Source organism: Dendrobates tinctorius, unplaced genomic scaffold, assembly GCF_039654945.1.
Source record: "Dendrobates tinctorius isolate UK_male_01 unplaced genomic scaffold, ASM3965494v1 ptg000233l, whole genome shotgun sequence".
Classification (NCBI taxonomy): domain Eukaryota; kingdom Metazoa; phylum Chordata; class Amphibia; order Anura; family Dendrobatidae; genus Dendrobates; species Dendrobates tinctorius.
This window is the reverse complement of record NW_027361900.1, coordinates 4,447,640-4,591,818: the sequence shown is the minus strand read 5'-3', so window position 1 is coordinate 4,591,818 and position 144,179 is coordinate 4,447,640. Positions and strand designations below refer to the sequence as shown.

Sequence of the window (144,179 nt, the reverse complement as noted above, 5' to 3'; positions counted from 1 at the left end):
ACAGCTGCCTGTGACCAAAGTGACGAGAGGATAATGGAGATATTGAATCTCTGCGCACACTTTTGGACACTGGACACTTGTGGATTGTGTGAGGCCCACTGATATCTGAGCACTATGTGACACGCTCGATGGCACAGCTGCCTGTGACCAAATTGACGAGATGATAATGGAGATTTTGAATCTCTGCGCTCACTTTTGGACACTGGACACTTGTGGATTGTGTGAGGCCCACTGATATCTGAGCGCTATGTGACACGCTCGATGGCACAGCTGCCTGTGACCAAAGTGACGAGAGGATAATGGAGATTTTGAATCTCTGCGCACACTTTTGGACACTGGACACTTGTGGATTGTGTGAGGCCCACTGATATCTGAGCGCTATGTGACACGCTCGATGGCACAGCTGCCTGTGACCAAAGTGACGAGAGGATAATGGAGATTTTGAATCTCTGCGCACACTTTTGGACACTGGACACTTGTGGATTGTGTGAGGCCCACTGATATCTGAGCGCTATGTGACACGCTCGATGGCACAGCTGCCTGTGACCAAAGTGACGAGAGGATAATGGAGATTTTGAATCTCTGCGCACACTTTTGGACACTGGACACTTGTGGATTGTGTGAGGCCCACTGATATCTGAGCGCTATGTGACAGGCTCGATGGCACAGCTGTGACAAAAGTGACTAGAGGATAAGGGAGATTGGATTGCTTTTAAAAAAGCAGTTTGCGGAGCAGTGGGTAAACAGCAATGCCAGCGTGTCAGGAAGCCTTAAAAGGCAGCCCAACAACCAACACCACTGATACACCACAATATAGCCTCCCCTTGCACTGCACACACAGTGACTTGTGTGTTGTGCAGGCCAAATCGCTAGCAGCAGAAGCAGTTTTTTTGTCTTCTTCCCTGCCTAACGCTCTCCCTACAGAATCAGCAGCAACCTCTCCCTATACTAAGATCGGCAGAAGTAAGATGGCGGTCGGCGTGCACGCCCTTTTATATCCCCTGTGACGCCCACCAAAGCAAGCCAATCACTTGCATGCCCTTCTGAAAGATGGTGGTGACCCGTGCTTAGGTCATCACGTTGCCCAGTGTCCGTGGATCCTGATTGGCTGAAAAAGAGCGCAAAACAAACTTTTGAAACGCGACTTTGGCGCGTAAGTCGCCGACCTCGTGGCCGACCTCATCCTAGGGTCGGGTTTCGTTTCATGAAACCCGACTTTGGCAAAAGTCGGCGACTTTTGAATTTTTTCGACCCGTTTCGCTCAACTCTACTAAAAAGCCTTCACTAGACCCCTGTACAGCTGTATAATGAGACCAAGGCTTTATAGTGAAGGGACAGGAGTGAAGGCCTGATCCCAGGAGCTACAGTCTGAGGAAAGGGCGAAAAAGCCTTCACTAGACCCCTGTACAGCTGTATAATGAGACTCAGGCTTTATAGTGAAGGGACAGGAGTGAGGACCTGTGCCCAGGAGCTACAGACTGAGGAAAGGGCTAAAAAGCCTTCACTAGTCCCCTGTACAGCTGTATAAAGAGGCCCAGGCTTTATAGTGAAGGGACAGGAGTGAGGGCCTGATCCCAGGAGCTACAGACTGAGGAGAGGGCTAAAAAGCCTTCACTAGACCCCTGTACGGCTGTATAATGAGGCCCAGGCTTTATAGTGAAGGGACAGGAGTGATGGCATGATCCCAGGAGCTACAGACTGAGGAGAGGGCTAAAAAGCCTTCACTAGACCCCTGTACGGCTGTATAATGAGGCCCAGGCATTATAGTGAAGGGACAGGAGTGAGGGCCTGATCCCAGGAGCTAGAGACTGAGGAAAGGGCTAAAAAGCCTTCACTAGACCCCTGTACAGCTGTATAATGAGGCCCAGGCTTTATAGTTAAGGGACAGGAGTGAGGGCCTGTGCCCAGGAGCTAGAGACTGAGGAAAGGGCTAAAAAGCCTTCACTAGACCCCTGTACAGCTGTATAATGAGGCCCAGGCTTTATAGTGAAGGGACAGGAGTGAGGGCTTGTGCCCAGGAGCTACAGACTGAGGAAAGGGCTAAAAAGCCTTCACTAGACCCCTGTACAGCTGTATAATGAGGCCCAGGCTTTATAGTGAAGGGACAGGAGTGAGGGCCTGTGCCCAGGAGCTAGAGACTGAGGAAAGGGCTAAAAAGCCTTCACTAGACCCCTGTACAGCAGTATAATGAGGCCCAGGCTTTATAGTGAAGGGACAGGAGTGAGGGCCTGTGCCCAGGAGCTAGAGACTGAGGAAAGGGCTAAAAAGCCTTCACTAGACCCCTGTACAGCTGTATAATGAGGCCCAGGCTTTATAGTGAAGGGACAGGAGGGAGAAAAGTGGGGAAAGGAGCCAGAAGAGCCGGATTGCCCATCACTAACCTGCAGAGCCGCACTCCACATATATGGCTGCTCTGTGCGCACAGGACCTGTGATGAGGTCACAGGAGGGGGCCTCAGTGTGTGCAGGACTGCTGTGCTGGTTGTCATCCTGCTGGATGAAGGGAACTTATGTAAGACCTATATATTTAGGCCACAGACAACAAGCAGTTTCCTCCTCGGAGTCGGCAGCTGAACACGTTCCTCATAGACTCATCTTCCATAACGCTAATTCTCGTCTCATTACCGACACTGGAATCGGCATTAGCAATACTGCAGGAGATATTCATTACATGTGACATGAGAAATAACTCCTTCATGATGAGGACGACATCTTCATCTTCTACTGCGGCTCTAGAGACAGATGTGGCCAGAGTCGGTCACTGCCTCCATCCCCACCGGCCGTCTATATGAAGGTTTCCCGTCTTCCCCGCACTGGAATCTTCTCTCACGTTAGATCTCAGCTCTGAGTCACACACAGAAGTTTGAGGCTTTTAGAAAAGATTTTTTGTTTCCACAAACACAACGGACAGAAATGATCTGACCCCAAAGTCTCCATGTACAGTGATTTATGGGGTTTATTTCTGGCCTTAGACTTTCCTATATTACAAGATGGATGTGAAGACTTTTCTGCCCAATGATGATATAACTATTCTCGGAGTGACGCCTTTATAACCAGATAATAGTATGTTTGCAGCTTGCAGAGCACAGCGGCTCCTTCTTCAGGCAGCTGGAACAATCCAGTCTCTCTCTCAGCACTGACAGCTTCTATGGCTGCTCTGGGGAGAAAACTGTTTATTTGTGGTAAAATGTAATTATTTTGGTATAAAATTCTGGGAGAAAGATGAGTAATTGAGAGGTGGCGGGTGTAACATGGCGCCTCTTATTGGGGGCTCTGATAATGTGACCCCCTAACACCATAAGAGCAGACCTGTCAGACGGCGCTCCTTCCCTCCTGAGGAGTGTCCGGCCCCTTATGGGGTATCGGCGCTCAGGGAAATTGTGGAACAAGTGGTTTCTGTTTTCTCCTCTTCTCCCGTGTGATAATTACAGACTTGGGGACGGAGCGACATTTTAGTGGGAACATTTCATTCCTCCGCTCAATGTTACACAATTCTGTGACCCCCTGAGGGTTAATAATCCTCCCGGCCCCCTAGATGAGTCCCCAGAGGTGGAGGGGGTAACATGGGGCCACTTGTGGGGTCTCTGCTGTTCTGGTGTCAGAGCTCTTCACACGTCACACGGCGTCCGCCGTCTATCCCAGCCACAATGGCGCCCCTTCCCTCCCGAGCCTGTGGGGTACCGGCCCTCAGGAGACACGGCGCACTGTGCGGCCTCAGCGCTCCTGTCACCTTTAGGACAATGATACATTGGGGGAAAGTCACATTTCTGTGAGGGAAACAGTAAAATTGTCATTTCTTCCTTCCACATTGCTGAAATTCCTGTCACACTGTCCGAATTCAGAGATTGTCCTGTCAGAAAGGAGAAGACAGGGAGCGAAAGGGTTAATAGGACTCACAGGAGGAACCGGCCCAGAAAGCAGAAGGTGCAGGAGCGTCCGCCACATATATGACTGCTCTGTGCACACAGGACCTGTGATGAGGTCACAGGAGGGGAGGAGTCAGGGGTCACATGATCAGGCGCCTCAGTGTGTGCAGGACTCTGCTGTGCTGGTTGTCATGGTGCTGGATGAGGGGAAGTTTATGTGTGGGGTCAGGAGGGGTTTACAGGGTGGATGTAGCAGAGCCGCGTGTGTACGAGGTGTACGGAGCGGAGCCGTGTGTGTACGAGGTGTAAGGAGCAGAGCCGTGTGTGTACGAGGTGTACGGAGCGGAGCCGTGTGTGTACGAGGTGTACGGAGCGGAGCCGTGTGTGTACGAGGTGTATGGAGCGGAGCCGCGTGTGTGCGAGGTGTACGGAGCAGAGCTGTGTGTGTACGAGGTGTACGGAGCTGAGCCGCGTGTGTACGAGGTGTACGGAGCTGAGCCGTGTGTGTACGAGGTGTACGGAGCTGAGCCGCGTGTGTACGAGGTGTACGGAGCTGAGCCGCGTGTGTACGAGGTGTACGGAGCTGAGCCGCGTGTGTACGAGGTGTACGGAGCTGAGCCGCGTGTGTACGAGGTGTACGGAGCTGAGCCGCGTGTGTACGAGGTGTACGGAGCGGAGCCGTGTGTGTGTACGAGGTGTACGGAGCGGAGCCGCGTGTGTACGAGGTGTACGGAGCGGAGCCCTGTGTGTACGAGGTGTACGGAGCGGAGCCCTGTGTGTACGAGGTGTACGGAGCGGAGCCCTGTGTGTACGGAGCGGAGCCCTGTGTGTACGAGGTGTACGGAACGGAGCCCTGTGTGTACGAGGTGCACGGAGCGGAGCCGTGTATATACGAGGTGTACGGAGCGGAGCCGTGTGTGTACGAGGTGTACGGAGCGGAGCCACGTGTGTACGAGGTGTACTGAGCAGAGCCGCGTGTGTACGAGGTGTACTGAGCGGAGCCGCGTGTGTACGAGGTGTACGGAGCGGAGCCGCGTGTGTACGAGGTGTACGGAGCGGAGCCGTGTGTGTACGAGGTGTTCGGAGCGGAGCCGCGTGTGTACGAGGTGTACGGAGCTGAGCCGCGTGTGTACGGAGCGGAGCCGCGTGTGTACGAGGTGTACGGAGCGGAGCCGCGTGTGTACGAGGTGTACGGAGCGGAGCCGCATGTGTACGAGGTGTACGGAGCGGAGCCCTGTATGTACGAGGTGTACGGAGCGCAGCCGCGTGTGTACGAGGTGTACGGAGCGCAGCCGCGTGTGTACTAGGTGTAAGGAGCGGAGCCGCGTGTGTACTAGGTGTAAGGAGCGGAGCCGCGTGTGTACGAGGTGTACGGAGCCGCGTGTGTACGAGGTGTACGGAGCGGAGCCTCGTGTGTACGAGGTGTACGGAGCGGAGCCGCGTGTGTACGAGGTGTACGGAGCGGAGCCGCGTGTGTACGAGGTGTACGGAGCGGAGCCGCGTGTGTGTACAAGGTGTACGGAGCGGAGCCGCGTGTGTACGAGGTGTACGGAGCGGAGCCGCGTGTGTACGAGGTGTACGGAGCGGAGCCGCGTGTGTACGAGGTGTACGGCGCGGAGCCGCGTGTGTACGAGGTGTACGGCGCGGAGCCGCGTGTGTACGAGGTGTACAGCGGTGGAGCCGCGTGTGTACGAGGTGTACGGCGCGGAGCCGCGTGTGTACGAGATGTACGGAGCGGAGCCGCGTGTGTACGAAGTGTACGGCGCGGAGCCGTGTGTGTACGAGGTGTACGGAGCGGAGCCGCGTGTGTACGAGGTGTACGGAGCGGAGCCGCATGTGTACGAGGTGTACGGAGCGGAGCCGCGTGTGTACGAGGTGTACGGAGCGGAGCCGCGTGTTTGTACGAGGTGTACGGAGCGGAGCCGCGTGTGTACGAGGTGTACGGAGCGGAGCCGCGTGTGTACGAGGTGTACGGAGCGGAGCCGCGTGTGTACGAGGTGTACGGCGCGGAGCCGCGTGTGTACGAGGTGTACGGCGCGGAGCCGCGTGTGTACGAGGTGTACAGCGGTGGAGCCGCGTGTGTACGAGGTGTACGGCGCGGAGCCGCGTGTGTACGAGATGTACGGAGCGGAGCCGCGTGTGTACGAAGTGTACGGCGCGGAGCCGTGTGTGTACGAGGTGTACGGAGCGGAGCCGCGTGTGTACGAGGTGTACGGAGCGGAGCCGCATGTGTACGAGGTGTACGGAGCGGAGCCGCGTGTGTACGAGGTGTACGGAGCGGAGCCGCGTGTGTACGAGGTGTACGGAGCGGAGCCGCGTGTGTACGAGGTGTTCGGAGCGGAGCCCTGTATGTGGAAGGTGTATGGAGCGGAGCCATGTGTGTACGAGGTGTACGGAGCAGAGCCGCGTGTGTACCAGGTGTACGGAGCGGAGCCCTGTATGTGGGAGGTGTACGGAATGGAGCCTCGTGTGTACGAGGTGTACGGAGCAGAGCCGCATGTGACGGGAGTATTCTCCAGAGCAAGGAGGGACAGCAGGCCTGGGAACTATCCAACAGATTCATTGACCAGAAAGCAGGAGCAACACGAAGGTAATTTGCAGAGTCCCAAAATAAGTCCACAGGAAAGTGATTTGGGGGCACCTCCCGACAATCCTTGTGCCAGGTCACAAAACCATAGTCCTTTAAGAGTCCCAGAAATCCACCACGATCACACAGGGGCCAAGGCTTCCTCATACAGCCTCGTCTTTCTCTTTCAGCATCCAACTCACATCTGACTGAGTTGCTCTGAGTTGCTCTGCTCCTGGATCAGCCCATGTGTGTAGTGGAGGAGGGTTCCACTCCTCCTATGCAATGGTTTGGCCCACAGCAAGGCACCACTGTGTCTACAAGGATTTGCACTGAAAGTAGTCCTCTGCTTACTAAACAACAGCTAATCTCTCCAAATCTGTTGACCAAGTTAATTACATTATAGTCTCAGGAATGAAGTCAGGTTAGTTACAGCTAATAGAACCAGAGAACAATTACACACATCACATGGCATTGCAAAGCATTGGGGGGAAGGGAAATATGGCTAACACAGCAAATGCAAGCAGAGAACAGTTACGTGGCATATTATACAAATACAGGACAGGGAAAAATATATACATCATGACAATCCCTTCCCCTCCCAATTTGTGTACGTACTAGGGACCTCTACAGGTCACTGGTTAAGTACACACAGGCATGGCGTAACTTACATGTGGCTTCATGCAGCCACGAATTGGCATCCTAGCTTTCCCACATCATTGCCCAGGAGAACAGCTGCAGGCAGACCACCCATCACCCCAACCACACATCGCCTGACCCCAAAACCAAAGTTCAGATCCATAGTGGCTGTGGGAATAGTCCTCCATTGTCCACCAGCCAGTTCAATGACAATCCCAGGTCCTCTATGGATTGCCTCAGGCCGAACCACTCGGGGATCAGCCATCGTGAGGAAAGCCCCTGAGTCACAAAATCCAACAAGTCTTTGTCCATCCAGCACGACCTCCTGCAAGTGCTTACCTCGATGAGCTGAAGTCGTCATAGCTGCGGGTCGCACACCATAAACTCCTAGTGGTGCAACATGGGTGGGTGAGGCACTAGGCCAGTCCTCATGTAGTGGTGACACGTCTTCCTCCATGGCACTTGGCTGTACATAATTAATAATATGATTGGGTACAGGATCAATCCTCATTTGAACAGCTGGGCAGGAGGCTTGCAGATGCCCCGGCTGCCCACATCGATAGCATCTGTGCTGTGTCTCACTCCATCCAATGCGTCCTCTTGGGCGAGGAGTAAGGGAACCTGCCGGTCGGCTCCCACCTGAAGGTGCTGTAGGGGGTTGAGGACGACTCCTCCATGGGCTGGCTGGACATGAGGCCTGCAGATGCCCCGGATGCCCACAACCATAACACCTGCGCTCTGCTACTTCCTTTCCTCGTCGTATTCCAGAAGGCGCAGTAGAAGCAACAGGAGGCACATTAACACAGGTATCAACACGAGGTGGTGGCTCAGAGGAACGGGGAACAATGGGGACAGAAGAACTGGGGGCCACCGGTGTTGTGGAGCAGGTAGGCCTCTCTCCATCCTCCAACAGAACTCTCCACTGAGGCTTGATGGTGAGAGCCTCATCAGCGAGAGATGCAGCTTCTTCCACTGTAGCAGGTTTCCTCTCACGCACCCATTCCCTGATCTCAGCGGGGCACTGGGCAAAAAATTGTTCTTTTAGGATAACCTGGAGACAGGTGTTCCAGGTTAAGGCCTCCTCTGCCTCCAGCCAGCGATTACATATTTGTTTGAGTTTATGGGCATACATCTTGAAAGACACTTCCTCATTACAGGCTAAAGTACGAAACTGGGTCCTGTAAGTGTCTGGGGTCACAGCATAATGTTCTAGAACAGTCCGTTTAATCTCTGCATACTCACAGTTCCACCGAGGGTCCATAGCTCTATAGGCTGCGGCAGCTCCACCCTCTAAGAGCCCCACCAGATGTCGGACGCGCTCCCTTTCCGGGACTTCCATTAATCGACACTGATGCTCAATGTCCTGGAAGAAGCCCTCAATGTCACCGGAAGCCTCATTAAACGGCTTGAAGTCTTTGCGGGACACTCTGGGGAGTTCCCTCATGGGGGATGCTGTGGGTACAGTCTGTCTGGAGCTTCTCGCTGCCTCCAAAGCGATCTCCCTCTCCAGCATTGCCCTCTGCCCCTCTAGCAATGCCCTCTCCTCCATCCTGCACTGCCTCTCCTCGGCTCTGCGCATGACCTCCATCTTATATTCTATGGAGACCTCTTCTCCCAAGCAAGGCCATCTCCTCCTCGTACCACACAACCCACTGACTTTTTTGGGTATTTACCTCCGGCTGCCGTCTTTCCTCTCTTTGCTGTGAGGATCCTTCCTCAGCATCGTCTTGCAGGCGAACTGCTTCCAAAGCCTCAATCAGCTGCTCCTTGGAGAGTCCCTTGTAGCTGACTCCCAGTTCACGGGCCTTTGTTTGTAGGTTCTTCGCAGTCCAGTTCTTGTACTCTGAGGCACTGGTTCCAGAAGTTGATGGGCCGTTGTCCTCCATTTCTTCTGCTCTGATCCCACCGCTGCCAACCAGTTTGTGACGGGAGTATTCTCAAGAGCAAGGAGGGACAACAGGCCTGGGAACTATCCAACAGATTTATTGACCAGAAAACAGGAACAACACGAAGGTAATTTGCAGAGTCCCAAAATAAGTCCATAGGAAACTGATTCGGGGGCACCTCCCGACAATCCTTGTGCCAGATCACAAAACCATAGTCCTTTAAGAGTCCCAGAAATCCACCACGATCACACAGAGGCCGAGGCTTCCTCAGACAGCCTCGTCCTTCTTTTTCAGCATCCAACTCACATCTGACTGAGTTGCTCTGAGTTGCTCTGCTCCTGGATCAGCCCATGTGTGTAGTGGAGGAGGGTTCCACTCCTCCTATGCAATGGTTTGGCCCACAGCAAGGCACCGCTGTGTCTACAAGGATTTGCACTGAAAGTAGTCCTCTGCTTACTTAACAATAGCTAATCTCTCCCAATCTGTTGACCAAGTTAATTACATTATAGTCTCAGGAATGAAGTCAGGTTAGTTACAACTAATAGAACCAGAGAACAATTACACACATCACATGGCATTGCAAAGCATTGGGGGGAAGGGAAACATGGCTAACACAGCAAATGCAAGCAGAGAACAGTTACGTGGCATATTATACAAATACAGGACAGGGAAAAATATATAGATCATGACACCGCGTGTGTACGAGGTGTACGGAGCGGAGCCGCGTGTGTACGAGATGTACGGAGCGAAGCCGTGTGTGTACGAGGTGTACGGAGCAGAGCCCTGTGTGTACGAGGTGTACGGAGCAGAGCCCTGTGTGTACGAGGTGTACGGAGCAGAGCCGCGTGTGTACGAGGTGTAAGGAGCGGAGCCGTGTGTGTACGAGGTGTACTGAGCGGAGCCCTGTGTGTACGAGGTGTACGGAGCGGAGCCCTGTGTGTACGAGATGTATGGAGCGGAGCCGCATGTGTACGAGGTGTAAGGAGCGGAGCCGTGTGTGTACGAGGTGTACGGAGCGGAGCCGTGTATGTACGAGGTGTACGGAGCGGAGCCCTGTGTGTACGAGGTGTACGGAGCGGAGCCCTGTGTGTACGAGGTGAAATGTTTTAAACTCAAATTTTTACATTTCACAGAGAGTAAAATGGAGCCACAATTTACACAGAAATTTCTCCCAAACCTGAGGTCAGGAATGACTGCACACGGCCGGGCTCCAATGGCGAGAGTCACTGTTTTGCTGTGTAAGGAGCGGAGCCCTGTGTGTACAAGGTGTACGGAGCGGAGCCGTGCGTGTACGAGGTGTATGGAGCGGAGCCGTGTGTATACGAGGTGTACGGAGCGGAGCCGTGTGTGTACGAGGTGTACAGAGCGGAGCCGTGTGTGTACAAGGCGTACGGAGTGGAGCCCTGTGTGTACGAGGTGTTCGGAGCGGAGTCATGTGTGTACGAGGTGTTCGGAGCGGAGCCATGTGTGTACGAGGTGTACGGAGCAGAGCTGTGTGTGTACGAGGTGTACGGAGCGGAGCCTTATGTGTACGAGGTGTAAGGAGCGGAGCTGTGTGTTTACGAGGTGTACGGAGCGGAGCCCTGTGTGTACGAGGTGTACGGAGCAGAGCTGCATGTACGAGGTGTAATGTTTTAGAATCCAATTTTTCAATTTCACAGAGTAAAATGGAGCCACAATTTACAGAGAAATGTTTCCCAAACCTGAGGCCAGGAATGACTGCACACGGCCGGGCTCCAATGGGGACAGTCACTGTTTTGCTTTTGGAGCACTAATTTGGCAGTTCTCGCTTGTGGGGGCCAATTGTAAAGTCCCCGATGATTGTGGACAACATACAACCCCCTAAAGTGACCCCATTTCAGACACTGTACCCATCAGGAAGTCATCTAAGGGTGTAATGGGCATTTTTATCTTACAGGTGTCACTGATTTCTTTACCACTTGCTGTGAAGATAATATGACATTTGTTCCGAGGTGCAGCACAGGTGGGGAAACATCTGAGTGGGCTCCTAACCAGGTGTTATGGTGGTCCCTCTCAGCGCCTCCCTACTCACTATGGTCACTGCAGCTTTTCAGCATGTTGCTTCCATTTAGCCTTGGGGGATTGGCCAGTCTCTAAAGGAATTTAACCCTGCTGTGTCCTTCACAGATTAGGTTCCCCAGCCTATCCTGTGCCGGCAGGTCCTATATTAGGCAGCTCCACCATCTGCTTTCTGCTGGATGTTGGTTCCTAGGCAGTTCACTTTACCTGTTGTACTTGTGTCTCTGACCCACCAATCAGCTGAGGTAGTCTTGGGGACTACCGTGGAGTAGTTCCTGGTGTCTACCGGCTGTCCGGCCTATCCTCTCCACCAGTAGCTCTAGTGAAGACCTGGTGGACACCCAGTTACACCTCTCTAGGGTAAGCCTGGCTGATGGTGCAGTGGGTCCACATCCACCAGTGTTACACCAAGTAACTGTGCACACCTCACAACTTTTGAAGCACAGATAGAGGCACAGAGCATGCGGCGCACATAGCAGCAAATTTTGGCCTCACCCTAATCCACGGCCATTTACCACTTCTTTCTCCCCCGGCAGGAGGAATTGTCAGAGGGGCGCTGGTAGTGTGGGAAATTCAGCAGACGCCTGAGACTGCAGGACGTAGACCCAATTCTGGGACTGACTGCTGTATCCAGGACAGTTGGGACTAGAGATGAGCAGGTGGATTCATGGGTCTCTGGTCCAGCGTGCGTGGGACCTGGGGAATATTTTTTGTGCCGTCATTCACAGTCGGAGCCTCCAGAACGTTCTCCTCTTTATGTAGCGTCACTATACGACATCCGGCTTATTTGTGTGTGTGTAAGGCCGTGTTCACACATTGTAGAAATACGGTGTTTTTTGTTTTCTGCAGGATCCGCACCATCTGCAATAACGATCTTCTCCCCCTTATTTGATGCGTTCTTGGTGCAGAGGTGAAGCCGCGGTTTTAATGCGCTTTTTAGAGGACAGAAAAGCTTTGATTCTGCACTTAATAAAGTTTCTGCAGTTTTTTACCTGCGATTTTATTAGAGAGAAAAGCCCCAAATCAGCACAGATCAGCCGCGTGCCTTGGGCGCACAGCGGGCGCCTTTTAAGGTAAAGTAGTTTTTATTAAGGATTTATTTACATAAATGGGGTAAAGAAAAAAGGGGAGAGACACATTATAAATACCCAGTAATACAGACAAGAACCAAACAACAGCAAAAAAGAGAAATGTAAAGTCATGAAAGAGAGAGGCGGGAGAAAGGGTTAAGGAGGAGAATGGGGAAGGAAAAATAGGGTTTGTTAACCCCTTAGAGACCTTGCCCTTTTTCATTTTTGCGCTTCTGTTTTTCGCTCCCCTTCTTCCCACAGCCATAACTTTTTATGTTTCCGTCAGTATGGCCATGTTAGGGCTTGTTTGTTGCGGGACAAGTTGTGCTTTGGAATGACATCATTGGTTTCACCATATCGTGTACTCAAAAATGGGAAAAAAATTCCAAGTGCGATGAAATTGCAAAAAAAGTGCAACTCCCCAACTTTTTTTTTATTTTCTTTTTACCATATTCACGAAATGCTAAGACTGCCCTGCCATTATGATTCTCCAAGTCATTACAAGTTCATAGACACCAAACATGTCTCAGTTCTTTTGTATTTAAGTGGTGAAAAAAAATCAAAAATTTGTTGGGAAAAAAAAATGTGCCATTTTCTATGATCCGTCACATCTCCATTTTTCATGATCTTGGGTTGGGTGAGGGCTTATTGTTTGTGCGCCGAGCTGATGTTTTTATTGATACCATTTTGGTGCAGATACGATCTTTTGATCATCCATTATTGCATTTTAATTCAATGTCGCGGCGACCAAAACACCTTAATTCTGGCATTTTTACTTTTTTTTCTCACTACACCGTCTAGTGATCAGTTTGTTCCTTTTTTTATTGATAGATCGGGCGATTCTGAACTCGGCGATACCTAATTTGTGTATGTTTGATTTTTCTATTGTTTTATTTTGAGTGAGGTGAAAGGGGGGGATTTAAACTTTTATATTTTTTATATATTTTTAAAAACTTTTTTTTACTTTTGGCCTGCTTCAATAGTTTCCATGGGAGACTAGAAGCTGCCATAACTCGGTCGGCTCTGCTACGTACAGGCGATGATCAGGTCACCTGTATGTAGCAGAATACCTCACTTGAGCTGACGTGTGCTGGGAAAGATGCGGGCTCACCGCCGGAGCCGACATCAAAGGGAGAGAAGCTACCTGCGCCGTACTAGGACGGTCATGGAGGGGTTAAGGAAAATGGGGAAAAGGGAAAAATGAAAGGGATAGAAAGAAAATGAAAAAGATTGGTCTGCACAGGATAGGCCAGGAAAGGGGTTGCGGGACACATGTAATACCTTATATATAAAACATTTAAGAGGCGGGAGGGGAAGAGAAGGAATGGGAAAGGCGAGGATAGAAAAGGGGAGAAAGGAAGAACAGCTGTAACCAGGCGGAGAGACGAGAATCTAGAGGAATCCTGACTGTTACACCATGGAAGATACTGATTGTTGGAGTCTGATAGCGCCGCAGTTCTCATGAAATCTGCGCTCTCTGTGGTCTGAAGACCCTGCGGACCTCCGGGGCTTTGATGCATTTTCCCTTTATAGGCTTCTTCTGAAAAAAACATATTAAGAAAAAAAATGTATGAAGAGAAAACCGCCTTCACATTTATAAGCGCAGAATCAAAGCTTTTCTGTACTAATAAACAAGTGTTAAACGCGGCTTCATATCTGCCAAAAAAGCATCAAATATGGGGGAAAATGCAAAAAAGAAGAAACGCAGCAAACGCACAATAATCAGGGAAGATTGTCACTACATCATCTGGGTCAGACATTTACAGAAGAAAGAACGCAGCATTTACGCTACGTGTGAACACGTCCTCCGCATCACAGCTTTATCACATTATTTTATGGGTTTTATAGAGAAAAATATCAATTACGCCATTTTGTTTCTCCCGTAATTTACCGATTCCTGTAAATAATCTGATCGCTGCATTCTGCGGGTCATTACAGTTATATTGGCACAACTATGTCCGGGTTATTCACTGATCTGTGATGCTTATTATTTAAAAAACGCATTAAAATGACATTTTTTTCATTATCAGGTGTTTTTCATTATTATTAGTAATTTTATGGGATGAAAAAATCTCTTATTCTCCTCTAGAATTCAGAAACATCCATTGTACACAGCAGTGTATTTCTATCTGAATAATCTGCCTGTAGTCAGAGCCTGGAATATGGATCAAGTGCACACAATCCTGCAGTCACTTCACCGGAGCTTGTGGCTCAGCAGCTTACAGTGCCTGTCAGTAATGTTGAGGCTGTGGGTTCAGGATCTGGGAGGCTAACGTTAAAAAATACATTTTTGTAAATTGCTTATTATTTTAAATACTTTTATAGGAACAAAAATATATTTTTTTCTTCACCTCAGTATACAGGCACCATAAAAAAAGCATTCTTATACACAATGTATTGCTATGGATATGTATACTCTGCTTCTGAGTTCATTGCCGGCAATATAGCGGTCAATATGACCAAATTCTCCCATCTCCAGCATCGTGAGCTGTGGCTCACTGGTAAATCAGCAGCCTGTGGATACTGAGATGGAAGCTCATAGTCCTGGGGAGACCAATCACTGAAGTGAGAGGAAGTGAATCTATAATCTAATTTATGCACTTAGCATAAGAGAGACTTAGCAGAGAGAAGCGGCCAATCCCTCCGAGCAGGAGGAGCTACAGGAGCGATGAAAATGTCGGAGAGGAATATAGAGGTTGGGAGAACAGCTGAGACGGGACATGACAGTCCAGCTGAATCTGGGATGGTTGGGAGCTATGCATTTGAGATGCTGTTGTGTCATTACCTTAAAAAGGCGGTCCATGCTCGGAAATTCTACTAAGATGAGTAGTCAAAATTCCTCCAGAAACTCACTGCCAATTATTGCAAGCACTTGATTGCAGTTGTTGCTGCTAAGAGTGGCCCAACCAGTTATAAGATTTAGGGGCAATCACTTTTTCACACAGGGCCCTGGAGGTTTGGATTTCTTTTTCCCTATATAATAAAGATCTTCATTAAAAAAACTGCATTTTGTGTTTTCTTTGGCTAATATTTACATTTGTTTGGTGATCTGATACATGTAAGTGTGACAAACATGCAAAAGAATAGGAAATGTGTATGCATATGTCTATGTATACATATATACAGTGTGTGTGTATATACATATGGTGATGGTGAGGAGGCAGGGAGGAGTTTGTGTGGAAAATGGAGAAGGCGTGCTAAGTGCTGGCTCACAGGCCACTGCAACGCATAGCGGAGCTTGTAGTATTAGAGCGCAGTACGCCGGGGGACAAGAAGTGATTGATAAACATCAGAGCTGCATCTGGCAGACACCAAGTGATGCTATCTGCCTTATAAAGGTATATATTACTATAATAAGAGTATGGATCCATTACTGGCACATAATAGTAAGATTAATAAATACAAAATTAAACGAATTAGGGTAGTGGATAACTTTTAATATTTGGTACAGAAACCTTTGTTTGTAATTACAGAGGTCAGATGTTGCCTGTAGTTCTTGACCAAGTTTGCACACACTGCAGCAGGGATTTTGGCCCATACTTCCATACAGATCTTCTCCTAATCCTTCAGGTTTCAGGGCTGTCGCTGGGCAGCATTGATTTTAAGCTCCCTCCAAAGATTTTCTATTGGGTTCAGGATCAGAGTTTGGCTAGGCCACGCCAGGACCTTGAAATGCTCCTTAGTTCCTCTTGCTGTGTTTTGGGTCATTGCCATGCTGGAAGACCCAGCCACGACCCATTTTCAATGTTCCAACTGAGGGAGGAGGTTTTTGGCTAAAATCTTGCGATCCTTGACCCATCCATCCTCCCTTAAATACGGTGAAGTCATCTTGTCTGTTTTGCAGAAAGACACCCCTAAAGTATGATGTTTCCCCCCACCGTGCTTCATGGTTGGGACGGTGTTCTTGGATTTGCAATCATCCTTCTTCTTCCTCCAAACATGGCGGGTGGTGATGATAGCAAAATGTTCTATTTTGGTCTTATCTGACCAAGTGACATTCTCCCTTGTCTCCTCTGGATCATCCAGATGGCCATTGGCAAACTTCTAATGGGCCTTGACATATGCTGGTGTGAGTAGCAGGACCTTGCGTGCCCTGAAAGATTTTAATCCATGATGGCATAGTGTGCTTGTAGCTCTATTACTGGCACCCCTGCATGGTGGGATGCCAGCTTACTCACTGCCTCAGACCCTCGGCACAATCCCCAGCGTTCTCCTGCTTCCTGGTTGTGTGAGAGCCGCAGCTCTAAGCAATGCACCTAGTACACACATGCGCGCACGCCCCCATTCTTAAAGGGGCAGAGCAAGTATATACTAAATACTCTTAGCTTGTTGCTCAGAGATATTTAGTATAATTACTACACCTGGAAGATGGCTTCCAGCTAATTGCTGGGAGTCATCCTATATAAAAGACTCCCTCTCCCTTAGGGATTCGCCATGCAACGTGTAGAATCATTAGTCAGTAAGGTGTACTACTAGTGAGTTATGAGGTCCCCTGGTCCTGGTTTGGCTAGTGTCCTAAACCTGTATTCCTTGCCTCAGTGTGGCCAGTCCTGAATCCATCATCCCCTGGTCCCAGAGTAGCCAGTGTCTGAAACTCATTCCGGTGTGGCAAGTCCTGTATCCGTAGTCCCCTGGATCCAGAAAGGCCATGGCTTGAATCTCATTCCCGGAGCGGCCAGTGCTTGAAGCTTGTCCATGAGTGGCCAGTGCCTGAACATTGTCATCTGGTCTGTGTTCGCCCAAACCCTGTTCCAGTATCATAGACCAGAGTGTCTTAACCTTGCCCTAATCAGTGTCAGTAACCATTCTGTAGAGGTACCAGAACTTACTAGTCTGAACAGAGACCTATCCCTATTCAGTGTCAGCGAACCTGACCCCTGGGGTCTGCAGCTGCAATATTGGGTTCTGCCCCGGAGTGGTACCTGGCGGCTACCTGCAGGTCAGTCTGTATCCACCAGTGAACACTAGGTAGCTGATTAGCTATGCACACTTCCTGAGCAGGCCCAGTCCTGTGATCCCAGCTCTCTTCAGGTCATTGACCAAGTCTTACCATGTAGTTCTGGGCTGATTTCTGACCTTTCTCCGAATCTTCCTTACCCCACGAGACGAGATCTTGCATGTAGCCCCAGACCGAAGAAGACTGACAGTCAACTTGTGTTTCTTCCATTTTCTAATAATTTTGTCAACAATTGTTGCCTTTTCACCAAGCTGCTTGCCTATTGTGCTGAAGCCCACCCCAGCCTTGTGCAGGTCTGCAATTTTGTCCCTGGTGTCCTTAGACAGCTCTTTGGTCTTGGCCATGGTGGAGAGGTTGACGTGTGACTGATTATCTGGAAAGGTGTCTTTTATACAGGCAACAAGTTCAAACTGGTTGCAATTAATACAGGTAACAGCAGAGTAGAAGGGCTTTTTAAAGAAAAACTAACAGGTCTGAGAGAGTCTGAATTCTTGGTGGTTGGTCGGTGATCATACACTTATTTCATGCAATAACATGCAATTTCATTATTTTAAAATCATACAATGTGATTTTCTGTTTTTTTTTATTTTTAGATTTTCTGTCACCGTTGAAGTGTACCTGTGATAAATATTACAGACTTCTCCATTCTTTGTAGGAGGCAAAACTTGCAAAATCGGCAGCGTATCAAATACTTATTTTCCGCACTGTGTCAGGATCTTGGCTGTACATGTCCTTAAAGATTCATTTCTTACATTCGCATCAAGACATGTTTCAACCAAACTGAAGTCGTGAGCGATGAGCACGGTGAGAGATTTCACCAAGATATTGCACCTATGGAAAAAAGAGATCAGGGACAATGGAATCCATCAATGCTTGTAGATAACGTTGGACCATTGTAGGAGATGACCCGGTGCAGGAGTACAAGAGACAAGAAAAAGAGCTGTCACTGAATGAGGGCCACAGCTTATAATGCAATTTCTGTGACTGTGTGTAATCCGTAATAGTGTTTAGATATGTCTTAGATATTGGAATTGCTGCTAAGCTTCCTCTAAGTATCAGACAATTGGCCTAACAAAATATCACGCATCTTTATATTTGCAAAAATAATGTTTCCGAGTCCTGAAACTTTTATGTATCAATAACATGTAGCGGTAAAAGGAAAACTTGTAGATATCGTAGAAACAAGGGACAAGTAAAATTGTCATTGTCAGATCTGAATTCAGAAGGGGAGAATCATGAGGACACGGCTCGTTTCATAACCCAACCGGACAGCTTCTTTATAACCAATGAATTATTAAATGTTAAACAGCTACAAGTCCTACAGTCAGCGCAGAGACCATAGAGTCGGTGATAGGGGCATCACATATGACTTGTCTCCTAGAGAAAAGGAAAAACAAGGAAAACTGAAGCACAAAAAATAGGGATCATACGAACTAAGGGAAGGTAAGAGGGAAAGGTAGACATTGCTCCATGAAACTTTAAGCTGATTTTCATCATGCCGTAATTATTTAGTTTCTAATGCAGCGTAATACAATAAATAAGAGGGGTGGTATTGTGTTTAACCCCTTTCTGACATCAGACGTACTATTCCGTCCATGTGCCCTGAGCCAATTTGACCATTGACAGAATAGTACGTCTCGGCGATCGGCCGCGCACACAGGTGGTGTGCGGCCGATCGTGGCCGGGTGTCAGCTGATTCTCACAGCTGACACCCAGCACTAAGTGCCAGGAGCAGTCACAGACCACTCCCGGCATTTTAACCCCCAAAATACTGCAATCGAACACGATCACAGCATTCCTGGCGCAGTCAGAGGTCTGACAGTCCCTCTGCCTTTGGATCGGAGACCCCACAACGTGACGTGAGGTCGCGATCACTGCCATGGTAACCTGATGTTGTCACGACCAGAGCTAAGAAACTTCCTGGTCATGCGCAGTGCAAGTCAGGCAGTCTCTCAGTGTCAGGGCACTGAGTGCAGCGCTGACAGCTTCTATAGCAGGGGTGGGGAACCTCAGGCCCCAGGGCCATTTACGGCCCTCGATGACCTTTTATCAGGCCTCCGAGCAGATTCTCAGGGACTGCATTCTTGGGCAGGGAGCTGTATTTTGATTGCCAGAAGCTCATTAATTTCTTCTTGCTCTGTTAGCACACACACGCAGTGTTCACTACTGAACATTGAAGGGCATGCAATGAAAGATTAAGTCATGAAACCAGTGCCAGAGTCAGGATGTACTTTGTGGGCGGAGCTTGTACAGCCCCCGAAGGATGGTATAAATATCCAAATGGCCCTTGGAAGAAAGAAGATTCCCACCCCTGTTCTATAGCATGGGGATGTTGCTTCATCTGCCTGCCATAGAAGCGATCAGCCTGCAAAAAATGACTGTCCCATAGTGGGACAAAGTGTAAAAGATAGAATGAAATGAAAAAAACATGTAACTAATTGTAGAAATAAAAAAAATAAATAGAAAATAAAAAAGTCAATATTTATTCTAACATTAAATAAATATTTGAATTAAAAAAAATCTAAACAGTAAAAGTACACATATTAGGTATTGCCACGTTCATAACGACCCAACCTATAAAACTGTTCGACTAGGTAACCCCTTCAGTGAACACCATAAAAGCAAAGGCAAAAAAACAATGCTTTGTCATCATACCGCCAAGCAAAAAGTGGAAAAACACGTGATCAATAAATAAACATGGTACCGCTGAAAACGCCATCTTGTCCCGCAAAAAAAAGCCCCCATACAGTGTCATCAGCGGAAAAATAAAAAAGTTATAGCTCTCAGAAAAAAGCGATGAAAAAATAATTTTTTTTTATATAAAATAGTTTTTATTGTATAAACATAAAAAATGATATAAATGAGGTATTGCTGTAATCATAGTGACCCGAAGAATAAAACTGCTTTATCAATTTTACCACACCTGGAACGGTATAAACGCCCCCCCAAAAGAAACTCATGAATTGATGGTTTTTCTTCATTCTGCATCCAAAAATCAGAAGAAAAAGCGATCAAAAAATATCAAAAAATTATAGCTCTCAAAATGTGGTGATGCAAAAACTATTTTTACAATGAAAAGCATCTTTTAGTGTGTGACAGCTGCCAAGCATAAAAACCCGCTATAGCACCTCATTCACATGTCCTGATATTTCTGGTACTGGTACTGTGCCGGAGATCGACACAAGCAGGGGAGAATGGTGAGTCGTGTTCAGCACCTGGCACTGGGGAACAGCGCTTACTGTAACGCTTCTTCCCCGGTGCCAATGCGTGTCACATGAATGATATCCATGTGATTTATGTGTGCACGTATGCTGTTTTGTGGCCCATGCTGACATTAAAAATGGACGTCAGCGTGGTTTGCTCATGGACACACGGTCCGTGGAAACACTCTGACATGTGCACAGACCCATTCACTTGAATAGGCAAATAGTGCTCCGGTCCTCCCGAGTCTCTCCGCATGGCTGCCCAATGGTATAAAATTCTGTGACACACCCATGGTGTCTATATGATCACTGCAAACCCTAGATGAATTCATTGAGGTGTAATTCATAAAATGGGGTCACTTATAGGGGGTTCTGCTGTTCTGGCACCTCATGGGCTCTCCCAGTGTGTCATGGCACCTGCAAACCATAACAGTAAAATGTGGTGCTCCTTCCATTCTGAGCTCTGCCATGCACCTAAACTGTGGTTTACCCCAACATATGGGGTATCAGCGTACTCAGGACAATTTGCACAATAACTATTGGAGTCCAATTTCTTCTGCTACCCTTGAGAAAATAAAAAATTGGCTTAGAAAATATCATTTTTGTGGAAAAAAATATTTTTTACTTTTATGGCTCTACGTTATAAACTTCTGTGAAGCACTTGAGGTTCAAAGTGCTCACTACACATTTAGATAAGTTCCCAGGGGGGGTCTAGTTTCCAAAATGGGGTCACTTGTGGGGGATTTCCACTGTTTAGGCACATCAGGGGCTCTCCAAACGTGACATGACACCGCAGACCATTCCATCAAAGTCTGCATTCTAAAACGTCACTACTTCCCTTCCGAGCCCCAATGTGCACCCATACAGTAGTTTTCTGCCACATATGGTGCATCAGTGTACTCAGGACAAATTGGACAACAACTTTTGGGGTCCAATTTCTACTGTTACCCTGGGGAAAATAAAATATTGGGGACTAAAAATCATGTTTGTGGAAAAAATGATTTTCATATTTTCACTCCCAGACGCTATAAACTTTAGTGAAACACCTGGGGGTTCAAAGTTCATATCACACATCTAGATAAGTTCCTTGGGGGGTGTATTTTCCAAAAAGGGGTCACTTGTGGGGGTTTCCACTGTTTAGGCACATCAGGGGCTATCCAAACGCAACATGGCGTCCAATCTCAATTCCAGACAATTTTGTGTTGAAAAAGTCAAACGGCGCTCCTTCCCTTCCAAGCTCTACCATGCGCCCAAACAGTGGCTTACCCCCACATATCAGGTATCAGCGTACTCAGGACAAATTGCACAATAACTTTTGCAGTCCAAATTCTCCTGTTACCATTAGGGAAAAAAAATAATTGGATCTGAAGTAAAGTTTTTATAAAAAAAGTTAAATGTTCATTTCTTTTTTAAAACATTCCAAAAATTCCTGTGAAGCACCAGAAGGGTTAATAAACTTCTGACATGTGGTTTTGAGCACCTTGAGGGGTGCAGTTTTCAAAATGGTATCACTTTTGGGTATTTTCTATCATATACACCCCTCAAAGTGACTTCAAATGTGATGTGGTCCCTAAAAAAAAAATGGTGTTGTAGAAATGAGAAATCACTGGTCAACTTCTAACTCTTATAACTTCCTAACGAAAAAAATTTGGTTCCAAAATTGTGTTGATGTTAAGTAGACATGTGGGAAATGTTATTAAGTCTTTTGTGTGACATAACTCTGTGATTAATGGGCATGAAAATTCAAAATTGGAAAATTGCAACATTTTCCACCAAATTTCCATTTTTTTCACAAATAAACGCAAGTCATGTCAAAGAAATTTTACCACTAACATGAAGTACAATATGTCATGAGAAAACAATGTCAGAATCACCAGGATCCATGGAAGCGTTCAAGAGTTATGACCTCATAAAGGGACAGTGGTCAGAATTGTAAAAATTGGCCCGGGCATTAAAGTGCAAACCACCCTTGGGAGTAAAGGGGTTAATGGCTAACTGAAAAGATGGTAACACATTGCAAGCTTTCCAGACTACTCAGGTCTCTTCAGGCATAGAATAATACAAAATCTGAAGAATCACATAGCACAGACATAATGCAATAGGTAAGACAAATGACGTGAAGTAGAACTATCATTATGGGGGAGGGATAAACAGTGGTGGCCATAAATATTGGAACAGTTCATAGATTAGGAGTGTGAAAGTTTTATTGTCCCCTGATAGGGGTCTGGTTCTGTGTTGTGATGCCCCACAATGTCTGAGGAGAAAATTCCTTAATTGATATTAGACATGAATCCATGCGACACATTCATTCCTGCATTGAGAGTGTCAAAGACTGTCATGAGTTTATACTCCCAGATCCTTCTGTTTCTCTGAGATTTGAAGTTACCTTTTTCATACAAGTAATTTCATGTCCATGGTGCTGTGATCAGGGCTACAAAAATGTTTTGCCACAGGTAGATCTATTCTTTTTTCTCTTATTGTGTAGTTGTGAGAATTCATCCTTGTTCTAAGCTTTTGCCCTGTCTCTCCCACATACAGACCCCCCAGTTGGACAGTTGGTACAAATAATTAAGTACACCACTCTTAATTCTTTGACGCCCCCGGAAGAAGCAGGCGGCGAAACGCGCGTCGGGGTGAGGGGACGCTGGATCAGACGCTTGTAATTAGAGGTAATATTACTTTTTCATTCCTTGTGCTCTGTGCATATCGGCATATTTATGATCAGGATTCTTGACGTTCTCATTGTGTCCGTGTTATTTTACACGGTTATAGTATATATGCCTTTAGCCTCTGAGTGGTTTCCCTTATACCCTTAGGGGAGGGATATTTTGGATATCATTGATCTTGTTCAGACATTGTATATGGGTTCTGACTGTATGGAATAAATATTATAATTATTGATATAAGAATTGATATGTACTGTCATGTGATTGGTTCATACATGTCAGTCTTACATTGTCTCCTCATGATTACTTAAGTGTGTACGGTGTCCCCTATTACGGCATTATGCTTTTGTCATTTTTAGAATTTTTGAATAAAATGAATTTTTAATATTATTGGGATTTCTTCCTTGTTCCATGTTTATATTGATGGGATTTGTGATACGGATTTGCGTGATTTGCCCTTTTGGATTAGGTTTTGGGACATTGTAGTTATTCTATTTGTACACTTAACAAGTGTCCCTCATTTAGTATTTACATAAAGGGTAAGAATGGAGATGAGAACAAGTAGCATTACTTGATTAAACTATTTGCATAGTTTTTCCCTCTCTGCTTTAGAAGTCAACAAACTGGCTCCATAACACAATGCATAATTAGCATACATCACCAGTGATCAAGGATAAGGGCACAATAAAAGTCAATATTACCGACTTACAAACAAAAGTCTGTTTTCTTGACCAACTAGAAATTAAACATTTAAAATTAAGGCCAACATACAGATAACATTCTATTATTCTTTATTTGCTAAAAATAGTTGTCTGGTTAATTAAGGAACAATGCTGTATGTCTTCACAATGGCAAAAGTAAAAAAAAAAAAGTTTATAAAAATATTAAAAAAGTAAAAAAAAATATGAAAGTTCAAATTCCCCTTTTGCCCCATTTAAAATAAAACAATAAAAAATACATATTTGGTATTGCTGCATTCAGAATCACCCGATCTATCAACATAAAAAAAGAATTAACCCGATCACTAAATGGCGTAATGAGATAAAACGTAAAAAATGCCAGAATTAAGTTTTTTTGGTCGCCACACTATTACATTAAAATACAATAACAGGCGATCAGAAGATTGTATCTGCACCAAAATGGTATCATTAAAAACGTCCGCTCGGTCCACAAAAAATAAGTCTTCACCTAACCCAAGATCATGAAAAATGAAGATGCGACGGGTATCGGAAAATGGCGCAATTCTTTCATACTTTACCTAATTAAGATGAGTTAATTTTACTGATAAATGTTTGTTTTTGGTCGTTTATTTTCTGTTGGTATTTGGTTTATTCTATAAAACTCCCATATAATATATCATTCTTGAACACACGCCACGCGCATCATATTTTTGTACAATTTGTGAATAATATATATAGGTTCTCCTCGTCTGAGTTATTTTTGATGGCCCACAAAATACGATTTTCCTGTAACTCATTTCTCACACTCTAGGTATAATAATGACTTTTCCCCGTGTGGAATTTTTGATGTTTGAAAACGTTGTCGGTACCTGCTTTCTGGGGTCTCTTGAGGTTTTTATGTCATGTGAGCCCTGTGCCCAATCAGCGCTGACATCACTGTCCCCACCTTCGGACAAATCAAGCATCATGAGGCCGTCAGAGAGCAGCCGCAGCCCTGGCTTCCTGCTGATGTTCAGACCAAAGGAAGGAGCAGTGAAGCTGCCGCTGATTGGGTGCAGGGCTCGTGTGATGTGAGAACCTCACATTAGCCCCGGGACCGTGAGTCTCAACACCACTGAAGTGGAGCCGGCCCGCCAGTGGAGTGTGTTTTTATTTTAATGAGGTCAAATGTGAGGAATGAGTTCACTGAGAAAAAAAAAAAGATATATATACTGTATTTTTTGGACTATAAGACACACCTAGGTTTAGAGGATATTAGGAAAAAAAAATTGAAGCAAAAATTGTGGTTAATTCTGTACTTAATATCCCCTATCCTGGTATATATGGTCCCCTCATCCCTACCCTGGTATACATAGATCCCTCATCCCTATACTAGTATGCATGGCCCCATCCTTATCCTGGTTTGCAGGGCTCCCATCATGTCGTAGTATGCATGGCCCTCATCCTTATCCTGGTATGCAGCGTCCCCATTTTGTCCTAGTATGCAGGGTCCCATCCCTATTCTGGCATGATTGGCCCCATCCCGCTCATGGTATGCATGGCCCCCATCCTTATCCTGGTATGCAGGGCACCATCACTATTCGGGTATGACTGGCCCCCCATTCCAGTCCTGGTATGCATAGCCCAATCCTTATAATTGGCCCCATCCTGGTATCCATGGCCCCATCACAAAACATTAAAAAAAAGCATTACACTTACCTACCCGGCGCTCCCTTGCTGAATCCTGCTCTGATACCAGCAACTGCTTTATGCTTGTAAGCAGCACATGGCAGGGACATAATGCGTTGCTCACAAGCAGAGCACAGCTGCCAGAGTACTCGCCTTTAAAACTATATCAACATTATGAACATAAAAAAGGCTTCTCCCCTATGTGATGTCTCTAATGTTTATTAACAGTTGATTTCCAAGTAAAATATTTCCCACATTAAGAAAATGAAAACGGCTTCTCCTCTGTGTGACTGCTCTGATGTCTAACAAGAAGCGCTTTCCGGTTAAAATATTTCCCACAATCTGAACAGGAAAAAGGCTTCTCCCCTGTGTGAGTTCTATGGTGTTCATTAAGATTCCCTTTCTGGTTAAAACATTTCCCACATTCTGAACAGGAAAAAGGCTTCTCTCCTGTGTGAGTTCTTTGGTGTATATCAAGATTACATTTCTGGTTAAAACATTTCCCACATTCTGAACATGAAAAAGGCTTCTCCCCTGTGTGAGTTCTCTGGTGACTAACAAGATGCCATTTCTGGTTAAAACATTTCCCACATTCTGAACAGGAAAAAGGCTTCTCCCCTGTGTGAGTTCTCTGGTGAATAAGAAAAAGTTTTTTTTTGTGAAAACATTTCCCACATTCTGAACATGAAAAAGGCTTCTCCCCTGTGTGAGTTCTCTGGTGGGTAACAAAATCTGATTTATGTGTAAAACATTTCCCACATTCTGAACAGGAAAAAGGCTTCTCCCCTGTGTGAGTTCTATGGTGAGCAACAAGCAGTGATTTACGTGCAAAATATTTCCCACATTCTGAACATGAAAATGACTTCTTTGCTTTAGGAGCAGTTTGTTTTTTATTGCCTCTTTTGTGACTTTGATTTTTCTTAGTAGTCAGTAATGAATCAGAAGATGGGACCTGTTTCATAGGACCAGATGACAGATCTTTGCTGTGAATGGATGATGATATATCTGGAGTAATAGCAATCACTTCAGTTGTATCTTGTAGGATCTCAAGATCATCAGATTTCAAAATTGAAGATGTCAGCTGTCCCTCTGATCTCCTGGTACAGTCATCTGCTAAAATAAAAAAACAATTATTTTTAATAAAATATCCTTGAGTTTTATATCTTTGAACGTTTCTACTTGAACTGTCCATAAAAATGGCAAGCTATGTAAAAAACTTTAATTATTTACCAAGACAATGAGAGTTCACAGTCTAATAGAAAATCTTGTTGGATGAGCCAGTAGTGTGCGGTGTTCAACTGTTGGTTCATTCTGCCTCCCAAATATCGAATAAAAAGAAACCAATCAATGTTATGTAGGCGAAAATAATACCAATTCTCATCTCACAAAAACAAGTCCCCACTCAGGTCCATCATCTGTCAATGGAAAAACAGAGGTTCCCGCACTATTAGTGGCTCAAAGGCTGTTGAAAAGCAACAAGGTTTCCATAAACCAATCCCGCAAAATCCGCTCTCACTTCGGAGTCTTGCAGTGTGCGCAAACAACATTTAGGATTCCTGTATTTAGCAATATTATAGTGAGAAGAATCCACTTAATTTGTGGTGTGTGTCTCCTGGAGCACAATCTGGGCACTATGTGCTGGGTAATAAAATGGCAAATGTGTAATTTTCACTCCAACATCCACTGCGTGTTAATTTCCGGAAAGGGGCTGTGGAGTCAAAATATTCACTCCTCCTACACACGTGGTCAAAATTGTTGGTACCCCTCGTTTAATGACAGAAAAACCCACAATGGTCACAGAAATAACTTTAATCTGACAAAAGTAGAAATAAATCAAAAATCTATGAAAATGAGCAGATGAAAGTCTGACATTGCTTTTCAGCCAGGCTTCCACAGAATTTTTTAAAAATTAAAACTCATGAAACCACCATGGTTACTTACCGGTAGCCGGTTTTTCCGGAACCCATGACAGCACCACATGAGAGAGGGATCCGCCCCGCCAGGACAGGAACCTACTGAAACATAAGGGGCGGCACCTCTCCCCCGCTTCAGTTGGATTACAGAGCACCTGAGAGGACTTCCCGGTTAGTTACATATTTATCCAACACCACATCACACAAATACACCCGACTATTGTGCACACCCAAACGGTGAAAAGGGGGGGAAATATACGGGTGCTGTCATGGGTTCCGGAAAAACCGGCTACCGGTAAGTAACCATGGTGGTTTTCCCTTCACCCATGACAGCACCACATGAGAGATTCTGGAGACTTCGAACACCTTAGGGAGGGACCACCGCTTGCAGCACCCTTCTACCAAAGGTCAAGTCAGCCGAGGAGGATAGATTTAGTCTATAGTGTCTAAAGAAAGTTGAGGGTGAGGCCCAGGTAGCGGCCTTACAAATTTGATCTATTGACACCTCTGCTTTCTCAGCCCAGGAGGTCGCCACGGCTCTGGTGGAATGAGCCTTGATGCCGTCAGGAACTGGGACGCCACTAGCTGAATAGGCTACACTAATGGCCTCCCTAATCCATTGGGCAATAGTCCCTTTTGACACTCCATAACCTTTGCTAGCACCCTGGAAGGCTACAAATAGGGACTGGGACCTCCTCCACTGGCTGGTTATAGACATATACTCTACTAGGGTTCTTTTAACGTCTAGGCTATGAAATTTCTCCTCCCCTGGGTTTTTCGGATTCTCGCAAAAGGAAGGGAGGACAATTTCTTGATTTCGGTGAAAGTTAGTTACTACTTTCGGCAAGTAAGCAGGGTCTGTTCTCATCACCACCCTATCCTGGTATATCTGGGTATATGGTGGGTTGACTGAAAGGGCCTGCAGGTCACTAACTCTATGTGCCGACGTTAGAGCTACCAAAATGATGGTTTTTAGGGTGAGATTTTTAGTTGAAATCTGCTGTATGAGTTTAAACGGCTCCTTCGTAAGGGATTCCAGTACCAGATTTAGATCCCATGGAGCTATTTTCGGTAAGGAAACTGGCCTAGATCTGTGGCAAGATTTTATGAACCTGGCTACCCATCTGTCTGCTGCTATGTTGCAATTGTATAATGCACCCAGCGCTGAAACCTGTACCTTTAGGGTATTAACCGCCAGGCCTAGCTGTAAGCCTGCCTGCAAGAACTCCAAGATGGACTTGATTGGGGGTTCTTGACCTAACGGTTTTCCCAGGAATTGAAGGAATTTCTTCCACGTCCTGCCATATAAGTTGGTTGTTATTGGTTTCCTACTTTTCATTAGAGTAGTCACAAACCCCGGGGAAAACCCTTTATCTCTCAAAAGCGCCCTCTCAAATTCCACGCCGTCAGATGGAGCCCCTTGACTTGTTTGTGGAATATCGGCCCCTGAGCTAATAAATCTGGAATTTCTGGCAGTACCCACGGGTCAGAGAGAGACATCCTTTGTAGTAGTGAAAACCACGGTCTTTTTGGCCAGAACGGGGCTATGAGGATTACTCTGGCTTGCTCGTCTCTTATCTTTCTTACCACTGCCGGGATTAACGCTATCGGGGGAAAGGCGTAGCTTAGTTTGAACCGCCACGGGATTTGTAGAGCGTCTACTGCCCACAGGTTTTCCCTTGGGTTTAATGAGCAGAACCTTCTCACTTGCCGGTTGTTTTTGGTAGCAAAGAGGTCGATCACTGGTTGCCCCCATACCTGTACTATCCTCTGGAATATTATACGATTTAAGACCCACTCTCCCTGTTTTAATTTGTTGCGGCTTAGAAAGTCGGCTTGAACATTTTCTGTCCCTCTGATGTGTAGGGCTGTTAGGGAGGTTAGATGTTGTTCTGCTTTGAGGAAGATTCTTTTGGCTTCGTCCATTAGGGAGTTTGACCTTGTCCCTCCCTGGTGGTTGACATACGCCACTGCCACCCTGTTGTCTGACATAATCCGGACATTTTGACCCTGAAACATGGGGATAAATGCCTCTAGGGCTTTGTTTATCGCTCTTAACTCTCTTAAGTTGGAGGAAGCCTTCTGCTCTATGTGACCCCAGGACCCTTGGGCCATATGTTCTCTCAGGTGTGCCCCCCATCCCGAGGAGCTTGCGTCCGTCAATATTACATCGGACACGGGCCTGTGCCACAACGTTCCTCCTGCTAAATTTGTGCCGTCTAGCCACCAAGTGAGAGAGTTTTTCCCCCTTTCGGAAAGTTCCAGCTTCCCCTCTAAACGCCCTTTCAATCGTCTCTGGGCTGACAAGATTTCCGCCTGCAGTTGCCGGGTATGAAACTGTGCCCAGTTGACCGCCGGGATACAGGCTGTTAGCGTGCCCAACAGGGACATTGCCCTTCTTAGGGTCATGTGAGGATGCTGTATTGCCGTAAGGGTCATTTCTCTCACCTTCTCTAGTTTTTTCTCTGGCAAGAGACAAACTTGACGGTCGGAGTCCAAGACGAAACCTAGAAATGTTTGTTTCCTTAGGGGTTGGAGTTTTGATTTTTTTAAGTTTACCATCCAACCCAGTTTTTGCAGGGTCTCCGTTATTTTCTCTACCTGATGTGCGCAGTGATGTTCTGAATTGCCAATGACCAAAAAATCGTCCAAGTAAGGCACCATAATCACATTGTGGATTCGAAGGAAAGCTGTCATTTCCGCTATTACTTTTGTAAAAATCCTTGGCGCTATGGAGATGCCGAACGGAAGAGCTGTAAATTGAAAATGCCTGAGGTCGCCCTGGATGTATAGGGCTACCCTCAGGTATTTCTGGTATTCTTGGTGCATCGGGATATGGTAATAGGCATCCTTCAAATCTATTACGGCCATGAAGCAGTTGTGGTGTAACAGCTTTATGGCCGAAGTCACTGATTCCATTTTGAATGTTTGGTTCGTAATCCATTGATTGAGGCGCCTGAGATTTATTATCGTTCTGAAGGAAAGGTCGGGTTTTTTTATTAGGAAGAGGGGAGAATAGAACCCCCTTCTCTCTTGGTCTTTTGGGACCTCTATCAGAACTTGTTTCTCCAACAGTCCTAAGATTTCTGTTTCTAAGGCTGATTGCTCTTCTGGTTTCTTCCTGACGGGGGTCACCACAAATGAAGCTCTTGGATGCTGGAAGAAGGGGATTTTTAGGCCTTTCTTTATAATGTTCAAAATCCAATTGTTGGCCGATATTTTCTCCCATTCTTGGAAAAAGAGCCTCAATCTTCCCCCCACAGGAGGGCTGGTGTCATTGCGGGGATTTTTTGGCGGTTGAGGTAGTTCCCCCAAACATGAATCCTGGTTCTTTTTTCCTCTTGTCGTCCCACCTTTTCCGCTCTCCCGGGGGACGGCCTCGATTGAACCTTCCCCTCCGAAAGGGCGGTCTCCTTTGATCACCCATGTATCTGGGGAAGCCCTTCTTTTTATCACCGGCTTTTTCCAGGATGTCATCCAGGTTTTTTCCAAACACGAACTGCCCATCACATGGTAACAAACATAATTTCGCCTTAGATTGAATGTCCCCAGGGCAGCCTTTGAGCCATAACGCCCGTCTTGCGGCGTTCGATAGCCCCGCTGCTCTTGCCGTTAACCTCATCGAGTCGGCGGAGGTGTCAGCCAAGAAGGCGGCAGCTCCGTGTAGCAGGTACATTTCTCCTAATATTTTCTCCCTTGGTACTTTGGAGACTAATTTCTCTTCGAGTTGTTGCAGCCAGACCATTAATGACCGGGCTGTGCAGGTGCCGGCTATTGCTGGTTTCAGACCCCCTGCCGCTGCCTCCCAAGTGTGCCTTAGGTATGAGTCCGCTTTTTTATCCAAGGGATCTCTCAAAACCACTGAATCCTCCAGGGGCAGGGCCGACTTCTTGGAAGACCTAGACACTGCTGCGTCAATCTTTGGGACCTTGTCCCAGACGTCCGTGTCTTTAGCCTCGAAGGGGTATCTGCGCTTTGAAGAGGGAAGGCTACCTGACTTCTCCGGTTTCTTCCACTCTCTCTCGATTAGGGCTTGAACCTTGTCATTGACCGGAAAGGTACGCTTTTTCCTTTCTTGCAGGCCGCCAAACATTACATCCTCCAGTGATCTCTCTACTTTCTCCTCTTGCAGGCCCATAGTGGACCTGATGGCTTTAAGGAGAGCGTCCGTATCTTCTACGGGAAAGCAAGGTCTGCCCCCCGTATCACTGTCTGAGGATGAAGATGACCCCTGCTCAACTTGATACTCCGAAGAGGAGGAGCCTGATGAGGAACTCGGGGAGGCTTTCCTACTCTTCTTTTTTAATAATTTTTTAAGTGAGCCCTGTACCTCAGATTTTATTATCGATCTGAGGTTTGTTGCCAGGTTCGGCACCTCTTCAGCCATAGTCCGCTGAATACAGCTGACACATAAGTCCTTTGGGTAGTCTTTGGCTAAAGGGCTGTGGCATATGGCACATTCTCTATTTTTCTTTTTACTTATGGCTTTTTTGGCTCCCTAAGAAAAACAAAAAAGACATAGGAAGGCCTATTATAATACTGCCTAACTTTCACGGAGATCACTCACCACCCAGGAAAGACTGATACCGGGCTCTGGGGCTGCGAAGGAGCGTGCTCCCTGCGCTCTTTTGACCTCGAGGAATCCCTCGATCGGTGACTTGGACGGCTGCTGCTTTTGCCGCTCGAGCGGCTCTTGCGACCAGAAGCTTGCGATCGGGGCAGGGACAATGGGGACGGTGAGCGATCCTCCTGAGACGCCATTGTCACCCCTGCAGCCGCTTCTGCTCCTTCTTTTAACAGTGAGTGAGCCCCACATTACCCCTCCCCCCCGCTACCGCCAGCCGCTCCTGGCCGGCGTCGCGCCCGGCGCCATGACCGTCGCGTCCTGATGACGTCAGCGGTCGCGCTCCCAGAATTCTCTGCGCCGCTGACGTCAGACGCCGGTCCCCGCCCCCGGCTTCCCCTGCATGCAGGCGAAGGACGGGCGCGCGGAATGGGAGGGCGGCACGAGGAGGACCTCCGAAGGGAGGACATCAGGACGTGCCCGCACGAACCCGGGGCCCGAATCAGGCAACACCCCGGGGACTGCGCTACCAGCTGCCGACGGCCGGCGTTGCAGGTAAGTCAGCCCTGCAATCCTTACACGCTGGGACGGCCCTGGGTCTTTCATTCTGACAGGCACCGCCGCTGTCAGAGGGATTCCTTTCCAGGACAGGAACCCAACTGAAGCGGGGGAGAGGTGCCGCCCCTTATGTTTCAGTAGGTTCCTGTCCTGGCGGGGCGGATCCCTCTCTCATGTGGTGCTGTCATGGGTGAAGGGAAAATAGGCCTTAACGTAATCGGTTCATGACCGCCAATGGTAGATAATCGCCAGCGCTAGCAGGGCTTTGTGCAGCGCAGTCGTTTGTCTACGGTCGGCAGTTTTGTGCTCATCGGGACCCCACGTACCTTATAACTAGGGGATTCCACCGCAAAATGCTTCCTGCGACCCCCTACCTCATTGAGACCTGATCGGTACAGGTCCTTATGACGTCAGTGTCACACCAGCCAATGAGACAAATCACTAGGAAAGTTTGTTGTAGCAGCGAACTTTTCCTGGCAATCTGCCCCATAAAAACGCTGTTTCTCCTCAGATCTCCTGTCAGTGAGAGATTAGAGGAGAAACAGTGTTACAAGTGCTGCTGCCAACAGCTGTGTCAGTCAGCGATTGTGCTATAAAGTAACAATACAGATAAGACAGGTTAGGGTTAGGCTAAAGAATTAGGTTTTTCTCAATTGTTTCCCCAATAATTTGGTCACGTCAGAGTTTTCTATTTCCGGGAAAAAAAATAAATAAATAAAATGGCCCGTCAGTATTATAGTGCAGAGGAGGCTTATGCACTTTTATGTTCTGACAGTGAAGAAAGTGCAGTGTCAGATGGCGATGTGGATTTCGAGGGCTTTAGTAGCAGCGACAGTGATAGTTCAGAAATGAGCAGTGATTCTGGTCCATCCTCACACACAAGGACCAGTACAACAAGAAGGACAAATAGCGCTTCTGGAGAAATGTCTCCAACTCAGGGAACAATGCCCAGTACTAGCGCTGTCCCTAGTGCTCGGGAATTGGCGCACACCAATGTCCAAGGGGCTTTGCTTCTTGATGAAATATTTCCAAGATGGGAGGCTTCAGATTCAGCTACTCCATTCATCCCTAATTTTAATGCCATTCCTGGTATAAATGTGGAGGTGGAAAATTTTGGAACAATTAATTTTTTAATTTGTTTCTGACAGATAGCTTGCTAGAGCATATTGTCCTACAAATTTATATGTGTCCCAATTCATCAGCCAGAATCCACGATCCTATTATGCTAGGTCAAATTTATGGACACCAACTAATGTCCTAGAAAGTAAAACATTTTTAGGACTTACATTCAATATGGAGCTTGTTAAAAAAATGAGCATTCAGTCCTATTGGTCCAACTGCCCTGTTCAAGCCACCCCTATGTTATTTCCATTGATGAGTCCATTATAAAATTCAAAAGGAAGACTGCATCTTAAGCAATTTATTCCTTCTAAGAGGGCAAGGTTCGGCATAAAGCTCTATAAAATGTGTGAGAGTTCAACCGGATACACATCAGCTTTTCACAATTATGACAGCAACCTGAACCCACCAGGATGCCCTACTTATCTGGGGACTGTCAGGGTCCTGACAGCGCCAGCGTACAGCCTCCACTAAGCAGGGACTCACCCGCACCGTAGGGACCCCTGGGGACAAGAACAGCCGGAAAATAAAGATGAACAGGACCTGAATGTAGAAGTTTAGCAAGCCGGCATAGGACCTATGGTCATGTGAACGGCCATGTGACTGCAAGGGGGCAGGGCTTAGTGTCCTGCTTTCAGAGGAGGTAGAAAACTCAGAGTCAGGCAAAGCGGGGGTCAAGCACAATACAGGCAAGCGAGGTACCTGAGGGATAAACAGACGGAAGGTCAGACAAAGCCAAAGGTCATACACAAGATATCAGTACAGTACCAGGGATGAGACAGAACGGACAGTCAGGGCCAAGCAGAGATCAAAACCAAACAGACGTAGAAGGTACCAGGCAGAATCCAAAGCGATATCCAGAGAACAGACCGAGTCATACACAGAGAATCAAGTAACCAGAACACAGCACTAACACACTCAGGGGTCACCACACAATGCCAAGGGCGAAAGTATAACTGACGGGGGATGGGAGCTTCCTGAGGCTATAAGAAGCCTCCCCAGAAACAATGAGAGGCCACCTTAATAGGTCCCAGGTGTGCAGGTGAGAGTCTGCACTGCGATAAGAACATTAACCCCAGAAGTGCCGGTCACCCAGCACTAGTATCATGACAGTAACCCCCTCTCAACAGGGGGGGCCTCTGGACCCCCAGGCTTGCCCGGGTACCTAGCATGGAAAGCCCGAACCAGACGATCCGCATGCATCAACCGGGCCGGCACCCAGGACCTGTCCTCCGGCCCATACCCCTTCCAATGAACTAGGTACTGTACTGACCGCCGTACCAACCTAGAATCTACGATGTGACCAATCTCATATTCCACATGTCCCTCAACCGAAACCGGAGGAGCAGCGGACTCGGATTCTCCCCGGACTGCTTCAAATGGCTTCAGTAGAGATCTATGGAAGACATTAGGGATCTTGAAAGAGGGTGGAAGGCACAGCCTGTACGCTACTGGGTTGATTTTTTCCACAATCTTGTACAGGCCAATGAATTTGGGGCCCAACTTGGCTGACGGAATCTTTAACTTAATGTTTCGCGTGGAGAGCCAAACTTTCTCTCCCACCTGAACCATGGGACCAGGTGTTCGTTTCCTGTCCGCGAAAAACTTATACCTGCCTTGAGACCTAGATATACGCTGCTGGACTTCTGCCCATGTATCTTTTAACCGCTGAACAGAGTTCACAGCCCCGGGGCACCCCGAATCCAGACGAGAAAACTCACCAAAATGAGGACTGAACCCATAGTTGATCAAGAAACGGGACATACCAGTGGATTGACTCACCCGACTATTGAAGGCAAATTCAGCCAACGGCAGTATATCACACCAGTCATTCTGTCTAGCAGAAGTCAGACATCTGAGGATCTGTTCCAGAGACTGATTAGTGCGTTCCGTCTGACCATTACTCTCAGGATGGTATGCAGACGAAAAGGACAGAGATATCCCTAATTTTTTGCAGAAAGCATGCCAAAACTTAGCCACAAACTGCACACCACGATCAGGCACCACATTCAGGGGTACCCCATGCAAGCGGACCACATGCTGCACAAACAATCTGGATAAGATCTCAGCAGAAGGTAATGCGGACAGGGGTATAAAATGAGCATGCTTTGAAAATCTGTCCACCACTACCCATACCACCGTATTACCCCTGGAAGAGGGAAGATTGGTAATAAAATCCATGGACAGATGGGTCCACGGTCTTTCGGGAGCTTCCAAGGGCATCAGCTCCCCCGCCGGCCGGCTATGGGAGCTTTTAGAACTAGCGCAGACCCCACAACCAGAAATGAATTTCTTTATATCAGAACCCAGAGTAGGCCACCAGAAGACCCTAGCCACCACCAGTCGTGTGGCTGATATACCAGGGTGAGCACACAACTTGGATTCGTGGAACTCTTGCAAGAGTTTAAGGCGAAGTTGCTCTAGGACAAACAACTTGCCCCCTGGCTTGGCCGCAGGAGCCAGCGACTGGGCCCCCTCAATTCCCCGTTCCAATTCAGACAAGATCCCTGCTAACACCACCCCAGGGTGCAGAATGGAGGACGATGGCTCAGGGACAGACACAGGGTGAAAACTATGAGATAAGGCGTCAGCCTTGACATTCTTTAACCCTGGATGGAATGTAATAGTAAACTGGAAACGAGAAAAAAAAAGTGACCAACGGGCCTGTCTGGGCGTTAATCTTTTAGCAGACTCGATGTAAGACAAATTTTTGTTATCAGTGATCACAGTAAGCGGGTGACTGGCCCCCTCCAAAAAGTGCCTCCATTCCTCAAACGCCAACTTAACCGCAAGAAGCTCTCTATTGCCTACATCATAATTTCTTTCAGCAGCAGAGAACTTCCTGGAAAAGAAGGCACATGGCCTGAGTTTGGTTAGAGTGGCAGGCCCTTGGGACAACACCGCTCCCACCCCCACCTCGGAGGCGTCTACCTCCACCACAAATGGCTTGGAAGGATCTGGCTGTACAAAGACAGGAGCAGACATAAAACATTTTTTCAGCGTCGCAAAGGCCTCTTTTGCGAGTGAGGACCAATTTCTCACATCCGCACCTTTGCATGTTAGATCTGTGAGAGGTTTGACCACTTGCGAAAACCCCCGGATAAATTTGCGGTAATAACTGGCAAACCCCAAGAAGCGCTGAAGACCCTTAAGATCTTGGGGTTGCACCCAATCCGCAATGGCCTGCACCTTCTTGGGGTCCATGCGAAAACCCTCACCGGATACAATTAATCCCAAAAAAGACAATTCTTGCACACAGAATACACATTTCTCCAATTTGGCATACAGATGATTTTCTCTCAGTCTTTGGAGAACAGATCGTACATGTTCCAAATGAGAATGCTTGTCGGAGGAGTATATCAAAATATCATCTAAGTAGATAACGACAAAACGACCAATGAGATCTAAGAATACCACGTTGATGAAATTCTGAAATATGGCGGGGGCGTTGGTAAGACCAAACGGCATGACTAAATCTTCAAATAGTCCCTCGGTCGTGAGGAACGCGGTTTTCCATTCATCCCCCTCTCGGACCCTTATCAAATTATATGCCCCCGAAGATCCAGTTTAGAAAACCACTTTTCCCCTGATAGTTGGTTACATAAGTCGGGAATCAACGGAAGGGGGTACGTATTCCATACAGTAATCTGATTAAGCTCCCGGAAGTCGAGACAGGGACGTAACCTGCCATCTTTTTTCTTTACAAAAAAGAAACCTGCCGCCACAGGTGAGACTGAAGGACGTATGTGTCCTTTGCGCAGACTTTCAGCAATGTACTCCTTCATAGCCAAGGCTCAGGACCGGACAAATTAAACAGACGGGCTTTAGGTAATTTAGCCCCCGGGACCAGCTCAATAGCGCAGTCAAAGGGTCTAAGTGGCGGTAACGTCTCGGCCTCGCTTTCGGAGAATACATCTTCGAAGTCCTTCAGGCATCCCGGAATACCTTTCAGCTCGACAGATGATACAGACACAGATTTAACAGGTTCAACCAGCAGTGCGGATTTATCACATAACTTAAAATCATTAAACCCCCATTGAACAATCTCCCCCGTTTTCCAGTTAATAACTGGGTTATGGTGTTGTAACCAGGGCATGCCCAACACCAACCCTGCAGGTAGATTGTCCAGCACAAAACAACTTAGGTTTTCCACATGAGTAGCGCCCACTCTGAGCGAAAACAAGTCAGACATAAAGAGAATTCCCTCCTTAGTGAGGGGAGAGGAGTCAATGGCCATCACCTTGATCGGAACCTTGAGCCTAACTGTCCCTATCTTGCAGTGTGTGACCAATTGGGAGTCAATGAGATTAGTCGATGACCCGCAGTCCACGAAGGCTGTAGAGGAAAAAGAACTACCGTCCACAAACAGTTCCAGAGGCAGTAACACTTTAGAAAACGAGGAAAAGGGTACCTGAGGGTCTGAGTAGTCTCCCTGTTGACTACCTAGACCTAGTTGTTTCCCGCTGACCGGGTTGAAGATGGGCAATCAGGACACTCCCTTTTCCAATGTCCCGTTTTACCGCAGTAAAAGCATAACTGCTTGTCCTTCCGGCGTTTCCTCTCTGTATCCTTCAGGGAGAGGGCGCCTACATCCATGAGCTCAGGGGCAGTCTCTTTTCCACTGGGGAACAATGGAGTCTCCACCTGCATCACCCCTCTGGCCCACAGCCTGCGGTCCATCCAGACAGCCTGGGTCATGGCGTCCTCGAGAGAGTTAGGTGGGGGATGTAATGCCAAGGCATCCTGCAGCCGCTCGGACAAGCCTCTGCGAAAGAGTCCTCGGAGTGCGGTGTCGTTCCAAGAGACCTCTGCGGCCCAGTGGCAGAATTCAGTACAAAACCACTCAGCTGAGTGTTTCCCCTGACAGACACTCATCACCATGTCCTCTGCCAATCGCACTCGGTCAGGCTCAACATAAATGTGCCCGAGGGCCTCAAAAAATGCATTCACAGACACTCTCTCAGGGGCAGTGGGAGAAAGGGAGAAATCCCAAGCTTGTGGGGACCATTTTAACAGAGACATAACAACCCCAACCTTCTGACTTTCGTCCCCAGAGGAACGTGGTCTCAAACTAAAAAAAAGTTTGCACCCCTCCATGAAGACCCTGAACTCCTTTTTGTTTCCAGAAAAAAAGTCAGGCAGTTTAACAGGTGGTTCTGGGGACACCAAAGCAACATCACTCGTTCCAGCCCCCAGAGACCCAGCAGCTAAAGCCCCCCGCACTGTCTCAGAAACCTGCTGCTGAGAACGAGCCAGAGCTTGCTGCTCCAGAGATAAACTCTGAAACATCTGACTCAGACTTTTCATCTTGTCATATGGGAGCCATAACTCTCTGCATAAAAAAACCCCCAAAAACTTAATGGTCAGTTATAATGTCAGGGTCCTGACAGCGCCGGCGTACAGCCTCCGCTAAGCAGGGACTCACCCACACCGTAGGGACCCCTGGGGACAAGAACAGCTGGAAAATAAAGATGCACAGGACCTGAATCTAGAAGTTTAGCAAGCCGGCATAGGACCTATGGTCATGTGACTGCAAGGGGGCAGGGCTTAGTGTCCTGCTTTCAGAGGAGGTAGAAAACTCAGAGTCAGGCAAAGCGGGGGTCAAGCACAATACAGGCAAGCGAGGTACCTGAGGGATAAACAGACGGAAGGTCAGACAAAGCCAAAGGTCATACACAAGATATCAGTACAGTACCAGGGATGAGACAGAACGGACAGTCAGGGCCAAGCAGAGATCAAAACCAAACAGACGTAGAAGGTACCAGGCAGAATCCAAAGCGATATCCAGAGAACAGACCGAGTCATACACAGAGAATCAAGCAACCAGAACACAACACTAACACACTCAGGGGTCACCACACAATGCCAAGGGCGAAAGTATAACTGACGGGGGATGGGAGCTTCCTGAGGCTATAAGAAGCCTCCCCAGAACCAATGGGAGGCCACCATAATAGGTCCCAGGTGTGCAGGTGAAAGTCTGCACTGAGATCAGAACATTAACCCCAGAAGTGCCGGTCATCCAGCACTGGTATCATGACATGGACATCTGGAAAAATGGTTTGGGAGATGATAACTCCATTTTTACAAAAAGGCTACAATCTGTATGTTGACAACTACTACACCAGCATACCCCTATTTAAAAGTCTGGTTGAACATAACATAGGGGCTTGTGGGACCATTCGCAAGAACCATCAGGGGTTTCCACAATCATTGGTCAAAGAAAAGTTCTGAAAGGGGCAGTCAGGGGCTTTACACAATGGAGAGCTGCTTGCCCTTAAGTATAAGGATAAAGATATTTTTATCCTGAGCTCGATCCACACAGATGCCACAAGGGCCACTGCAGACCAACAGGGATCCACTACTCCAAAACCTGTGTCTGTCACTGACTACAACAAATATATGGGGTGTGGACCTTGCAGATCAGGTTCTACAGCCATACCAGGTATCAAGAAAATCATATATCTGGTATAAAGAGTTAGTCATGTATTTGTTTCAGGTGGCCACATAGAATTCTTTTGTGTTATACAAAAAGCCGGAAATGCAGATACTTTCCTTGATTATCAGGAAAAGGTCACTGAAAATCTTGTTTTTGACAATTTTGCCCCCACCAATCCTTTAGAATCTGAAGATGTGAGAAGACTCACTGAGCGACATTTTATTGCACTCATCCCAGTAACTGAAACAAGAAAGATCCCCCAGAGAAGATGTCGTGTATGTTCCTATAGGGGAATAAGGCATGATACCCCCTATTATTACCCACAATGCCCATCATTGCCAGCCTTATGCCTCCATGACGGCTTTACAATCTTCCACACAGAACCACGTTGTTGAACTGTTTTGACATTCAAGTATTTGGTTTATTTAGTGACAGACACATTTGAGTAGAGCTGACTTAACAATTTCCGGGGGTAGGTGGGGGAGGTCTCCAGAGACACAAGCTGGGCACAATATATTGGGCACTACAATGACATTTTTGCAATTTTTGCTATAAAACTTCTACTACGAGGTTCTGGAAATCATCCATGTAGTGAAAATGGTCACTATACCCATAGATGAATTCCCAGAGGGGTGTCATTTCCAAAATGGGGTCACTTCAGGGAGGATTCTCTTGTTCTGGCACTTAGCGGCTCTCCAAAGTGCCATAAAAGCAGAATCCCCCCTGAAGTGACCCCATTTTGGAAATGACACCCCTCTGGGAATTCATCTCTGGGTGTAGTGACCATTTACCTATCTACCAATGTAATATCTGGGGTTAAAAAAAACATTTTAGTCGTATAAATGTACCATATTATTCGGACTATAAGACGCACTTTTTCCCAAATATTTTTTGGGGAAAATAGGGGTGTGTCTTATAGTAGGAATATACTTACAAATGATGCAGCGGCGCTCTGTGCTGTGTGGAGGGCTCCGCCAGCATTTTGTCAAAGCCCAGAGGCCCCTGCAGCTCCATTGCTGCGATGCGGTGGTCTCCAGAAAAATGGCCGCTGTGGGCGGCTCATGCTCAGATTCAGATCTCGCCCCAAGATCTCGTTGCCGATCTCGTTGCTGAATCTGAGCATGCACCGCCCCCAGCTGCCATTTTCCCAGAAGCCACCGCATCGCAGCAATGGAGCTGCAGAGGCCTCCGCTTTGACAAAATGGCGCCGCCGCCCCAGCACAGAGTGCTGCCACCGTCGCAGGTAGAGCGCTGCCGCACCAGCATAGAGCGCTGCCGCCACCCCAGCACAGAGCACCGCTGCCGCACCAGCCTGGGATGGGATTTTCCGGAGGCCACTGCACCAGCATAGACCACCGAACAACCTCTTTGATCACTCTTGCACCTGTGCTGATCCCCCCGGTAAGCTGAATTCAGACTGTAAGACGGACCCCCATTTGGCACTTTTTTCCCCTATTCTCGTTTTGAAAATTTGGGGTGCATCTTATGGTCCGAAAAATACAGTAATTTTTTCTTCACTGCCCAATGGTATAATTTTCTATGGAACAGCAGTGGTGTCAGTATGCTCACTGCACCACTAGAAGAATTCATTCAGGGAAGTATTTGGTAAAATGCAGTCACTTTTGCGGCTTATGCTGTTCTGGCACCTCAGGGGCTCTGACAATGTGACATGTCACCCACAAACAATTCCAGCAAAATCTGCTCTCCAATATGGCGCTCACTCCCTTCCGAGCTCTGCCATGCACCCAAACAGTGGATTACCCCCACATATGGGGTGTCAGAATACTCAGGACAAATTGCAAAACAACTTTTTGGGTGCAATTTCTCCTGTTACCCTTTGGAAAAAACATTTGAGGTCGAAAAGTTAATTTTTTGTCGAAAAAATATGATTTTTTATTTTCACAACTCTATGTAACTAACTTCTGTGAAGCACTTGGGGATTCAAAGTGCCCATCACACATCTAGATAAGTTCCTTGGGGGGTTTAGTTTCCAAAATGGGGTCACTTCACTGTTTAGACACGTCATTGTCTCTGACAATGTGACGTCACCCACAAACAATTCCAATATGGCGCTCCTTCCCTTTCAAGCTCTGCCATGCGACCAAACAGTGGTTTCCCTTTTTATTTCCACGGCTCTACATTATTAACTTCTGTGAAGCACCTGTGGGTTCAAGGTGCTCAATACACATCTGGATAAGTTTCCTAAGGGGTCTAGTTTCCAAAATGGGGTCACTTGTTGGCGGTTTCCACTGTTTAGGGACATCAGGGGCTCTGCAAATGCGACATGGCAACCGCTAATTATTCCAGCATATTTTACAGTAAAAAAAAAATGAGAATTTGCAAAACAAAATGTATCATCCATTTTCTCCTGTTACCCTCGTGAAAGTAAAAAAAAAATTAGGTGTAAAGGAAAATTTTTGTGAAAGAAAAGTAAATGTTTATTTTTTCCTTCCACATTCCATTCATTCCTGTGAAGCACCTGAAGGGTTAATAAACTTCTTGATTGTGGTTTTGAGCACCTGGAGGGGTGCAGTTTTTAGAATAGTGTCACTTTTGGGTATTTTCTGTCATATTTACCCCCCAAACTCACTTCAAATGTGAGGTGGTCCCTAAAAAAATGGTTTTGTAAATTTTGCTATAAAAGTGAGAAATCGCTGTTTAACTTTTAACCCTTATAACTTTCTAACAAAAAAAAAATTGATATAGTTGATATAGAGGCTACTGCGCAGGCGCCGCCATCACTGGTGACATTGTGCTGGATGTAATTTTTTTCTAAGCCTCACAATAGCCACAATATTATAGGCATTATCACCAATAATATCAATGCTATTATATGCATTATGTAATAATGGGGGCAGGTCAGTGAGGGGTCAGCGACCTGTCATAAGCCAATACAGAGGAATATGTAATCAGTGCACCACATAAAGCCCCGCCCACAGCCCCACCCACAGCCCCGCCCCAGAGCACGAGAATCTCATTAACTGAAAGCTACAAATACAGATTACACAACAGTAAACCAGAGTTGCCCTCATTTATGGTGGAGCATTGGAGCTACTATGAATCCTGAGCAGAAGATTAGAGAAAATAATATTGCTCCCCATTTCAGGAGAGATTGTGCAGTAATCTGAATTCCTTAGGATCAAAAACAATGTAATGTATGACGTGGAGAGAATCCATGACACCAGGGCTGGAGCCAACACATCTCCTGCAGGCGGGAATAAATGTATATTACAGCCATCAGCCACGCACAGCTTAGAGATCTATCAGGGCACAGGTGGAATGTTTGTCCTGTAGATTATCACAATCCTCCTGGAAGTTAGTTGGTTTTAATACAAATGGAAAAGTCAGGATAAAGGGAAACTCTGCTGCTATTGGACAGAAATTCACACTTGGCCTCACTGCACATTTACTGGTGTCGCTCATAAAAGGGAAGTTTGGCCAGAAAGACTGGACCTGGTCTTGTAGGGACCATGAGACATTCAGCAGCACAGAAGGGAGAGAAGATTCATCCGATAAGATCTCAGGGATCTAGGAAGCCAACAGCATCATCACCCTCCGCTTTCTCTTACAGGCCCAGCATAAGATTTTTCTACAAGTGATTTTCTATCTTGTCAGCACATTCTACGTACGCTGTCATTTGGCTTTATAGTTACAGATCTGGGCAGGTAACGGTCAGCGTCTCCTAATGTGATGGAGAGAATGGCTATTTCGTTTCTTTTGAGAATAAACTTGAGTTTTGTGCAAGCTTTACTGAGAAGAGTAGACATGTAAAGCCGGGATCACACTACTGTGTGTGATGTGAGAAACTCGCACGAGTCTCTCGCATCAACACCCGGCACTGCCACCGATACTCAGAACCGGAGCTGTGGTTGCATGTATTTCTATGCATTTCTATGCAGCCGCAGCTCCGTTCCTGAGTACCAGCAGCGGTGCTGGATGTTGATTACGAGAGATTCGTGCGAGTTTCTCGTATCACACAAGGAAGTGTGATTCCGGCCTAACTGTGTATTCGGTGTGACTCTTTAAGCGTGCACTCAGCCTATATTGGGTTAGTACAAGGAATCATATAGGTATTGCTTTAAGGGATCACCCTCACACTAATACCAGGGGGTAGGTGGATCCTCCAGTTTGTAAGTTCTATACAAAAGGACTTTCAATGCCCAAAGTCATTTGAACAGTTTTGGTTGGAGGAGAATGTTGTAGTCTAGAGGCAAAATGGTGATCATGGTAATACGGCCGGACTACACCACCGATAAAGCAGCCACAGCCGGTGACTGAGAGGAATCTGTGACTTCTCTGCATTCAGTGGTTACTACTCACCCGGGTAGTCATATGTGGGAATCTCCTCTTTACACGACTCATCACCCCTCACATATGTCTCTGTAGTATTAATATGGGTCAGATCTTCACCCTGAAACAAATATTGTAAAAGTCACCGACAGATGGAGAAGTCCCATCTATGATCAGCTCTAATCCTGCCATCTCCACCGCTCTCATTACACAAGTATAAAACATATAATAATGGGGGATAAAACAAGACTGAGCACAAGACCTTCACAGCCGTCTACACATCATAGGGGAGATCTCCTGACACCTTCTCTCCATCTACCTGATGATCCTGAGGAGCACTGGGATCTTCTTGGTTACAGTCCTGTGGAAGAAGAGGACGGGGACATCTCTCTGGTGTTGTCCTCTTACTGGATAGATCTGGAGGAAACACATACAGGGACTGAATTCATTCTCTACATACAGATAATTATAGGCCGTGCGCATTTAGTCCTGTCTATTACCTGGAGATGTGAGAGGCTGGGGAACCTCCATTATGACGTTCTTGTACAGATCTCTGTGTCCTTCTAAATACTCCCACTCCTTCATGGAGAAATAGACAGCGACATCCTGACACCTTATAGGAACCTGACACATACAATGATACCGTCATCCCCCCGATCCCTTCATAGTGTTACTGTATAATGTCCCAGCATTCCCAGCAGTGTCACCTCTCCAGTCAGCAGCTCAATCATCTTGTAGATGAGGTCTAGGATCTTCTGGTCATTGATGTCCTCATGGATCAGGGGGTGAGGTGGGGGCCCCGTGATTGGGCTCAGGGGTCTTCTCCATCCCTCAGACACAGGGTCCTGACAGCGATCACTAGAGGTCTTCTTCACCACTGTGTAATCCTGGTTATGGAGAGACACATTAATAAATCTCACTACAGACATTTCCAGAGTCCTCACCTCTCCAGTTCTGTCCATCTGTTATTCCCATAGATAAGAATGATGTAATGTGACGTCATCAGAATCTCTCACCTCTCCAGTGAGACGGAAGAGGATCTCTAGGGTGAGGTGTAACATCCTCTCCACCATCTTGTCTCTGTCCATATCCATCCTTGATGGGGAAATCAGGAAAATTCTCTTCTGTAGAAGATCTTCACTGAGAGGATCCGATATTGTAGAGACCTGAATGAGAAGAAGATGATCCGATGTAACATCATAAGAATCCTGTGTAATAATACAATTACTGGAGATAATAAGGGAAACATATGAGGAGATTTATTATCTTACAGGGTTTAGTTTTCTCCCCTGACATCTACTAATAAAACCTATATATTTAGGCCACAGACAACAAGCAGTTTCCTCCTCGGAGTCGGCAGCTGAACACGTTCCTCATAGACTCATCAACGTCACCATCAATTCCCATCAGAGTGAAGGAACATCGCTCCTCTATTCAGCTCTATGGATCCAGGATGAAATCCACTGCGGCCCCTGCAAGAAAAGAGCGAAGTCTGGTGAGACCCCCGAGGCCGGAGATTTCTACAGCTGCTCTGTGCACACAGGACCTGTGATGAGGTCACAGGAGGGGAGGAGTCAGGGGTCACATGATCAGGGGCCTCAGTGTGTGCAGGACTCTGCTGTGCTGGTTGTCATGGTGCTGGATGAGGGGAAGTTACTGTGTGGGGTCAGGAGGGGTTTAGGCTGTGTGCACACGCTGCGGATTAGGTGCGGATTCACCCGCGCGGATTTTGTAAAATCCGCAGGTGAAACCGCAGGTCAAAATACCTGCGGTTTTACCTGCGGATTGCTCTGCGGTTTTGCCCTGCGGTTTTTCATCTCCTCAATGGAGGAGATGGCAAACCGCAGGCGAATCCGCAGAAAGAATTGACATGTCAATTCTTTCTGCGGATTGAAAACCGAACATAATACGCAGCGTGTGCACACAGCCTTACAGGGTGGATGTAGCAGAGCCGTGTGTGTACGAGGTGTACGGAGCGGAGCCGTGTGTGTACAAGGTGTACGGAGCGGAGCCATGTGTGTACGAGGTGTACGGAGCGGAGCCGTGTGTGTACGAGGTGTACGGAGCGGAGCCGTGTGTGTACGAGGTGTACGGAGCGGAGCCGTGTGTGTACGAGGTGTACGGAGCGGAGCCGTGTGTGTACGAGGTGTACGGAGCGGAGCCATGTGTGTACGATGTGTACGGAGCAGAGCCGTGTGTGTACAAGGTGTACGGAGCGGAGCCGTGTGTGTACGAGGTGTACGGAGCGGAGCCGTGTGTGTACGAGGTGTACGGAGCGGAGCCGTGTGTGTACGAGGTGTACGGAGCGGAGCCGTGTGTGTACGAGGTGTACGGAGCGGAGCCGTGTGTGTACGAGGTGTACGGAGCGGAGCCATGTGTGTACGATGTGTACGGAGCAGAGCCGTGTGTGTACAAGGTGTACGGAGCGGAGCCATGTGTGTACGATGTGTACGGAGCAGAGCCGTGTGTGTACAAGGTGTACGGAGCGGAGCCATGTGTGTACGAGGTGTACGGAGCAGAGCCGTGTGTGTACGAGGTGTACGGAGCGGAGCCATGTGTGTACGATGTGTACGGAGCAGAGCCGTGTGTGTACGAGGTGTACGGAGCGGAGCCGTGTGTGTACGAGGTGTACGGAGCGGAGCTGTGTGTGTACGAGGTGTACGGAGCGGAGCCGTGTGTGTACAAGGTGTACGGAGCGGAGCCGTGTGTGTACGAGGTGTACGGAGCGGAGCCGTGTGTGTACGAGGTGTACGGAGCGGAGCCATGTGTGTACGATGTGTACGGAGCAGAGCCGTGTGTGTACGAGGTGTACGGAGCGGAGCCGTGTGTGTACGAGGTGTACGGAGCGGAGCCATGTGTGTACGATGTGTACGGAGCGGAGCCGTGTGTGTACGAGGTGTACGGAGCAGAGCCGTGTGTGTACGAGGTGTACGGAGCGGAGCCATGTGTGTACGATGTGTACGGAGCGGAGCCATGTGTGTACGATGTGTACGGAGCAGAGCCGTGTGTGTACGAGGTGTACGGAGCGGAGCCGTGTGTGTACGAGGTGTACGGAGCGGAGCCGTGTGTGTACGAGGTGTACGGAGCGGAGCCATGTGTGTACGATGTGTACGGAGCAGAGCCGTGTGTGTACGAGGTGTACGGAGCGGAGCCGTGTGTGTACGAGGTGTACGGAGCGGAGCCGTGTGTGTACGAGGTGTACGGAGCGGAGCCGTGTTTGTGTGGACCCCTCTGTGTACTCTGTATACCCCCATCTTCAGTCACAGACCCCACAGTGTACACTGTATACACCTATATACCCCCAGCTTTGGTTGCAGACCCCTCTGTGTTCACTGTATACACCTGTTTATCCCCAGTTTTGGTCGCAGACCCCTGTGTACACTGTATACACCCATATACCCCCAGCTTCAGTCGTAGACCCCTGTGTACTGTATTCACCTGTATACCCCCAGCTTCAGTCACAGACCCCACGTCTCACACTGTATTCACCTGTATACCCCCAGCTTCAGTCTCAGAACTCTGTGTGTATGCTGTATACACCCGTATACCCCCAGATTCGGTCACAGCCCCCTGTGTTCACTGTATATACCTGTATATCCCCAGTTTTAGTCGCAGACCCCTGTGTACACTGTATACACCCGTATACCCCCAGCTTCAGTCGTAGACCCCTGTGTACTGTATTCACCTGTATACCCCCAGCTTCAGTCACAGACCCCACGTCTCACACTGTATTCACCTGTATACCCCCAGCTTCAGTCTCAGAACTCTGTGTGTATGCTGTATACACCCGTATACCCCCAGATTCGGTCACAGCCCCCTGTGTTCACTGTATATACCTGTATATCCCCAGTTTTAGTCGCAGACCCCTGTGTACACTGTATACACCCGTATACCCCCAGCTTCGGTCGCAGATCCCTGTGTACTCTGTATACACCTGTATACCCCCAGCTTTGGTTGCAGACCCCTCTGTGTATGCTGTATACACCCGTATACCCCCAGCTTTGGTTGCAGACCCCTGTGTACACTGTATACACCCGTATACCCCCAGCTTCAGTCGTAGACCCCTGTGTACTGTATTCACCTGTATACCCCCAGCTTCAGTCACAGACCCCACGTCTCACACTGTATTCACCTGTATACCCCCAGCTTCAGTCTCAGAACTCTGTGTGTATGCTGTATACACCCGTATACCCCCAGATTCGGTCACAGCCCCCTGTGTTCACTGTATATACCTGTATATCCCCAGTTTTAGTCGCAGACCCCTGTGTACACTGTATACACCCGTATACCCCCAGCTTCAGTCGTAGACCCCTGTGTACTGTATTCACCTGTATACCCCCAGCTTCAGTCACAGACCCCACGTCTCACACTGTATTCACCTGTATACCCCCAGCTTCAGTCTCAGAACTCTGTGTGTATGCTGTATACACCCGTATACCCCCAGATTCGGTCACAGCCCCCTGTGTTCACTGTATATACCTGTATATCCCCAGTTTTAGTCGCAGACCCCTGTGTACACTGTATACACCCGTATACCCCCAGCTTCGGTCGCAGATCCCTGTGTACTCTGTATACACCTGTATACCCCCAGCTTTGGTTGCAGACCCCTCTGTGTATGCTGTATACACCCGTATACCCCCAGCTTTGGTTGCAGACCTCTGTGTACACTGTATACACCCGTATACCCCCAGCTTCGGTCGCAGACCCCTGTGTACACTGTATACACCCATATACCCCCAGCTTCAGTCGTAGACCCCTGTGTACTGTATTCACCTGTATACCCCCAGCTTCAGTCACAGACCCCACGTCTCACACTGTATTCACCTGTATACCCCCAGCTTCAGTCTCAGAACTCTGTGTGTATGCTGTATACACCCGTATACCCCCAGCTTCGGTCACAGACCCTTCTGTGTATGCTGTATACACCCGTATACCCCCAGATTCGGTCACAGCCCCCTGTGTTCACTGTATATACCTGTATATCCCCAGTTTTAGTCGCAGACCCCTGTGTACACTGTATACACCCGTATACCCCCAGCTTCGGTCGCAGATCCCTGTGTACTCTGTATACACCTGTATACCCCCAGCTTTGGTTGCAGACCCCTCTGTGTATGCTGTATACACCCGTATACCCCCAGCTTTGGTTGCAGACCTCTGTGTACACTGTATACACCCGTATACCCCCAGCTTCGGTCGCAGATCCCTGTGTACTCTGTATACACCTGTATACCCCAGCTTTGGTCGCAGACTCCTGTGTATGCTGAATACACCCGTATACCCCCAGCTTCGGTAACTGACCCCTGTGTACACTGTATACACCCATATACCCCCAGCTTTGGTCGCAGACCCCTCTGTGTATGCTGTATACACCCGTATACCGCCAGCTTCGGTCACAGACCCCTCTGTGTATGCTGTATACACCCGTATACCCCCAGCTTCGGTCACAGACCCCTCTGTGTATGCTGTATACACCCGTATACCCCCAGCTTCGGTCACAGACCCCTCTGTGTATGCTGTATACACCCGTATACCCCCAGCTTCGGTCACGGACACTGCATCTCTCACCCTGTAGAACTGACGCCGGACACACACGGTAAAACTGCGGTCGTCGGTCTCTCATCTCTCGCACTTATACTGATAACATAAGATGGAGTCAGACGAACCCTCCTACAAAACGTGAGAACAAAGTCATTACTACAGGACTGTGTGAGAAAGGGATTTATTCTACAAGAAACGCTGGGGCCACAAATGAGAATAACATAATGTCGCTCATCTTCTCTTTCACCATAGATATTGACAGTGAGGGCGACTTCCACTTTGCCGCAATGTGGATTTTAGTGGCCATACATAAGTAGTTTACTATCTTCTGAAAGCTTTCTGGAAGCTGGGAAGGCCTGGTTCCCAGTAAAAGGTTAAAAGGTTCCAGAACAACCGGTCCACCATACATCTGTGCTATCAGACGCTTCACCTTCTCCCAAAGCCCAGAAACCACCGTACAAGACCACCAAATATGTCTCATGTCACCAGATATTCCACAGCCCCTAATACAGTCTCCCGAGATTTTAGGAAAAATGCTGTGAATTTTTTCCTGTACATAATAGACTCTGTGCAATAGTTTTAAGGAGGTCTCCACAAGGGAAGTCTGGTGACTACCTCATGATATGGTGTCACAGCTACAATACCATTCATCAATTGACTGTTCAAACCCCAAATCCTCCTCCCACTGTAACATAGTGTATACTTCAATTTTTTATCATCTTTTGGAGAATTTATAGCATAGTAGATCAATGAGATCGTTCCCCTGCCCAAAGGGTCATTTAGACATTAATTTTCAAAACTGGTTGCCCTGAGAGTAGTACCGCTCGGGAGGATCTGCTTTGCAAAGTGGGAGATCTGGTTCAAGCGCATTACCTCCCTAACTGGAGGGTCAAATTTTTGAACAAATTCCTGTCTGTCAAGTAAGATATTAAATGGGGAACACAAATGTTTAAGTATATGAATACCTTTCAGCTTCCACCAAGAAAAAATTAGTGGCTCAAGACCTGGCGGGAACATGGGGTTTTGTAATATAGCTGTCAGGGGAGAAGGGCTTGATTGTAAGTTATATTTAAACCGGACTTTCCTCCAAAGAGGCAACGAGTGGACTGTAAAAGGAGCCACATTCATTAACCCCCGTGGAAGTCGGTCTGTGGTCCACATTAGGCCTGATAAAGAGAATGGTTTGGAGAGAAATGATTCCAGAATAACCCATCTCGGACTATTGGGATATGAACACGCACTTATTAATGGAGCAATCTGTGCCGACTTGTAATAAAGTGTAAAATTAGGGAGGGATAAACCCCCTTCTTTTCTGTGACGGAACATAAGTTTTTGCACAATTCTGGGTTGTTTTCCTAGCCAAAGAAACTTAGACATCACAGAGTGTAAATGAGTGAACGTTCTGGCTGGTACCATAATTGGGAGGGACCTAAATAGATATAAGAAGCGAGGCAGTGACACCATTTTTAATGCATGTGTTCTGCCGAGCCAGGATAACTTTGAGGAAGCCCATCTATCCAGGTCCCTCTGGAAGTTTTGGATCAGTGGAGTGTAATTCCACCTAAACAGAGGTGACCTGTTGGCTGTTAAGTTGATACCCAGATATGTTAGATAATGTTCTTTGTGTATAAACCCAAAATGGGAGGCTATATTAGTTTGCTCTGTCTTAGGAAAATTTACAAATATTGCTTCGGATTTATCAATGTTAATCTTTAACCCTGAGATCTTCTCAAATTCGTGAAGGAGGGAAAACAAGTGAGGGAGTGTAGTGTGGGGACTTATTAATGTTAGCAGGAGATCATCCGCAAAGAGGCTGACTTTATATTGGTCTCCCATATTCTCAGGGCCCAGGATATTCTGATCTCTCCTTATTGCTTCCACAATGGGTTCCATTGCAAGTGCAAAAAGATCCGGAGATAGAGGACAGCCCTGCCTGGTACCCTCTGAATATTAATTGGAGGGGGATGTGGTGACGGGAGTTTTACATAAGCGATAGGGCTGTCATATAACAATTGGAGGCACTTTATAAGTTTAGGGGAGAATCCGACTTCCGATAGAACCGTAAAGAGATATGTCCAGGACGCCGAATCGAAAGCCCTCTCAATATCTAATGCAAGCAGGAGAAGTCGCTTTCGTTGTAGGTTAGTTGTATGAATAATATTTAACGCTCTCCTAATATTATCTGGGGCCTGTCGCGCTGGTATAAAACCAACCTGACCCCGGTGGATGAGGTGAGGGAGGATTTTATTGATCCTGTCACAATGGATGTAAAGATTTTGAAGTCAATGTATAAGAGGGATATAGGTCTATAATTTGTGGTGAGATGATCTTTCTTAGGATTAGGGATTACGGTTACATGCACCACGTAGAGCTCAGGGGGCAGCTGTGAGCCATTTAGTAGTGAATTACAGAGGTTTTTATATGTGGTGTCAGCACATCGCTGCATTTTTTATAATATATTGCTGTAAGACCATCCGGCCCCGGGGACTTTCCTCTTTTTAGTTTTTTGATTGGTGAAACTATTTCCTCCTCAGAGATGTGTAAATGGAGTTGTTGTGCCGCGGACTCAGTCAGGTTAGGTAGATGTAGTGTGTGAAGGAATGACTCCAGTAGTGAGGGGGGTGATTGTGGGGGGAATACAAACTCTGGGAGTATTCATTATAAGTGCTATACATGACATCGGGGTGGGCTGAGATCTGACACTTAGGGTCTTTTATAGAGGAGATTATATCCAGTGACTCTCTCATTCTGAGCTTACGAGCGGCATCTTATTAGGCTTATTGGCATGGTGATAAAACGCGGCTTTACTCCAAGTTAGCGCCTCTCCGTTCTGGTGGTGAGAATGGCGTCTAGTTGTCATTTCATATCTTGTATTTGTGTAGATAAGTATAGGGGTGAAGAGCGCTGATTGGCCAATTCTAACTCCTGCAGTTTCTCCTCCAGTCTGGGCTGTAATTCAGACCTTTCTTCTTCCTGTCGGCCGCTAACTTAATCACAGAACCGGGAATAGATTTTCTGTGCGCGAGTCACATTGCTCCAAGTGAGGCCTCCTCCGCTGTGTGAGTTTAGGGGAAATTTGTTATATCTTCTCTTATAGCGGTTACATTAGAGATTTGGGCATTTTAGCTCCTGGTGTGGAGTCGATAGCACAATCATATGCCGCCATATAGTAGACGGCCGGTAACTGGTGAGAATTCCCTCATGTGTGGGGTCTATTTCCCTCCAGAGAAATCACACGTTACATTCCACACATAACACTGTGTAGAGAAGGCGGCGCGGAGTAATTGTGCCAGTAGTGAGGGGCGAATAATGGCGGGAATGTCACTGACTGAGGAGAAGGCTCCATGGTGGTCTGCACTCCGGAGATCATGTGACCCCTGACTCCTCCCCTCCTGTGACCTCATCACAGGTCCTGTGCACACAGCAGCCATAAATGTGGAGTGCGGCTCTGCAGGTTAGTGATGGGCAGTCCGGCTCTTCTGTCTCCTTTCCCCACTTGTCTCCCTCCTGTCCCTTCACTATAAAGCCTGGGCCTCATTATACAGCTGTACAGGGGTCTAGTGAAGGCTTTTTAGCCCTTTCCTCAGACTGTAGCTCCTAGGCACAGGCCCTCACTCCTGTCCCTTCACTATAAAGGCTGGGCCTCATTATACAGCTGTACAGGGGTCTAGTGAAGACTTTTTAGCCCTTTCCTCAGACTGTAGTTCCTGGGTACAGGCCCTCACTCTTTTCCCTTCACTATAGAGCCTGGGCCTCATTATACAGCTGTACAGGGGTCTAGTGAAGGCTTTTTAGCCCTTTCCTCAGACTGTAGCTCCTGGGCACAGGCCCTCACTCCTGTCCCTTCAATATAAAGCCTGGGCCTCATTATACAGCTGTACAGGGGTCTAGTGAAGGCTTTTTAGCCCTTTCCTCAGACTGTAGCTCCTGGGCACAAGCCCTCACTCCTGTCCCTTCACTATAAAGCCTGGGCCTCATTATACAGCTGTACAGGGGTCTAGTGAAGGCTTTTTAGCCCTTTCCTCAGACTGTAGCTCCTGGGAACAGGCCCTCACTCCTGTCCCTTCACTATAAAGCCTGGGCCTCATTATACAGCTGTACAGGGGTCTAGTGAAGGCTTTTTAGCCCTTTCCTCAGACTGTAGCTCCAGGGCACAGGCCCTCACTCCTGTCTCTTCACTATAAAGCCTGGGCCTCATTATACAGCTGTACAGGAGTCTAGTGAAGGCTTTTTAGCTCTTTCCTCAGACTGTAGCTCCTGGGCACAGGCCCTCACTCCTGTCCCTTCACTATAAAGCCTGGGCCTCATTATACAGCTGTACAGGGGTCTAGTGAAGGCTTTTTAGCCCTTTCCTCAGACTGTAGCTCCTGGGCACAGGCCCTCACTCCTGTCCCTTCACTATAAAGCCTGGGCCTCATTATCCAGCTGTACAGGGGTCTAGTGAAGGCTTTTTAGCCCTTTCCTCAGACTGTAGCTCCTGGGCACAGGCCCTCACTCCTGTCCCTTCACTATAAAGCCTGGGCCTCATTATACAGCTGTACAGGGGTCTAGTGAAGGCTTTTTAGCCCTTTCCTCAGACTGTAGCTCCTGGGCACAGGCCCTCACTCCTGTCCCTTCACTATAAAGCCTGGGCCTCATTATACACCTGTACAGGGGTCTAGTGAAGGCTTTTTAGCCCTTTCCTCAGTCTGTAGCTCCTGGGATCAGGCACTCACTCCTGTCCCTTCACTATAAAGCCTGGGCCTCATTATACAGCTGTACAGGGGTCTAGTGAAGGCTTTTTAGCCCTTTCCTCAGACTGTAGCTCCTGGGATCAGGCCCTCACTCCTGTCCCTTCACTATAGAGCCTGGGCCTCATTATACAGCTGTACAGGGGTCTAGTGAAGGCTTTTCAGCCCTTTCCTCAGACTGTAGCTCCTGGGCACAGGCCCTCACTCCTGTCCCTTCACTATAAAGCCTGGGCCTCATTATACAGCTGTACAGGGGTCTAGTGAAGGCTTTTTAGCCCTTTCCTCAGACTGTAGCTCCTGGGCACAGGCCCTCACTCCTGTCCCTTCACTATAAAGCCTGGGCCTCATTATACAGCTGTACAGGGGTCTAGTGAAGGCTTTTCAGCCCTTTCCTCAGACTGTATCTCCTGGGCACAGGTCCTCACTCCTGTCCCTTCACTATAAAGCCTGGGCCTCATTATACAGCTGTACAGGGGTCTAGTGAAGGCTTTTTAGCCCTTTCCTCAGACTGTAGCTCCTGGGCACAGGCCCTCACTCCTGTCCCTTCACTATAAAGCCTGGGCCTCATTATACACCTGTACAGGGGTCTAGTGAAGGCTTTTTAGCCCTTTCCTCAGTCTGTAGCTCCTGGGATCAGGCACTCACTCCTGTCCCTTCACTATAAAGCCTGGGCCTCATTATACAGCTGTACAGGGGTCTAGTGAAGGCTTTTTAGCCCTTTCCTCAGACTGTAGCTCCTGGGCACAGGTCCTCACTCCTGTCCCTTCACTATAAAGCCTGAGCCTCATTATACAGCTGTACAGGGGTCTAGTGAAGGCTTTTTAGCCCTTTCCTCAGACTGTAGCTCCTGGGATCAGGCCCTCACTCCTGTCCCTTCACTATAAAGCCTGGGCCTCATTATACAGCTGTACAGGGGTCTAGTGAAGGCTTTTTAGCCCTTTCCTCAGACTGTAGCTCCTGGGCACAGGCCCTCACTCCTGTCCCTTCACTATAAAGCCTGGGCCTCATTATACAGCTGTACAGGGGTCTAGTGAAGGCTTTTTAGCCCTTTCCTCAGACTGTAGCTCCTGGGAACAGTCCCTCACTCCTGTCCCTTCACTATAAAGCCTGGGCCTCATTATACAGCTGTACAGGGGTCTAGTGAAGGCTTTTTAGCCCTTTCCTCAGACTGTAGCTCCTGGTCACCATGTGATCTCACCATAACCCTAACAAGCTAATTAAGGTGTGAAATCTTGATCAAAATTATCTCAGTGCACAAATCTCTAAAGGTGCCCAAAGTTTTGTATCGCCCCTTTTTCCTTTTTGCAATTATGAAATTGTAAAAAAGTCTATATATATTTTTTTGTATTATTATTTTTGCCTAATATACAAAGGCCATGTGTGATCTTAGAGGTTCGGCCTTTTAGAGATCTTTTCATCTTCATCTTACTACTGCTCACAATAACAGTCATTTTGACCAGGGGCGCCCACACTTTTACATGCCGCTGTCAATGCTTCATCTCGCTGGTGCTCAATATTTAATAGGGTCTTACTATTAAACTTAATGAAAAGTTCGGTGAATTCCTTTGAGCTGTTATTACTAGAGATGAGCGAATATCGTTGGAGAAGTTGTTATTGGCTAATATCGCTTACCGAATAGCTGCATCGGGACCCCGGATCCCTGGAGCGCTCCCGATAATCAGCTGCATGTGTCGCCCTCCATGCAGGTGCTGTGACTATCACACAGCGCGACACACGCAGCTGATTATCGGGAGCGCTCCAGCACACTGAGTCCTGCACACACTGAGGCCCCTGATCATGTGACCCCTGACTCCTCCCCTCCTGTGACCTCATCACAGGTCCTGTGCACAGAGCAGTCATATATGTGGCGGACACTCCTGGATCTTCTGCTTTCTGGGCCGGTTCCTCCTGTGAGTCCTATTAACCCTTTCGCTCCCTGTATTCTCCTTTCTGACAGGACAATATCTGAATTCGGACAGTGTGACAGGAATTTAAGCAATGTGGAAGGAAAAAATGACAATTGTACTTTATTTCCTCACAAAAATGTGACTTTAGCCCCAAAATTGGCAGCGTAACAAATCCTTATTTCCCCACTGTAGTTTGTAGACTCCATATACAGATCCCTTAAGTGTGAAAAGAGCTGAATTTCCCACTTAAGTTATTGCATTTTGGAAATTGCCCCCACTGGGAATTTATCTCCAGGTAAAGGCACAATTGTGTCTCCATGGGGGTTGTGCTCACAGCCCAACATCGTGTGACCCTCCAAAGAAATGCCACCCCACACCATTACTGACCACTGCCAAACCGGTCATGCTGAAGGGTGTTGCAGGCAGCAGATCGCTCTCCACGGCGTCTCCAGACTCTGTCACGTCTGTCACATGTGCTCAGTGTGAACCTGCTTCCATCTGTGAAGAACACAGGGCGCCAGTGGAGAATTTGCCAATCCCGGTGTTCTGTGACAAATGCCAAGCGTCGTGTACGGTGTTGGGCTGTGAGCACAACCCCCATCTGTGGACGTCGGGCCCTCAGACCATCCTCATGGAGTCAGTTTCTAACTGTTTGTGCAGACACATGCACATTTGTGGCCTGCTGGAGATCATTTTGCAGGGCTCTGGCAGTGTTCCTCCTGTTCCTCCTTGCTTAAAGGTGGAGGTAGCGGTCCTGCTGCTGGGTTGATGCCCTCATACGGCTCCCTCCACATCTCCTGGTGTACTGGCCTGTCTCCTGGTAGTGCCTCCAGCCTCTGGACACTACGCTGACAGACACAGCAAACTTTCTTGCCACAGCTTGCATTGATGTGCCATCCTGGATGAGCTGCACTACCTGAGCCACTTGTGTGGGTTGTAGAGTCCGTCTCATGTTACCATGAGTATGAAAGCACAACCAACATTCAAAAGTGACCAAAACATCAGCCAGAAGCATTGGTACTGAGATGTGGTCTGTGGTCCACACCTGCAGAACCACTCCTTTATTGAGGGTGTCTTGATAATTGCCAATAATTTCCATCTGTTCTCTATTCCATTTGCACAACAGCATGTGAAATTGATTGTCAATCAGTGTTGCTTCCTAAGTGGACAGTTTGATGTCACAGAAGTTTGATTTACTTTGAGTTATATTCTGTTGTTTAAGTGTTCCCTTTATTTTTTTGAGCAGTGTATATAGATAGAGAGATTTTTTTTTCTTTACGTTGGAGGGTCCAATTCCAGCTATTGCTGTGGGATCTGTGATTTCTATCTACTCCACTGTGTACAGGATAATAGAGTATAATAAAGTAGTTATGGACGTGATGTAACTAACATTGTGCAGTGACTCTGCTTTCCATATAGTGATGGATATTTCTTGTTGCTGAAACTGTGATATTTTTCCACTTTAAACCTTTTTTAAACCCCTCTGATCAGTGCGATCATACAACATACAAGCCTCTGATGGCTCCGGTGATGCCCTGTACTACTGTAGTGCCGTGTATCATCACTGCCTGTCAGTGTAATACTAACGGCCCCATACACATGAGATCAGAGTTGGCTGATCGGTCATTTGGCAGACGGCGATCTCTCCTGACTCCCCCATATACACAAATATTCCAGCTTTCCTGTGGTCTGTATGAGAGAGTCGCCTCCAGACTCCTCTAGAGGAGGATTATCTACAGGAAGAACAAACGGATTATCCTCTGAAATTCAGGATGCCAGATCCTACTCTGCCCTGACATCATCTGTCGGGAGGCCCCCAAATACATTGTATGGTCGGCCAAACTCCCCGAAATCAGTGCTTTCATGGAACTTTAGTCTAATGTGTATGGGGGCGTTATAAGGTAACTTATTGGACGCTGCCTCTGGCCCGGCCTAATAGACCTTCATACATTGCAGCCCAGACCCCATTATTAGGCATGTAAGTATCGGAGTAACTAGGCCGCCCCATACTATCGAGTACTTGGAGGCGGGGGGCATTCAGCCAAACTCTGTCACACCTTCTTAGATGCCATGTTTGCTTTTCACAGCAGCAAGTGGTAAAACTGTCAGGGTTTTTGTTGCAGCCTCATCTGTGCCGTCCCTGCGGTGTACATCTATGTTCTGGGGACCAAAAAGATTAATTTCTTTTTAATAAATGTTTAACATGTTAAAATTTATAAAATGTGTCTTCTGCTTTTTGCATATTTTTTTTCTTCTTACAAGAATTGTTGGAGCCAATTTTTCTCTGGAAACATTTTAATATCGGCTTTTTCTGGAGTTTTTCCTGTAATATGGGAAAGCCTAAGGCCAGAAATAAACCCCATAAATCACTGTACATGGAGACTTTGGGATCAGATCATTTCTGTCCGTTGTGTTTGTGGAAACTAAAAATCTTTTCTCAAAGCCTCAAACTTCTGTGTGACTCAGAGCTGAGATCTAATGTGATAGAAGATTCCAGTGCGGGGAAGACGGGAAACCTTCATATAGACGGCCGGTGGGGATGGAGGCAGTGACCGACTCTGGCCACATCTGTCTCTAGAGCCGTAGTAGGAGATGAAGATGTCGTCCTCATCATGAAGGAGTTATTTCTCATGTCACGTGTAATGAATATCTCCTGCAGTATTGCTAATGCCGATTCCAGTGTCGGTAATGAGACGAGAATTAGCGTTATGGAAGATGAGTCTATGAGGAACGTGTTCAGCTGCCGACTCCGAGGAGGAAACTGCTTGTTGTCTGTGGCCTAAATATATAGGTTTTATTAGTAGATGTCAGGGAAGAAAACTAAACCCTGTAAGATAATAAATCTCCTCATATGTTTCCCTTATTATCTCCAGTAATTGTATTATTACTCAGGATTCTTATGATGTTACATCGGATCATCTTCTTCTCATTCAGGTCTCTACAATATCGGATCCTCTCAGTGAAGATCTTCTACAAAAGAAAATTTTCCTGATTTACCCATCAAGGATGGATATGGACAGAGACAAGATGGCGGAGAGGATGTTACACCTCACCCTAGAGATCCTCTTCCATCTCACTGGAGAGGTGAGAGATTCTGATGACGTCACATTACATCATTCTTATCTATGGGAATAACAGATGGACAGAACTGGAGAGGTGAGGACTCTGGGAATGTCTGTAGTGAGATTTATTAATGTGTCTCTCCATAACCAGGATTACACAGTGGTGAAGAAGACCTCTAGTGATCGCTGTCAGGACCCTGTATCTGAGGGATGTGGCAGACCCCTGAGCCCAATCACAGTGCCTCCACCTCACCCCCTGATCCATGAGGACATCAATGACCAGAAGATCCTAGAACTCATCTACAAGATGATTGAGCTGCTGACTGGAGAGGTGACACTGCTGGGAATGCTGGGACATTATACAGTAACACTATGAAGGGATCGGGGGATGACGGTATCATTGTATGTGTCAGGTTCCTATAAGGTGTCAGGATGTCGCTGTCTATCTCTCCATGGAGGAGTGGGAGCATTTAGAAGGACACAGAGATCTGTACAAGAACGTCATAATGGAGGTTCCCCAGCCCCTCACATCTCCAGGTAATAGACAGGACTAAATACACACGGCCTATAATTATCTGTATGTAGAGAATGAATTCAGTCCCTGCATGTGTTTCCTCCAGATCTATCCAGTAAGAGGACAACACCAGAGAGATGTCCCCGTCCTCTTCTTCCACAGGACTGTAACCAAGAAGATCCCAGTGCTCCTCAGGATCATCAGGTAGATGGAGAGAAGGTGTCAGGAGATCTCCCCTATGATGTGTAGACGGCTGTGAAGGTCTTGTGCTCAGTCTTGTTTTATCCACCAGTATTATATGTTTTATACTTGTGTAATGAAAACGGTGGAGATGGCAGGATTAGAGCTGATCATAGATGGGACTTCTCCATCTGTCGGTGACTTTTACAATATTTGTTTCAGGGTGAAGATCTGACCCATATTAATACTACAGAGACATATGTGAGAGATGATGAGTGGTGTAAAGAGGAGATTCCCACATATGACTACCCAGGTGAGTAGTAACCACTGAATGCAGAGAAGTCACAGATTCCTCTCAGTCACCGGCTGTGGCTGCTTTATCGGTGGTGTAGTCCGGCCGTATTACCATGATCACCATTTTGCCTCTAGACCACAACATTCTCCTCCAACCAAAAATGTTCAAATGACTTTGGGCAGTGAAAGCCCTTTTCTATAGAACTTACAATCTGGAGGATCCACCTTCCCCCTGGGATTAGTGTGAGGGTGATCCCTTAAAGCAAGATCTATATGATTGCTTGTACTGACCCAATATAGGCCAAGTGTGCGCTTAAAGAGTCACACCGAACACAGAGTTAGATGTCTACTCCTTTCTCAGCAAAGGCTTGCACACAACTGAAGTTTATTCTCAAGACAGAGAGACAGGAAATGCACGTCACATAATCTCCTGAGTAACCACTGTCAGTCTATGATAGGTCCATTCACCTTCACTTCCATATATGGTATCCAGTATCTCAGCTTCTGCATTCCAAGGATTCCTTCCAGGGTGTTGTCTGAAGACACAGACGCCATCTTGGTACACCATATCTGAACTGACTTATATAAGGTTTAATAATTGATTTCAGTAGCCATTCTCTCCTTCACATTAGGAGACGCTGACCGTTACCTGCCCAGATCTGTAACTATAAAGCCAAATGACAGCGTACGTAGAATGTGCTGACAAGATAGAAAATCACTTGAAGAAAGGTATTATGTGCTTTATGTGGTGCTCTGATTACATATTCATCTGTATTACATCCAGCAAAATGTCACCGGCGATGGTGGCGCCTGCGCAGTAGCATCTATAAGTAAGAGATTGAGGCTACTGCGCTGGCGCCGCTGATGACATTTTGCTGGATGTAATTTTTTTTCTAAGCCTCACAATAGCCACAATATTATAGGCATAATCAGCAATAATATCAATGCTATTATATGCATTATGTAATAATGGGGGGCGGGTCAGTGAGGGATCAGCGACCTGTCATAAGCCAATACAGAGGAATATGGAATCAGAGCACCACATAAAGCCCCGCCCACAGCCCCGCCCCAGAGCACGAGAATATCATTAACTGAAAACTACAAATACAGATTACACAACAACCACAAGACGGATTTCATCACCAGGTATCGATGTAATCAGTACAACGGCACCGACCTGACAGTGTCTGTAGGTTACTGTGCACAATCCTGCTGACAGGTTCCTTTAAGACATCTCAGCTCTGCACTATTATACACAGTTCTCTATAAATGTGTAATATTTCTCCATGAATCTCATCTGACAGAAAATATTGGACCTTACGATAGTTTAGATTGTGACGTCACCGAGCCCCATACTCTAATTACCCCAGAGAGGTTTCACCACTAGCTGCTCATTTATTACTGATGGAGACTGTGGAGTTTGATCATTTCAGTAGATGTTATTGTCTATAGTCACAGTGTTTGATTACAGTAGTGTCCAAAATCCTCTGATTTAACCTCTTCCTGCAGCCAGTTTTGTGTTCCTAATCAGGCCCCATTATTAATATCTGACATGTGTCACTTTATGTGGTGATAAATTATTCACAAAGGATAATAGAAAACAAATGGATCTTACAAATTATTTTCCAGTTTCGCACTATACCCTATATACGATTGTACACTACTGTCTGGGCACATGGCAGTGTTCAGAAGGGAAGGAGCGCCATTTAGCTATTTGAATGCAGATCTAGCTGGAATAGTTTGCAGACACAATGTATTGGGAGCACTGTTCATGGTCACCTGGCAGCTCAAAAGATGTCCACCATGAACATGCTTGGCTCTATCTTCTCTGCTTTCCATATCCCAAGGATTGCCTTGCTCATCGCCCTTTAACACCATTCCATGGAATCTGGACTTACACTGGGACCCCTAGGCTTGGACCATGGTGTTACCTGCTATTCTGTGGTGTTAGATGGCGAGAAGAATAGTCAGGTAGCTGGGTCAGAACTAGAAGGACAGAATCAGAAGACACAAGAGTAGTCAGTAAACGGGCCATGGTCACAGCAGGAAACAAATACACAAGCCGCAAGCTGAGCACAGAGGACTGAACCAGAGGAGAACAGCGCTGTATCTGGCAGATTCCGGCCATGTGCTTTGCGCTTTAGTAGGGTGTGGTACTTTCCAATTGGCTGAAGTAGGGAGCAGATTACTCCAGCTGGACAGCAGGAACAGATCCCAGATGAGATTGGACACACCATATGCAGAAGCCCTAATATAACTAAATGACAGAAAACCAGAATAGTAGAAATCCCCATAAAGTGATTCCATTTTATAAATTAATTCACTGATGGTTATAATCTCTACACACGGGGTCAAAATTGTTGGTACCCCTCGTTTAATGACAGAAAAACCCACAATGGTCACAGAAATAACTTGAATCTGACAAAAGTAATAATAAATAAAAAAATCTATGAAAATGAACAAATGAAAGTCAGACATTGCTTTTCAGCCATGCTTCCACAGAACGTGTAAATCGCAGTGTGTCCACTAATTATCATCACAGGTGTCTACAATCCTGGAATCAGTGAGTGGCCTGTATAGAGGCTACAGATACTCACTGTGCTGTGTGGTGACATGGTGTGTATCACACTCAACATGGACGAGAGGAAGCGAAGGAAAGAGATGTCTCAGGAGATTAGAAGGAAAATTATAGACAAACATGTTACAGGTAAAAGTTATAAGACAATCTCCAAGCAGCTTCATGTTTCTGTGACTAAAGTTGCACATATTATTCAGAAATGTAATATCCATAGGACTGTACCCAACCTCCCTGGACGTGGCCGCAGGAGGAAAATTGATGACAAATCAAAGAGACAGATAATATGAATGGTAACAAAAGAGCCCAGAAAAACTTGTAAACAAATTAAAGGTGAACTTGAAGCTCAAGGAACATCAGTGTCAGATCACACCATCCGTCGTTGTATGAGCCAAAGTGGACTTCATGGGAGACGACCAAGGAGGACACCATTGTTGAAAAAAAATCAGACTGGAATTTGCTAAACTACATGTTGACAAGCTACAAAGCCTCTGGGAGAATGTCCTATGGACAGATGAGACAAAAATGGAACTTTCTGGCAAGGCACGTCAGCTCTATGTTCTCAGATGGAAAAATGAAGCATATCACAAAAAGAACACTGTCCCTACTGTGAAACATAGAGGAGGCTCTGTTATGTTATGGGGCTGCTTTGCTGCATCTGGCACAGGGTGTCTAGAATCTCCATCGTACAATGAAATCTCAAGACTATCAAGGGATTCTAGAGAGAAATGTGCTGCCCAATGTCAGATAGCTTGGTCTCAGTCGCAGGTCATACAGGATAATGACACACAATACACAGCTAAAAACATGCAAGAATGGCTAAGAGGAAAATATTGGACTATTCTGAAGTGGCCTTCTATGAGCCCTGACCTAAATCCTAATGAGCATCTTTGGAAAGAGCTGGAACATGCCATCTGGAAAAGGCAACCTTCAAACACGAGACAACTGAAGTAGTTGCTCTTGAAGAGTGGGCCAAAATACCTGTCGAGAGGTGCAGAAGTCTCATTGACAGCTACAGGAATCATTTTATTTCAACAATTGCCTCCAAGGGTTGTGCAATAAAATATTTTAGTTAAGGGTACCATCATTTCTGTCCAGGCCTATTTCATGAGTTTTATTTATTTTAAATTCTGTGGAAGCATGGCTGAAAAGCAATGTCTGACTTTCAGTTGTTCATTTTCATAGATTTTTTAATTATTACTTTTATCAGATTAAAGTTATTTCTGTGACCATTGTGGGTTTCATTAAACAACGGGTACCAACAATTTTGACCACGTGTGTAGGAGGAGTGAATATTTTGACTCTACAGCAACTTTCCGGAAATTAACATGCAGTGGATGTTGGAGTGAAAATTACACATTTGTCATTTTCTTACCCAGAACATAGTGCCCAGATTGTGCTCCAGGAGACACACACTGCAAATTAAGTGGATTCTTCTCACTATAATATTGCTAATTACAGGGATCCTAGATGTTGTTTGCGCACACTGCAAGACTCCGAAGTGAGAGCGGATTTTTCTGGATTGGTTTATAGAAACCTTGTTGCTTTTCAACAGCCTTTGAGCCACTAATAGTGTGGGAACCTCTGTTTTTCCCATTGACAGATGATGGACCTGAGTGGGGACTTGTTTTTTGTGAGATGAGAATTGGTATTATTTTCGTCTACATAACATTGATTCGTTTCTTTGTTCATTCTGCCTCCCAATTATCGAATACAAACAGTTGAACACCACACACTACTGGTTCATCCAACAAGGTTTTCTATTAGACTGTGAACAGTCATTGTCTTGGTAAATAATTAAAGTTTTTTTACATAGCTTGCCATTTTTATGGACAGTTTAAGTAGAAATGTTCAAAAATATGAAACTAAAGGATATTTTATTAATAAATAATTGTTTTTTATCTTAGCAGATGACTGTACCAGGAGATCAGAGGGACAGTTGACATCTTCAATTTTTAAATCTGATGATCTTGAGCTCCTACAAGATACAACTGAAGTGAATGCTGTTACTCCAGATATATCATCATCCATTCACAGCAAAGATCTGTCATCTGATCCTATGAAACAGGTCCCATATTCTGATTCATTACTGAGTAATAAGGGAAAGCAATGTCACAAAAGAGGCATTAAAAAACAAACCGCTCCTAAAGCAAAAAAGTCATTCTCATGTTCAGAATGTGGGAAATGTTTTACATGGAAATCAGATTTGGTTAATCACCATAGAACTCACACAGGGGAGAAGCCTTTTTCCTGTTCAGAATGTGGGAAATGTTTTACACTGAAATCAAATTTGGTTAATCACCATAGAACTCACACAGGGGAGAAGCCTTTTTCCTGTTCAGAATGTGGGAAATGTTTTACGCTGAAATCAGATTTGGTTAATCACCATAGAACTCACACAGGGGAGAAGCCTTTTTCCTGTTCAGAATGTGGGAAATGTTTTATACAGAAATCACATTTTGTTACTCATCAGAGAACTCACACAGGGGAGAAGCCTTTTTCCTGTTCAGAATGTGGAAAATGTTTTAACCGGAAATCAGATCTGATTAATCACCATAGAACTCACACAGGGGAGAAGCCTTTTTCCTGTTCAGAATGTGGGAAATGTTTTATCCAGAAATCAGATTTGGTTAATCACCATAGAACTCACACAGGGGAGAAGCTTTTTTCCTGTTCAGAATGTGGGAAATGTTTTGCACTTAAATCACATTTTGTTAGACACCAGAGAACTCACACAGGGGAGAAGCCTTTTTCCTGTTCAGAATGTGGGAAATGTTTTAACCAGAAATCAGATCTGATTACTCACCATAGAACTCACACAGGGGAGAAGCCTTTTTCCTGTTCAGAATGTGGGAAATGTTTTATCCAGAAATCAGATTTGGTTAATCACCATAGAACTCACACAGGGGAGAAGCCTTTTTCCTGTTCAGAATGTGGGAAATGTTTTGCACTTAAATCACATTTTGTTAGACACCAGAGAACTCACGCAAGGGAGAAGCCTTTTTCCTGTTCAGAATGTGGGAAATGTTTTAACCAGAAATCAGATTTGGTTAATCACCATAAAACTCACACAGGGGAGAAGCCTTTTTCATGTTCAGAATGTGGGAAATGTTTTTGCACTAAATCAGATTGTGTTAGGCACCAGAGAACTCACCAGGGGAGAAGCCTTTTTCATGTTCAGAATGTTGAACAATTTTTAACCAGAAAGGGAGTCTTGTTCCACACCAAATAACTCACAGAGGGGAGAAACTTCCTTTATGTTTAATGGAAAATAAATCTTGATCACATCAGAGAAGCCATTTTTCCTGTTCATAATGTGGGAAATGTATTAATAGAAATGGAATCTTACTACTAATAATAATCTTTCTTTTTATATAGCGCTAACCTATTCCGCAGCCCTTTACAGTTTGCACACATTATCATCACTGTCCCCAATGGGGCTCACAAATTAAATTCCCTAACAGTATGTCTTTGGAATGTGGGACGAAACCCAAGCAAACATGGGGAGAACATACAAACTCCTTGCAGATGTTGTCCTTGATAGGAGTTGAACCCAGGGACTAACACTGAGCCACCTCAACAGAGAACTTACACAGGGGAGAAGCCTTTTTCCTGTTCAGAATGTGGGAAATATTTTGAATGGAAAGCGCTTCTTGTTAGACATCAGAGCAGTTACACAGGGGAGAAGCCTTTTTCATTTTCTTAATGTAGTCAATATTTTACTTGGAAATCAGCTGTTAATAAACATCAGAAACGTCACATAGGGGAGAAGCCTTTTTTATGTTCATAATGTTGGAATAGTTTTAACCAAAATTAAATTTTCTTAAATGGGTTGTCTCTTGTCATTCCTCATGTTTGCTGAAAAAAGGATAAAACTAAACTTTATTAATTCCAAATGGAAAACTATACCCTTAATTCACCCCCTGAATGTTAGTCAGAAGGTGACTAATAGAAAAAAAACATATACCCCACAATTCAGTATATAGGATGAGGTGATGTAAACACACTCACTCTCCAAGCCTCTTATTTCTACTGCTTTCATTGTCCTCACCAAAGGCGTCATCAGGTGACTATTTAACATTGACGTATATTCAAGCGAGACTGGACAAAAAAAAATTTAAAATCATGTTATCTGAAACAGAAAACTAGCCACATATCGGCAGACCCCAGACTTAAAACTATATACTTCGTATAGTTTTTACATCACGAGGGACTCAGATCTATCATTCGGTAGGAAACAACCTAGGGGTTTTCAGCCTCGGTTGGAAGAATACAGATCTGCTCCATTGACTATCGTTGAACCATGGATACGTTTGGAGAAGCCAGGTTGTGATCCTCGGATCAACTGGCCTTTTACCTTGGTGGTTGTAAGTGGCTGCACATCCAGTTGGAAGAATGTCTCAAGTGGGGTACCACAGGGCTCTGTCCTGGGCCCTGTATTGTTTAACATCTTTATCAACGATTTAGATGAAGGAATTGAGGGTAAACTGATTAAATTTGCTGATGACACAAAGCTAGGAGGGATAGCTAATACTAGAGAAGAGAGAGAGAGGATTCAAAAAGATATAAATAAACTGGAGAAGTGGGCAGCAACTAACAGAATGGTTTTTAACAGGGAGAAATGCAAAGTACTACATCTGGGCAATAAAAATGAAAAAAGCGTATACAGAATGGGAGGAATAGGGCTAAGCAACAGCACATGTGAAAAAGACTTGGGTATACTAATAGATCACAGACTGAATATGAGTCTACAGTGTGATGCAGCAGCAAAAAAGGCAAATGCAATTCTAGGATGTATTAACAGAAGCATACAGTCTAGATCACGTGAAGTCATTATTGCCCTCTACTCCTCTTTGGTCAGACCTCATCTGGAATATTGTGTCCAGTTTTGGGCACCACATTTTAAAACAGACATCAACAAACTGGAGCAAGTTCAGAAAAGAGCGACCAGAATGGTGACCGGTCTGCAAAACCTGTCTTATGAGGAAAGGTTGCAGGATTTGGGAATGTTTAGTTTGCAAAAGAGAAGACTGAGAGGAGACTTAATAGCTGTCTACAAATATCTAAAGGGCTGTCACATTGTAGAAGGATCAACTTTATTCTCATTTGCACAAGGAAAGACTAGAAGCAATGGGATGAAACTGAATGGGAGGAGACACAGATTAGATATTAGAAAAAACTTTATGACAGTTAGAGTGATCAATGAGTGGAACAGGCTGCCATGAGAAGTGGTGAGTTCTCCTTCAATGGAAGTCTTCAAACAGAGGCTGAACAGACATCTGACTCGGACGATATAGCGAATCCTGCTTTGAGCAGGGGGTTGGACCAGATGGCCCAGGAGGCCCCTTCCAACTCTACGATTCTATGATTCTATGACTGAATGCATTGTCATCTTCCTACGCTTGTCGTTACCTCCTCTCTGTGCGTGCCACAGGTGGGGTAGCGACCCTGGGAGCGAGTCAGCGGAAGGATGAGACTCTGCAATGTGCACTCTGTTGGGTGTTTTGCTGGGACTGTTCTATGTGTTATCTGCCTGTTGTGTGGTACAATAAAGCATTGCCCACACTGCATTACCCTCACTGTGTGTGTGTTGTCTGAGTAGCGTTATGCCCATGTTAAAGGGAGAGCCGGCGTTCAGTGGAATGATCCCTGATCCATGTTGTTTCGGCCAGCGGACCGGGGTGCGCGCTGACCACCCCATGTCTCCACAGGCATGCTTCAATAGTCTCAATGGGAGGTTAGAAACTGCTATAACCCGATTAGCTCTGCTACATACAAGCAATGATCAGATCACCTGCATGTAGCAGAGTTGCTCACTTGCTATGAGCGCCAACCACTGGGCAGCGCTCATAGGATCCGGCAGTGACAACCATAGAGGTCTGCTGGAGACCTCTGGTTGTCATACCAACCCATCGGTGACCCGCGATCACGTGACAGGGTCACTGACGTGCGGGGTTTCTGGCCCATCATGTGCGAGAAAAGATGTGGGCTCAGTGCCAGAGCCCACATCAAAAGGAGGGAGTCCGATATCAGCGTACATTTACACCCGATGTCAGAAAGGGTTAAAGGGGATTGTTTTTACAGAGACAGAAGTGGTAATCAATCATGTATACGTACAAATAATTACAGAAATACACAGCTTCTAGTGTTAAATAGTATAGAGTTAAGACAAGAAAATATAATTTGTGTAAATCATGTGTAGATATAAAAATTCTGGCAAATGTCAGATGTTCAAAAACAGCAAAAAGCAGAGATGCCGACCTGCCCAGACCTCCAAACAAATGCACTGTCAGGGTGAGTGGGCCCATATAGTTAAGATGGGGGCAACACAGGTGCAAGAATACCGATGAGACAACCGCTCACAACCTACCAATGTGTGGAGGGGCGGTTGCTTGGTATATTAATGCACAATGAAGACTTGTATGCGGCGCTGTTCACACAATGGTAATGCACAGCATCCAGGCTAACAGCCTATTAGTTACACCCATACTATTAGATCAGGCGGGCTGCCTAGCGCTATCCAAATGCATCCCATGTGAACAGACACCACAGTTTACAAGACCGAATGGGCCCAACTGCACCCTGAAAAATAAAGTGCAAGAAACACATAAAAAATATGAGAGGTATTAGTTAATATTTTGGGTAAAATATGTAAGCAAGTAACCCACGTCATGCGTTGGCCTAAAAAAGTGTCAAAGGACTCACAAAAATTGCTTCTTCTACTTTCACTGCTGCTGCTGCTAATGTATTGGCGTTGAAGAATTGACGGTCCGGAGGTTGGAAGTCTACAGCTGCGATGTGAACGGTGTGCTTCACTGCTGTCTTGGGGAAAAGCTCTCTTAAGGTTGTGTAAAAGCGTGTTTTGATACTCCAGCATTCGCTGTTCCCTTTCTAGGGTGCGAACCATCTGGCAAAATTTGGTTTTATAACGTGTATCTAATAAAGTGGCAACCCAGTAGTCAGCAATATTCCTAATCATAACTATACGGGGATCATGTTGCATATAGTGCAGCAAGAAGGCACTCATATGTCAGGCTCTACCATGAGGTCCAAGCCCATGCTGTGTTGGTGGCTGGGTAACAATGAGGCTCGTTTCCTCCGTCCCATCCCTCCAACCACAAACAACAGAGAGGGAAGTATTATCCTCTTCATCTGACAGTTACTCGCCCATCACCTCTTTCTCCTCCATTTGTTCCTTGGATCTTGCCCCTTCAATAACAGCTTGTCTGTTATCACCAGCCTTCATCGATCACAGTAATCCACCCTCCCTTGGCACCCACCTGTGTGGTGACAGTCTTGAACTTAAAAACAATATTATCCCTTCTGGATCCTCCTCTGCTTCCTCCTCTTCTTCTAGGACCACCATCTCTTCCCGCTGGCTATTCAGTCTACTCCAGCATATAGATGACCAGAATAGTGATGCTGATGATGGCGGCATCAGTGATAACCATCTTAGTAGCCATTTCAAAACTGTGCAGAAGGGTGCAGAGGTCCTTAATCTGTGTGCACTCTGTAAATGTCACATGCGCCATCTGCATACTGTGTTGGCCCAGGCTATACGACATGACATACTGCATCAGGGCTTGTTGCTGCTGCCGCAGTCGCCGCAACATGTGCAGGGTGGAATTCCACCGTGTATCAATGCAAGTCGATGAGAGGGGTGCGAATGGCAGAAATGAGCACACAACTTGCGTTACTGGAGCAGGCAAAGTATACAAAGAAAGGTTGCACTCTATCATGCTAAAGCATGTCAATGTGGAATATGTCAAATTTCACATATTCCACATTGACATGCTTTAGCATGATAGAGTGCAACCTTTCTTTGTATATTGTATATTGGGGTTGCTCCTCTTGGTATGCACCTATTCACACTAGTCTGGATGTGCCAGTCAGTTTTTTTGTCTTTTGTATGTTAGCTTACTGACCGAGAACTCCGCCCTCCACCAGGTGGTGATTTTAATTACAGCAGGTCACTACTTACCCATAAATGCAGGCATTGCTGACAGAGGTGTCCACAATCACCCAGGAATGCAGACATCAGCCTTAGAGAGGTATTCACACAGGTCAGGGATAGGGATTAGTGAGTAGCTCCTAATACTCGGGTACTCGTAGCGAGTCTAATGTAAATCTAATGGGCAGAGAATGTGTGTGGCAGAGAATGTGTGTGGGCAGAGGTGGTCTGTGGGGCTGTATCTGTGTGTGGCGGTCTGTGGGACTGTATCTATGTGCAGTGGTCTGTGGGGCTGTATCTGTGTGCAGTGGTCTGTGGGGCTGTATCTGTGTGCAGTGGTCTGTGGGGCTGTATCTGTGTGCAGTGGTCTGTGGGGCTGTATCTGTGTGCAGTGGTCTGTGGGGCTGTATCTGTGTGTGGCGGTCTGTGGGGCTGTATCTGTGTGCAGTGGTCTGTGGGGCTGTGTCTGTGTACAGTGGTCTGTGGGGCTGTGTCTGTGTGCAGTGGTCTGTGAGGCTGTATCTGTGTGCAGTGGTCTGTGGGGCTGTATCTGTGTGCAGTGGTCTGTGGGGCTGTATCTGTGTGCAGTGGTCTGTGGGGCTGTATCTGTGTGCAGTGGTCTGTGGGGCTGTATCTGTGTGCGGCGGTCTGTGGGGCTGTATCTGTGTGCAGCGGTCTGTGGGGCTGTATCTGTGTGCAGTGGTCTGTGGGGCTGTATCTGTGTGTGCAGTGGTCTGTGGGGCTGTATCTGTGTGCAGTGGTCTGTGGGGCTGTATCTGTGTGCAGTGGTCTGTGGGGCTGTATCTGTGTGCAGTGGTCTGTGGGGCTGTATCTGTGTGCAGCGGTCTGTGGGGCTGTATCTGTGTGCAGTGGTCTGTGGGGCTGTATCTGTGTGCAGTGGTCTGTGGGGCTGTATCTGTGTGTGCAGTGGTCTGTGGGGCTGTATCTGTGTGCAGTGGTCTGTGGGGCTGTATCTGTGTGCAGTGGTCTGTGGGGCTGTATATGTGTGCAGTGGTCTGTGGGGCTGTATCTGTGTGCAGTGGTCTGTGGGGCTGTATCTGTGTGCGGCGGTCTGTGGGGCTGTATCTGTGTGCAGTGGTCTGTGGGGCTGTATCTGTGTGCAGTGGTCTGTGGGGCTGTATCTGTGTGTAGTGGTCTGTGGGGCTGTGTGTATGTGTGCAGTGGTCTGTGGGGCTGTATCTGTGTGCAGTGGTCTGTGGGGCTGTATCTGTGTGCAGTGGTCTGTGGGGCTGTATCTGTGTGCAGTGGTCTGTGGGGCTGTATCTGTGTGCAGTGGTCTGTGGGGCTGTGTGTATGTGTGCAGTGGTCTGTGGGGCTGTATCTGTGTGCAGTGGTCTGTGGGGCTGTATCTGTGTGCAGTGGTCTGTGGGGCTGTATCTGTGTGCAGTGGTCTGTGGGGCTGTATCTGTGTGTAGTGGTCTGTGGGGCTGTGTGTATGTGTGCAGTGGTCTGTGTGGCTGTGTGTATGTGTGCGGGGCTGTCAAACTTTTTGCAATTAAAAATCTTTTTTTATATGTGCCTTAGGTTTTTTATCACCACAGCACTGAATGACAAGGTGGGATAGAGCAGGCTGTTTAATATTTTGTCACTAGCTACATGTGAATTAGAATGCAATACTCGTGCATGGAGCACAATAGAAGCCGTGAACGGCTGGTTTTGTCTGTGGACCTCAGTAATGTCCAAAAAAGAAATGCGGGAAGGTAAATGTAACAGCCGCACTGGACACTATCTAGCTACACGATCTGTCTGATATACAACGGCCTAACTAAATAGCTGAAATCTTGCTGTAAACAGTGGCAGCGTCAGGAGCAGCCTCTCTGCGCTGTTACAATGTACAAATGGCGCTAAAACAAGATGTCCGCTATTTATATGGAGAGCGACATGTGATTTCAGCAGCCAATGACACAAGCCGTAGTGTCAGGACATTGTGTTTCCTGCACCCTGATTGACTGACTGTTGTGCTTACAAGCACGCCGCGCCTCTGAGCTCTGCACACTATTTTTGTGGCAACGCAAATATTTTCCTGCACTTTGTACCGAATGTTACCGATTTTTCTTGATTTTTTTTTAAATTTTGCTCGGGTTTCTAATCACAGATCCGAATGCACCATATTTGTGTCGAATTTCTGTTTGACAATCATTTTTCAGACAAATTTGCTCATCACTAGCTGTTACCCACAGATTTTTAGACCGGCTTCACATGTATGTTGCATAGAGTAAACCAACTTCTGGCCCCTGTCAGCTGTTATTCCAGCCCAGGATGCTCGGACTACATCCCACACAATTTTTTGGCATTTGTTGGCTTTGCCTCAGAAACGGCATTTTTGATGTCGCCCCACAAGTGTTCTATCGGATTGAGGTCAGGGGATCGGGCTGGCCTCTCCATAACCTCAATTTTGTTGGATGGGATCCAAGATTTTGCTCGTTTACTGGGGTGTTTAGGGTCGTTGTCTTGGTGAAACACTCATTTCAAGGACATATCCTCTTCAGCGTTAGGCAACGTGACCTCTTCAAGTATTGTAATATATACAAACTGGTCCATGATCCCTGGTGAGCGGTAAATAGGTCCGGCACCATAGTAAGAGACACATGCCCATATCATGATGCCTGCACCACCATGCGTCACTGTCTTCAGAGTGTACCGAGGCTAGAATGCAGAGTTTGGAGATGTCTGATGAACTGTCTGCGGCCCTTGGATCCAAAAAGAACAATTCCACTTTCATCAGTCCATGAAATGTTTCTCCATTTCTCTTTAGGCCAGTTGATGTTTTCTTTGGCAAATTGTGTCCGCTTCCGTACATGTGTTTTATTAACAGTGGAATTTTGCGGGGACTTCTTGGTAAGAGATTACACACAAGCGTCTTCTGTCACAGTCCTCACAGGTAGCGTGAGACTGTCTGTGATCATCCTGGAGCTGGTCATTGGCGGAGCCTTTGCCATTCTGGCTATTCTTCCATCCATTTGAATGGTCGTCTTCTGTTTTCTTCCATGTCTCTCTGGTTTGGCTTTCCATGGTAAAGCATTGGAGATCATTTTAGCTGAACAGCCGATCATTGTCTGCTCTTCTTTATAAGTTTTATCTTCTGCAATCAACTTTTTAATCAAAGTACTCTGTTCTTCTGAACAATGTCTCGAGCGACCCATATTTGTCAGGGTTTCAAGGAGAAATGCATGTACAACATGTCCTGGCCTCACCCTTAGATAAGGACCACCGGATTCCCACCTGTCTCTTCACAGAATGATTGCCCTCACTGAGTGATCTCCACACAGCTATTATTGTGATCACCGCCTTTCAATCATTCTAATACACAGACTCAAAAACCCGCAGATCACGAATGCGAAGTCTGGTGGTTTTCTTAGAATCTACTGCACCAACTGGTAAATTGTGTGACACGTAATTTAATTTACACCAAAAACGGATTAATCGGGTTAGTCATATTGGACTGCTGTTATACTAAACCCTACTGTAGCTAGTGTAACACAAGAGAAGGTCGCCAGCGTCTGATCAAACTGAACAGTGGCAAATCCCCCGGCACAGATGGCACTCACCCATGGATATTGAGGGAATTGAGCTCAGTAACTGACAGATCTACTGCATCTCATCTTCTTACACTCACTTGTACTTGTATTTTCACTTTATTTTATTCTTATTTTTCATTCATTTTCGTTTTTTCACACATTTTATTTTTTTCTCCTCATTATTTCTCCCTTTGTCCTGACCCTTTCACACAGTGTCAGTATTTGTTCATTTACATATTATTTGCTAATATTTCCACAAGTCCTTACCATAATGTATGTGCACATTAATAACTTTTATTCACCGACTCTGGCACTCAACACTTTGTACAATTTTTGTTACATATAATCCTATTGATTGGCGCCTGGTAGCAGCTTTCATTCTGTTCCCTCCCCATTCCTTCAAGTCTGTTTTTTTCTTACAATGTGATTCCATGACTTTTATGCCAGAACAATCTCCTTATACATGGCTGTTTCCAGCTGAATTCTTAAAAATGGCCACCAATGTGCGCCTGCACCCTGCGCTCCTGTTCCTTTCTGCACTGTCAGGTCATCTGTTATGTGACTCATGCGTGTCTATGGTGTCACTGGGTTTGATTTACCCGACACGCACGCCGCTATGATGGTGGTGGGTAGAAGCAAATCATAATGACGTGGACAAGAGTAACCATGCTCCACTGTAATTGGCAGATGAGATTATCATATAAATAGCTAATGGGGCAGGACTCCAATGGCAATTCCTCTTGAGAAAGCTGATATGCTAAACGTGCGTCGGGGGAGCGTGGTAGGTTCATCTTATCCTCCCTTACTTTGGGTCAGCATTGCAACATTATTGAACTGGACATGTCCACATTGGTTATGGCTAGTGATGGGCGAGCACTAAAATGCTCGGGTGCTGGTTGCTCGGGTCGAGCAAATTGGAATACTCGGGTACTCGGACAGAACAACGAGCCCAATGTCTATGGGAGACCCGAGCATTTTTACCGCGATCCCCCGGGGGTCCTTTTAAGGTCTAAAAACATCTGAAAATTATTGAAACACTGCTCAAATGACACGGGGACATCATGGGGAAGACCCCTCGAAGCATCTGTCACTCCTAGGTCACAGCTGTAAACAATGTTCTCAGAGTTTCATACCATTTTTACAGGTTCACCAATAAACGTACAAAAACGAAACCAAAATGGATTTTGCTGGGAAATATGTTAAGGTGCATCCTTTCCAGGTTAATGACTTGTATATAAGGTAAAATAATTAACCCCAGACCAATATCTTCCTCCGCCACTTGGGCTATGTTCAGACGCAGCATTTTTGAAGCGTTTTTCAACTTTAACATTGCTTTCAACCAATACAAATGCATTCACTGGGAAATGTCATTGGAACATTTACCAACCCTAGCTGGCCATGGGGGGGTAGTACCGGATGTATTATTAGGAATGTTACTGGCCCGGCCCATCTCCCTACAATGGCATACAGAAGATTACAACACCATGGAGACGTCACAGTGGGATGATTTATGAAACCTGCTATATATGTTATTTCTCACTCTAGGAGGACTGTTGTTTCTGTTGTAGAGTGTTCTCTTTGCTGGTGGCATGGCTCTCCTGGTATATTCCCAGCGAGCTCCCACCACCGATTTGTAAAGTTAACTATGTTGTTTACTTTTTTATTGTTCTCTGTTACCTCTATCCTCTTGTGTTTCCCCCTTCTTAGATCAAACACCAATGGATACGGAACCCACCTTTAATACTTCTGATGAAACTGCAGAGGCGGTGAAACGCGCGTCGGGGTGTGTTCACAGGTCCCCTCCACCTGGGTGGCAGCATGACTACAGGTACACTGGTATTTCTCTATATGGCGATTTTTGTGTGTGCCTTTTTCTTATAGCAAATCTGCTGCATCTTGTAGGTCATTTTTAGGCTGCATATTCAGCATAACAATATATAATAGACCTATGCTGCGCCCTATTTAGGTGCTGGGTATCGTCATACAGTTTGTCTCTTATCCACTAACCATAAGTTTGCTGATATTAGGGTGAGGTATTTTTCTCCCCTTATATACTCTGTACTGTACTATTAAAATATGGTGTTGTATGATATATACTTTTTAATCATGGTGCAATAAAATTTGTTATATATTGGGATCATGTTCCTTCGTTTTTCTCTTTTTGGTATAGTTTAATACTTGTTCATGCCTGCGGCTTCCTGGGACTGAAAGGGATGGTCATACCTTAATACTACACTCCGCACTGACCTCGCCCTGGGACCCAGGATAAGTATACCTCAGACACCAGATTCTGACACCATTTACTCCTCACCGCACTTACGATTCTTGCCATGGAACGTGGCGGGCCTTAACACCACCCTTAAATGCAGTTCTAATACACATAAAATGATTCCGACCAGATGTGATTTTTCTTCAGGAGACGCACTATTGCCACAATCTTATCGCCAACTCTCACTCCTCAACCACGACTATAAACTCTTGGCGAGGATCCTGGTGAACTGACTGCAGATGCTGCTACCTGGCCTCCTATGTGAGGCTCAAACAGGATTTAGCCAGGGACTGAGCAGTGTGGCAAATATTCGCATGGCGGTCGCAGCCACGGTCCTGGCTCAAGATACATTGTGGCCACCTGCAATGCTGATGAGTCTCGATGCCGAAAAGGCCTTTGACAAAGTGTCATGGCCTCTTCTATACAGAGTCCTGGATAGGGGAAATCTCAGCTCGAAGTTCTTACAATATGTTCACTACCTCCATGCAAACCTTATACTCAGGTGTCAGTCAATGGATACGATGCGCCATCAATTGATCTTTTTCAGGGAGTTAAACAAGGATAAAATTTTGGAAAATTGATGTCATATCTTGGAATATTTTGAAGTATTCGCTCGTTAGATCGTCGGGGCGGGGGGACTTATTATTTTTCATCCCTCTAATTGTTTGCTGTATTTCTGTTTGGAATATTGGTTGATTCAACATGTGTAATTCGTCTTCCGGTATTTTAGTAAGTTTTACGCTCTTTAAGAACTGATTTATTAGTTGGGGGTGGGGTTGTGGTATTGCGGTATTTTCCTGCAGATTACAGAGGGAGGAATAGTATTCTGAGAAGATTTTAGCAATTTAGGGTTATATATATTTTTTGGTCGCCCTGTATGTGGGACAATCTTTGGTCATTTTGGCTGTGATTTTGTTGGCTAAAATTTTGCCTGTTTGTTCCCCTGCCAGTAATATTTGGCTTTACTTTTCCGTAGATTGTGCTCGTATTTGTGTTGGAGCAGTTGGTATAGTTCATACCTTAGTTTCTGTAATGTTTGGAGGATTGTGTTTGTGGGGCTACGTTTGTGTGCCTCTTCTAGGGCGGCTATGTTTTGATTAATTTCCTCTATTTGGTGTAGTGTTGGTTTTTTATTCTGGGACGCTATTTTACCCTGGATGTCGGCGCACCATACTGTAGATACGGGACACATCAGGTGTGATATTAATTGTGAAATATTATGATAATGCTTCCTGAAATTGGGGCCTAATTTTATGGGATGTGATTCGGTAGTTATTTACTCTCCATGTGGAATATGTCGGATAGTTGTGTCCCTCTGTAATTTGGCAGGAGACCGGGGCATGGTCCGACCAGGTGATGTTCCCTATCGTGGCCTTTTGGACGTCCTGTAATAACCATTTATCTGTCACCATTAGGTCAATTCTGGAGTCGCCTCTATGGGAGTGTGAGTAGATGGTGTAATCCTGCTCGGAGGCGTGTAGAACCCACCAGACATCATAGAGTTCTTCCGCTAGGAGGGTCTGAGAGAGTGATCGGGTATTTTCTTTCTTTTGAGGGGACACCGATTTGTCAATGTTAGGACATCGGGTGATGGTAAAGTCCCCGCAGACTAACAGGGCGCCTTTTTAACCTTTGCTACTACCGCCAGGGTGTCTTTAAGAAATGAGATCTGCTTGGAGTTAGGGGCGTAAATAGAGACAATTGTGTAGGTCTTGTTATTTATGGTGCAGACTAGGATGACGTATCTGCCCTCGTCGCCCACTACGCTGGTGATTAGCAGGAAGGTGACGGTATTCTTTATCACGATTACTACTCCTCTTTTTTGTCAATTGCATGGGAATGAAAGACATTTGGGAAATTTCTATTCTGCAGTCTGGGGGCGTCAGTGCTATATAGGTGGGTGTCCTGAATGCACAATACATCTGCTTTTAGGGATTTGGCCTCTTTCCATAGAAGGGATCTTCTGAATTGACTATTCAGTCCCTTTACATTAATGCTAGAAATGTGAAGAACCATGTACAGATTACAAATACAATCTATGTGTCACCACTAGACAATTAGGAAAAAATGGGGGAATAACAAAAATTTTTTTTTAATTTTGTGAAAAAACTGTAACAGTTTCAAAAATAGAGTTTGGTTCTAAGTGAATCTCCTGGATATGCTCCTCTATCCAGAATATAGTGGGGGGTATTGGGGGCTGATATGCTCCTCTATCCAGTATATAGTGGGGGCATTGGGGGCTGATATGCTCCTCTATCCAGTATATAGTGGGGGCATTGGGGGCTGATATGCTCCTCTATCCAGTATATAGTGGGGGCATTGGGGGCTGATATTCTCCTCTATCCAGTATATAGTGGGGGCATTGGGGGCTGATATGCTCCTCTATCCAGTATATAGTGGGGGCATTGGGGGCTGATATGCTCCTCTATCCAGTATATAGTGGGGGCATAGGGGGCTGATATGCTCCTCTATCCAGTATATAGTGGGCGCATTGGGGGCTGATATGCTCCTCTGTCCAGTATATAGAGGGGGTATTGGGGGCTGATATGCTCCTCTATCCAGTATATAGAGGGGGTATTGGGGGCTGATATGCTCCTCTATCCAGTATATAGTGGGGGGTATTGGGGGCTGATATGCTCCTCTATCCAGTATATAGTGGGGGCATTGGGGGCTGATATGCTCCTCTATCCAGTATATAGTGGGGGCATTGGGGGCTGATATGCTCCTCTATCCAGTATATAGTGGGGGCATTGGGGGCTGATATTCTCCTCTATCCAGTATATAGTGGGGGCATTGGGGGCTGATATGCTCCTCTATCCAGTATATAGTGGGGGCATTGGGGGCTGATATGCTCCTCTATCCAGTATATAGTGGGGGCATAGGGGGCTGATATGCTCCTCTATCCAGTATATAGTGGGCGCATTGGGGGCTGATATGCTCCTCTGTCCAGTATATAGAGGGGGTATTGGGGGCTGATATGCTCCTCTATCCAGTATATAGAGGGGGTATTGGGGGCTGATATGCTCCTCTATCCAGTATATAGTGGGGGCATTGGGGGCTGATATGCTCCTCTGTCCAGTATATAGAGGGGGTATTGGGGGCTGATATGCTCCTCTATCCAGTATATAGTGGGGGGTATTGGGGGCTGATATGCTCCTCTATCCAGTATATAGTGGGGGCATTGGGGGCTGATATGCTCCTCTATCCAGTATATAGTGGGGGCATTGGGGGCTGATATGCTCCTCTATCCAGTATATAGTGGGGGGTATTGGGGGCTGATATGCTCCGCTATCCAGTATATAGTGGGGGCATTGGGGGCTGATATGCTCCGCTATCCAGTATATAGTGGGGGCATTGGGGGCTGATATGCTCCTCTATCCAGTATATAGTGGGGGCATTGGGGGCTGATATGCTCCTCTATCCAGTATATAGTGGGGGGTATTGGGGGCTGATATGCTCCGCTATCCAGTATATAGTGGGGGCATTGGGGGCTGATATGCTCCGCTATCCAGTATATAGTGGGGGCATTGGGGGCTGATATGCTCCTCTATCCAGTATATAGTGGGGGCATTGGGGGCTGATATGCTCCTCTATCCAGTATATAGTGGGGGGTATTGGGGGCTGATATGCTCCGCTATCCAGTATATAGTGGGGGGTATTGGGGCTGATATGCTCCTCTATCCAGTATATAGTGGGGGCATTGGGGGCTGATATGTTCCTCTATCCGGTATATAGTGGGCGCATTGGGGGCTGATATGCTCCTCTGTCCAGTATATAGAGGGGGTATTGGGGGCTGATATGCTCCTCTATCCAGTATATAGAGGGGGTATTGGGGGCTGATATGCTCCTCTATCCAGTATATAGTGGGGGCATTGGGGGCTGATATGCTCCTCTGTCCAGTATATAGAGGGGGTATTGGGGGCTGATATGCTCCTCTATCCAGTATATAGTGGGGGGTATTGGGGGCTGATATGCTCCTCTATCCAGTATATAGTGGGGGCATTGGGGGCTGAAATGCTCCTCTATCCAGTATATAGTGGGGGCATTGGGGGCTGATATGCTCCTCTATCCAGTATATAGTGGGGGGTATTGGGGGCTGATATGCTCCGCTATCCAGTATATAGTGGGGGCATTGGGGGCTGATATGCTCCGCTATCCAGTATATAGTGGGGGCATTGGGGGCTGATATGCTCCTCTATCCAGTATATAGTGGGGGCATTGGGGGCTGATATGCTCCTCTATCCAGTATATAGTGGGGGGTATTGGGGGCTGATATGCTCCGCTATCCAGTATATAGTGGGGGCATTGGGGGCTGATATGCTCCGCTATCCAGTATATAGTGGGGGCATTGGGGGCTGATATGCTCCTCTATCCAGTATATAGTGGGGGCATTGGGGGCTGATATGCTCCGCTATCCAGTATATAGTGGGGGCATTGGGGGCTGATATGCTCCTCTATCCAGTATATAGTGGGGGCATTGGGGGCTGATATGCTCCTCTATCCAGTATATAGTGGGGGGTATTGGGGGCTGATATGCTCCGCTATCCAGTATATAGTGGGGGCATTGGGGGCTGATATGCTCCGCTATCCAGTATATAGTGGGGGCATTGGGGGCTGATATGCTTCTCTATCCAGTATATAGTGGGGGGTATTGGGGGCTGATATGCTCCCCTATCCAGTATATAGTGGGGGTATTGGGGGCTGATATGCTCCTCTATCCAGTATATAGTGGGGGCATTGGGGGCTGATATGCTCCGCTATCCAGTATATAGTGGGGGGTATTGGGGGCTGATATGCTCCTCTATCCAGTATATAGTGGGGGCATTGGGGGCTGATATTCTCCTCTATCCAGTATATAGTGGGGGCATTGGGGGCTGATATGCTCCTCTATCCAGTATATAGTGGGGGCATTGGGGGCTGATATGCTCCTCTATCCAGTATATAGTGGGGGCATAGGGGGCTGATATGCTCCTCTATCCAGTATATAGTGGGTGCATTGGGGGCTGATATGCTCCTCTGTCCAGTATATAGAGGGGGTATTGGGGGCTGATATGCTCCTCTATCCAGTATATAGAGGGGGTATTGGGGGCTGATATGCTCCTCTATCCAGTATATAGTGGGGGGTATTGGGGGCTGATATGCTCCTCTATCCAGTATATAGTGGGGGCATTGGGGGCTGATATGCTCCTCTATCCAGTATATAGTGGGGGCATTGGGGGCTGATATGCTCCTCTATCCAGTATATAGTGGGGGCATTGGGGGCTGATATTCTCCTCTATCCAGTATATAGTGGGGGCATTGGGGGCTGATATGCTCCTCTATCCAGTATATAGTGGGGGCATTGGGGGCTGATATGCTCCTCTATCCAGTATATAGTGGGGGCATAGGGGGCTGATATGCTCCTCTATCCAGTATATAGTGGGCGCATTGGGGGCTGATATGCTCCTCTGTCCAGTATATAGAGGGGGTATTGGGGGCTGATATGCTCCTCTATCCAGTATATAGAGGGGGTATTGGGGGCTGATATGCTCCTCTATCCAGTATATAGTGGGGGCATTGGGGGCTGATATGCTCCTCTGTCCAGTATATAGAGGGGGTATTGGGGGCTGATATGCTCCTCTATCCAGTATATAGTGGGGGGTATTGGGGGCTGATATGCTCCTCTATCCAGTATATAGTGGGGGCATTGGGGGCTGATATGCTCCTCTATCCAGTATATAGTGGGGGCATTGGGGGCTGATATGCTCCTCTATCCAGTATATAGTGGGGGGTATTGGGGGCTGATATGCTCCGCTATCCAGTATATAGTGGGGGCATTGGGGGCTGATATGCTCCGCTATCCAGTATATAGTGGGGGCATTGGGGGCTGATATGCTCCTCTATCCAGTATATAGTGGGGGCATTGGGGGCTGATATGCTCCTCTATCCAGTATATAGTGGGGGGTATTGGGGGCTGATATGCTCCGCTATCCAGTATATAGTGGGGGCATTGGGGGCTGATATGCTCCGCTATCCAGTATATAGTGGGGGCATTGGGGGCTGATATGCTCCTCTATCCAGTATATAGTGGGGGCATTGGGGGCTGATATGCTCCTCTATCCAGTATATAGTGGGGGGTATTGGGGGCTGATATGCTCCGCTATCCAGTATATAGTGGGGGCATTGGGGGCTGATATGCTCCGCTATCCAGTATATAGTGGGGGCATTGGGGGCTGATATGCTCCTCTATCCAGTATATAGTGGGGGCATTGGGGGCTGATATGCTCCTCTATCCAGTATATAGTGGGGGGTATTGGGGGCTGATATGCTCCGCTATCCAGTATATAGTGGGGGCATTGGGGGCTGATATGCTCCGCTATCCAGTATATAGTGGGGGCATTGGGGGCTGATATGCTTCTCTATCCAGTATATAGTGGGGGGTATTGGGGGCTGATATGCTCCTCTATCCAGTATATAGTGGGGGCATTGGGGGCTGATATGCTCCTCTATCCAGTATATAGTGGGGGCATTGGGGGCTGATATGCTCCTCTATCCAGTATATAGTGGGGGGTATTGGGGGCTGATATGCTCCGCTATCCAGTATATAGTGGGGGCATTGGGGGCTGATATGCTCCGCTATCCAGTATATAGTGGGGGCATTGGGGGCTGATATGCTTCTCTATCCAGTATATAGTGGGGGGTATTGGGGGCTGATATGCTCCTCTATCCAGTATATAGTGGGGGTATTGGGGGCTGATATGCTCCTCTATCCAGTATATAGTGGGGGCATTGGGGGCTGATATGCTCCTCTATCCAGTATATAGTGGGGGGTATTGGGGGCTGATATGCTCCGCTATCCAGTATATAGTGGGGGCATTGGGGGCTGATATGCTCCGCTATCCAGTATATAGTGGGGGCATTGGGGGCTGATATGCTCCTCTATCCAGTATATAGTGGGGGCATTGGGGGCTGATATGCTCCTCTATCCAGTATATAGTGGGGGGTATTGGGGGCTGATATGCTCCGCTATCCAGTATATAGTGGGGGCATTGGGGGCTGATATGCTCCGCTATCCAGTATATAGTGGGGGCATTGGGGGCTGATATGCTCCTCTATCCAGTATATAGTGGGGGCATTGGGGGCTGATATGCTCCTCTATCCAGTATATAGTGGGGGGTATTGGGGGCTGATATGCTCCGCTATCCAGTATATAGTGGGGGCATTGGGGGCTGATATGCTCCGCTATCCAGTATATAGTGGGGGCATTGGGGGCTGATATGCTCCTCTATCCAGTATATAGTGGGGGCATTGGGGGCTGATATGCTCCTCTATCCAGTATATAGTGGGGGGTATTGGGGGCTGATATGCTCCGCTATCCAGTATATAGTGGGGGCATTGGGGGCTGATATGCTCCGCTATCCAGTATATAGTGGGGGCATTGGGGGCTGATATGCTTCTCTATCCAGTATATAGTGGGGGGTATTGGGGGCTGATATGCTCCTCTATCCAGTATATAGTGGGGGTATTGGGGGCTGATATGCTCCTCTATCCAGTATATAGTGGGGGCATTGGGGGCTGATATGCTTCTCTATCCAGTATATAGTGGGGGTATTGGGGGCTGATATGCTCCTCTATCCAGTATATAGTGGGGGCATTGGGGGCTGATATGCTTCTCTATCCAGTATATAGTGGGGGGTATTGGGGGCTGATATGCTTCTCTATCCAGTATATAGTGGGGGCATTGGGGGCTGATATGCTCCGCTATCCAGTATATAGTGGGGGCATTGGGGGCTGATATGCTCCTCTATCCAGTATATAGTGGGGGCATTGGGGGCTGATATGCTCCTCTATCCAGTATATAGTGGGGGGGTATTGGGGGCTGATATGCTCCTCTATCCAGTATATAGTGGGGGCATTGGGGGCTGATATGCTCCTCTGTCCAGTATATAGTGGGGGGGGTGAAGAGAAAGAAAAACCTCTCCTCTTGTGCCTCCGCAGACCATGGTGAAAAATAGTCTTGTATTCTTTTCTCTTGTTCATGTCCACTCCATCAGGATGGGCGGCATCTTCTTCAGCGGGGAGCTGGTATCCCCGTCCACCGTCGCCAGCAACCACTTCTGCAGCAGAGACATGGCCTCTCAGGGGGAAGTCAGGACCTGTGTGACCCCATTCTTGGTGACGATCACCGGGTAGCCCCACTTGTACGTGATCCTGTTGTCCCGTAGGATCTTCGTGGCTGTGGAGAACACCCGCCTTCTGTTCAGGATGACGGCGGATAGGTCGGTGAACACCATGATGCTCTTGAACCTCTGGGAGCTCCGGTCCACTCGCTGCAGCTTTTATAATGGTTTCTTTAAAATGATAAAAATGAAGCCTGGCAATTACATCCCTGAGCACAGAACGGGGGCATTTTTGGGTTTGGGGAACCTGTACGCTCTGTCTATTATGAGGTCTCGCTCTTCCGCCTCGGAGACTAGTGTGGTAAAGAAATATTAGGAACTTCTTCAACGCGTCTGCAGTAACACTTTCTGGTATCCACCTGAAGCGCAGATTGTTGCACATGGAGCGGTCCTCCAAATCCACCAGCTTTAGTTTTAGGGCGGTGATCTCCTCATCTGCCTCATAATGAGAGTCCAATAAGTGGTTGTGGGCTGTGGTGACTCCTCCAGCTTCTCCTCAGTATGGCTGTTCTGTCCCCTATGTGCCCAATGTCTTTCTGTAGTGCAGTGAAGGCTGAGGTAATGTCACTATGTACAGCCTGCTTTAGATCTCCTAGCAGGGACTTCAGTGTGGCCTCAGTGATAGGGGTGGAGGGGTTCCCTGTGTCAGGTGCATATACTTGCGTTTTGTGCTTCTCCGGGGTCCTGGGTAAAGAGCTGCCCGATCTTTCCTGTGCCTGCTCCTCTGTACTCATACCCCTCTCCAGTAAGGTCTGGCCCAGTGTCAGATCAGACCCCCAGAGCGCTCAACACCACCGCTGGCCGCATGGTGAGTGCTGTGGCGGCCATCTTGGATTTTCCCAGGCTCCGGCAAAATGAACGGCATCCTGCCCAGCGCTGCTCCAATGCTCCTCGTTGCGCGCCCCATTAGTGCACGGACCCCGTCTGAGGTCGTGGTGAGTGGAATTGCGGGTTTCCCCCACCGTTAGTTGCTGCTGGGGCCCGGAGCTAGCGTTCCCTGCACCCGCTCAGCTCCTCATCCAGACACGCCCCCCGTGTCATCATTATATAAGCTATTCATCTATAAGTGCACAGGATCTATTCCCCTTATACACTGATATCCAGTGATAGATCTACAATCCGGTTACATATATCTATGTATGGATTTATCTTACACTCAATAAATACGGTGCACTTATCTCATCTCCCCCTTGATAGTGACGCTCTCTTAGGATACATGTTACTCTATGATGGCACTTTTGCACATAGTCACTAGATGGCGCTACAACATTTGACATTTGCCTGAATTTTTATATCTACACATGGTTTACACAAATTATATTTTCTTGTGGTAACTCTATACTATTTACCATTAGAAGCTGTGTATTTCTGTAATTATTTGTATGTATACATGATTGATTACCACTTCTGTCTCTGTAAAAACAATCTCCTTTAACACCTTTCCGACATCGGGCGTAAATGTACTTCCTCCCTTTGATATGGGCTCCGGCGGTGAGCCCACATCTTTTCCGGCACGTCAGCTGTTTTGAACATCTGCCATTTGCCCTGAACAGCCTCTGACTGGCATTTAATGCACACTTCCATCAAGCGCGCCAGAAATCCCGCCCATTGGTGACCCCGCCAAATGATCATGGGTCACCGATGGATTGACATGATAACCAGAGGTCTCCAGCAGACCTCTATGCTTGTCACTGCCGCAACTGATCCACTGGGATAATAGCTGCTGTGACTTCAGATCTTCCAGGGTCACTACTCCACCTGTGGCACACTCACAGAGAGGAAGTAACGACAAGCGTAGGAAGATGACAGTCCATACAAGGTGCAAGGCCAGTTGATCCAAAGATCACAATCTGGCTTCTCGAAACGTATCCATGGTTCAATGATGGTCAATGGAGCAGATCTGTATTCTTCCAGCCAAGGCTGAAAATCCCTAGGTTGTTTCCTATAGAATGATAGATCCGTGTCCCTTGTGATGATGTTGTGGCTGCTGTCCTGTCTCTTGTCCTTTGGATGTATAGATGTCTTGGCAGAATCTCTCTGGCTGTTTCTCTCTCAGTCTCTTTATACAGAGGCATGTAACCTATTTTTAGACTTAACAAATGTCCCTCATTCAGTATTTACATAAAGGGTAAGAATGGAGATGAGATTATTATAGCATTACTTGATTAAAATAATAATACATTTTATTTCTATAGCGCTGACATATTCCGCAGCACTTTACATTTCAGAGGGGACTTATACAGACGATAGACATTACAGCATAACAATAATCACATAGATCATAACAGATACCAAGAGGAATGAGGGCCCTGCTTGCAAGCTTACAATCTATGAGGAAAAAAGGTAAACACGAAAGGTGGGTGGTAACAGTTGCCCTGATTGTATGGACCAGTCATAATGTTAAGTGTGTAACAGTACAGACACAGAGGGCTAATGGATGCATAAAGCATGTGGGAACATGATACGGGGAACCTGGTTATGGTAAAACTTTTGACTGTGCCACACAGGCATAGTTAGGTTAATGTGTTGAGGCAGTAGACCAATCTGAATAAATACGTTTTCAGGGCACGCTTAAAATTGTAGGGATTGGGGACTAATCATATTGACCTTTTAGATGGGAGTGGGAGGTTCTGATTATTGAGGATGCTAACCTCAGGTCATCAGCAGAATGGAGGGCACGGGTAGGGTGACATACTGAAACAAGGGAGATGTAGGGTGGCGCTGAGCCATGGAGTGCTTTGTGGGTGAGGGTAATAAGTTTGTACAGGATTCTGGAGTGGATGGGTAGCCAGTGTAATGACTGGCACAAGGTAGAAGCATCGGTGTAACGATTGGCAAGGAATATGATCCTGGCTGCAGCACTCAAGACAGATTGGAGAGGGGAGAGTTTGGTAAGAGGGAGACCGATTACAAGAGAGTTACAATAGTCGAGACGAGAATGAATAAGAGAAACAGTAAGAGTTTTTGCGGAATCAAAAGTAAGAAAAGGTCGAATTCTAGAAATGTTTTTGAGATGCAGATAACAAGAGCGAGCCAGTGATCAGATGTGGGGGGCAAAGGAAAGCTCGGAGTCAAGTATGACCCCAAGACAGCGGGCCTGTTGCTGGGGAGTAATAGTGGAACCACAGACAGAAATGACAGTGTAGGGTGATTATGTAAACTATTTGCATAGTTTTTCCCTCTCTGCTTTAGAAGTCAACAAACTGGCTCGATAACACAATGCATAATTAGCATATCAGCAATCATCACTAGTGATCAAGGATAAGCACAATAATAGTCATTTATTACCGGCTTACACAAACAAAAGTCTGTTTTCTTGACCAACTAGAAATCAAGACTTAAATTTAAAGCCAACATACAGATAACATTCTATTATTCTTCTTTTGCTAAAAAAAATCGTCTGGTTAATTAAGATACAATGCTGTATGTCTTCACAATGCCAAAAGTAAAAAAAAAAATGTTTTAAAAAATATTTTAAAAAAGTATAAAAGTTGAAATCACCCCCCTTTCGCCCCTTTCAAAATAAAACAATTAAAAATCAAACATACACATATTTGTTATAGCGGCATTCAGAATCGCCTGATCTATCAATATAAAAAAGAATTAACCCGATCGCTAAATGGCGTAACGAGAAAAAATGTCAAAACGCCAGAATTACTTTTTTTTGGCCGCCACAACATTGCATTAAAATGCAATAAAGGATGATCAAAAGATCGTATCTGCACCAAAATGGTCTCCATTAATAACGTCAGCTCGGCACACAAAAAATAAGCCTTCATCCAACCCGAGGTCATGAAAAATGGAGACGCGACGGGTATCGGAAAATGGTGCAATTCTTTTATACTTTACCTAATAAAGATGAGTTTGTTTTTACTGATACAGTGGGTATGGAAAGTATTCAGACCCCTTTCAATTTTTAAATTGTTTCATTGCAGCCATTTCGTAAATTCAAATTCATACTATCTATTCCTGACACTGGAGTGGCTTATACACGTCCGAAGTATATAGTTTGAGGTCTGGGATCTGCCAATATGTGGCTAGTTTTCTGACTGTTTCGGATAACATGATACATGATTTTAGTTTTTTTTTGTCTAGTCTCACTTGAGTATATGCCAATATTAAATAGTCTCTTCATGAGTCGTCTTTGATGAGGACAATGAAACACATAGAAATGAGAGACTTGGAGAGTGAGTGTGTATACGTCACCTCACCCTATATACTGAGATGTGGGGTACATGTTTTTTCTATTAGTCACTTTCCGACTAACCTTCAGGGGGTGAATTTTAGGTATAGCTTTACATTTGGAATTAATAAGGTTTAGTTTTATCCTTTTGTCAGCAAACATGAGGAATGACAAGAGACAACCCATTTAAGAAGATTCAACTTTGGTTAAAACTATTCCAACATTATGAACATAAAAAAGGCTTCTCCCCTATGTGACATCTCTGATGTTTATTAACAGTTGATTTCCAAGTAAAATTTTTCCCACATTAAGAAAATGAAAATGACTTCTCCTCTGTGTGACTGCGCTGATGGCGATCAAGAAGGACTTTCTGATTAAAATATTTCCCACATTCTGAACAGGAAAAAGGCTTCTCCCCTGTGTGAGTTCTCTGGTGCTTAACACAATCTGATTTATGCCTAAAACATTTCCCACATTCTGAACATGAAAAAGGCTTCTCCCCTGTGTGAGTTCTCTGATGGGTAACAAAATTTGATTTCTGTGCAAAACATTTCCCACATTCTAAACATGAAAAAGGCTTCTCTCCTGTGTGGATTCTCTGGTGCTTAACACAATCTGATTTACTGTTAAAACATTTCCCACATTCTGAACAGTAAAAAGGCTTCTCCCCTGTGTGGATTCTCTGGTGATTAACACAAGCTGATATATTGTTAAAACATTTTCCACATTTTGAACAGGAAAAAGGCTTCTCTCCTGTGTGAGTTCTCTGGTGGGTAACAAAATGTGATTTCTGTGCAAAATATTTCCCACATTCTGAACAAGAAAAGGGTTTCTCCCCTGTGTGAGTTCTCTGATGGGTAACAAAATTTGATTTCTGTGCAAAACATTTCCCACATTCTAAACATGAAAAAGGCTTCTCTCCTGTGTGAATTCTCTGGTGCTTAACACAATCTGATTTACTGTTAAAACATTTCCCACAGTCTGAACAGTAAAAAGGCAACTCCCCTGTGTGGATTCTCTGGTGATTAACACAAGCTGATTTATTGTTAAAACATTTTCCACATTTTGAACAGGAAAAAGGCTTCTCCCCTGTGTGAGTTCTCTGGTGAATAACAAAATGTGATTTCTGTGCAAAATATTTCCCACATACTGAACAGGAAAAGGGTTTCTCCCCTGTGTGAGTTCTCTGGTGAATAGCAAAATTTGATTTCTGTGCAAAATATTTCCCACATTCTGAACATGAAAATGGCTTCTTTGTTTTAGGAGCAGTTTGTTTTTTATTGCCTCTTCTGTGACTTTGATTTTCCTTAGTAGTCAGTAATGAATCAGAAGATGGGACCTGTTTCATAGGATCAGATGACAGATCTTTGCTGTGAATGGATGATGGTATATCTGGAGTAACAGCAATCACTTCAGTTGTATCTTGTAGGATCTCAAGATCATCAGATTTAAAAATTGAAGATGTCAGCTGTCCCTCTGATCTCCTGGTACAGTCATCTGCTAAGATAAACAATTATTTTTTTAATAAAATATCCTTCAGTTTTATATTTTTGAACATTTATACTTAGCTTGCCATTTTTATGGACAGTTTATGTAAAAAACTTTAATTATTTCCCAAGACAATGACAGTTCACAGTCTAATAGAAAACCTTGTTGGATGAACCAGTAGTGTGCGGTGTTCAACTGTTTGCTCATTCTGCCTCCCAAATATAAAATATAAAGAAACCAATCAATGCTATGTAGGTGAAAATAATACCAATTCTCATCTCACAAAAAACAAGTCCCCACTCAGGTCCATCATCTGTCAGTGGAAAAACAGAGGTTCCCACACTATTAGTGGCTCAAAGGCTGCTGAAAAGCAACAGAGTTTCTATAAACCAATCCAGCAAAATCCGCTCTCACTTCGGAGTCTTGCAGTGTGCGCAAACTACATTTAGGATCCCTGTATTTAGCAATATTATAGTGAGAAGAATCCACTTAATTTTGTTACGCGAGGCTTAGGTCAAAGAAGGCTGAAATACCCGGGGCCCCTGCAGAGTCCCTCCAACTAGGGAAAACCCTGTCTGACCCTCAACCCAGGGTTTTTGCTAATGGTGCAAATGCCTGAGCCTCCAACCTTTCCTTATCTCCTGCTCAGCCCTAAGCTGAACCCTCCACCCTCCACCCAGTGAGTCGTCAAACCACCAAAGCCCCCACAGTAATGACAGACAGGGAGAACTTAAACCGCACCGTGCCGCATACACACAGGACAATACCGTAATGTGAACAGGGCAAAACAAAACACAAATATAGGAAGGCGAAGAGGTAACAACGGATCATACGCCACCAGATACGAATTTCTCTCTCCAACACCTCCTCTCCAGACCGGAACCACTTGGCATAAAACACAAGCTATAATCGGCGACGCCCATAGGCCAGCACGACTATTTAAAGACTGTGGGCGTGACCAAACATCCCACCTGATTTACAGCTAGATTAACCCCCAATAACCTGAGTAAAATCAAGCCGGCGCCACTGCGGCTATAGTGGACGGAGATGGAACTACCGCTGCCTGCCGGACGCTGTGGTGTGAATAGCGTCCGACATGACAGTACCCCGTCTTCTACGAGGGACCCCAGGGCCCTCAAGACTCATAGGACCCGGCTTGTCCGGATGACGGCGGTGAAACGAACTGACCAGCCGATCCGCATGTATGTCCGAGGCTGGTACCCAAGACCTCTCCTCCGGACCATACCCCCGCCATTGTACCAAATACTGAAGAGTACGGCGCAGTACTCGAGAGTCCACCACCTTGGAGACTTCAAACACTAAATCGCCATCCACCATGACTGGAGGTGGCATCGGCGTCGTGTCCACAGAGGCTACCACCTTTTTCAATAAAGCCCTGTGAAACACGTTGTGTATCTTGTATACCGCAGGAAGTTCCAACCGATAAGCAACCGGGTTAATGATGGCAGCAATCTTAAAAGGGCCAATAAACCTTGGACCCAATTTCAATGATGGAATTTTGAGTTTTATGTTTTTAGTAGCTAACCACACCCAATCACCCACACACAGGTCCGGACCTGGCACGCGTCTAGCGTCAGCCACTCGTTTGTACCTTGCACTCATGCTCAGCAATTGCTGTTTCACACTCCTCCAGACCGATGATAGTTGAACTCCAAGCTGCTCCTCCTCCTGGACGCCCCCAGAGCCACCCTGACGCAAGGTACAAAATTGAGGATGGTGCCCGTAAACACAAAAGAACGGAGACTCTCCCGATGATTCTTGGCGGTGATTATTTAACGCGAACTCGGCCAAGGGAAGGAATGTCGACCACTCCTCTTGGTTGTCAGACACAAAACATCGCAAATACTGCTCCAGATTTTGGTTCATGCGCTCAGTTTGACCATTTGACTGTGGATGAAACGCCTACGAATAAGACAACTTGATCCCCAATCGTGAGCAAAAAGCTTTCCAAAACTTCGCCACAAACTGGGTACCCCTATCAGACACTATGTCCGACGGAACTCCGTGTAGTCTGACCACCTCCTGCACAAAAACCTGAGCCAACATCTTCGCGTTGGGCAAGGAAGGCAACGACACAAAATGCGCCATCTTCGAAAATCGATCAACCACCACCAGGATGACCGTGTTCCCCGCCGAGGCAGGCAAGTCCGTGATAAAGTCCATGGAGATTTCTGTCCATGGCCTACTAGGTACCCCCAGAGGCTGTAGAGTGCCAGCAGGACGGGATCTGGGCGACTTGGCCCTGGCGCACGTGATGCAAGCTGCCATGTACGAGACCACGTCCTGCCGGATTTTTGGCCACCAGAAGCGGCGCGATACCAGCTCCAAGGTGCCCCTAACCCCTGGATGACCGGCCAGGACAGAGTCGTGGTGTTCCCCCAACACCTTAAGATGAACATGAAGGGGTACGAATGACTTGTTAGCGGGAAGTCCTGGCGGTACCTCCTCCTGGGCCTCGGCAATCTCCGCCTCTACCTCAGTCGTGAGAGCCGAAACCACTACACCTTCCTGGAGGATGGGTACCAGATCTTCCCGAGGTTCTCCCCCCCGGAAAACACCTGGACAAGGCATCCGCCTTGGTGTTTTTAGCCCCAGGACGGTAAGTCACCAGAAAGTTAAATCGTGTAAAAAACAATGCCCAGCGAGCCTGCCTGGGAGACAGACGCTTGTCCGACTCCAGATAGAGCAGGTTTTTATGGTTGGTGATGACTGTGACCTGGTGGGCCGCCCCCTCCAAGAAGTGACGCCATTCCTCAAAAGCCAATTTGATGGCCAACAACTCCTTGTTGCCGATATCGTAATTCCGTTCGGCAGGCGACAGCTTCTTGGAGAAGTAGACGCATGGAAGCATATTGCTCAAGGACGAGCCCTGTGACAGTACTGCCCCCACTCCCACCTCAGACGCATCGACCTCCACAGTAAAAGGTTTAGGTACGTCCGGTTGCACCAGAATGGGGGCAGAAGCTCAAATGCACGCACCACAACCTCAGACCAGATAGCGAGATTGGTACCTTTTCTCGTCATGTCCGTGAGCGGTTTGGCTATAGTAGAAAAATTCTTAATAAACTTCCTATAATAGTTGGCAAACCCAAGGAACCGCTGGAGCGCTTTTAGATTATCAGGCCGTTCCCATCACAGCACCGCTTGCACCTTCGCGGCGTCCATTTTAAACCCTGCGGCGGACACAATATATCCCAAAAAAGGCAACTCCTGAACAAAAAATACGCATTTTTCAAGCTTAGCATAGAGCTTATTCTCACGGAGCAATTGTAACACCTGCCTGACATGCTCTAAATGAGTGTCCCAGTCACTCACATAAATGAGGATGTCATCCAGGTACACAATCACAAATTTCCCCAGCACATGAGCGAATACATCATTTATGAAATGTTGGAAAACAGCAGGTGCGTTTGTCAACCCAAATGGCATAACTAGGCTTTCAAAATGACCCTCAGGGGTTTTAAACGCCGTCTTCCACTCATCCCCCTGACGGACCCTTATGAGGTTGTACGCCCCCTGAGGTCAAGTTTGGAAAACCACTTCGCACCAGCCACCTGGTTGAACAAATCAGGGATCAGAGGCATCGGGTAGGGATCACGGGCCGTAATCTGGTTTAACTCCCGGAAATCCAGACACGGGCGTAACCCCCCATCTTTCTTCTTAATGAAGAAAAACCCCGCTGCTACAGGCGAGGATGAAGGCCGGATGTGCCCTTTACTTAGACTCTCTGCGATGTAGTCTTTAAGAGCTTGTCTCTCCAGACCAGAAATACTAAACATCCTAGCCTTTGGCAATTTGGCCCCGGGTTTTAACCTAATCACACAGTCATAGGTTCGATGTGGAGGTAGTTCTGAGCATCCCCTCTCAAAGAAGACATCTGCAAAATACAGCAATGCCTCCGGAAGGCTGGACTTCACGGCGGACACACATGTGGCCAAGCAATTTTCCTGACAGAAACCACTCCACTGGACTATGTCCTGGGTTCTCCTGTCAATCACCGGGTTGTGCTTGGACAACCATGGGAAACCCAGGACCATTTGTGCTGGGAGATTATTGAGTACCCTACATGTAACCCACTCAGAATGTAGGACCCCAATGTGGAGTTTAACCTCAGCTACAAACTCAGTAATCTCCCCCTGTGGGAGGGGAGCGGCATTAATGGTAACCACGCGAATAAGATGAGGGAGTTTTTCGATCTTAAAACCGGCCGTGCGTGCAAACTCCTCATCCATGAAATTGGTGGTGGAACCGCTGTCCACAAACACTGATATTGGTAGCTCTCTGCCCGCAATAATAACCCTGGCAGGGAGCATACATTGAGATACCATCATGGAGGATATGCATACGCTCAGCTGGGCCTCCTCCATACCCTCTGAGCTTACCAGTTTTCCGCCGGTGCGACTTTCTTTGGTAACACAGGACAAGCATTTACATAGTGATCTCTTTTACCACAGTAAAAACATGCCCCTTGCTTCCTGAACCCAGGAACGCGACGCTTAACATGTGATACCCCAGCGATTTGCATAGGTTCCGTGGGCTCACCTGCAGTAACCACACTTGCACCCCTGCTTTCCCCCAGGGGTAGCGTCTCCTGTGCCCCCTGACGCAAACGTCGATCAATACGAATAACCAAACTCATGGCAGACTCTAACGATGCAGGAGTCTCATACATCTGGAGGGCCTGTTTAACTCTTCCTGAAACCCCATGAATAAACTGACTCCGCAGCGCTGGGTCGTTCCACTGTGTGTCTACTGCCCAACGGCGAAATTCTGAGCAATAGTCTTCCGCCATCCGTTCCCCCTGACGGAGGGCGCAGATTTTAGATTCCGCTAGAGCCAATCTGTCTGGATCATCATAAATGAGCCCGAGTGATGAAAAAACATTCTCAACCGAATGAAACATAGCAGAGTCAGCTGGTAAGGAAAACGCCCATGCTTGGGGGTCCCCACTCAGTAATGATAACACCAGAACCACCCGCTGAGCCTCATTACCTGAGGAGACAGGGCACATGCGAAAGTATAACTTGCAGGCCTCCCGAAAGATGACAAATTTGCTGCGTTCCCCAGCAAATCGTTCTGGCAGCGGAATCTTCGACTCTGCACCTGCACCTGCAGAAGCAACTTGCACATTAGCTACAACCAGGCCCTGCTACTGAACTGCCCCCTTCAACTCGGTGACCTGTAAGGACAGCGCCACCAACTGGCGGTTTATGGAAGTCATGAAATCCATGGACTACCAAAATATTGTGGGCCGATTATAATGTTACGCGGGGCTTAGGTCAAAGAAGGCTGAAATACCCGGGGCCCCTGCGGAGTCCCTCCAACTAGGGAAAACCCTGTCTGACCCTCAACCCAGGGTTTTTGCTAATGGTGCAAATGCCTGAGCCTCCAACCTTTCCTTATCTCCTGCTCAGCCCTAAGCTGAACCCTCCACCCAGTGAGTCGTCAAACCACCAAAGCCCCCACAGTAATGACAGACAGGGAGAACTTAAACCGCACCGCGCCGCATACACACAGGACAATACCGTAATGTGAACAGGGCAAAACAAAACACAAATATAGGAAGGCGAAAAGGTAACAACGGATCATACGCCACCAGATACGAATTTCTCTCTCCAACACCTCCTCTCCAGACCGGAACCACTTGGCATAAAACACAAGCTATAATCGGCGACGCCCATAGGCCAGCACGACTATTTAAAGACCGTGGGCGTGACTAAACATCCCACCTGATTTCCAGCTAGATTAACCCCTGATAACCTGAGTAAAATCAAGCCGGCGCCACTGCAGCTATAGTGGACGGAGATGGAACTACCGCTGCCTGCCGGACGCTGTGGTGTGAATAGCGTCCGACATAACAAATTTGCGGTGTGTGTCTCCTGGAGCACAATCTGGGCACTATGTGCTGGGTAATAAAATGGCAAATGTGTAATTTTCACTCTCCAACATCCACTGCATGTTCATTTTCAGAAAGTGGCTGTGGAGTCAAAATATTCACTCCTCCTAAGGATTATAACCCTTAGTGAATTAATTAATAATATGGAATCACTTTATGGGGATTTCTACTCTTCTGGTTTTCTGTCATTTAGTTATATTAGGGCTTCTGCATATGGTGTGTCCAATCTCATCTGGGATCTGTTCCTGCTGTCCAGCTGGAGTAATCTGCTCCCTACTTCAGCCAATTGGAAAGTACCACACCCTACTAAAGCGCAAAGCACATGGCCGGAATCTGCCAGATACAGCGCTGTTCTCCTCTGGTTCAGTCCTCTGTGCTCAGCTTGTGGCTTGTGTATTTATCTCCTGTTGTGACCGTGGCCCGTTTACTGACTACTCTTGTGTCTTGATTCTGTATTCTGTCCTTCTAGTTCTGACCCAGCTACCTGGCTATTCTTCTTGCCATCTAACACCACAGAATAGCAGGTAACACCATGGTCCAAGCCTAGGGGTCCCTGTGTAAGTCCAGATTCCATGTGAGGATGTTAAAGGGTGATAAGCAAGGCAATCCTTGGGATATGGAAAGCAGAGAAGATAGTGCCAAGAATGTTCATGGTGGACATCTTTTGTGCTGCCCGGTGACCACGAACAGTGCTCCGAATACATTGTGTCTGCAAACTATTCAAGCTCGATCTGCATTCAAATAGCTAAATGGCGCTCCTTCCCTCTGAACACTGCCATGTGCCCAGACAGTAGTGTACAACCGTATGTAGGGTATAGTGTGAAGCTGGAAAATAATTTGTAAGATCCATTTGTTTCCTATTTGACAACCAGCCTCACTAAAGCTAAAAACTGGCTGTTGGTATTCTCATACTTGTAAGGGGCAATGGATATTGACCCCCCAGTCTAAAAATAGCAGCCTGCAGCTGCCCAGAAAAGGCACATTTATTAGATGCGCCAATTCTGGCGCTTTGCCCAGCTCTTCCCACTTGCCCTATAGTGATGGCAAGTGGAGTTCATATTTGTGGGGTTGATATCACCCTTGTATTGACAGGTGACATCAAGCCCACGGCTTAGTAATGGAGAGGTGTCTAGAAGACACCTCTCCATTACTAATCCTATAGTTATATGGTAAATAAAGACACAGACAGAATAAAGTCTTTTATTAGAAATAAAACAAAACACAGTTTTTGTTTTTTACTAAAAAATAACAAACAGAATTCTCACGGTGATCTGCTGTGAAGTGACTTAGCTTGAACAGTGGTGACCTCATCACTAACTTTTTCCCACGGTCCTGAGGTCACTGCTGTTCAGCCTGGCTGGAAACCTCGATGATGTCACTGCTGGTCAATGATGCTGTGCTTGCAGCAGCTCATTCACCAGTGGTTCTCTGCCTGCACGGTCGCATCTTGGCACCGTCCAGGTTGAAAACTAATTATCCATCAGACATGGATTATGGCGTGGGACAGAGCGACAGACAGGTATGGTATATTGTTGTATTTTATTTTTATTACAGGAGAACGAGGTCTTCGGTGGAAATAGGCGTTAGGTGAGTATAACTGTGTTTGTTATTTTTAAATAAAAAATGAAATTTTTTTGTTTTATTGCTAATAAAAGGCTTTATTCTGGCTGTGTCTTTATTTTCCGTGTAACCAGGGCCGGACTGGGAGTGAAATTCAGCCCTGGCATTTGTAAGACCACAGGCCCACGTCTTGTACCCTCTGTAATCTTGCTCTCTAGATCGTCTAATACAGGTCAGCGGCCTACAATCACAACATTTAGTGTTGTGGACCTGCAGAGCGGACAGCCACTGAATTATGGCCACTTTAGATGAGCCAATAATCATGAAATGTGGGATTGTAAGAGCGCGGCTTCCTGATTATCGGCTCATTTCAATAGGTCAGTAATCACCTGATGGAAGGAAAAATGATTATTAGTCACGGCTTAACAATCCAGGTTCTTGGTGGCACATTGCTCGGGGTAAACAGGACATGCGCTCCTGAGAACAGGACATGCTACGTGCACAGAACATATTACCAGTCGCTGTGTGCACAGAGAAGTGCGTCCTCCTGTGTGAACAGGCCGTAGAGGACACTGACTGACGTGTATATGGCTGGTCGGTGGTCGTGGACATGCTGGAGCACAGTAATGACAGGAAAGTCTCAGTCAGACGGCCGTTTCTCACGTCCATGTTCTCTCTGTGGTTTTCATTAGTTCTCTTCCATTATAGTCTATGGTGCTGCTCACAGGCTCATGTTCTTGCAGTCTGTGTCTCCCCAAATAAAAATCAGAGACATTTTCGTTTTTTATCGTTGTCACAGACACAATCCCCTCCACAAGTCTCTGAACCTGCGCCGATCACAGACCCCACATAGATCGCCCCAGTGCACACTCTGCGCGGATTAACACTGTAATGTATAGGAGAAGATTTTCATTCATTTAGTTTTTTCAAACGTGAAAATCACTAAAGTTCGAGTCTGGGGGCCGCACCCATCACCGGCCCATGTGTAGTGACCCATTAACCAGGTTATCGCTGCCTTGCCTTCCTTATAGAAGCGGCAGAGACTGGACAGATGGTTTTCATTCTGGGATGCCTGTATTTTGTGGCTGCAGAACCAAGGTAAGGGGATGTGCACACATCTTTGTCAGGCGGATTGAAAAAGCGCCACAAACCTGCCGCTAAACATGAACTTAGTGCACGGCAATGGAAAACCACATTGCTGTACCCGCTCCGTCTGTTACGTCTTTTATCTGCTTCAGTGCTTGGAAACTGAGGCCATTAATACAAGTAGCACATTCTGTCACCTGCAACTATAATAGAAACTATCGAGAAAAGACGCCGGTGGCACAAAAGACATGGCGCCTTCAGGTAAAAGACCGGAGACACTTTCCTGAAACAGCTATGCCCCCAGAAAAAAATTGTGTGCACATACCCTAGATACAAACACTAGGCTACAGCACCCTGCAAACGCTGAGTACAAGAATCATTCTAAGGCCGGGGTCACACTAGGGTGTGTGATGCGAGAAACAACACCCGGCACTGCCATCGGCACTCGGACCGGAGTGTGCGGCTACATGGATTTCTAAGGATTTATGAAAAATGTTGTTCCAAGCTTGCAACCTTTTATTTAATTCCAAAGGTGCATAAGGACCCCCTTAACCCACCTGGGAGGCCGATTATTGCAGCTAATGAAGGCCTTTGTGAAATAGCGTGTGCTATTGTGAATCACTTTTTGAAACCTCTTGTGACACAACTGCCCTCTTTTATTAAAGACACTAGCGCAGCTTAGGGTCATCTGGAGAACATTCAACTTACTGAGGAAATGGTACATGTCACCGCAGATGTGGAGGCATTATATTTTTCTATCGGTCAATCAGACAGATTGAAGGCAGTAGAGAAATATTTGAGTCATAGTAACTTGAATGATATGTCCTCCTTTATCTTGAAACTGTTGAGGTTTATCCTTACTCATAATGACTTCACTTTCGATGGGAAGATATTTTTGCAGCAAAGAGGAACAGCAATGGGGGCCTCGTGCGCCCCCTCTTATGCAAATTTGTTTATGGGGGCCTGGGAATGGTCCATCGTCCAAGGTGAGGAGATCCCTAATGTTGATCGGGTCCACAACTGGATTCATTATATTGATGATATTTTGTTCATCTGGGAGGGTCCAGTTGTGGACCTTGAGACATTTATGAATGCACTTAATGATAACGATCAAAATATCAGACTATCTTATAAATTTGGACGAAAGATCAATTTCTTGGATTTATCCATTTTCAGTGCCTCCTGATGGAAGTTTGTCTACCACGGTTTTTCGTAAACCAACATCAACTAATTACTTACTGCATGCATCCTCCGCTCATCAATGGCGGATCCTAATAGGGGCAGATGGGGCGGTCGCCCTGGGCCCAAGGTTTTTTGGGGGCCCAGGGGCAGGGGCGGGCTGGGCCGGGTGGCAGAGAGGCAAATGCCACCCGGACCAAATTCTTGCCCCGGGTGCCAGAAAGCTTAGATACGCCTCTGCCCTCCGGCTATACTTCCGGGTCAGATGTCGGGCGTGCGCGATGACGTCATCGTGCATGCGCCGACATGTCCCGGAGGATGCTGAAAGCAGAGGCGCTGCTGGGGAGCGAGCCGGCTGTGAGGTAAGTATGGGGAACTTTTTTATTTTTTTTTTATTTATAAAATGAATTAAATGGGGAGGGGGTGAGTGGGGGCTGTACACAATGAAGGGGGGGTGACTGGGGCCTGTATATGATGACGGGGGGGTGACTGGGGGCTGTATATGATGAAGGGGGGTGACTGGGGGCTGTATATGATGAAGGGGGGTGACCTGGGGCTGTATATGATGACGGGGGGGGTGACTGGGGGCTGTATATGATGAAGGGGGTGACTGGGGTTGTACAGGATGAAGGGGGTGAGTGGGGGCTTCACAGGATGAAGGGGGGATGAGTGGGGGCTTCACATGGTGGAATGGTGGCGGGTTTTCCGTAGGGACCCGCAGCAAACCAAGTGCTGCGGTCCGTACGGCTGTCAATTCCCGCACGGGGACCGCAGCGCTCAGGTGGGAAGGGGGGTACAGGGGCCCAGGTTTTATGAACAGCCCCGGGCCCATAGTCCACTTAATCCGCCACTGCCGCTCATCCTAAATCAACAATTCAAGGCATACCAATTGGCCAGTTTCTGCGCATCAGGAGGATTTGTTCGGAAGATCCTCAGTTTGAGGAACAATCCAGTATTCTTAAAAACGGTTCCAAGATCGAGGGTACGGCCACCAGGCCATTCAAAGGGGATATAATAAAGCCAAAAATACGCCAAGAGAATCACTTCTTCACAAAAATCAGCCCCTGGTGTCGTGTGATGAGGGGGACAAGCAGGTAAGGTTTATTACCAATTATAACAGTAGGTGGCCAGAATTGAGAGGAATTATTGACAAACACTGGAAAATCCTTCTCACTGATCCCATTCTTAAACAATGCTTGCCAGATGCACTGTCTTTTGTGGCAAGAAGGGCCCCCAACCTGCGGGATATATTGGTCCACAGTGCATATGACCCCAAAAGAAAAGAAAAAAATAAGAAAAATTCAGAACGTAAAGGGTTTGTTAGGAATCTGTGTCCTGCCATACTAATGCAGAGATCCAGATCCTCACATTCATCTCCAGAGGCTAAGTCCTTTCTGCCAGCTTGTGAGCATGCTCCTGGAATGAGCTCCCTTTGGAGTTCAGGAGTCAGGTGCTCAGGTCCTGCTCCTGATTCCATTGGTTCAGCTGAGGTCTCTGGAGATTTCCGGAAGGTCCCGGTCACTATAAAAAGTGCGCATGGCCGTTATGCCATGCGCTAGTATTTTCTGATACTTGCTGCTGTATGTTTGTTGATGGATGTGTGGTCTGGTGGATGACTTATTATGAAACCCCTTCCCTCGGTTATTACGAGTGTGTGAGTGATTGGGTCAGCCAGTAGCAGCGCTAGCGCCAGCGCGCTCAAGCTTCAAGCCATCTCAGCAGCAAAGCGTCCTGCATCGCGCTTGCGTTATTGCGGTTGCAGACTTCTGTGGCGTTCGCAGTTGCGACGTCGTGCACACGCTCATTTACGGTAAGTCCGTTTGGTTGTAGTGCCACTTTAACTACTCCTGTGTTCGGCTACCGTAAGTGTGCCGCTGTGCCCCTGTGCGTTTAACAGGCTCAGCGTTACCTTTTCTTTATTATTTTCCTGTGCAGCTCTGTGTCCCATAACAGAGACTGCCTCTTTTGCACTTGGGTGATTTAGAACCCTGTGCACACTACCGCTGTAGTGCACTGCCTCCCTTAGCAGCGGTTTTGCCATCTGCCGCACGGTGGACCCCGAGTGGCGAAGGCACTTTAATTATTTATTTTTTTTAGTGCCTTCCGCCACTCTTAACATAATACTAGCGCCAGGGTCTGGCTAGAGATGGCGGATCAGCAGCAGCTGTTACAGCTTGTGCGTCAGCTCGAGGCTCGCTTGGCCTCCCTCGAGAGGTCTCTCGCAGCTGCGCAGGCCACAGATGCTGCCGTCCAGGCACTTACGGACGCGGTAGGGCGTATGTCCATGTCCGCCCTTGCGCCGACAGTTACCCGCCTCCCGTTGCCCGATAAATATGCTGGGGATGGCGCCTCCTTTAGGGGTTTTATCAGTATTGCTCGATACACCTAGAGCTGCTGGCTGCGCAATTCCCTACGGAGCTGGCTAAGGTGGCTTTTGTCATCTCCCTACTGTCGGGCAAGGCGCTGGAATCGGCTACGCCTCTGTGTGAGCGTGGTGACCCCGAGATTCGGTCCGCGGCTAACTTGCTGACTGCCATCAGGCAAGTTTTTCTCGGTCCTCGGGTCACGCATGATACGTCCCTGCAGCTACTCGCCCTTACTCAGGGGTTACTCTCGGTTAGCCAGTATGCCGTCCGTTTTCGGACACTGGCGTCCGAGTTGGAATGGTCCGACAAGGCCCTAATCCCCGTTTTTTGGCGAGGTCTAGCGGAGCATGTGAAGGATGCTCTCTCTACTAGAGAGATCCCCACCAGCTTAGAGGAGCTAATCTCCGTCTCCTCACGGATTGACCTCCGTTTTTCGGAGCGCGGTATGGAGCGGGCGCACTCCAAGCGCAAATCTGTTTCAGCTCCCAAATTTTTTGAACCCCTTGAGCTGGCGGAGCCAGAGGTTCTACCTCCTGAGCCCATGGAGATATCTCGTACCAACCTTAATTCAGACTCCGACCAGGAATCCATCTGCGGTTGTCATCTGTCTGTGCGGTTTCTCCGGAAGCCGTCTCCCCGCAAAGGTTGGAGTCTGAACCAGTTATCGAGACCTTTGTTCCTCCTCATCTTAGGGATCAGGTGCTCGCCTGGGCGCATGCACCTAACACGCACCACCATCGGGGCTATATGCAGGTCTCAAAACTGTTGGCTGGTGCGTATTGGTGGCCCCATAGAGCTCGGGACATAAAAAGATATATTCAGGCTTGCACCTTGTGTGCTCAGCCTAACCCTCCTAGACAGAGGGTGGCGACAACTGCCAACATGCGGTAGCGTGCCTCTTGTCACTCCCGCTCCTACTATCTCCCTCTTGAAACCTGGTGACCTCGGTTCCTCTGATGCCTTCCAGGTGTCTCGGGTTACGGTAACTCCTACCAGGGCTCGAGGAGGAGGGGGCCTTAGGAGGGGGGGTAATGTTAGGAATCTGTGTCCTGCCATACTAATGCAGAGATCCAGATCCTCACATTCATCTCCAGAGGCTAAGTCCTTTCTGCCAGCTTGTGAGCATGCTCCTGGAATGAGCTCCCATTGGAGTTCAGGAGTCAGGTGCTCAGGTCCTGCTCCTGATTCCATTGGTTCAGCTGAGGTCTCTGGAGATTTCCGGAAGGTCCCGGTCACTATAAAAAGTGCGCATGGCCATTATGCCATGTGCTAGTATTTTCTGATACTTGCAGCTGTATGTTTGTTGATGGATGCTTGGTCTGGTGGATGACTTATTATGAAACCCCTTCCCTCGGTTATTACGAGTGTGTGAGTGATTGGGTCAGCCAGTAGCAGCGCTAGCGCCAGCGCGCTCAAGCTTCAAGCCATCTCAGCAGCAAAGCGTCCTGCATCGCGCTTGCGTTATTGCGGTTGCAGACTTCTGTGGCATTCGCAGTTGCGACGCCGTGCACACGCTCATTTACGGTAAGTCCGTTTGGTTGTAGTGCCACTTTAACTACTCCTGTGTTCGGCTACCGTAAGTGTGCCGCTGTGCGTTTAACAGGCTCAGCGTTACCTTTTCTTTATTATTTTCCTGTGCAACTCTGTGTCCCATAACAGAGACTGCCTCTTTTGCACTTGGGTGATTTAGAACCCTGTGCACACTACCGCTGTAGTGCACTGCCTCCCTTAGCAGCGGTTTTGCCATCTGCCGCACGGTGGACCCCGAGTGGCGAAGGCACTTTAATTATTTATTTTTTTTAGTGCCTTCCGCCACTCTTAACAGGGTTTTTCCCTTACGGGTTTTGCAAGGGTTGTGCTAATATGAAAAAGGGCTTTAGTTTCTCTAACTTTGACCAGTCTAGAAAATTTGACATTAGGGTCAATATCACCTGTTCATCTAAGGGGGTTGTGTATTATGCAGAGTGTCCCTGTGGAAAAATTTACATAGGTATGACCAGTCGTGAGCTCAAAGTTCATGTCCGTGAGCACTGTTTAGACATTGAGAAAGCTAAAACAGCCACTGACATCAGCTCTCTAAAGACCCTTCCTAGGCATTTCAGGAAGTACCATCAATGTAATTCTAGACTGCTTAAGGTGAAGGGGATTGATATGGTGACCCTTGGCCCTAGAGGGGGGGGGATGTTTCTAAAATACTGGCCAAAAAAGAATGTCAATGGATTTATAGGCTGGGGACCCTCACACCCCAGGGTCTAGATGAAAGCTTTGGCTTTAGCGCTTATCTCTGATAACTTTAGGGGTGGTTACTTTGAGGGTAGGGGGTTTTAATGTGTCAATTAGTTTGTGTGTCTCTTTTTAATTGTATTTATTTTTATGTTTAGTACTCCTGCCTCCACTCCTGTTCATATCGCAGAATGATGTACATCTTTCCTCAGATGGGATCATGAAGAGGATTTTTTACGATGGGGTTTCGTTGTCCTGCACTAATAGATGGATGGATGCCATTATGGATATGAAATGACCATGAGATCTTTTGTTATGCTGTTTTTGGTTGACACCGCAGCAGTGACGCCTTGTGTGACATTATCATCTCTTGTGCTTTGCACTTGAGTGGTGATGTTGCTGAGTGATACCGCTATGCGATATTATTAATACCATTCTAGTACGGCATTCAAATATTATGTATAGTTTTTGATATTGTCATGTCAGTTAAATACTATAATCAAAAGTCTGATATTGCTGAGGAATATTATCATGTGATATTAATAACAAATGTATTTGTTAATCATAGTACAGCGTATAAACGTAATATATACTTTTTTGATATTGACAGGGCATTGGAATATCATAATCAAGTTCATGTTTGCACTAGATATGAATATTTAGACATAGCTCTTTTATCGATTTACTGATTGATACTTTAATTGCACCGTCACTTTATTATAGCTATGTATTCACTAATATGATATGATGGAATTGTGGTCGTGTTATTTCATGCCCACCCATTTGTGGTAGCACGCATGCGTGATATACGGGGACGGTGGAAAATGCAAAGCGGTCTGTTCATGAATTAGGTGCGCACATCTCCACATAGGACCTGGCGATGCCTTATCATGTGACCGCAAAGTATTATTCCCATTGGACTCTATGTCCCACGTGATGCAGCGCATGCGTCATAAACACCTCAGTATTGGGATTTGAGCAGGACCTTTGGTGTTCATCGCACGCAGGCACAGCTGATCATTTGGTATAGTGACTATAGACTATAGACCTATGCTGCGCAGGCGCCGCCACTGATCCCCCACAACGGTACAATTGTTTTCTGCGCAGGCGCCAGTAGAGATCTATTATGGTGGACATAGTGAACGCAGGTTTGCGCAACTTTTAATGATTATGCACACGTGGTACTGGTATATAAATCGGATCTCCCCCTGCCCTGACACGCCTCCCGAAGAAGCAGTGCGAAACGCGCGTTGGGGTCGAGGGACGTCCAGGCATCTCCACCCGCATTTACAGGTATAGAATTGTCTAGCCTTTATTATATTCACCGGCATTAATTTTACCTCAATTGAGGTTCATTTTTGGGATAATTGGATATAGCTGCTTTTATGCAGCAATGAAATGTCATAATACAAATGATGTGGCCAGCAAATGTTTTACCATTGCAAGGTGATGATCTGTAGGATATCAGGTGCATTGTTCTTTTACCCCCTTACTTTTTCTTTGGTGAATTTTGGTGTTAGGATGTGAGATTCCATGGACTTGTAGGCCCCCTCCTTATTTTATGTTCCAGCACTTTTCCTGTGTATATATTTTTGTATCTTTTTGTGCAATAAAATATAAATTTTTAACAAGTATACACTATGGTGTGGGGTCAACATTTTTTGTTACGTTGTTACCACAAAAGTAATAATATGATTCTGTGGTGAATTATTTATGCATGGATTCATGCTTTTTGGGCCAATTTTGTGATTGTATGGATTTCTAAGGGCCAATGCAGACGGCCATATATATTCCCTGATCTGAGAGAATCGGCCAATTATACTGTAAAGCTGACACTTGGATCAGGATCTGACCCGAGTGTCAGCACAGTGTGGTCCGATTGTCTAGGATGAGAGAATCAGAGAACACTGAGGAAAAGATGGAGATCAAACTCTTCTCCATTATGTCATCGGAGTGCAGTCCAATGTTTTCCATGCACTCATTGAATTGCATTACTGAGCGTGATCGGAATATCATACGTTACCAATATATAACATATAACGCATGTTCCATCCCCATGGATAGAGACAAACACCTTGGTCACCTCTCACCTCAGAAAGTCCTTTTTGAGTCAGGGCTACCATCCAAGAACAGCTGAAAACCAAATTACAAGAGCCACCAGAATATCAAGGAATCACCTGCTACATTACAAAGCTAAAGAAGAGAATAACCGGGAGCCTCTAGTGGTCACCTACAACCCAAATCTGGAGGTGCTAAGGGGAGCGGCACGGAAATTACAACCTTTACTACAAAACGATGCCTGATTACAATCCATGTTTCCAGACCCCCCACTACTGTGTTTTAGGCAGCCCCCAAATCTAAGAAGCATCATTGTCAGAAGCTCCCTGTCCTCTCCAACAGCTGCAGGAACCTTTCCTTGCAACCAGAAAAAAATGTAAAACCTGTCCATCTATAATGACCACGGACAAGATAAAGATCCCCAACTCACATCAGGACTACAAGATCCCAGGTACTCTCAGCTGCATCACATCTAATGGGGTGTACTTAATTATTTGTACTAAATGTCCAACTGGGGGTCTGTATGTGGGGGAGACAGGGCAAAAGCTTAGAACAAGGATGAATGCTCATCGTCACACAATAAGAGAAAAAAGAAGGGATCTACCTGTGGCAAAACAATTTTGTATCCCCGGTCATAGCATGATGGACATTAAATTACTTGTATTAAATGGTAACTTCAACTCTCAGAGAGACAGGAGGGTCTGGGAGTATAAATTTGTGACATCTTTTGACACACTCAGTGCAGGAATGAATGTGTCACATGGATTTATGTCTTTTTACATCAATTAAGGAATTTGCTCTTCAGAACTTCTGGGGTCATTACACAACACAGAACTAGACCCCAATCAGTGGATAATAAAACTTTCACACTCCTTATCTGTGAACTGTTCCAATATTTATGTTTATCCCTCTCCCATAATGACAGTTCTGCTAAATGTCACTTGTCTTATCTATTGCGATATTTCTGTGTTGTTTTGTGTATAAATATGTGATTTTTCAGATGTTGTATTAGTCTAGCCTGACGAAGAGACCTGAGTAGTCTCGAAAGCTTGCAATGTGTTACCACCTTTTCAGTTAGCCATTAAAAGGTATCAACCACTGAGGACTCTCAATTCTAAATATTCTTCTATCTACTGGCTTACACGGTACAAAGATATATATCTTTCCTGTATCAAAGTCATTTGAACAGTTTTGGGTGGAGGAGAATGTTGTGGTCTAGAGGCAAAATGGTGATCATGGTAATACGGCCGGACTACACCACCGATAAAGCAGCCACAGCCGGTGACTGAGAGGAATCTGTGACGTCTCTGCATTCAGTGGTTACTACTCACCTGGGCAGTCATATGTGGGAATCTCCTCTTTACACCGCTCATCACCCCTCACATATGTCTCTGTAGGATTAATATGGGTCAGATCTTCACCCTGAAACAAATATTGTAAAAGTCACAGACAGATGGAGAAGTCCCATCTATGATCAGCTCTAATCCTGCCATCTCCATCGTTCTCATTACACAAGTATAAAACATATAATACTGGTGGATAAAACAAGACTGAGCACAAGACCTTCACAGCCGTCTACACATCATAGGGGAGATCTCCTGACACCTTCTCTCCATCTACCTGATGATCCTGAGGAGCACTGGGATCTTCTTGGTTACAGTCCTGTGCAAGAAGAGGACGGGGACATCTCTCTGGTGTTGTCCTCTTACTGGATAGATCTGGAGGAAACACATACAGGGACTGAATTCATTCTCTACATACAGATAATTATAGGCCGTGTGTATTTAGTCCTGTCTATTACCTGGAGATGTGAGGGGCTGGGGAACCTCCATTATGACGTCCTTGTACAGATCTCTGTGTCCTTCTAAATACTCCCACTCCTCCATGGAGAAATAGACAGCGACATCCTGACACCTTATAGGAACCTGACACATACAATGATACCGTCATCCCCCGATCCCTTCATAGTGTTACTGTATAATGTCCCAGCATTCCCAGCAGTGTCACCTCTCCAGTCAGCAGCTCCATCATCTTGTAGGTGAGTTCTAGGATCTTCTGGTCATTGATGTCCTCATGGATCAGGGGGTGAGGTGGAGGCCCCGTGATTGGGCTCAGGGGTCTTCCCCATCCCTCAGACACAGGGTCCTGACAGCGATCACTAGAGGTCTTCTTCACCACTGTGTAATCCTGGTTATGGAGAGACACATTAATAAATCTCACTACAGACATTTCCAGAGTCCTCACCTCTCCAGTTCTGTCCATCTGTTATTCCCATAGATAAGAATGATGTAATGTGACGTCATCAGAATCTCTCACCTCTCCAGTGAGATGGAAGAGGATCTCTAGGGTGAGGTGTAACATCCTCTCCGCCATCTTGTCTCTGTCCATATCCATCCTTGATGGGTAAATCAGGAAAATTCTCTTCTGTAGAAGATCTTCACTGAGAGGATCCGATATTGTAGAGACCTGAATGAGAAGAAGATGATCGGATGTAACATCATAAGAATCCTGTGTAATAATACAATTACTGGAGATAATAAGGGAAACATATGAGGAGATTTATTATCTTACAGGGTTTAGTTTTCTCCCCTGACATCTACTAATAAAACCTATATATTTAGGCCACAGACAACAAGCAGTTTCCTCCTCGGAGTCGGCAGCTGAACACGTTCCTCATAGACTCATCTTCCATAACGCTAATTCTCGTCTCATTACCGACACTGGAATCGGCATTAGCAATACTGCAGGAGAGATTCATTACACGCGACATGAGAAATAACTCCTTCATGGTGAGGACGACATCTTCATCTTCTACTGCGGCTCTAGAGACAGATGTGGCCAGAGTCGGTCACTGCCTCCATCCCCACCGGCCGTCTATATGAAGGTTTCCCGTCTTCCCCGCACTGGAATCTTCTCTCCCGTTAGATCTCAGCTCTGAGTCACACACAGAAGTTTGAGGCTTTTCTGGAAGAACAGGACAGGAGAGATCTGAGGCCGATGTCTCCATGTACAGGGTTTCCCCTCGGGATAAGAGGCTTTTCTATCCCTTTCCCCCAATTAGAGGGGACACCTGTGGATATCGGGGTCTTTACCGGCTGCAGTCCTGGGGGGATTTACTCAGTAACGTGGACGTTGGACAAACGTCACCATCAATTCCCATCAGAGTGAAGGAACATCGCTCCTCTATTCAGCTCTATGGATCCGGGATGAAATCCACTGCGGCCCCTGCAAGAAAAGAGCGAAGTCTGGTGAGACCCCCGAGGCCGGAGATTTCTACAGCTGCTCTGTGCACACAGGACCTGTGATGAGGTCACAGGAGGGGAGGAGTCAGGGGTCACATGATCAGGGGCCTCAGTGTGGGCAGGACTCTGCTGTGCTGGTTGTCATGGTGCTGGATGAGGGGAAGTTTCTGTGTGGGGTCAGGAGGGGTTTACAGGGTGGATGTAGCAGAGCCGTGTGTGTACGAGGTGTACGGAGCAGAGCCGTGTGTGTACGAGGTGTACGAGGTGTACGGAGCGGAGCCGTGTGTGTACGAGGTGTACGGAGCGGAGCCGTGTGTGTACGAGGTGTACGGAGCGGAGCCGCGTGTGTACGAGGTGTACGGAGCGGAGCCGTGTGTGTACGAGGTGTACGGAGCGGAGCCGTGTGTGTACGAGGTGTACGGAGCAGAGCCGTGTGTGTACGAGGTGTACGGAGAGGAGCCCTGTGTGTACGAGGTGTACGGAGCGGAGCCGCGTGTGTACGAGGTGTACGGAGCGGAGCCGTGTGTGTACGAGGTGTACGGAGAGGAGCCCTGTGTGTACGAGGTGTACGGAGCGGAGCCGTGTGTGTACGAGGTGTACGGAGCGGAGCCGTGTGTGTACGAGGTGTACGGAGCGGAGCCGCGTGTGTACGAGGTGTACGGAGCGGAGCTGTGTGTACGAGGTGTACGGAGCGGAGCCGCGTGTGTACGAGGTGTACGGAGCGGAGCTGTGTGTACGAGGTGTACGGAGCAGAGCCGTGTGTGTACGAGGTGTACGGAGAGGAGCCCTGTGTGTACGAGGTGTACGGAGCGGAGCCGCGTGTGTACGAGGTGTACGGAGCGGAGCCGTGTGTGTACGAGGTGTACGGAGAGGAGCCCTGTGTGTACGAGGTGTACGGAGCGGAGCCGTGTGTGTACGAGGTGTACGGAGCGGAGCCGTGTGTGTACGAGGTGTACGGAGCAGAGCCGTGTGTGTACGAGGTGTACGGAGAGGAGCCACGTGTGTACGAGGTGTACGGAGAGGAGCCACGTGTGTACGAGGTGTACGGAGCGGAGCCGTGTGTGTACGAGGTGTACGGAGAGGAGCCCTGTGTGTACGAGGTGTACGGAGCGGAGCCGTGTGTGTACGAGGTGTACGGAGAGGAGCCATGTGTGTACGAGGTGTACGGAGCGGAGCCGTGTGTGTACGAGGTGTACGGAGAGGAGCCGTGTGTGTACGAGGTGTACGGAGAGGAGCCGTGTGTGTACGAGGTGTACGGAGCGGAGCCGTGTGTGTACGAGGTGTACGGAGCGGAGCCGTGTGTGTACGAGGTGTACGGAGAGGAGCCCTGTGTGTACGAGGTGTACGGAGCGGAGCCGTGTGTGTACGAGGTGTACGGAGCGGAGCCGTGTGTGTACGAGGTGTACGGAGAGGAGCCCTGGGTGTACGAGGTGTACGGAGCGGAGCCGTGTGTGTACGAGGTGTACGGAGCGGAGCCGTGTGTGTACGAGGTGTACGGAGCGGAGCCGTGTGTGTACGAGGTGTACGGAGCGGAGCCGTGTGTGTACGAGGTGTACGGAGAGGAGCCCTGTGTGTACGAGGTGTGCGGAGCGGAGCCGTGTGTGTACGAGGTGTACGGAGCGGAGCCGTGTGTGTACGAGGTGTACGGAGCGGAGCCGTGTGTGTACGAGGTGTACGGAGCGGAGCCGTGTGTGTACGAGGTGTACGGAGAGGAGCCCTGTGTGTACGAGGTGTACGGAGCGGAGCCGTGTGTGTACGAGGTGTACGGAGCGGAGCCGCGTGTGTACGAGGTGTACGGAGCGGAGCCGCGGGTGTACGAGGTGTACGGAGCGGAGCCGTGTGTGTACGAGGTGTACGGAGCGGAGCCGTGTGTGTACGCGGTGTACGGAGAGGAGCCGCGTGTGTACGAGATGTACGGAGCGGAGCCGTGTGTGTACGAGGTGCACGGAGCGGAGCCGTGTGTGTACGAGGTGTACGGAGCGGAGCCGTGTGTGTACGAGGTGTACGGAGCGGAGCCGCGTGTGTACGAGGTGTACGGAGCGGACCCTGTGTGTTCGAGGTGTACGGAGCGGAGCCGCGTGTGTACGAGGTGTACGGAGCGGAGCCGTGTGTGTACGAGGTGTACGGAGCGGAGCCATGTGTGTACGAGGTGTACGGAGCAGAGCCGTGTGTGTACACGGTGTACGGAGCGGAGCCGCGTGTGTACGAGGTGTATGGAGCGGAGCTGTGTGTGTACGAGGTGTACGGAGCGGAGCAGTGTGTGTACAAGGTGTACGGAGCGGAGCCGTGTGTGTACGAGGTGTACGGAGCGAAGCCGTGTGTGTGCGAGGTGTACGGAGCGGAGCCGTGTGTACGAGGTGTACGGAGCGGAGCAGTGTGTGTACAAGGTGTACGGAGCGGAGCCGTGTGTGTACGAGGTGTACGGAGCGGAGCCGTGTGTGTACGAGGTGTACGGAGCGGAGCCGTGTGTGTACGAGGTGTACGGAGAGGAGCCCTGTGTGTACGAGGTGTACGGAGCGGAGCCGTGTGTGTACGAGGTGTACGGAGCGGAGCCGTGTGTGTACGAGGTGTACGGAGAGGAGCCCTGGGTGTACGAGGTGTACGGAGCGGAGCCGTGTGTGTACGAGGTGTACGGAGCGGAGCCGTGTGTGTACGAGGTGTACGGAGCGGAGCCGTGTGTGTACGAGGTGTACGGAGCGGAGCCGTGTGTGTACGAGGTGTACGGAGAGGAGCCCTGTGTGTACGAGGTGTACGGAGCGGAGCCGTGTGTGTACGAGGTGTACGGAGCGGAGCCGTGTGTGTACGAGGTGTACGGAGCAGAGCCGTGTGTGTACGAGGTGTACGGAGCGGAGCCGTGTGTGTACGAGGTGTACGGAGAGGAGCCCTGTGTGTACGAGGTGTACGGAGCGGAGCCGTGTGTGTACGAGGTGTACGGAGCGGAGCCGCGTGTGTACGAGGTGTACGGAGCGGAGCCGCGTGTGTACGAGGTGTACGGAGCGGAGCCGTGTGTGTACGAGGTGTACGGAGCGGAGCCGTGTGTGTACGCGGTGTACGGAGAGGAGCCGCGTGTGTACGAGATGTACGGAGCGGAGCCGTGTGTGTACGAGGTGCACGGAGCGGAGCCGTGTGTGTACGAGGTGTACGGAGCGGAGCCGTGTGTGTACGAGGTGTACGGAGCGGAGCCGCGTGTGTACGAGGTGTACGGAGCGGACCCTGTGTGTTCGAGGTGTACGGAGCGGAGCCGCGTGTGTACGAGGTGTACGGAGCGGAGCCGTGTGTGTACGAGGTGTACGGAGCGGAGCCGTGTGTACGAGGTGTACGGAGCAGAGCCGTGTGTGTACACGGTGTACGGAGCAGAGCCGCGTGTGTACGAGGTGTATGGAGCGGAGCTGTGTGTGTACGAGGTGTACGGAGCGGAGCAGTGTGTGTACAAGGTGTACGGAGCGGAGCCGTGTGTGTACGAGGTGTACGGAGCGAAGCCGTGTGTGTGCGAGGTGTACGGAGCGGAGCCGTGTGTACGAGGTGTACGGAGCGGAGCAGTGTGTGTACAAGGTGTACGGAGCGGAGCCGTGTGTGTACGAGGTGTACGGAGCGGAGCCGTGTGTGTGCGAGGTGTACGGAGCAGAGCCGTGTTTGTACGAGGTGTGTGGATCAGAGCCATGTGTGTACGAGGTGTACGGAGCGGAGCCGTGTGGGTACGAGGTGTAGGGAGCGGAGCCGTGTGTGTACGAGGTGTGCGGAGCAGAGCCATGTGTGTACGAGGTGTACGTAGCGGAGCCGTGTGTGTACGAGGTGTACGGAACGGAGCTGCGTGTGTATGAGGTGTACAGAGCGGAGTCATGTGTACGAGGTGTACGGAGCGGAGCCGTGTGTGTACGAGGTGTACGGAGCGGAGCCGCGTGTGTACGAGGTGTACGGAGTGGAGCCGAGTGTGTTCGAGGTGTTCGGAGTGGAGCCGTGTGTGTACAAGGTGTACGGAGCGGAACCGCGTGTGTACGAGGTGTACGGAGCAGAGTCGTGTGTGTACGAGGTGTACGGAGCAGAGCCGCGTGTGTACGAGGTGTACGGAGCAGAGCCGTGTGTGTACAAGGTGTACGGAGTGGAGCCGAGTGTGTACGGGGTGTACGGAGCGGAGCCGAGCCATGTGTACGGAGCGGAGCCGTGTGTGTATGAGGTGTACGGAGCAGAGCCGTGTGTGCGAGGTGTACGGAGTGGAGCCGAGTGTGTACGAGGTGTTCGGAGTGGAGCCGCATGTCTACGAGGTGTACGGAGCAGAGCCGAGTGTGTACAAGGTGTACGGAGTGGAGCCGAGTATGTACGAGGTGTACGGAGCGGAGCCATGTGTACGAGGTGTACAGAGCAGAACCGAGTGTGTACGAGGTGTACAGAGCGGAGCCATGTGTACGGAGCGGAGCCGCGTGTGTATGAGGTGTACGGAGCAGAGCCATGTGTGCGAGGTGTACGGAGCGGAGCCGAGTGTGTACGAGGTGTACGGAGTGGAGCCGAGTGTGTACGAGTTGTACGGAGCGGAGCCGAGTGTGTATGAGGTGTACGGAGCAGAGCCGTGTGTGCGAGATGTACGGAGCAGAGCCGAGTGTGTACGAGGTGTACAGAGCGGAGCCAAGTGTGTACGAGATGTACGGAGCGGAGCCGTGTGTGTACGGAGTGGAGCTGCCTGTATACGAGGTGTACGTAGCGGAGCCGCGTGTACGTGGTGTACGGAGCGGAGCCGTGTGTGTACCGGGTGTACGGAGCGGAGCCGGGTGTGTACGAGTTGCACGGAGCGGAGCCGTGTGTGTACGAGATGTATGGAGCGGAGCTGCCTGTATACGAGGTGTACGGAGTGGAGCCGCGTGTACGAGTTGTACGGAGCGGAGCCGTGTGTGTACGAGGTGTACGGAACGGAACCGTGTGTGTACGAGGTGTATGGAGCGGAGCCGTGTGTGTACGAGGTGTACGGAGCGGAGCCGTGTGTGTACGAGGTGTACGGAGCAGAGCCGTGTGTGTACGAGGTGTACGGAGCGGAGCCGTGTGTGTACGAGGTGTACGGAGCGGAGCCATGAGTGTACGGAGTGTGTGGAGCGGAGCCGCGTGTGTACGAGGTGTACGGAGCGGAGCCATGAGTGTATGGTGTGTACGGACCGGAGCCGCATGTGTACGAGGTGTACGGAGCAGAGACATGTGTACACGGTGTACAGAGTGGAAATGTGTTTGTGCCTCTGCGGTAAGAGGGATCTGGGAACCTGTGTGGCCAACTGTTAACGGTCTTGAAAACCGTGTGATACTGACCGGGGTCAGAAAGAGACTGTGTGTGAACTGATATCTATCGGATGCCTCTGAGGACAAGATGTATCCGCGAACCTGTGTGGTGATCCAACAGGTAACGGTATTGACAACTGTGTGTTATACTGACCGGGTCAGTGAAAGACTGTGTGAGAAGTGGCTATAGGGTGCCTCTGTGGATAAGCATCCATGTATCTGCATCCATGTGTTAAAGCTGAAGGTTTAACAGACAGTGCAAATGACTGCTGGAACTGTCTAAATAATAAACTGAATGGCTTAATTTTAACCCTGAGCGTGCCAGTGTTTACCTCAATGACCTGCCAAGAGAGTAATCCCCATCCACTCACATGGTGGAACCTTACAACATACTGTATATATATATTATATATACTCACATGCACCACAGATATACACAATCATACTGTATACTATATATATGCACACATATGCACACACATACTATATACACATATACAGACACACACTATATACTGCACATGTACATGCACAGATACACATATACATGTATACTTACAAGGTTCTGTGGCTTCACTTGTACAGATCCATTCCCAGGACAGTGTTTTATGAGCAGCCATGATGAGCACTTGGAGGAAATGACACAGAGACACAGGGTTGCAGGCATCTTTCTGGCCCTGCTCTGATCTCTGCTGTGCTGTAATTGGCCCCTCCACCTCACTCTCAACTTCTAACCTGACTGTAGGGAGAAAGAGAGAGAGAGGGAGGCTGGAGGGGGTTTGGGAGAGAAGCTCTAGGACTACAGAGGATGCACAGTGTTATTCACTGCTGTGCACCCTCTGTGCACTTCATAAAGGGGCTGCAGATGCAGGAGGCCCCCTTTGTGGGTGCGGGCCCTGGTCATCTGCCTGGTCTGCCTGCCCCAAACGCCGGCCCTGGACGTGGTAATATTGGCGTCTACAGGAAGGGGGTGTTCACTCTTGTAATTCTGTATTTGGGATACAACTTCAGTAGGAGCCTAAAATCTTTCTCCTAGGACTCCTGGGAGAGGGTGTAGACCCAGACTCCATATGGGAATAGCTCAAGAATATTATTCTAGCCAGAAAGTTGTTGGCTCTACATTGGATACACAATTCTCCCCCAATGATAAAAGGGCTAAAATCCAGGATATATATCACTCTATGCTTGGAAAGGGGAAGCTTATATTAATGGAACGCTCTCAAGAAATCCATCCACATACCACATTACCCCAGGTATTGCTTCAGAAAACCTTCTCAGAAATCCTACACTGGACCGTTTCTCCATTCCCTTACAGTAAACTGGGAATTTATATATTTATACCCAAGATGTCCGCAGATAATAATTCTCTCAGACCACACAACTGATCCTTCTTAGATCTATTCTTTTTCTTTTGATGCCCCAATAGGGAAAAAATAATCAGTCATTAAGTATTCAGATATTATGTCTGTACAAATGTAAAATTACTATTCCAAAGCTTTATACTATAGAGCGAAATCGGGATTTATCTCATTGTAACCGGTTGTTATATTGTTTACTGGTTTTTCTCTCTTTTTATTGTTTTTCTCACAATATTTGTATAAGAAAAACACAATGTTAGTAATTCTTTGTTTTCTTCAATAAAAAGGATCTGATTGAAAAAATAAAGGCGATAAAGTTGTTAATAGATGAAACGTATAGAAAATACCAAGATCACATGAGAAGGTGCTCGTACGAATTCACAGATAAATGTGGTCGCTGATTGGCAAGGAGGTTATATCCATGTATGCAAGGGACATATGTACCCAAAATAAAAGGGGCACCCGGGCCAGAAATGCATAACCCCTCTGACACAGCTGAGGCATGTTGTTGCTATTATAGCTCGCTCTATAATATCCATGGATAATACCACGACATGCCACCTAATATTCCGGAAAGAAAAATTGACAAATATATTATGGACGCTGCTCTTCCTTCCTTACAGACCCCTTAGCAGGAGGAACTAGACAAAGCTGTCACTGAGGAAGAGATCGGAGAGGCCATTACATCGTTCCCTATCGGGAAGAGCCCTGGGCCGGATGGGGGCAATAATAGATTTTATAAGATGTTTGCACCCCAGTTATTACCATTTTTAGGAGAAGTCATCAGTAATATCTCAGAAGACCCCCTCTCTGCCCCTTAATTATTGGAGGCTGACATAACATTGTTTCTGAAAGCCTGGAGAAGAACCAAATGTCTGCCCTAATTTTCATCCAATATCACTAATTACTGTAGAGGTGAAAATATTCTCTAAAGTGATTACAGCCCGGCTCTCCCACTACCTGCCCCCAATTGTTACCGACCATCAGGTTGGCTTTATTAAGGACAGAGAAGCTCGTGAGAAACATTGTTATTAATGTCACATGCGGAAACCCCGGGGATCCCAATGTGCCTTGTTTCTGCCAACACTGAAGAAGCGTTGGACATAGAGCCCGGACTTTCTTGAAGATCACCCTACGACATATCGGGTTGGGCCTTTTCTTGTTATCTATCATTCTCTCCCTATACACTGACCCTAAACTGATAATTAGGGGAGACGGCCTTCTATCTGACACATTATCTATTAATAATGGGACGAGGCGAGGGCGCCCCTCATCACTTCTCCTATACACACCGGTGATGGAGCAGTTAGTGGTGGCATTATGTATAAATCCTGATATTAGTGGGTCACTATAGGCTCACAGCTCTATACACTCGCTCTATACACAGGTGACTTGTGGCTCTATGTTTCACCCCCAATGATCTCATTTCCCTCTGTAAAGGTACTGTCACACTTAGCGATGCACCAGCGATCCCGACCAGCAATATGATGCGGTCAGGATCGCTGGTGCATCGCTAAGTGGTCGCTAGTGAGCTGCCACACAGGCAGATCTCACCAGCGACGTCGCTGGGGACGGGGGTTGCTACTTACCTGTCACACTAGGCGATCCTGCGTCCTCCCGCCCGGCTCCACGCTCGTCGCTCGTCTCTCCACAGGAAGCGCCGCAGGAAGCTGACGACGAGAAACGGTCCTGGACGTTCTCGCGCGATCAGTGATAACCAGCGGGGGAGCGGGTCGTAGGTAAGTATCAGACACAGCGATATTGCTAGCAATATCACTATAACGTCACAAGTTATAGCGATATTGCTAGCGATATCGCTTAGTGTGACAGTACCTTTAGTAGCAATGGACAATATAGTAAGGAGCAGAAAGACAGCGATCAGATAGCAGCAGATAGGAAAACAAGCGCTGATCCCACAAATAACGAGAAGGAACAACTAAGATCTTCTCTGAGATTTCACATAGAGAAGGGACGATTGTCTAAGAAATATCAGAGAAACTCTTCCCTGAATTTCCACACAAGCCGCATTGGTGTTATATTCCTAAAGTCCACAAAGACGCAGCGCCCCCACCAGGTCGCCCGATAGTGTGCGGGGTCGGATCAGTAACAGAATCTTTATCTACATTTATAGACCGGTGTCTGAGACCATTACTGAGAATAGCACCTGCTCACATCAAGGACACCGGAGATTTATTGTCATGTCGGACACTGTTCGCACCAGGGTGTCCGGCAGACAGCGGTAATACCCCATCCTACCACTTTGTTCTCAACGGCGCTGGTTGTTCCTCTGATCCGGCTTGGATTGGGTTAACCAGGTTGTTATTCTGGCTGGGGTCTTAGCCACATCCACTGTCTTTAAATTGTCCTGCGTGACTATGGGCGTCGCCGACTATAGCTCTTGCCTTGTGCTAGCGATACCGGTCTGGAGTGGTGGTCTAAGGAGCATACGGTTGCTGGTGTAGTATATTCCATTGTTGCAATTTTGCCTCCCTGTGTTGTATTATTTGGTTGCCCTTGCACATTACTGTATTCCCCTGTGTGTACGCGGTGTGGTGCATTTCCGTTATCCCTGTCCATACTTATTTGTGGGGTCTGGTGTTTGGTCTCCTCACTGGGTGGAGGGTGGTGGGTTCAGCTTAGGGCTGGACAGGAGACAAGGACAGGGTGGAGGCCCAGGCAGGCACACCTTCAGTGTAAACCCTGGGTTGAGGGACAGACAGGGTTTCCCCTAGTCTGAGGGACACCGCAGGGGCCCCGGGGTTTCAGCCTAAAGTCACCTAGGCTTCCCATGACATTATAGTCGGCCCAAAAAAAAAAAAAGGGGTTATTTACCATGGATCCCATAGTCTCCATTACTAAGCAGCTGGAGGCTCTGTCCACACAGGTCACTGAACTGAGGGGGGCGGTCCAGCAACAAGGCCTGTCAGTTCCTGCTGTGCAAACTGAGACAGCAGCCAGGGCAGCTGAACCCAAGTTACCTCTCCCTGAACGATTTTCTGGTGATCGCTGTAAGTTCATTGTATTTCGTGAATCCTGCAAATTGTATTTTCATATGCGTCCTCTCTCCTCAGGAGATGAGGCTCAGCGTGTGGGCTTGGTAATTTCCTTGCTGAGTGGTGATCCACAAGCATGGGCCTTTTCACTACCTCCGGATTCACATGCATTTGAGTCCGTAGACCTTTTTTTTTCTGCTCTTGGTTTAATCTATGACGATCCAGACAGACTGGCGTTAGCAGAGTCTAAAATCCGCTCTCTGCTCCAGGGTGAGCGACTGGCGGAGGATTACTGCACTGAATTTCGTTGCTGGGCTGTGGACACTCAATGGAATGACCCTGCTCTAAGAAGTCAATTTTTGCATGGGGTTTCTGGAAGGGTTAAACAAGCCCTGCTAATATATGAGACTCCCGCCTCTCTGGAGGCTGCTATGGTACTTGTTGTACGCATTGATCGCCACTTTCGTCAGAGGTCGCAGGAGACATTGCCTGTGGGAGGGGGGGCAGTTTCTGGTGAGGTTGTTTTGGGTGAATCCGTGGAACCTATGCAGATCACTGGTATATCTCATACACATAATAACAAACATAAATGTCCCTTGCCCAGAAAGCAAGGGGTCTGTTTTTTTTGTGGCAAAAAAGGACATTTTATTAATGCATGCCCCCTGGTACCTAAGAAGGACGCGTCGGCGGAAAAACTGCTAGACTCAGAGGGTTTGGAGGAGTCTAGTCTGAGCCTTTGCATATCCTCCGTGGTGGTCTCCCAGTGCATGCTCCCTGCCAAGGTAGTTATTGGGGGCCAAGAGCTGTCAATTACTGTATTTGTAGATAGTGGTTCAGCTGCTAATCTCATTGATGAAAAGTTTGCGCGTACAGCGGGATTTAAGGTGGAAGAGCTGCCTAATCCTATCCGGGTGGTTACCATCAATGCCTCCCCTCTCTCACAAGGGGAGATTAAAGAGTTTGTGGCTGATGTAAAACTCCACATTGGGGTCCTACACTCTGAGCGGGTAACATGTAAGGTGCTCAGTAATTTACCTGCTCAGATAGCTCTGGGGTTTCCATGGTTGTCTATGCACAATTGATGATTGATTGGAAAACCCAGGACATAATTCAGTGGAGCAGATACTGCCAGGAGAGTTGTCTGGCCACGTGTATCTCCGCGGTGACTCCCAGCATCCCGGAGCCACTGCTGGACTTTGCTGATGTATTTTCTGAAAGAGGTTGTTCTGAGCTGCCACCGCACCGACCCTATGACTGTGCTATTAGATTAAAACCGGGGGCCAAGTTACCGAAAGCCAGGATGTTTAATATCTCAGGTCCTGAGAGGCAAGCGCTCAAGGAATACATTGCAGAGAGTCTAAGCAAAGGGCACATCAGGCCCTCATCATCTCCATTGGCGGCTGGGTTCTTCTTTGTCAAGAAGAAAGATGGCGGATTACGTCCGTGTCTGGATTTCAGGGAACTCAACCAGATCACGGTTCGTGACCCATACCCGATGCCACTGATACCCGATTTGTTCAACCAGGTGTCTGGTGCCAAATGGTTTTCCAAGCTTGACCTCAGGGGGGCATACAATCTCATAAGAGTCCGTCAAGGGGATGAATGGAAGACGGCATTTAATACCCCTGAGGGTCATTTTGAAAGTTTGGTGATGCCATTTGGGTTGACGAGCGCTCCAGCAGTATTTCAACATTTCATAAATGATGTCTTTTCTCATCTCTTGGGGAAATTTGTTATTATATACCTTGATGACATTCTTATTTACTCACGCGACCGTGATGCACCCATAGAGCATGTTAGGAAGGTATTGCAGTTACTCAGGGAAAACAAGCTCTATGCCAAGCTTGAGAAATATGTATTTGTCGTCCAAGAATTACCTTTTTTGGGTTATGTAATTTCCGCCGCAGGGTTTAAAATGGACACCGCTAAGGTGCAAGCGGTGCTGCAGTGGGATCGGCCTGATAATCTCAAGGCGCTTCAGCGATTCCTCGGCTTTTCAAACTATTATAGGAAATTTATTAAGAATTTTTCTATGATTGCTAAACCGCTCACCGACATGACTAAAAAAGGTACCAATTTTTCTGACTGATCTGAGGCTGCTGTGCGCGCGTTTGAATTCCTGAAAAACAGTTTTGCTTCAGCTCCCATCCTGGTTCAGCCTGATGTCTCCCTACCATTTACTGTGGAGGTGGATGCATCCGAAGTTGGAGTGGGGGCGGTACTGTCTCAGGGTCCATCCTTGGGCAAATTGCATCCGTGTGCCTACTTCTCCAAGAAGCTGTCGCCTGCCGAGCATAATTACGATATTGGTAACAGGGAATTGTTGGCCATCAAGTTGGCATTTGAGGAGTGGCGACACTTCTTGGAGGGGGCTGTCCATCAGATTACTGTTATAACAGACCATAAAAATCTGCTTTATTTAGAGTCTTCTAAACGCCTGTCCCCCAGACAGGTTCTCTGGGCGCTATTCTTCACCCGGTTCAATTTTTTTGTGACATACCGACCAGGTTCTAAGAATATTAAGGCGGACGCCTTGTCCAGATGTTTCCCGGGTAGAGAGCCAGGTGAGGATCCGGTGCCTATCCTCCAAAAGGGTGTTGTGGTCTCGGCTCTCACGACAGAAGTTGAGGCAGAGATTGCTGAGGCTCAGGAGGAGGTACCGCCGGATCTGCCTCCTAATAAATCGTTTGTGCCACTACACCTACGCTTAAAGGTGTTAGGGGAACATCATGATACTGTCCTGGCGGGCCACCCAGGGGTTAAGGGCACTCTGGAACTTGTATCACGTCGTTTTTGGTGGCCCAAAATCCGACAGGAAGTGGCCTCATATGTGTCAGCCTGTACCACGTGCGCACGGGCCAAGACACCATGCTCCCGTCCTGCTGGCACGTTGCATCCTCTCTGTGTGCCCAGTAAGCCATGGACTGATATTTCCATGGATTTCATTACTGATTTGCCCTCCTCGGCTGGGAACACAGTCATTCTGGTATTAGTTGATCGGTTCTCTAAAATGTCGCATTTCGTTGCTTTGCCATCTTTGCCCAATGCGAAGACCCTTGCTCAGGTATTTATTCGCGAGGTGGTCAGACTTCATGGTGTCCTGTCTGACATTGTATCTGATAGAGGTACACAATTTGTGGCAAAATTTTGGAGAGCTTTTTGTTCACGCCTAGGGATTAAATTGTCTCATTCATCGACTTTCCATCCGCAGTCAAATGGGCAGACTGAGCGTATGAACCAAAACCTAGAACAATACTTACGCTGTTTTGTGTCTGACAATCAGGAGGAGTGGTCGGCGTTTCTTCCTCTGGCTGAATTCGCGATAAACAATCATTATCAGGAATCGTCTGGGGAATCTCCTTTCTTTTGTGTTTATGGTCAACATCCCCAATTCTGTACCTTGCGCCAAGGGTGCTCGGCAGGCGTCCCTGAGGAGGACCAGTTGGGAGCACAATTGTCATCCGTTTGGAGGAGAGTAAAGCAGCGCTTGCTGAATGTAGGTTCTAGGTACAAACGTGTGGCTGACGGTAGACGTGTGCCAGGTCCGGACCTGTGTGTGGGTGATTGGGTGTGGTTATCTACAAGGAACATCAAACTCAAAATACCTTCGCTTAAGTTGGGTCCCAGGTTCATTGGTCCATTTAGGATCTCCGCAATTATCAACCCTGTGGCATTTCGTTTGGAGTTACCTGCCGTATACAAGATACATAATGTGTTTCACAGGGCGTTACTTAAGAAGGCCGTGGGTGCGGTTGATGTTTCGCCCGTGCCACCACCTCCCGTCTTGGTGGATGGCACATTGGAGTTTGAGGTGTCCAAGGTGGTTGACTCTCGGGTAGTGCGTCACACTCTACAGTACCTGGTCCACTGGCGTGGCTATGGTCCGGAGGAGAGGACTTGGGTGCCGGCTTCGGACATACATGCGGACCGACTGGTTACAATGTTTCATCGCCGCCATCCGGACAAGCCGGGTCCTCGACATTGTGAGGTTCCTGGGGTCCCTTGTAGAAGGCGGGGTACTGTCATGTCGGACACTGTTCGCACCAGGGTGTCCGGCAGACAGCGGTAATACCCCATCCTACCACTTTGTTCTCAGCGGCGCTGGTTGTTCCTCTGATCCGGCTTGGATTGGGTTAACCAGGTTGTCATTCTGGCTGAGGTCTTAGCCACGCCCACTGTCTTTAAATTGTCCTGCGTGACTATGGGCGTCGCCGACTATAGCTCTTGCCTTGTGCTAAGCGATACCGGTCTGGAGTGGTGGTCTAAGGAGCATACGGTTGCTGGTGTAGTATATTCCATTGTTGCCATTTTGCCTCCCTGTGTTGTATTATTTGGTTGCCCTTGCACATTACTGTATTCCCCTGTGTGTACGCGGTGTGGTGCATTTCCGTTATCCCTGTCCATACTTATTTGTGGGGTCTGGTGTTTGGTCTCCTCACTGGGTGGAGGGTGGTGGGTTCAGCTTAGGGCTGGACAGGAGACAAGGACAGGGTGGAGGCCCAGGCAGGCACACCTTCAGTGTAAACCCTGGGCTGAGGGACAGACAGGGTTTCCCCTAACCTGAGGGACACTGCAGGGGCCCCGGGGTTTTAGCCTAAAGTCACCTAGGCTTCCCATGACATTTATAGAGAATTGTGTCCGATATAGATTGGCAGGAGGGTTATAAATTGGCTTTGATCGACGTCGGGAGCTTGTACGCACGACTTCCACAAATCACAGGACTGGAAGCAATAAAAAATCTATGGAAAAAACTGCTGAAACAGATGACTATATTGGATTCATCCTGGAAAGCCTGAATGTTATATTGTCCCATAAGGCCTTCTCTTTTGGGGGCAGCTGGTCCACCCAGATGACGGGGACAGCGATGGGGGCGCCGGATGCTGCAGTTTCACTAATTTGTTCTTGCCAGACTTTGAAAATAAATATATTTATAGTGTAAACCCCACCTGACACCTCCGTGTGGACCACCGGTACGTGGATGATGTGTTTCTGGTGTGGGCTGGGACAGAAAGGGGTACAGAAAGGGGTTAATGATTTCATTAAATATATGAACGAGGAGAATAAGGTTAATATGAGATTTATTCACAATTTGGATGGAATAACTTTTTTCTCAGATGTGAATAATAAAATAGTGGATGGTAGAATAATAACCAGCACCTATAAAAACCTACAGCCATCAATATGTCCCTCCATTCTAATAATGCGCACCTGGAACATACTAACAGAGGCCGACCATACAGCCGGTATCTGAGGCTGAGAACAATGAATAGTAGAGAAGAAGGTTTCCTACAACCAGCGAATGACCTGACAGACGACTTATTACACAGAGGTTATCCGCCAACATTATTACACTGTGCTAGAGCGATGGAGGAACCCATGTGGGTCTAGTTACAAGACCCAGGAGGAAGAGCAGAAAAAAGGACGAGATAATAAAAGGTTTATTGTTACTTTTACACCTAATCCCAATATGAATGTAATAAAATCAGCGATAAACAGGAATTGGCATTTGTGAGGAGATAAAGATTTAGCCGTAGCAGCAAAGAACAACCCTGGATTGCTTCTAGAAGAAGCGGTGACTTAGATGACTTATCGCTACAGGAAAGATTCCAGGAGAAGAACAATAAAGTCACCTGGTTACATGGAAGATGTCCAAGAGGCCATTTCCATTGTGGGGATCGCTCCTTCTGTCATCTCCATCTTACAGGAGAAATCTGAGGATCGGAGCGATGACAGTAGATAAACTAATCACGGGCCGCACAGAGCAAGTGCTTTATGTCATATACTGCCCAGGACAATTATTATATTGCCCCGACTATTAGACCGCGGCACATCAGGCTCAGAGAACATTTCCATTCAGTCACACAGGGAAAGGATCTGTGACTTTAATGATATAAGAGAGGTCCATAATGCGGACCCCGATGTGCTGAGATCTGCAGGAATTGAGCCCGCTGATTATCCTGTACAAGGCGGTGACCAGAATAGATTACTACTAACAAGAGAAGCAGCATGGATTGTGGATTGCGATGCACAAGTTCCCCTTGGCCTCAATGATACATTGAATATGTCTGTGTGGCTGTGATCTATGTTATATTTCTTTACATTTTTTATATTAATCATCTCACTGTACTCACTTTAAATGTTTTGCACTTCTCAGTTAACCATTCCCTAACCCTTGTTAAAAGGAAGTGGTGTAACCCCCTGACAAGCATGGATCGGTAGAAGCGCTAAGCAAGTGCGAAACGGCCGTAGTCTGTCAGGCTCTCTCATCTGTATAGCTCCCTGCTACCTGCACGCCACACTCTAATATGGTTTGATGTCACGTTTCACCATGGAATAAAATTGCAAGAAGGATCTGGGTGACAATTCTTTCAATCTCTTATGATATCTCTTACATGTATACACAATGGTGACGAATGGAAGGCCGCATTATATTGTAGATTGTAAGCTCTCATGAGCAGGGGCGTCTTATTTTGCTTTAATTATTGTATTGTTAACGTTGTTACTTATGACTTGTGTTTTGAAACTGTTAAACTGTAAGGCGCTGCGGAATATATTGGCGCTATATAAATAAAGATTATTATTATTATTAAACCGGAGGGGCATAGTGAAAATTTGGTGATGCCATTCAGATTAAACAATGCTCCGGCAGTCTTTAAAAATGTCATTTTTTTTTCTCCCCGATGGGTAGATTTGCGGTAGTTTACCTGATGATATATTGAGTTACTCACGTCCTCTGCAGGAGCATCATGAGCATGTCAGACAGCTGGAGTGGGAAAAACATTACCCAGCAATCCCTTTTTGACATTTTGAAGATTTCTATAATTGAAAAATGTCCTAGCACCAAGAAACATAAAAGAGAAGAAGGAAGATTTGCTACAAATCGCCTGTCTGCCGAATAAACTCATTACATGCAATCTGGAAACTTGCCTCTGTTGTGACTCGATCTGCCATGGTCTCTCTGATCTCACCCTTATTTCTACTGGTGAAAGTTTCCTGATCAAAACTCCCATGTCATGTTCCACCAGTTATGTTACACACGTGATTATATGCTCATACCAGACATTATATGTGGGAAGGACGACCCAACCCCTCCACAAAAGGCTGAACTCACACCGCTCCAATACTCCATAGGGTTTTCTCCAACATGGGCTTTCACGTCACTGCACCATCAAACACAAGAAAGATTCCACACAACTGAGAATATTCCCCACAGAGGAGATTCCCCCACAGGATCAGAATCGCATTGGACAACTACATCGGGAAGAAATCTTCTGGATTTATAAACTAAACCCCCTTACTCCAAATGGCCTCAGTGAGATCACAGATGTTACAGAGCCTCCTGCTGCACCAGCCTGGGGTAAGTCAGATCATCGCCGGATCCCCGAACACCTCCTGTGACCCGGCTCCACCAGCGCTGCCGATCCCCCCGGGTTTACTGAATTCAGACTGTGGGACAGACCCCCATTTCACACATTAACTTTTTCCCTATTTTCCTTCTGAATATTTGGGGTGCGTCTTATGGTCCGGTGCGGCTTATAGTCCGAAGGATACAGTATATCTTTATTCATTCTTTTAGGTGACCTCACTTCATTCATAGGCACTTTATAATATAATTATTGTATGTAAGTGTGTTCTGTTTTCTCATGAACTATAATTTATCTTTGTGTGACGGACTTTCTCATGAACTTTGACATTTTGTGCTTTGTTGGCGTTTTTTCATTCCAGAGACATACTGATAGGGAATTTAGATTGTGAGCCCCATCGGGGACAGCGATGATAATGTGTGCAAACTGTAAAGCGCTGCGGAATATGTTGGCGCTATATAAATAAAAAGATTATTATTATTATTATAAAGACTGCATATAAAACGTTCCAGGCTTGACATGTTTATCCGCTCTCAGGTTTCGTCCTGAGGAAGACGTCCTGTGTGACTGTGAAACGCGTTGACTTTGAAAACCTGTTTGAATAAACATTTTTAGTGAAAATCTCCATCTCCGATCGTCTCCATCAGCAGCGCAGGTACAGACACATTATACCCGGATCAGCTCTTCTGCTCGGTCTTTGGCCCCGGGTCCTGCAGCAGCTGATTTATGCATTGAGCATGGTGTAAAGGCGCCACTCCATCAGGTGAGTGTAATACTCCCCTACTCTCATTACATCTGGTTTTCAGGTAAGACCCTATTTTTCGCTTGTTTGTTCCTCAGTATCTCGACTACAAGAAATCTCTGTAACACTTTCAGGTTACTTGGATAAAACCAATGAAGGGACTGCTGGGACCGTAACGGGGTCCATCTGAGACCCCAATGCAGAAGCCACATGTACTGAGAACTGGACCTGCTGGACCACAAATTGTCATTTCTCCAGGTTACCAAATAAATAGTTGTCACGTAGAACCTGGAGACCTGTCTGACATGCTCATGATGCTCCTCCAGAGGACGGGAGTAACTCACTATATCATCCAGGAAAATTACCACAAATCTACCAATCAGTGAGGAAAATATAATTACTGACATTGTCACAGACTGCCGGAGCATTGGTTACCCCGAATGGCGGCATCAGGTTGGGTCTTCTTACCACGAATATTGGATTTATGTTGGGGCCCCCTGTCCCTGACAGCCGGTGTCGTTTCCCCTACAGAGGCTAATCCACAAGGGCCCTGAGGAGCGAGACTCGGGCGAGTTTCTCCCAAGTGTGACCCCGACCTCAGCCGGACTCTGGAAGGGGGGAAATAGCCGAGATTTGGGCGTTTTAGCTCCTGGTGTGGAGTCGATAGCACAATCATATGCCGCCATATAGTAGACGGCCGGTAACTGGTGAGAATTCCCTCATGTGTGGGGCCTATTTGTCTCCAGAGAAATCACACGTTACATTCCACACATAACACTGTGTAGAGAAGGCGGCGCGGGGTAATTGTGCCAGTAGTGAGGGGCGAATAATGGCGGGAATGTCACTGACTGAGGAGAAGGCTCCATGGAGGTCTGCACTCCGGAGATCATGTGACCCCTGACTCCTCCCCTCCTGTGACCTCATCACAGGTCCTGTGCACAGAGCAGCCATATATGTGGAGTGCGGCTCTGCAGGTTAGTGATGGGCAGTCTGGCTCTTCTGGCTCCTTTCCCCAGTTTTCTCCTTCCTGTCCCTTCACTATAAAGCCTGGGCCTCATTATAAGGCTGTACAGGGGTCTAGTGAAGGCTTTTTAGCTCTTTCCTCAGACTGTAGCTCCTGGGAACAGGCCCTCACTCCTGTCCCTTCACTATAAAGCCTGGGCCTCATTATACAGCTGTACAGGGGTCTAGTGAAGGCTTTTTAGCCCTTTCCTCAGACTGTAGCTCCTGGGAACAGGCCCTCACTCCTGTCCCTTCACTATAAAGCCTGGGCCTCATTATACAGCTGTACAGGGGTCTAGTGAAGGCTTTTTAGCCCTTTCCTCAGACTGTAGCTCCTGGGAACAGGCCCTCACTCCTGTCCCTTCACTATAAAGCCTGGGCCTCATTATACAGCTGTACAGGGGTCTAGTGAAGGCTTTTTAGCCCTTTCCTCAAACTGTAGCTCCTGGGAACAGGCCCTCACTCCTGTCCCTTCACTATAAAGCCTGGGCCTCATTATACAGCTGTACAGGGGTCTAGTGAAGGCTTTTTAGCTCTTTCCTCAGACTGTAGCTCCTGGGATCAGGCCCTCACTCCTGTCCCTTCACTATAAAGCCTGGGTCTCATTATACAGCTGTACAGGGGTCTAGTGAAGGCTTTTTAGCCCTTTCCTCAGGCTGTAGCTCCTGGGAACAGGCCCTCACTCCTGTCCCTTCACTATACAGCCTGGGCCTCATTATACAGCTGTACAGGGGTCTAGTGAAGGCTTTTTAGCCCTTTCCTCAGACTGTAGCTCCTGGGAACAGGCCCTCACTCCAGTCCCTTCACTATAAAGCCTGGGCCTCATTATACAGCTGTACAGGGGTCTAGTGAAGGCTTTTTAGCCCTTTCCTCAAACTGTAGCTCCTGGGAACAGGCCCTTACTCCTGTCCCTTCACTATAAAGCCTGGGCCTCATTATAAAGCTGTACAGGGGTCTAGTGAAGGCTTTTTAGCTCTTTCCTCAGACTGTAGCTCCTGGGATCAGGCCCTCACTCCTGTCCCTTCACTATAAAGCCTGGGTCTCATTATACAGCTGTACAGGGGTCTAGTGAAGGCTTTTTAGCCCTTTCCTCACCCTGTAGCTCCTGGGAACAGGCCCTCACTCCTGTCCCTTCACTATAAAGCCTGGGCCTCATTATACAGCTGTACAGGGGTCTAGTGAAGGCTTTTTAGCCCTTTCCTCAGACTGTAGATCCTGGGCACAGGCCCTCACTCCAGTCCCTTCACTATAAAGCCTGGGCCTCATTATACAGCTGTACAGGGGTCTAGTGAAGGCTTTTTAGCCCTTTCCTCAGACTGTAGCTCCTGGGCACAGGCCCTCACTCGTGTCCCTTCACTATAAAGCCTGGGCCTCATTATACAGCTGTACAGGGGTCTAGTGAAGGCTTTTTAGCTCTTTCCTCAGACTGTAGCTCCTGGGAACAGGCCCTCACTCCTGTCCCTTCACTATAAAGCCTGGGCCTCATTATACAGCTGTACAGGGGTCTAGTGAAGGCTTTTTAGCCCTTTCCTCAGACTGTAGCTCCTGGGCACAGGCCCTCACTCCAGTCCCTTCACTATAAAGCCTGGGCCTCATTATACAGCTGTACAGGGGTCTAGTGAAGGCTTTTTAGCCCTTTCCTCAGACTGTAGCTCCTGGGCACAGGCCCTCACTCCTGTCCCCTCACTATAAAGCCTGGGCCTCATTATACAGCTGTACAGGGGTCTAGTGAAGGCTTTTTAGCCCTTTCCTCAGACTGTAGCTCCTGGGCACAGGCCCTCACTCCTGTCCCCTCACTATAAAGCCTGGGCCTCGTTATACAGCTGTACAGCGGTGTAGTGAAGGCTTTTTAGCCCTTTCCTCAGACTGTAGCTCCTGGGCACAGGCCCTCACTCCTGTCCCCTCACTATAAAGCCTGGGCCTCATTATACAGCTGTACAGGGGTCTAGTGAACTCTTTTTAGCCCATTCCTCAGACTGTAGCTCCTGGGAACAGGCCCTCACTCCTGTCCCTTCACTATAAAGCCTGGGCCTCATTATACAGCTGTACAGGGGTCTAGTGAAGGCTTTTTAGCCCTTTCCTCAGACTGTAGTTCCTGGTCACCATGTGATCTCACCAGAACCCTAACAAGCTAATTAAGGTGTGAAATCTTGGTCAAAATTATCTCAGTACACAAATCTCCCAGGGTGCCCAAAGTTTTGCATCGCCCCTTTTTCCTTTTTGCAATTATGAAATTGTAATAAATGTCTATATATATATATATATTTTATTATTATTTTTACCTAAAATACAAAGGCCATGTGTCATCTTAGAGGTTCGGCCTTTTAGAGATCATTTCATCTTCATCTTACTACTGATCACAATAACGGTCATTTTGACCCGGGGCGCCCACACTTTTACATGCCGCTGTCAATGCTTCATCCCGCTGGTGCTCAATATTTAATAGGGTCTTGTTATTAAACTTAATGAAAAGTTTGGTGAATTTCTTTGAGCTGTTATTACTAGAGATGAGCGAATATCGTCGGAGAAGTTGTTATTGGCTAATATCACTTACCGAATAGCTGCATCGGGACCCCGGATCCCTGGAGCGCTCCCGATAATCAGCTGCATGTGCCGCCCTCCATGCAGGTGCTGTGACTATCACACAGCGCGACACATGCAGCTGATTATCGGGAGCGCTCCAGCACACTGAGTCCTGCACACACTGAGGCCCCTGATCATGTGACCCCTGACTCCTCCCCTCCTGTGACCTCATCACAGGTCCTGTGTGCACAGAGCAGTCATATATGTGGCGGACACTCCTGGATCTTCTGCTTTCTGGGCCAGTTCCTCCTGTGAGTCCTATTAACCCTTCCGCTCCCTGTATTCTCCTTTCTGACAGGACAATATCTGAATTCGGACAGTGTGACAGGAATATAAGCAATGTGGAAGGAAAAAATGACAATTTTACTTTTTTACTCACAAAAATGTGACTTTAGCCCCAAAATTGGCCGCGTAACAAATCCTTATTTCCCCACTGTAGTTTGTAGACTCCATATACAGATCCCTTAAGTGTGAAAAGAGCTGAATTCCCCACTTAAGTTATTGCATTTTGGAGATTGCCCCCCACTGGGAATTTATCTCCAGGTAAAGGCACAATTGTGTCTCCATGGGGGTTGTGCTCACAGCCCAACATCGTGTGGCCTCCAAAGAAATGCCACCCCGCACCATTACTGACCACTGCCAAACCGGTCATGCTGAAGGATGTTGCAGGCAGCAGATCGCTCTCCACGGCGTCTCCAGACTCTGTCACGGCTGTCACATGTGCTCAGTGTGAACCTGCTTCCATCTGTGAAGAGCACAGGGCACCAGTGGAGAATTTGCCAATCCTGGTGTTCTGTGGCAAATGCCAAGCGTCCTGTACGGTGTTGGGCTGTGAGCACAACCCCCATCTGTGGACCTCGGGCCCTCAGACCATCCTAATGGAGTCAGTTTCTAATGGTTTGTGCAGACACATGCACATTTGTGGCCTGCTGAAGATCATTTTGCAGGTCTCTGGCAGTGCTCCTCCTGTTCCTCCTTGCACAAAGTTGGAGGTAGAGGTCCTGCTGCTGGGTTGTCACCCTTATACGGCCCCCTCCACATCTCCTGGTGTACTGGCCTGTCTCCTGGTAGCGCCTCCAGCCTCTGGACACTACGCTGACAGACACAGCAAACCTTCTTGCCACAGCTCACATTGATGTGCCATCCTGGATGAGCTGCACTACCTGAGCCACTTGTGTGGGTTGTAGAGTCCGTCTCATGCTACCACGAGTGTGAAAGCACAACCAACATTCAAAAGTGACCAAAACATCAGCCAGAAAGCATTGGTACTGAGATGTGGTCTGTGGTCCCCACCTGCAGAACCACTCCTTTATTGAGGGTGTCTTGATAATTGCCAATAATTTCCATCTGTTGTCTATTCCATTTGCACGAAAGCATGTGAAACTGATTGTCAATCAGTGTTACTTCCTAAGGCCTTTTTCACACTTCAGTTTTTTGTAATCAGTTGAAATCCGCCAAAGATGAAAAAAACGGATCCGTTTCTGTTTTGGAACAAACGGATGTCAGCGGACAGTTTTTTGGACGGATCCACCGAGGTTGCAAAGGGCAGGAAATTTAAAGGAACCGCGGTCTGAAAAAGGAGAGAGAGAGAGCGACTGTCAGTCAAAATCCGCCGCTAATGCAAGTCTAAGGGGGAAAGAAAACGGATCCGCCAAAAAAGGGGCTGATCCGTTTTTTCTAAAACTGGCAGATTTTGACTGACTTCAAAAAACTGAAGTGTGAAACAGGTCTAAGTGGACAGTTTGATTTCACAGAAGTTTGATTTACTTGGAGTTATATTCTGTTGTTTAAGTGTTCCCTTTATTTTTTTTGAACAGTGTATATAGATAGATAGATTTTTTTTCTTTACGTTGGAGGGTCCAATTCCAGCTATTGCTGTGGGATCTGTGATTTCTATCTACTCCACTGTGTACAGGATAATAGAGTATAATAAAGTAGTTATGGACGTGACGTAACTAACATTGTGCAGTGACTCTGCTTTCCATATAGTAATGGATATTTCTTGTTGCTGAAACTGTGATTTTTTTTCCACTTTAAATCTTTTTTTAAACCCCTCTGATCAGTGCGATCATACAACATACAAGCCTCTGATGGCTCCGGTGATGCCCTGTACTACTATAGTGCCGTGTATCATCACTGCCTGTCAGTGTAATACTAACGGCCCCATACACATGAGAAACATTTTAATATCGGCTTTTTCTGGAGTTTTTCTTGTAATGTAGGAAAGCCTAAGGCCAGAAATAAACCCCATAAATCACTGTACATGGAGACTTTGGGGTCAGATCATTTCTGTCCGCGTTGATTGTGGAAACTAAAAATCTTTTCTAAAAGCCTCAAACTTCTGTGTGTGACTCAGAGCTGAGATCTAACGTGATAGAAGATTCCAGTGCGGGGAAGACGGGAAACCTTCATATAGACGGCCGGTGGGGATGGAGGCAGTGACCGACTCTGGCCAAATCTGTCTCTAGAGCCGCAGTAGAAGATGAAGATGTCGTCCTCATCATGAAGGAGTTATTTCTCATGTCGCGTGTAATGAATCTCTCCTGCAGTATTGCTAATGCGGATTCCAGTGTCGGTAATGAGACGAGAATTAGCGTTATGGAAGATGAGTCTATGAGGAACGTGTTCAGCTGCCGACTCCGAGGAGGAAACTGCTTGTTGTCTGTGGCCTAAATATATAGGTTTTATTAGTAGATGTCAGGGGAGAAAACTAAACCCTGTAAAATAATAAATCTCATATGTTTCCCTTATTATCTCCAGTAATTGTATTATTACACAGGATTCTTATGATGTTACATCGGCTCATCTTCTTCTCATTCAGGTCTCTACAATATCGGATCCTCTCAGTGAAGATCTTCTACAGAAGAGAATTTTCCTGATTTACCCATCAAGGACGGATATGGACAGAGACAAGATGGCGGAGAGGATATTACACCTCACCCTAGAGATCCTCTTCTATCTCACTGGAGAGGTGAGAGATTCTGATGACGTCACATTACATCATTCTTATCTATGGGAATAACAGATGGACAGAACTGGAGAGGTGAGGACTCTGGAAATGTCTGTAGTTAGATTTATTAATGTGTCTCTCCATAACCAGGATTACACAGTGGTGAAGAAGACCTCTAGTGATCGCTGTCAGGACCCTGTGTCTGAGGGATGTGAAAGACCCCTGAGCCCAATCACGGGGCCTCCACCTCACCCCCTGATCCATGAGGACATCAATCACCAGAAGAACCTAGACCTCATCTACAAGATGATTGAGCTGCTGATTGGAGAGGTGACATTGCTGGGACATTATTATTATTATTTATTTATAGAGCACCATTGGTTCCATGGTGCTGTACATGAGAAGGGGTTATATACAAATTACAGATATCACTTACAGTAAGCAAACTAACAATGACAGACTGATACAGAGGGGAGAGAGGACCCTTCCCTTTTGGGCTTACATGCTACAGGATGGTGGGGAAGGAGACAGTAGGTTAGGGGGTTGCAGTAGCTCCAGTGATGGTTAGGCGGTAGCTCCAGTAGTGATGAGGAGGCAGCGGGATCATTGCAGGCTGTAGGCTTTTTTGAAGAGGTGGGTTTTCAGGTTCCGTCTGAAGGATCCGAGTGTGAATGATAGCCGGACGTGTTGGGGCAGGGAATTCCAGAGGATGGGGGCTATTCGGGAGAAGTCTTGGAAGCGGTTGGGTGAGGAGTGAATAAGTGTGGAGGAGAGAAGGAGGTCTTGGGAGGACCAGAGATTACGTGAGGGAAGGTATCGGGAGATTAGTTCTGAGATATATGGAGGAGACAGGTTATAGATGGCCTTGTAGGTCAGTATTAGTAATTTGAATTTGATACGCTGAGTGAATGAGAGCCAGTGAAGACATTTGCAAAGGGGAGAAGCGGAGGAGTAGTGAGGAGAGAGATGAATTAGTCAGGCGGCAGAGTTAAGGATGGACTGGAGAGGTGCAAGGGTGTTAGCAGGGAAACCACAGAAAAGGATGCTGCAATAGTCGAGGCGGGAGATGATGAGGGCATGCACAAGTAGTTTAGCAGGTTGAGGAAGGGATGGATTCTGGAAATATTTTTGAGCTGGAGGCGGCAGGAGGTGGAGAGAGCTTGGATGTGCGGTTTGAAGAACAGGGCAGAGTCAAGGGTTACTCCGAGGCAGCGGACCTCCGGTAGGGGGGAAAGCGTGATGTCAATTGTTATAGAAAGGTCGGGTAAGGAAGATCTTTGAGATGGGGGAAAGATGATTAGTTCAGATTTGTCCACATTGAGTTTGAGGAAGCGAGAGGAGAAGACGGAGAATATGGCTGATAGACACTCTGGGATTCTGGAGAGCAGAGAGGTGACGTCTTGGCCAGAGAGGTAGATCTGAGTATCATCGGCATAAAGGTGGTACTGGAATCCGTGGGACTTTGAGTTGCCCCAGGCCAAGTGTATAGACTGAGAAGAGTAGGGGTCCTAGAACAGAGCCTTGGGGGACTCCAACAGAGAGAGGGTGGGATGAGGAGGTAGTGTGGGAGACGCTGAATGTGCAGTTGGAGAGGTATGAGGAGATCCATGATAGGGCGAGGTCTTTGATGCCGAAGGAGGAGAGGATCTGTAGTAGGAGGCAGTGGTCAACTGTGTTGAAAGCAGAGGACAGGTCTAGAAGGAGGAGTATAGAGTATTGTCCGTTAGCTTTGGCTGTAAGTAAGTCGCTAGTAATTTTGGTCAGGGCTGTCTCAGTGGAGTGATGGGGGCGGAAACCAGATTGTAGGTTGTCAAAGAGCAAGTTAGATGAGAGGTGGGAGGAAAGTTCAGCGTGGACATGCTGCTCCAGGAGTTTAGAAGCAAATGGGAGCAGCGATATTGGGTGATAGCTGGACATGGCTGTTGGGTCGAGGGTTAGCTTTTTAAGGATAGGCGTGATTGTGGCATGTTTGAAAGCAGAAGGTAAGGTACCAGAAGTTAGTGATAGGTTGAAGAGGTGGGTTAAGGATGGGATAAGTGTGGTGGTGAGGTTGGGGAGGAGGTCGGATGGCATAGGGTCAAGTGCACAAGTGGTAAGGTGTGATTTGGAAAGAAGATGAGCAAGCTCCCCTTCAGTGATGTTAGATAGGGAGGTTATGGGATTTGGGCATTGGTCTTATGTGCAAAGGGGTTGTGGTGGTTGAGCAATAAAGACATGCCGTGTTTGGTCTATCTTGGTTTTGAAGTGTGCGCGAAGAGATGAGGGAGGTTGGAGGGGGCAGTGGTGGGCAGAGGAGGATCTGTAGTAGGAGGCAGTGGTCAACTGTGTCGAAAGCAGAGGACAGGTCTAGAAGGAGGAGTATAGAGTATTGTGGGTTAGCTTTGGCTGTAAGTAGGTCATTGGTAATTTTGGTCAGGGCTGTCTCAGTAGAATGATGGGGGCAGAAGCCAGATTGTAGATTGTCAAAGAGCAAGTTAGATGAGAGGTGGGTGGAAAATTCAGTGTGGACATGCTGCTCCAGGAGTTTAGAAGCGAATGGGAGCAACGATATTGGGCAATAGCTGGACGTGGCTGTTGGATCGAGGGTTGGCTTTTTAATGATAGGTGTGATTGTGGCATGCTTGAAAGCAGAAGGGAAGGTACCCAAAGTTAGTGATAGGTTGAAGAGGTGGGTTAGGGAGGGGATAAGGGTGGTGGTGATGTTGGGGAGGAGGTGGGATGGGATAGGGTTAAGTGCACAAGTGGTGAGGTGTGATTTGGAGAGAAGATGAGCAAGCTCCCCTTCAGTGATGTTATATAGGGAGGTTATGGGGTTTGGGCATTGGTCTGGTATACAAAGGGGTTGTGGTGCGGCAAATTCCTCGGCAGAGATTAGGGAAGTCGAGGGGGCAGTGGTGGGCGGAGGAGGGAGTTAAAAGTATTGAACAACTGTTTGGGGTTGTGGGATAAGGAAGATACAAGGGATGTAAAGTAGGCCTATTTAGCAGAGGTGAGAGCCGATATGAATGCAAGTGTTGTTTGTTTGAGTGCAGTGAAGTCGTCTTGGGAATGTGTTTTCTTCCTGCGCCGTTCTGCAATTCTAGATGCTTGCCGAAGCTTTTTGGTGGTGTTATTGTGCCAGGGTTGTCTATTGATTCGTCGCACTCTGTTATGCATGACAGGGGCGACTGTTATGATTGGGTCACAGAGGAGGAGAGCAGGCCCAAGCTAAGCCACAGAAAACCAGAGAGGTTGGTAACTAAGCGGATTGCAGACCCCTGATGCTATCCACACAACTAGCAGTAGCCGTGGAGCGTACCTACGATGATCCTAGACGCCTCGACACAGCCGGAGAACTAAATAAGCCTAAAGCAAGAAAGGGGAAATCTAAACTGCCCCAGAGCAGACCCCACAGGAATAGATAGCCCCCAAACATATATTGTCGGTGAGACAAGATGAAAACACAAATGCAGGTAGGAAAATAGACTGAGCAAACGATGGGGCCCACACTAACTAGACAGGACAGGAATGGAAAGACACTGTCTGCAATCACGCAAAAAACCCTGCAAAAAATGCCCAACACGTCTGATGGAAAAATACTGAAGTCACTAAACTTCGCCCACTATATCAGCACTCTGGTATATTCTGAAAGCAGAGCAAAAAGAGGCCAATCTAATAAGGGACAAAAACAAACTGGCACAAACAGTAACATAAGGATGGAAATTCAGCACAGCCCCCGCCGGGGCTGGCTGACCACAACTGTTGTGAATTTGCTTTCTGGCCTGCTTTTGAGTACCCTAGGATCTGTGGTGCCTCCTGAGGTCTTAGTTCACCAGCCTAAACCGCAGATCCTAGGGTACTCAAAAGCAGGCCAGAAAGCGAATTCACAACAGGCGACCAAGTTGATGGCTGATGCAAGAGTGGCATTGTAGAAAGTAGTGGTAGTGTCAGTGTCGTGGAGTGAAGATATGGAGGACAGTGGTAGAATAGAGTCAGAGAGTGTGCGAGTGTCTAGATGTGTGAGGTTTCTGCGGGGGTGTGCATGCTTCTGGACATCGGTGACAGGTGAGGTGGACAGGGATGATAAAGTGAGTAGATGGTGGTCAGATAGGAGATGGGAGGTGGTGAAGTTAGAAAGAGAGCAGAGGCGGGTGAAGGCCAGGTCTAATGTATGCATGTCCGTCTGTGTGGGTGGCTGAGGAGGACCACTGAGTGAGTCCAAAAGATGAAGTAAGGGACATGAGTTTGGAGGCTGCTGAATGTTGGGTGTCAATGGGGATGTTGAAGTCACCCATGATGATGGTGGGAATGTCAGCGGAGAGAAAGTGAAGGAGCCAGGTGGAGAATTGGTCAATGAAGGCAGTGGTCGGGCCTGGAGGTCGGTATATGACGGCCACTTGGAGGTTGGAGGGAGAGTAGATGCGGACAGAGTGGACTTCAAAAGAGGGGAGGACAAGGCAGGGAAGAGGTGGGATTGGGTTGAAGGTGCAGTTGGAAGAAAGGAGAAGGCCCACTCCTCCGCCATGTCTGTGGCCAGGGCGAGGAGTATGGATGAAGTGGAGGCCGCCGTAACCTAGCACAGCAGGGGAGGCTGTGTTGGAGGGTGTCAGCCATGTTTCGGTGAGGCCAAGGAAGGAAAAATTACGAGAGGTAAAGAGGTTGGGAATCACATGGAGTTTATTGCAGACGGAGCGGGCATTCCAGAGTGATCCAAAGAGTGGAAACAGGGTGGTGGGTGTCAAGGGCACGGATTTGAGGTGGGAAAGATTTCTGGTGTTTGTGTTGGTTTGGAAATGATAGAAGGGGGTAATGATGGGAGGTATGGGCTGTGGGGGTCCAGGGTTGGGAGATATGTCACCAGCAGTGAGGAGAAGCAGAGAAAGGGAGAGCATATGGGAGAAGGAGGGTTGGTGGCTTGTTTTGTATTTTATTAGGAGAGCTCTGAGGTCGAGGAGCAGGTCAGCAGAGGAGGTCAGGTGGGGAGGCAAGAGGGAAGGAGAGAGTATTATTTGGTTAGCAGGTGCTGGGGTTTGCAGATAGCGATGGAGAGTGAGGAGTAGTGGAGCCAAAACTGTTAGTGCGTATGTCAGCATGGTGAGAGTAATTTAGAAGGCAAAAGAAATTTAGAACATGTAAATGCAGCGGATAGTCGTACCTTCTGGTCACTTCAGGCTCATTTCAGATGTTATCCTTAGAAGACATCCTTGCAATGACAGACCGAGGTCAGACAGACCTCTAAGTCTGAATTTATACTAACTTAACAGCACATGAAAGGGCCCAGGTGTGATCAGAAAGGGAGGAGCAGCAGGGAGACTGGATGCAGACACAGGAGACGGTTAATTAAAGTCACAAGAGGAAATGCAAAGGGAGATAGTATTGCAGCCATAACATATACCAGTGATGGCAGACAGATACAGGGGTGATTGGGGTTCAGGAAAGCTGGGTGATGATGGTATTGCAGCCTGAACACATACCATAGATAGCAGACAGATACTGGGGTGATTGGGGTTCAGGAAAGATGGGTGATGATGGTATTGCAGCCAGAACACATACCAGTGATAGCAGACAGATACAGGGGTGATTGGGGTTCAGGAAAGATGGGTGATGATGGTATTGCAGCCGGGACACATACCATTGATAGCAGACAGATACAGGGATGATTGGGGTTCAGGAAAGATGGGTGATGATGGTATTGCAGCCATAACACATACCATTGATAGCAGACAGATACAGGGGTGATTGGGGTTCCGGAAAGATGGGTGATGATGGTATTGCACCCGGGACACATACCATTGATAGCAGACAGATACAGGGGTGATTGGGGTTCCGGAAAGATGGGTGATGATGGTATTGCAGCCGGGACACATACCATTGATAGCAGACAGATACAGGGGTGATTGGGGTTCAGGAAAGATGGGTGATGATGGTATTGCAGCCAGAACACATACCATAGATAGCAGACAGATATTGGGGTGATTGGGATTTCGGAAAGATGGGTGATGATGGTATTGCAGCCAGAACACATACCTGTGGATGAAGCAGATCGATTGTCAGAGTGATAGTAATAGTGAAGCATAGTAATAATAATAATGAAGCATCTATAGCAGGGAGTCATTTTCAGGCATATTTCAGATGTTATCCTTAGAACGACATCCTTGGAATGACAGACTGACATTATACAGTAACACTATGAAGGGATCGGGGGATGACGGTATCATTGTATGTGTCAAGTTCCTATAAGGTGTCAGGATGTCGCTGTCTATTTCTCCATGGAGGAGTGGGAGTATTTAGAAGGACACAGAGATCTGCACAAGAACGTCATAATGGAGGTTCCCCAGCCCCTCACATCTCCAGGTAATAGACAGGGCTAAATACACACGGCCTATAATTATCTGTATGTAGAGAATGAATTCAGTCCCTGTATGTGTTTCCTCCAGATCTATCCAGTAAGAGGACAACACCAGAGAGATGTCCCCGTCCTCTTCTTCCACAGGACTGTAACCAAGAAGATCCCAGTGCTCCTCAGGATCATCAGGTATATGGAGAGAAGGTGTCAGGAGATCTCCCCTATGATGTGTAGACGGCTGTGAAGGTCTTGTGCTCAGTCTTGTTTTATCCACCAGTATTATATGTTTTATATTTGTGTAATGAGAACGGTGGAGATGGCAGGATTAGAGGTGACACCAGTGACCGGAGATAAACTTTTCCGATCACAGCTGAGCGGTCATGCTGTGTTCTGACAGTGTGTGAACCGCGGCTCTGTGACCGGCAGGGATGATTTTACCACCAATCCGAAGCTCTACATCGGTGTTTACCACACTGCCACACAGCTTGGGAAACACCGGCTTTTGTGTTGTGCATTTTCCGCTATATTCTGCGATTAAATCGGCAAATATTGCAAATTCGGCGATCGTGAACCGAACATTGAAATATTCGCTCATCTCGCGCCATAATACTGTGTGAGGTGCTGTGGGGCCGTCATACTGTGTGGGAGACCTCATACTGAGCTACATGGCCACACAGGAGAACAATTTCCTTGTGATGAGTCAGATAGAAAGTGAGAAATCCAGGCCTTTGGTCTATCTGATTGCCATCCTCCTGAATTGATATGGTGTTGTGTGCCAGGAGGGAGACATCAGATAGTACGTTCTGAAGGAAAGCAAAGATATAATGGCAGTAAGAATTCGGATTCCAGGCAGGGAGCATAGCGGAGACACAGAGCAGGAAGAGGTCAGTAGCTCAGGTTTGCTGCACTATTGTGACTTATAACAAAGGTTATGTACTGCCGCATGTCACCGGAAAGTTCCTGACTGCATAATGCAGAAGAAGCATTCATAAAGTGTTGTTCCTGCCATCTGATGTGTGTTACACCGTCCCTGCGTACTCACCCGGCCATCGCTCCCACGCCGCAGCCCCCCGCCGCCCGACATCCACGTAGGTCGCCTCTGACAGGTGCGCGGTCGGCGGCGTCCCTGCATGCATTGCGCATGCGCCATAGGCCGCGGCAGCGCCTCCCTCCAGCTTCTTGTGCTCTGGCTATGCCCTGACCTGGAAGCACCTCCCTGACCAATGGCAGACCAGACAGGAGCATATCAGGCTGCTTCCCCCTGTGGGAGGTGCCTGATTGTTGTGTTTCCAAGCACACTGGCCTCGCTGCATCGTGTGCTCTCAGCTCCTGCAGTTCCGTTCTTGCCTGCTCTCTGCAGCAGCCTCTCAGTCCTGTCTCCGGTGTTCCTGCCATCCTACTCCAGTCCTGTCTCCAGTGTTCCTGTTCCATCCTACTCCAGTCCTGCCGTCCTCCAGTGGTCCTGTTCCATCCTGCTCCAGTCCTGCCGTCCTACTCCAGTCCTACCTCCAGTGTTCCTGTTCCATCCTACTCCAGTCCTGCCGTCCTACTCCAGTCCTGCCTCCAGTGTTCCTGTTCCGTCATCTATACTTCTGTCCCACAGTCCTACTCCGGTCCATCCTGAGCCGCCCCTCTCGGTACCGGCTACCGTGGTACTCGAACCCCTGGGCCTGCTCCTAACGGTCCCTGTATAGGGGTCGGTTCCACCTGGCAGCTCGCCCGGGGCCCCTCGGTGCCACGGTCCAGAGGGTCCACTCCTGGAGTTTCCGGCTCCAGACTACCCTCGCTAACAATGTGTATACTTCTCATCAAGGTCTTGTTAAATAAAGGAAAGTCTATTTTGAACTTTGGTCTCCCTCATTCATCTCCATACCATCTGGTCTGGGCCTACAACGGCAGCAGCAATCTGCAGAGTCGTGAGTTATGACTCTGCCAAATATATATGTTCGGGTAGTGTAGAAAATTGCTTTGGAAAAGCTTCTGGGATCGACTTTGGGATTGCCCCTTGCAGACCTGGGGGGCTGGACCCTCATCTGACCTTGTTTTCCATGGGCACACCGCTGGTGAAGGTTCCGTCTCTGCCTGCTGCACGCGCCATCTTCCTACCCTGTGGTGACATCACCGCTACCCGGTGTTCGGGCGGTGTGGAGATTTCCTTCTGAACAGCATCTGCGTCCTGCCTTAGGCTTGCCCCTTGCTGACCGGGGGGTTTTCGCCCTCTGCTCAAGTTAAGGCAGGGCACATCGTTGAAGTTTCAGTGGAGGACTGCTGCGGGCGCCATCTTCCTCCACCTTCAGTGATGTCCCCAGACACAACCAATCAGCGATGCGGGATTTCCGTTACAGACAGACAGAATTAGACGATTATATATAGCTGACCCGTGGAAGCACTGTTAGGCCGTCGTCAGAGTTTGCTCACTCCTTTCTTCAGCCTCCCGGCCATGAAGTTTTACACTTTTGCTACAAATAAACTACGGACTTTCAATATTGATCAGTGAGTGCTGCAGTCCTTACTTTTTTTGGTGAAATTATATATATAGATAGATATGTGTATGTATGTATATATACGGTATATTTGTCAGAGTCATATCTCCCGACTCTTCAGATTGCTGCTGTCATTGTATTATTACACAGGATTCTTATGATGTTACATCGGATCATCTTCTTCTCATTCGGGTCTCTACAATATCGGATCCTCTCAGTGAAGATCTTCTACAAAAGAGAATTTTCCTGATTTCCCCATCAAGGATGGATATGGACAGAGACAAGATGGCGGAGAGGATGTTACACCTCACCCTAGAGATCCTCTTCCGTCTCACTGGAGAGGTGAGAGATTCTGATGACGTCACATTACATCATTCTTATCTATGGGAATAACAGATGGACAGAACTGGAGAGGTGAGGACTCTGGAAATGTCTGTAGTGAGATTTATTAATGTGTCTCTCCATAACCAGGATTACACAGTGGTGAAGAAGACCTCTAGTGATCGCTGTCAGGACCCTGTGTCTGAGGGATGTGGAAGACCCCTGTAGCCCAATCACGGGGCCTCCACCTCACCCCCTGATCCATGAGGACATCAATGACCAGAAGATCCTAGACCTCACCTACAAGATGACTGGGCTGCTGACTGGAGAGGTGACACTGCTGGGAATGCTGGGACATTATACAGTAACACTATGAAGGGATCGGGGGGATGACGGTATCATTGTGTGTGTCAGGTTCCTATAAGGTGTCAGGATGTCACTGTCTATTTCTCCATGGAGGAGTGGGAGTATTTAGAAGGACACAGAGATCTGTACAAGAACGTCATAATGGAGGTTCCCCAGCCCCTCACATCTCCAGGTAATAGACAGGACTAAATACACATGGCCTATAATTATCTGTATGTAGAGAATGAATTCAGTCCCTGTATGTGTTTCCTCCAGATCTATCCAGTAAGAGGACAACACCAGAGAGATGTCCC

General features: G+C 47.4%; 1 protein-coding gene and 1 pseudogene across 1 annotated transcript; both read left to right on the top strand.

Moving 5' to 3' along the window:
• Nucleotides 1-41,031: 41,031 nt before the first annotated feature.
• Nucleotides 41,032-117,158, top strand: LOC141060282 (uncharacterized). The gene is made up of 7 exons (XM_073556499.1): nucleotides 41,032-41,073; nucleotides 59,230-59,379; nucleotides 59,509-59,688; nucleotides 59,771-59,894; nucleotides 59,978-60,050; nucleotides 108,574-108,685; nucleotides 117,045-117,158. Exons 1-7 carry the CDS (start codon nucleotides 41,032-41,034, stop codon nucleotides 117,156-117,158), a joined length of 795 nt encoding a protein of 264 aa, XP_073412600.1.
• On the top strand, nucleotides 60,797-66,753 carry LOC141060248 (uncharacterized; annotated as a pseudogene).
• Nucleotides 117,159-144,179: the final 27,021 nt, after the last annotated feature.

Coding starts and splice junctions, on each gene's coding strand:
- LOC141060282 (XM_073556499.1), top strand. CDS start 41,032: ATGGCGCCGCCGCCCCAGCACAGAGTGCTGCCACCGTCGCAG. Junction 59,895..59,977: donor CCAGCCCCTCACATCTCCAG/GTAATAGACAGG, acceptor TGTTTCCTCCAG/ATCTATCCAGTAAGAGGACA. Junction 108,686..117,044: donor TTATAGGCCGTGTGTATTTA/GTCCTGTCTATT, acceptor TTCAATAAAAAG/GATCTGATTGAAAAAATAAA.